Genomic DNA, 136,713 nt, shown 5'->3' on the forward strand with positions numbered 1-136,713 from the left:
TATTATTAAGGGTGTGGTATACGACGGTTCTCTGCGGTGCAGTGGAGGTCCGATCACAGTTTAGACTGGGCTGTTTTATCCTGGGGACGACGGGGCTGATAGTCTGCTTGCACGAATTCTGGGCAGTGCCGCGAACGTCTTAAAGAGAGCGACCTAGTCCGCGACTCAACCCAGATAATCATTCGGTAATTTCGTTCCTTTTTATTTCTGCAGCAACTTTTTACAACAATTTTAAGACGTTTAGTTTCTGCCATGACTACCGATGATAACTCTGGTGTTGTTGACATAAACAAACCATTTCGTTTTGAGGGTAACCACTTTAAAAGATGGAAACAGAAGATGTTATTTTTCCTCACAATCAAAAAGGTTAACACAACTCTCACTACTGATAAGCTTACTGTATCTGAAAAGGAAGACAACGATGAAAAAGAGAAACAAACTAAGGCTTTAGATGCTTGGGTCGAAAATGATTTTTTATGCAAAAATTTCATTCTCAATGGTTTATCTGATGACTTGTATGACTATTATAATTCTGACCAAAATGCCAAGGAAATCTGGGACGCACTGCAAAAGAAGTATGACACTGAGGAGGCTGGAACCAAGAAGTACGCTGTCAGTCACTACCTCAAATTTCAGATGACCGATGACAAGTCAGTGGAAGCCCAATCTCATGAACTTCAGAAAATCGCTCATGAAATAATTTCTGAAGGTATGTCTTTAGATGAACAATTTCAAGTTGCTGTGATTATTGACAAACTGCCCCCTGCGTGGAAAGATTTTAAAAAATTTCTCAGGCACAAAACTAAAGAATTTTCACTAGAAAGTCTTATCACTCGCCTTCGTATTGAGGAGGAAGCTCGTAAACAGGACCAGAAAGAAGAAGTGCTTGTTGTATCCAGCAACAACAACACTAACAAAAGGTCCACTGCGGTTCTGAAACCCAATGGGAAATTTTTCAAAAATCAGAATCGAAAGCAGAACTCAAACCGCAACAATCAACCTCGAAACAATACTCAAAATTGGAACCATCAAAGGAACCAAAACAGACAGCAGCAAAACCCCCCTAATAATAAGAATGAACCTGCTCCATTTCTGTGCTTTGTTTGCAACAGACCAGGTCATATTGCACGCAAGTGCAGGAACAGGCCAAGCTCTGCTCCGCAGGCTAACCTGACAACTGAAGAGCCTTTCACGGCTATGATATCTGAGATCAACCTTGTTGGTGGATCAGAAGGGTGGTGGGTAGACACTGGCGCTTCTCGCGCATGTTTGCTATGATCGGAATATGTTTAAGACATATACTGCTGCTACTGAGGATAAGAAAGTGTTGCTGGGAGATTCGCACACTACGATTGTTGCTGGTATTGGTGATGTGGAATTAAAGTTTACCTCTGGAAGAACTGTGATTCTTAAGGAAGTCATGCACACTCCAGAGATGAGAAAGAATCTGGTCTCGGGCTACCTTCTCAACAAGGCGGGGTTTACACAGACTATAGGGGCTGATTTGTTTACTTTAACTAAGAATGAGATATTTGTAGGGAAAGGGTATGCAACTGAGGGAATGTTTAAATTGAATGTTGATGTCAATAAAGTGAATGCTTCTGCTTATATGTTGTGTAGTTTTAATACTTGGCATGTTAGACTCTGTCACGTTAACAAGCGCATAATCAAGAATATGAGTAGTTTAGGCTTAATTCCTAAATTATCTTTAAATGATTTTGAAAAATGTGACTATTGTAGCCAAGCTAAGATCACAAAAACACCCCATAAATCTGTGACTAGAGAAACTGAGCCTCTAGATTTAATTCATTCCGATATCTGTGAACTTGATGGGACGTTGACCAGAAATGGAAAACGTTATTTTATCACCTTTATAGATGACTGTTCTGATTTTACATATGTGTACTTGATGAAAAATAAAAGTGATGCTCTTGGTATGTTTAAATCTTTTGTGACTGAAATTGAAAATCAATTTAATAGAAAGATAAAGAGATTTCGTAGTGATAGAGGCACTGAATATGATTCGAGCATGTTTGTTGATTTTTATAACTCACATGGAATTATACATGAAAGAACTGCACCATACTCACCTGAAATGAATGGCAAAGCCGAAAGGAAGAATAGAACATTTACTGAATCAATTGTTGCTATTTTGCTTAATTCTGGTGCTGCATCTTATTGGTGGGGAGAAATATTATTGACTGTTTGCTATGTGCTTAATAGAGTTCCAAAATCAAAAAGCAAAATTTCTCCTTATGAGATCTTGAAAAATAAACAACCAAACATCTCTTATTTTAAAACTTGGGGTTGTTTAGCATATGTTAGAATTCCTGATCCTAAGAGGATAAAATTGGTTAGTAGAGCATATGAATGTGTGTTTATTGGCTATGTTGTTAATAGTAAAGCATATCGATTTTTTTATTTGAAAGACCATGTTATTTTGGAATCAAATGATGCTGATTTTTATGAACATAGATTTCCATTTAAATTGAGAAATAGTGGGGGTGCATCATCTAGTAACATGCCTATGATTAGGGACATTGAGCATCATGAGGGGAATGAAACTGAACCTAGAAGAAGTAAAAGAGCTAGAGTCTCTAAAGACTTTGGTTCTGATTTTTGTGCATATACTTTAGAGGAGGATCCTTCGAACCTCCAAGAAGCTATGACCTCATTAGATGCTGACCTATGGCAAGAAGCCATTAATGATGAAATGGACTCTCTTGAGTTTAACAAAACCTGGCATTTAGTTGATTTACCTCCAGGATGTAAGACAATAGGTTGCAAATGGATTCTGAAAAAGAAATTGAAACCTGATGGTACTGTTGATAAGTACAAGGCACGTCTTGTTGCCAAAGGTTTTAGACAAAGAGAAAATGTAGATTTCTTTGACACATAATCACCTGTCACAAGGATAACATCTATTCGTGTGCTTATTGCTTTAGCTTCTTTACATGATCTTGTTGTGCACCAAATGGATGTTAAAACTGCTTTTTTAAATGGTGAATTAGAAGAAGAGATTTACATGGACCAACCTGAGGGATTTGTGATCCATGGTCAAGAATATAAAGTGTGCAAATTAGATAAATCTTTGTATGGTTTGAAACAGGCACCTAAGCAATGGCATGAAAAGTTTGACAATCTAGTTATCTCACATGGTTTTAAAGTGAATGAAAGTGACAAATGCATTTATTATAAATCTGAGAATGACATTTGCACCATCATATGTTTATATGTAGATGACTTGCTTATTTTTGGTTCGAACTTACATGTCATAAATGATGTAAAATCTGTGCTATGTGAAAACTTCGACATGAAAGATCTAGGAGAAGCGAATGTGATCCTTGGTATAAAGATCACTAGGTCTGAAAAGGGAATTTCTTTGTATCAATCTCATTACATTGAGAAGATTTTAAAGAAATACAATTACTTTAACTGTAAACCTGCGTGTACACCCTATGATCCCAGTGTAAAGCTATTTAAGAACACTGGTGATGGTGTAAGACAAACAGAGTATTCGAGCATCATTGGCAGTCTTAGGTATGCCACTGATTGTACTAGACCCGACATTGCCTATGTTGTGGGACTATTGTGCAGGTTTACTAGTAGACCTAGTGTTGAGCATTGACATGCTATAGAAAGGGTCATAAGGTACCTTAAGAGAACTATGAACCTTGGATTGCATTATCAAAAGTTTCCCGCTGTCCTTGAAGGATATAGCGATGCTGACTGGAACACCTTGTCAGATGACTCCAATGCATCCAGCGGCTATATTTTTAGCATAGCTGGTGGAGCTGTTTCATGGAAGTCTAAAAAACAGACTATTCTGGCTCAATCTACAATGGAGTCAGAAATGATAGCACTAGCTACTGCTAGTGAAGAAGCAGGATGGTTGAGAGGCCTGCTAGCTGAGATCCCTTTATGGGAAAAATCGATACCAGCTGTGTTGATCCATTGTGATAGTACCGCGGCTATTGCAAAAATTCAGAACCGTTATTACAACGGTAAAAGACGTCAAATACGACGTAAGCACAGTACTGTTAGAGAGTTCCTCTCTACTCGAGCTGTGAGAGTGGATCATATACGCACTGATGAAAATTTAGCTGATCCTTTGACGAAAGGATTAGCTAGAGAGAAAGTCCTTAAAACATCAAAAGGAATGGGACTATTGCCCTTAGAATGATGAATCACACATGATGGTAACCCGACCTATAGACTGGAGATCCCAAGAAATAGGTTCAATGGGTAATAACAAGTTATGATGTGATATGAGACAGATCATGCTATTACTTAAAGTTAACTTGAAGCATGAATTCCTGAAGCGACATAAGGATGAGTTAATCGAAACTCTTAATGAGATCTATACTCTATGTGGAGTGGAGTACCAAGCTACAGGAGTACTCTTGATAGACTCACCTACGTGAATGTGGAAGTGGGGCCGCTTCCTATGAAATTTAGGGCAAATTTCTAGAGCGTTCACTATACTGGGATAGACGTGCATGGCTATTAAAGCACGGGCTTTTGGACTACACCCTGGAAAGATTGTGCGTGGTGCAATGTTAGAGATAGAATTCAAGACTACATGTCACTCTAGTATATTCTAAATTGCATTCACTATGCAAAGGTTCAAGTCGAAAGATACCTTTGTTTATGTTCAATCTTATTGTTTTTAGGTTACTGCTCGATGAAAAATATTTTTTAAATAATTCAAGTGGGGGATTGTTGGAACTTATAATATATTATAGTATGAATTATTAAAAAATAGAAAAGGTGCTTTAATGACTCCCTAGAGGAAGAGTCCCACATTGGTTTAGAATACTCTCTTGTAAGGGTATATAGAGTGTGGACTTCAGCCTTGGGGTTGTGCCCCAAGGGGTACCCACTTTTGTGGGAGAGGGAGGAGTCACACAAAGGCTCACCTGACCACCACACACGCGCGCGCGCCGCCGCCGTCCGACCGAGCTGGTTGGTGTGGTGTGCACCTTATTATTATTTTTTCCAAAAAAAATTATTTATTAAATATTTTTTTATTTAATAAAAACGTGGTTAATAAGTGGTAAACTGAAGACTTAATCTCTTCAGATTTTTCAGGATTCTAACTGCCATGCCTCTCCCACGTTTTAATAAAACGTCTTTATTCCCGTTAATTAAAATCGATTTTTTCTTTAAAAAGTGCGATTACTTTTCAGAACGATCATCTCTTTTCAGAAAAAATAACTCTCTTTACGATTAAAAATCTGAGCAGTAGTATTATTAAGGGTGTGGTATATGACGGTTCTCTGCGGTGCAGTGGAGGTCCGATCACAGTTTAGACTGGGCTGTTTTATCCTGGGGACGACGGGGCTGATAGTCTGCTTGCACGAATTCTGGGCAGTGCCGCGAACGTCTTAAAGAGAGCGACCTAGTCCGCGACTCAACCCAGATAATCATTCGGTAATTTCGTTCCTTTTTATTTCTGCAGCAACTTTTTACAACAATTGATACCCAAAATGAGGTACCCATTATTGTGTTGATCTCCCTCTATTCTATGCAAATAAATTTGACTTTATAGCTTTCCTTTTTGGCTATATATATTATAAATATGTGTTTAACAAAAATTATTGGCTTCGTTAGATTTAATATATTTTTTATTTTCTAATATCGTTAATTTTAAATTCATCTAAATAAGGTTAATAAATTTTAAAAAATAAAACAATAAAGTCATCTAAATAAGTCAGACCAATTGAAAACAAAAATAAAAAGTAATAAATGAGTCATAATAATTTCACATCACATATTTTAAAATTTCATATTAATGTATTTAAATTACTCTATTAGTTATATTTTCAAGACTATAAAAAAAATATTTATGTGCTTAAATTAATTATTTTCTTTCTTTTATTAATTATTTATTTTGTCATTTAATATATTTTTTTATCAAAACATATATGTAATAGTGACATAAGACATAAATATACATATTTATTATTTTGTCTTTTATTTTTTATGAGAAATTACTTATTTTAATTGCTTTATCCATTAATTAAATATTATATATTTATATATAATTTTTTGTTGGCTTTAAATTTTTTTTAAATTAAATAATTAAAATTTGATCAAATAAATTTTTATATTTATAGTTTTAATTTAGAATTTTTTAATATTTTATTCTACTAATTATTTTTTGTAAAAGAAATTTTTTAAAAAAATATATTTAATTTGAAAACTAGAATCACCATATATAATATATAAATCAAAGCATAAAAAATATTAAAATTTAAATTATTATAAACACTAAATTTCAAACTAATAAATAACATCAAACAATTTACTTTAAAATTAGAATGCACTATATCTTTATATGTAAAAAGTGTCTATCTAACAGATTCTTGGCTTAATGCATTTTTAAAAATAAATTAAAAAATTATCATTTTTTTTAAAACTATAGATAATATATTTTTGGTTTAATTTTTTTTAATATATTTATGTCATACTTTTATAATATATAACATTGTTTATTTATTTAAAATTTAAATAATAATTAAATAAATTAATATATTTTATAAATAAAACTAAGTAAATTTACGTTTACCTAGTATATATAAATATATATGATGATAATTAATTATTATTAGTAATAAATTGACTGTTATTGGCATATATATACATTGGACAGGTGAGAAAGCTGTCAATCAGAGAAATGGAGATTTTCATAAACAGATGGGAAAGTGCACTTAAAGAAGATAAGTACTGGATTAGAACATATCAGAATCCACCACCACAAGATACCAATCGCTATGTTACTTGAAATGAATAGCTTATACTCAATGGTTTCATCTCAGAAAATTATTTATTACTCTTGTGATAATTAAAATATCATAATGGCCCGAAACCAGAAGTATATATATATATATATATATGCACTATAAATTTCCCATAATTATATTGCATCAATCAGCTAAGAAAATGAGAAAATAAAGGGAAATAAAAAATTCATAGAATAATTGAGCTTTTTATTTATTTTAATAAGTAATGATCTAAAATATTACACCAATTGACGTAACAATTTCATCAAATTAATCAAATTTATTTTAGGTGGAACATACTATTTTAAAAAACAGTACCATATCAGTTGATGTAATATTTGTTTGCATAATTTTGATACATATATCATTACTAATTTACTCAACTTAAAAAAATATTTGGAGAAGTTTGGTACAGCATACAATGGCAATCTTTAGGTAATGTTTGGAAGAGAAGAAAATGGAAAAAATGAGGAGAAAAATAATAAAAATAAAATAGAAAAAAAATTATTTAATGGAAAAAAGTAAGAGTAAAATTATTAAATTATTTTCATAGACAAATTTTATATTAATAAAAAATATAGCTCCAAGAGAAGCAGGAATGAAGAACTTTCCCTCCTTTTTGGCCAATCTAAAAAATTTAAGGATAATATAAGTAACTTCCAAGTTAAAACCACTCTGAAAGAGATCCACACAAATAGGCTTATTTGCATGGAAGATTCTTAAATTTTATATGTTTTAGTAAGTTGGTCCCTAAACTTTTTATTTTGATGCAAATACGTTAAAAAAATTGTAAAACAAAAGTCATTAAATACAATTTGGTCCCTAAACTTTGTGAGTATTGACAAATTGGTCCCCAAATTTATTATTTTCAATATGAACATTTGATGTTAAAAATATAATTAAAACTAAACAAAAAAAATATAAAATTTAAATTAACAAAAAAAAATTTATAAACAATATAGTTAACTTTTATAATTTTATGAGATCATATTAGGATAGGAAAAATTACTATTTTGGTTTCTATGGTTTAAGTTCATTACTAAATTTACATATTTATACCCGACAAAAAAAATTATATATTTTGTAAACAATTATAAAATGAAGTGATAAAATCTAAAAGATAAATATATGAATGAATTTAAAGAGCAGAGTTTATTATTCTAATTTAAATAACAAAAAATTATTTTAATATTTTTGAAATCCTAAAGTAAAACTTGGTAATTAACTTAAATTGAAGTGTACATAATAAATTTTATTAATTAATTTTACAGTTGTTTACCAAATATTATAAATATATAAATTTGGTAATGAACTTAAACTATAGGAGCCAAAATGATAATTTTCCTTATTTTAAATATGATCTTATAAAACTATAAAAGTTAACAGTTTTATTTTTGCTAGTTTAAATTTTATATTTTTTAGTTTAGTTTTAATTCTATTTTTAACATCAAAAGTTCAAAATATATTAACACCAATAAGTTTGGGGAACCAATTTTCCAATACACACAAAATTTAGGGACCATATTGTATTTAATGCTTTTGTTTTAACAGAATTATTAATAGTTATTTGCATCAAAACATAAAGTTTAGAGACCAATTTGCCAAAAAAAAGTTTGGGGAGCAACTTGTCAAAATATGTAAAATTTAGGGACCTGCCATACAAATAAGCCACACAAATATACAAATTTTCAGAGAAATAAAAATATAAGAGAGAGAGAGACTTTTAGCATAAGTTCTAAAAGATTAGATGTTACTAAAAAAAATAGAGTTTGGTGCATTATAATTAAAAAAAATGATTAGGAATAAATGTGTGTTGACGCCGTTTTTCGTCAACAGATAAAAGAAGAGCACAAGAACAATGAATGACAATGGCCAAACGAAACAAACAAATCAAACACACGATTTTTTACGTGGTTCAGCAGTTAAATCTGCCTAGTCCACAGTCTCTGTTATTAATCTCAAGATTATCTCTGAAAAATTCTTTAGCATGAATTCTCCAGAGTTTTCTCTCAAGGATCAGAATTTCCGTCCCTTACAATGGTACGTGGCTTCTCTATTTATAGAGAAGGATGCAGAATACTATCCCACATATTTTGGGTAGTTACTCTTTTGTGAATAAAATAAATGGCTTTAAATGCCTATAATCAGATAAAAAAGGAAACGTCCATGAAGACCAGGAAACGCATAACTGATTAAATAATATCCCACGATTCTTGGGGATTTACATTAATAAATGAGGATTACATCTCATGTCTATAATACTTGTTGATATTCAAAGCGGCGATCGCGTATCTCTAAGGCTCTTGCCTCCCAAGTTTCCCATCATTGCCCGAGCCAGTGACATCTCCCGAGCTAACGTGGCTTTCGAGATAGTACGTCGAGCTCAAGACCCCTGCTCCGAAGTTGTTCCTGAAGATGAGGGTGCTCTCAGAGCTACCTTTCGAGATCGAGATCATTTCGAGGTCACGATACTCGAGGTCATGTATCGTACTTTGCAGACTCGATTTACAATCCTAGAGCATGCCCTAACCCTCACGAGACCATTTATTGCGAACTCAGCTTTCGAGGTCATATTTACTATAACTTGAAATCTGGGTATAACATCTTGCCCCCTCAAAAGTATTTGTTCGAATCCTAAGAGAAGGAAACTTTTGAACTACTTCCTCTGGGGGACCGTACCGTCACACTCTTGAAAATGGACACGCGTCAGCCGGGTATTGCTCACTTTAGGCACTTGAGTACCTTGGAAACATGCCCACGATCGTCCGTCTGACAACTTTTCGGCGCCTTCTTGTCATTGAACCCCATCCGTTCAATCTAGTGAGGATTTCATTCGACGCTCCTGATTAATTCCATTTTTCCACCTATATATACAAGACCCCCCCTCTTCATCTTCTTCTTCACGTTTGTTCATCGTAAGCAAGAAAAGAAAAACAACCAGAAAACCAGACTCTCCTAAGAAGCTTCTGTCCTGCGCATGTTTTCTCGACCCAAGAAACAAAGAAATCCTGGTCTGTTCGAGTCAGTGAGTTCTTTCTTGCAACCTCTTCTTCAGTCGACGATTTCTCTGCAATCACCATCACTGTGTAAGTATGTCATTTCTGTTGTTTTTTTTATACTGTTTTTGCTGTGTATGCTAGTTTACGTTCTTAGCATAATAAGATAGGGGGTTTCATTTCGATAGGCTTTCAAGTTTCCTAGGCTTCCCCTGCTGGATTTCGCATCACTGGTTTATATCCAGTTTTAACGTTCGAGCAAAGTTTCAATTTTCTGGGTTTTGAAAATTTTAGGCCATGTTTCTTGTCTAATAAGTTTTCGGGTAAAAACCCTTGTCCTTGACAAATGCACGAAAACCGAGAATGCCCTTCCTGGCTAACCGCCACCTTTCTTTCCCTTGAATTTCGGGATTTTCAAAAAATCTTCCACGCTCCTTTTCTCTCTCGTGGAACACACGCTCTGACTCTTTAGTAAGGGTCTCAATATTTAATTTCTTGTTCCTAAATCCCCGAGCTCATACCATCGAGCTCGTGATTCTTGCATGCATGGCCCTCACCATTTTTTCTTTCTCGTTAGATGTCACAGAATCTGGAAAGACGGTGGGGGTCATTGCGAGCCATCCCATACGAGCCTAAATCTCCGAGCCCAGAATCGTTGTTCGCCCGGAATCAGCGTCGGATACAAGAATACGAGCTTGCGTGCAAGCAAGAGGACACTCGAGCCCACTATCGCCGTCAGATAGACGAGGTCATTGAAAAGAAGAGAAGAGTTCTTCGGGAGGCCATCTATCCGGAGCCCAACCCAGGACCTAGGCCAATTCCCCTCGACCCGTGTTAAAAGTCACGGTTGCATATCATCCAGGGGAACTCCAATTTTCTTTAATGGCGGAACCTTCGTCCTCGCAGCCTCGGAGAGAGATGTTCGAAGCCGAGCTCTACCAGAGCTCGGTTACCACCACCGACCAAATAACTGACATTTTGGCCCTCCATGGCCTTAGTTCGTTGGACACCCTGAAGTGTCGAGCTCCGACTAGTCATGAACGGAGTTGTTTCGCCCCTGGGGGCCGCGACGTCAGTGTGAAATATTCGGCCTGGAGCCAGGAGCATATAAGGGCAGGAGCTTTGCTGCCCTTGAAGTCCTTTTTCAGAGACTTCACTGATTTCGTTGGGTTGGCTCCATTCCAACTCAACACCAATTCATACAGGGTGCTGTCTGCCCTGAGGTCCTTGTTCCACGAGCTGGGGTGGGAAGGACCTTCACCTCAAGAGATCTTATATCTCTTTTGTTTGAAAGTAACCCCTCCCGAGCTCGGGGAGGAGATGGTTTTTATTATCTTTCGAGCTACCCCAAAGAGACGAAGATTTTTGAAGATCTTCCAAACCACCCTCCTGACTCCAAAAAGGCTTTTTTCTGGACAGACGGTTTGTCCCTGTCTCGACATCGATCGTTCAGGCGGATTCGTAAGTACTCTTGTTACTTTTTTTTTTTTTTTTTGAGCTCGGAATTTTAGACCTTAAGACCGTACTTAGCTGAAATGTGTTTCACTTTTCAGCTAATTTTAAGCGTCCCTCCCCCACCAAGGCAATGGGGGAGCACAGAGAGGCCTTGCTCCGACTTCCTTATGGCAGGAGGTCTCTTTCGTATCTTCTTCAAGAGGGCAAGCTCTGAGCCTGTGGGTTGTTGGGAGAAGGCCAATCAACCTCTGACTGGTCTAATAAAAAATACGAACGTTGGGAGGAGGTGCCCCTGCCTACAGGCGCCCTTCCTCCGAGGAAAGAGAGGAGGCCAACACTCCCAGTTCATCTGAGGAGTCCGCGGTCCGGGAATGAGGCCAATGATGAAGCCTCGAGCTCGGACTCAGATGAAGGTAAAGTCCTCCCTACCTCGAGGATGTGGTCCCCCACACTACTAGAACACAGGCCCAATAGGTTAGTCTCGTGCCCACAGGATAGATACCACTTCTACATATGGAGTTGGGTAGACGACTGTGTCCATAGGCTCGATAGTGGGCTCGGGAAATATGATACCATGTACACCACGGACGAGGTGTGGAATGGGATAGCGGTGCAGTATGGGACCAATGACTATAGGGACCTCTCGAGGTTATCCCCTACGTATAGGGAAGGCACGCCCCCCGCCTCCTCTGAAGACGGGGGAATTTCATGGTCCCCAAGCTCGAGCTCGGGGGAGAGTTCCAGTTAGGTTTCCTCCATATCACTCTATGTGTCTAATACCGAAATTACTTGCTGTAAATTTCTCTTTTACTGACTCAGTGTTGTGACTTGTGCAGGCGAGATGGACTCCGACCTCGACACCCTTATCGACAATGCAGGCGCCAAGAGGAGAAAACGCCCCAGGGCAGGGTCGGTGAATACCAGCCAGCCGGGGAAAGGCTCCAAGAAATCTAAGAAAACGCCTCCTCCTCCCCCGCCGGCTTCGAGCTCTGCTGCTACATCGACTGGCCAGATCAGCGCCCCCACGACCTCGCAGGCCGTCGTCTCTGCGGTGGCACCGGCCTCGCAGGCTGGTATCCCTGCCGTGGTCGAATCCCAACCTCCTGTGGCGGGTCAAACGTCTTCTGCTCAGCTCGCCAAGAGACCTTCTGCTTCTCGAGCTCAGAAGCTAACCATCTCCACCCATATGGACTCATATGTGGTGGATAACGTTGCCGGACCTCATGGATCTACGCTGATTTCGGATGTCATGTCCCGGATCGGCCAGAGCTACGGCAGTTTCGAGGCTCCTCAGTGGCAGTGCCTAACTGGCACCCGAGACCGGACTGTCCTGTACGAGAAGAGTATCGAGCACACTGCCGCGGTAAGTATCCTTCTTTATTCCTTTCGCTTACATTCATACTGTCCTGAGGCTAATGGTGGTTTCTTCCTTTTTTCAGGCTCTTGCCTTCACTGCCCAGCTCAATTACGAGCTGAACAACGAGATCCATTCGAGCAAGACTCATGCTCAAGAGGAGAGGGACCTCCACCTTAGAGCGAACGACGATCTAAAGGCGGCGAATACTAAGCTCGAGGCAGTGGTTAAGGAGCGTGAGGAAATGGCCAAGGAGCTCGGAAAGATGAAAACTGAACTCGAGGAGCAAAAGAAAGATAACATCCAGCTTCGGGAGACCAACAAGAAGCTCGAAGAGGACAAGGCCGCCACCTTCGACTTCATAGAGGATGTCAAAGCTCGCCTTACTGCCGATTTCAAAGACAAGAAGGAAAAGGCGGTCGACTCAGCCATGTATCGGATGTGGGCTTATAACGAAGAGCTGGACACCAGCTTCTTGGGTCCCCACGAGGCGCCGTTTCTTGAACAATGGAATGCCCAGCTCGAGAAGGAGGAGGCTGAACGGCTTGATAAGGACAAGGCTGAGCAGCTCGAGAAGGAAAAGGCTGCTTCGGGCACCGTTTCGGAGGAAGCTCGGGAGGATAGCCATGCTATTCGTCCTGAGGGGTCCGGTGCCACTGATGCTGAGAAGGCCAAGGAGACTCCTCTTTCTTGAATCTGACCTCGGGGAGATCAGTTATCGGGGTTGCGTCCCCTTATTTCTGTAACTATTTTAATATATGCCCACGGGGCTGATACAATTTCTTTTACCATTCTTTTATATGCTTTACATTGCTCGAAATATTTTGCATATTTTAAATGGATGAACCGGTTATGTTTATTTATTCATACAAACATAGTTTGGACTTGGGCTCGAAATTCGATGCATTCATGCATAGTTTATTCGAATTATCCGCTTCCGACCTCGTTACTTATCAAGGTCGGATATTACTTTAACCACGAACTCGAAAGTACTTATATGGTATGTAATATGAATGATTTGGTTATCTTTTTAGTCACTTTTCCTCATCCTCAGTATTTTGCCTCCGAGGTTATGAGTTCGAAACTATTTTTCTTTAAGATATTCCAGCCTCGATCTCGACATATTTCGCAATAGGTTTAGGCTCCCATTTATCATCGATCGATAATTTGGCTGGTTTGTTCCAAACCTGTTGTGTTTACACATCTGGTTAACTCCAAATGTTTTAGGTTCTTGATGGTTATATCCAATCTATCTAAGCTTGCGTATTTGGTCATATCCAAATACTTTGTTTTTGATAATTCGGTTATGTCCGAACTATCTAAGATCGCGTATTTGGTTACATCCAAATACTTTATGTTTTTGATAATTCGGTTATGTCCGAACTATCTAAATCGCGTACTTGGTTACATCCAAATACTTTATATATATTTTTTTATTTTTTAAGCTGGTGGTATGTATACCAATGATGCCCCCTTAATATCCTATGAATGTGACCATAGGTTATTAAATTAAGGGAGATTACAAAAAATAAAAATACATTTACATGTGAAACAAAGCAGACCTTTTATTTGATGAAATTCAGAAACAGACAAACAAACAAACAAACTAGTACAGATAGAAATTCATGGTTACAGGCAACACTTCCTACACTATTGATAATATGGTCTAAGGTGTTCGCCATTCCATGCTCATGGTATCAGGCTCCCATCTAATCTCGCAAGTTTGTATACGCCAGGTCGGATGACTGATTCTATCTGGTATGGTCCTTCCCAGTTTGGCCCGAGCACTCCAGCTGCTGGATCTCGGGTTGCTAAGAATACGCGTCTCAAAATCAGGTCTCCCACTCCGAACTTTCGATCTCGAACCCTTTTATTGAAATATCTTGTGGTTCGTTGCTGGTAAGCAGCATTTCTCAGCTGAGCCTCTTCCCTTTTTTCTTCGATCAAGTCTAGGGTTTCTTCGAGCCGAGTGCGATTTGTATCCTGATCGTAAATTTGAGTTCGAATCGTTGGGATTTCGACCTCGATGGGCAACATTGCCTCGCATCCGTACGCTAGAGAGAACGGGGTATGTCCCGTTGATGTCCGAGCTGTAGTTCTGTATCCCCAAAGGACTTGAGGTAATTCCTCGGGCCATCGTCCCTTTGCCTCCTCCAACCTCTTCTTTAGAGAACTCTTGAGGGTTTTGTTAACGGCTTCGACCTGACCATTCGCTTGAGGGTGAGCCACTGATGAAAAACTCTTTATTATACCGTTCTTGTCACAAAATTTGGTGAATAGGTCGCAATCGAACTGGGTTCCGTTATCAGATACAATCTTTCTTGGTACTCCATATCGGCATACGATGTTCTTTACCACGAAATCAAGGATCTTTTTCAAAGTTATGGTCGCTAATGGTTCAGCCTCTATCCATTTTGTGAAGTAATCAACGACGACCACAGCATATTTTACTCCGCCTTTTCCAGTTGGGAGTGAGCCTATGAGGTCGATGCCCCATACTGCGAAAGGCCATGGGGATGTCAACATGGTCAGTTCGGAAGGTGGAGCTCGGGGTATCGTTGCGAATCTTTGGCATTTGTCGCACTTTTTCCCGTACTCGAAAGAGTCCGTTTTTATGGTTGGCCAGAAATATCCTTGGCGTATAATCTTCTTGGACAGGCTATGCCCCCCGGTATGATCTCCGCAGAACCCTTCATGAATTTCTGCAATGATCTTTTTAGCTTCGGGAGGAGTTACACATCTAAGCAGCGGCATGGAGTACCCTCTTCTGTATAACTTTCCATCCAGAATGGTGTAACGAGGAAGTTGATACATCAACCTTCGAGCTTGATTTCGATCTCTTGGAAGAATTCCATTTTCGAGATAATCAACTATTGGACTCATCCAGGTTGGTTCTGTTTCAATCATACACACATCTTCCTCGTCTGGCTCAGTAATTCTTGGTGCTGATAGGTGTTCTACGGGTATAACATTCAGCTCTTCATTTTCGGTGGAAGTGGCGAGCCGAGCTAAGGCGTCTGCATTTGAGTTTTGTTCTCGGGGAACCTGTTCAATTGCATAAAACTCGAAATACTCTAATGCGGATTTTGCCTTCGCCAGATAAGCTTCCATTCTTGTGCCACGATCCTGGTATTCCCCCAAGATTTGATTAACCACGAGCTGGGAGTCGCTGTAGCAATGTATAGCTTTGGCCTTGAGCTCTTTTGCTATTCGTAGTCCCGCAAGTAGAGCCTCGTATTCAGCTTCATTATTAGATGCTTTAAAATCAAATCTTAAAGCAGAGTGAAATTTGCTCCCTGCAGGAGTGATCAGAATAACTCCTGCCCCCGCTCCATTTTCATTTGACGAGCCGTCGACGTAAAGTTTCCACAGCTCGTGGGCCATGGTTATTACCTCGTCGTCATCTATACCAGTGCATTCCACTATGAAGTCTGCCAAGGCTTGTGCCTTAATGGTCGTTCTTGGATGGTAAGTGATCTCGAACTGTCCGAGCTCAACAGCCCATTTAAGGAGCCGACCTGACGCCTCTGGTTTAGACAGGACTTGCCTAAGTGGTTGATCTGTCAGTACATGGATGGGATGTGCTTGAAAGTAGGGGCGGAGCTTGCGAGATGAGTGGATTAGGCTGAGGGCAAGCTTTTCCATCAGTGGATATCTTGACTCTGCCCCCAGTAATCTTTTGCTGATGTAATAGACGGGTTTCTGCAATTTCTCTTCTTCTCGAACGAGCATCGCGCTTATCGCGTGTTCGGTAGTTGAGAGGTACAAGAACAATACTTCTCCCGTCTCAGGCTTCGATAGGATGGGCAGTTCAGCTAAGTGCTTTTTGAGCTCCTGAAAGGCCAGCTCGCACTCCTCTGTCCATTCAAACTTCTTACTTCCTTTCAATAAGTTGAAGAATGGAAGGCCTCGATCCGTTGACTTCGAGATGAATCTGCTCAGGGCGGTCATCCTGCCTGTCAAGCTTTGGACATCTTTATGCTTCCGAGGTGAAGGCATATCAATCAAGGCCTTTATTTTGTCGGGATTAGCCTCGATCCCTCGAGAGTTGACAATAAAGCCCAGAAATTTTCCCGAAGATACCCCAAAAGTGCACTTCTGAGGATTTAGCTTCATGTTGTATTTCTGGAGTATGCCAAAGCACTCTTCGAGATCATCAACATGGTTCTTGTTAAGTTGAGACTTTACAAGCATGTCATCAACATAAACTTCCATGTTGTTCCCTATTTGCTCTGAAAACATCATGTTTACGAGCCGCTGGTACGTGGCTCCAGCATTCTTGAGTCCGAATGGCATAACATTATAACAGTATAGCCCTTTATCTGTAATGAAGTTCGTATGTTCTTGGTCGGGGGCATGCATGGGAATCTGGTTATATCCAGAATAGGCATCCATGAATGACATCAGGCCATGCCCCGCCGTGGCATCCACGAGCTGGTCAATTCTTGGCAGCGGAAAACAGTCTTTTGGGCAGGCCTTGTTGAGGTCTGAGTAGTCAATGCAGGTTCTCCACGTCCCATTGGGCTTTGGGACCAAAACTGGATTGGCTACCCAGTCAGGGTAAAAAGCGTCCCTAATGAAATTGTTTGCTTTCAGCCTGTCAACTTCCTCCTTTAGTGCTTTCTTTCTGTCTTCGTCCAGCTGTCTTCGCTTTTGTTGCTTCGGGGGAAAGCTTTTGTCTATGTTCAATGCATGGCTCGCTACATTCGGGCTTATCCCCACCATGTCTGAGTGTGACCATGTGAAGACATCCTGGTTTTTCTTCAAAAAGCAAATTAATTGTTATTTTGCCTCGTCTCGGAGGTGTTTTCCGACCTTCACCTTCTTTGAGGGATCAGCTTCCTCGAGCTGAACTTCTTCGAGCTCCTCCAAAGGTTGGAGGTCAAATTTTTCCTCGATCCTCGGATCGATCTCCTCATCAATTTCCAAAACCGTCCCATCTTTATTTTGTATGATAACGAGTGCCTGAGCGCACGTTTGTTTCTTTCCCCTCAAAGAAATGCTATATCACTCCCTTCCTGCCAATTGATATCCTTTTAAAGTCCCGACCCCGCTTGGGGTTGGGAACTTAAGGGCCAGGTGCCTCACAGATGACACTGCCCCCAGCCCGACCAGGGCGGGTCTCCCGAGCAGTACATTGTAGGCAGATGGTAACTCTACCACCACGAACTCCATCATATTGGTCACCGAGACTGGATAGTCTCCCAAGGTCACGGGGAGTTCAATGGATCCCATATAAGCAGTCCCTTCTCCTGAAAAGCCGTACAAAGTAGTTGCACATGCTTTCAGGTCGCGAAGGGAGAGTCCCATTTTCTCGAGAGTCGCCTTATAAAGAATGTTGACCGAGCTCCCATTATCTATGAGAACTCGGCGGACTCTCTTGTTGGCAAGCTGAAGGGTAATAACCAATGGGTCATGATGAGGGAACTGAACATGAGATGCGTCCTCCTCAGTGAATGTTATCGGTTGCGTTTCAACCCTTTGGCTTTTTGGTGCCCTAGGTTCGGGTTCATAAGGAGACCCGTCCCCTGTCTTCAACTCGTTAACGTATCGCTTTTGAGCATTTCTGCCCCCTCCCGCGAGATGAGGCCCTCCCGAGATGGTTATTACATCCTCTCCATCAATCGGCGGGGGCCTGTCTTCTTCCCGAGATCGGGAGTTATTATTTTGTGTCGTCGAAGGCGTGGCTACTCTCTGACTCGCAGTAGTCTGTCCAGTACTTTGGTTTTTGACGTACTGCCGGAAATAACCTCTCGAGATCAACCCCTCGATCTCGTCCTTCAGCTGTCGATATTCATCAGTGGTGTGTCCGGTGTCTCTATGGAACCGACAATACTTACTGGAATCCCTTTTTTACTTTTGATTTCTCATTGGGTCCGGACGCCTGAAGGGGACCTGGTTTTCATTAGCCAGGTATATGTTTTCCCGAGACTCGTTGAGTTCGGTGTGTACTTTATATACGGAGAAATACCTTTCTCCTTTCTTTTTCTTTCCTCCTTCAGCCTCGGGGTTATTTCCCTCGCTCTTTTTCCTCTTGGAGGGATTCTCCGAGGTAGGCTGTGGAGCTGCTTGGTCAGCCGAGGTTGAGGCGGAGTTAATGTTTATCGTTGTAGTTTCGGTCTGCAAGGTCGCCTTCAGCGTTGACCTCGCCTCCTCTACATTGACAAATCTCTGTGCCCGTCTGTTAAACTCGGTTATTGACCTCACCGGTTTCCCTTGCATGTCATCCCAAAGGGCACTTCCAGGTAACACACCAGCTCGGATAGCCATCAGGTGCCCACTGTCATCCACATCTCGAGCCCGTGCGACCTCTAGATTAAATCTTGTCAGGTAGCTTTTCAGTGTTTCGCCCGGCTGTTGCCGGACGTTAGTCAAAGTGGATGCCTCTGGTCTGACTCCCATCATGGCTCGGAACTGCTTCTTGAAGTCTCTAGACAACTGATCCCATGAAGTTATCGAGTGCCTCTTGTACTTTTCGAACCAACTCTTAGCAGGTCCGGCCAATGATGTTAGAAACAACATACACCTGAGCTCGTAACCCACGTTACTAGCTCTCATAATAGTGTTGAATGTACTCAGGTGACTGCATGGGTCGGTTTTTCCTTCAAACGCTGGGACGTGAGGAATCCGGAACCCTTGAGGAAATTGAGTGTTAGAAATATTTGGAGCAAACGGCTCGAGCTCCTCGTCAGAGTCCTCATATCGACCGTTCCCTCGTTCATTTTTTAAAAGCCTAAAGGCTTTTTCGAGCTGATCAATCCTTTCTTGGACTAGGTCCTTAGGTGGTGTCTGGAATTGACAGTCATTGATCATGATCCCAGGCTCGCGTCTCCGTGAGGGATCTCTACGCCCATTTAGGTGATTCCTTAGGTCCGGATTTGTCTGATCTCCCTTCCCCCTGCTCTGATTCAGATGATTCCGCAGGTTAGGACGGGTCTTGCGGCTTCCAGTATTTTTACGACCTCGGTCGCGTTTACTGACGGACCTGGTCTCTCCGGACTCGTCACTGGTGAAACTCATTGATCGGTCGTTTTGAGATGGGTTCTTCCCATGTCGCCTTGTCTCCGCAGTGCGAGACCGGGACGTCTGACTTCTCTCAGATTGTGCGCCTCTCCACTCCTGGAAAGTCTCCCTGTGTCCTTGTCTATCCCCCGTACGCCCTTGATCTGATTCTGAACAGGTTGAGCGTTTCTGCAGGGAGGTGAAGGATATCTTATGGGAGATGGAGGGAACCGTATAGGCGACGGTGGCTGCCTCCCTTGCCTCGGCCTAGAGGGTCCAGAATTTGCCCGTGATGGGTCAGTCGCGTTCGGTGCGCTACCAGGAACCTGAGTCCGAGCCTCGGTAGGAGCTCGGTTATTCTCAGTTCCTGCAGGCGCTTCCACAGGTGGATTAGGCGGGACCCGAGCTCAGGTACTCCTCTGGGGCCTAGGAGGAGCAGATGGCTCTGCTGGTGCCGGAGGTTGAGTCGGCCTCCTCGTGGCAGCATCTTTTCGTGGTCGTCCACGGGGCCTCCGGGGAGGAACATGCACATCCCTTGGAGGAGGGACTTGGTTTTCGCGCGAAGGCGGGGGCTGAGCCACCTGCGCCTCTGCAGCCATCCTAGTCAACTCCTCATTCCGTTTGTTGGCTTCTGCCAACAGCTGTTTCAACTGCCGGTTTTCCAGTTCTACAATAGGAACGTAACGTTCAGGATTGTAGTACATATCCTCATCCCTTGGTGGAGGCGGTGGTCCCCGGGAATCGGAGGACCCACTTCTCTCCTCAGACTTCGGGTTCTCCATTGGTTGTTTTCCAGGACGCCTTGGGTAGCTTTCGTCAGGGGTGTTCTGATTGTTTGTAGCCATGAATCTCTCAGGGATGAATGCTTGAGGCTCTCAATGAAAGCACCAAACTGTTGACGCCGTTTTTCGTCAACAGATAAAAGAAGAGCACAAGAAAAATGAATGACAATGGCCAAACGAAACAAACAAATCAAACACACGATTTTGTACGTGGTTCAGCAGTTAAATCTGCCTAGTCCACGAGTCTCTGTTATTAATCTCAAGATTATCTCTGAAAAATTCTTTAGCATGAATTCTCGAGAGTTTTCTCTCAAGGATCAGAATTTCCGTCCCTTACAATGGTGCATGGCTTCTCTATTTATAGAGAAGGATGCAGAATACTATCCCACATATTTTGGGTAGTTACTCTTTTGTGAATAAAATAAATGGCTTTAAATGCCTATAATCAGATAAAAAAGGAAACGTCCTTGAAGACCAGAAAACGCATAACTGATTAAATAATATCCCACGATTCTTGGGGATTTACATTAATAAATGAGGATTACATCTCATGTCTATAATACTTGTTGATATTCAAAGCGGCGATCGCGTATCTCTAAGGCTCTTGCCTCTCAAGTTTCCCATCATTGCCTGAGCCAGTGACATCTCCCGAGTTAACGTGGCTTTCGAGATAGTACGTCAAGCTCAAGACCCCTGCTCCGAAGTTGTTCCTGAAGATGAGGGTGCTCTCAGAGCTACCTTTCGAGATCGAGATCATTTCGAGGTCACGATACTCGAGGTCATGTATCGTACTTTGCAGACTCGATTTACAATCCTAGAGCATGCCCTAACCCTCACGAGACCATTTATTGCGAACTCAGCTTTCGAGGTCATATTTACTATAACTCGAAATCTGGGTATAACAATGTGTAAGTAATTTCTGATTTTAACTTTTTTTTTCTTTGTCTATTTTTTTTTTTGTTTGAAAAATCTAATTTACTTAATATCAGCTCAAATTTTTAGTTTGTATGGGTTTTTTTTGGGTAATGTGACAGAATATATAACATAATACCAAATTTAACGTTAAGTCCAAAAATACACATTTACACATTTTTTTAACTTTCCTTTTTGTCTCATGAGGGGTATCTCATGTACTGTTAAGTCCAAAAGAAAATCATCCATGAATAATGTACGTTATTAATACAAATATGAAATAATAATATTGGATTTTGTGAAGCTATATTTTTATCTGTAACAGGTAATATTCATATTACAAAAAACATTACCAAATTGTAAAATTATTAGTATCATTATTTATGGTGTTGAAAGGGACTAAATTTGATAAGATTTTTTCATGTTGAGTCCCCAAAAAAAAAATCATCCACATCCGATAATGTTATAAATACGAGTATGAATTGATTTCTTAACTATAGTGGATTTGTAGTATTATTATGGTAGATTTGTAGTATTAGATACTTCACATTAATACATACTTTGAATTAATCGAATTTTGACTCTAGTGAATTGTGAATTGCTTTTTAATTTTATGTTGAGTATGACTGAATGGGATAAATTGATTAGTGGATTGCTTGTTTTTTTAATTCCTATTTAATTTGTGCCATGCAATTCAATATTGAATAATTTTAGCATATTATTTTTAAACTTTATTCAGTTATTTTCAGCATTTTTAATTATTAAAATAAAAAATATATTATTAGTTATTTTCATATTTTGTTCACTTTTCATCTAATCACTAGTTATTTGTATAAAAGTTAAAAAAAAAACTGATATTTTTAATGCTACACATACTCTTAATTTATACACTAATGTATCTAGTTTTAACTATGGATAGTTTTAAGCGAGAACCATGTCATATGATTATTATATAGTTGAGATTAATTATATATTATAATTAAAATATTTAAATTAGGAGTGTGTCAATCATTATTCTTATAAAAATAAAAACTTTTAAAATTTTGTTTGCTATTTTTATGATTTTAGATAAGACTTTTTTTATATAATAAATATAAAATTCTTTAAAAAAAAAAACAAGTCTTCCCTTCTAACCTTTTGTGCAAGATTTAGATACAATTTTCTATTTTTAATGACTCATGATGAGTTTTTTTTTTATAATATTTGATTAGGGCTATTATTATAAAATTACCAAATTCATTTATTACTGACTTAAATTAAATATGTTTTTTAGGGTAAATTGAATATATTCAGCCACCACTACTAAATCTTTCAGATCATTACATCTTTATTAGATGTTATTTCATTTGGACAATTTCATCCAATAAGACAAACATTAAGCACAAACCACTATGAAAAAAGAAAAAAAAAGTCCCAATTATTTAAAATGAATAAAGAAACCAAACTAGGCAATTGTAATATTATATAAATCAAACATAGACGTGTAAAATAGTTAGCCAAACTTAATTAGGCAGTATCCCTTTCAAAAAAAAAAAAAATTAATTAGGTAGTAGACATTATGCCTAATAATATTGATATATTATTTTCTTGAAACAAACAAAATGCTACATTGCCTAATATGGAAGATACGATGATGTCTACTAAGAATGGTAATTGCAAATACGAAAATAAAACTTTAATTTTGATTTATATGTTTATCTTTTTTTATTTTTTTTTTAATTTCATGGTATATGATTTTGTTATTCCATCATCTCGTGATACAATTATGTTCGATATCAAATAAAATTAATTCTAGCGTGACAAAGAAAAATGTTGATAAATTTTATTTAGTTATTTAGTTAAACTAATGATTCGTTATTGTAGCTTCATTTGCGAAAACTATTTTGGATAAAAAAAATTGATGTTTTTATTATTCCCAATAATATAGCTCAGTAACAAATTATTTCTTCCAAAGCATGCCTCGTTCGATTTTGGCTAGAGATTTCTTGTAAAAACATCAGTCCTGCTCAATTTATAATGATGTTATTTCCATTTTTTGATTCCATGTATTATTTTTATTATGTACATAAAAAAGGAGTAAGAGGAGCTCAACTCGTGAATTCTTAAAAACAAATAGATCATATTTTTTTTGTTGTAATATATCAAATTTATTTTTAAATTTTTATTTTATTTATTTATAATTTTTAATAATATAATGTTAAGTTTGCTAAGTGTTTATAACTTAACATAATAATTTTGATTATTTTTTTGTTATCTAAATTTTATAAAAAATAAAATTAATTCATAGCTTATAATTAACACTCTCTCCCAAATGTATAATTAACCATTTGGTACCCTATATTTTTGCAAAGTATTATTTTGGTACCCTCTGTTTTCAATAATGCTCATATGGTACCCTTTATTTTAAAATCGTACATATTTGGTACCCTAAACTCAAATTTAATTAATAAAATTTTACCAATTTATTCAAACTACGGTCAATTATGTAAGTTCCAAATTTAAATTTAATTACTTAATTACATATAACTAATGACAATTTGATCATATTGACAAAATTTTATTTATCAAATCTGAGTCTAGGATATCAAATATATATAATTTTAAAATACAGAGAACCATATGGGCATCATTGAAAACAAAGGGTACCAAAATGATACTTTACAAAAACATAGGGTATCAAATGAGTAAATTCCCTATATTTTATTAAATAAAAAAGGGTAATATAATACATAATTAATAAGGAAAAATATCATTTTGGCTCATGTATTTCTCTCGAATATGCGATCGGCTTATGTGTTTTGTTAAATGATAATTTGAATAATTTGTTTTACAAAATGGATCAAAATAGTATTCTAGATCCAAATTTGGTCAAAATATGTTCAAAATGTAATATTTCATTATCAACTTATTGACTTCTCTTAACCCATCACATCGCCAACGACCTAAAAATTGATTCAACAATTAAAAATATATTGACTAAAATCTAATTTATCGTACTGTTTTGATTTATTTTGTAAAACACAACTCATTTAACAAAACACATAGACTAATAATGTATTAAAAAAAACAAAGGGACAAAATAATGTTTTCTCAACTAATAATAATAATAATAATAATAGAATTTTGATAATTTTATTATAATATTAAAAATCAAGACATTTTCTTACTTATTGACTACTTTGCTCCAATTCCAATCCCATTGTTTTTTCTAATTATTTTAGACGTAATTTCAGTACTTGTACCTGATCTAGCTCTTAAGCAACTTAACGTGCTCTGCTTTTTATGCCTTATTTCTTGCCGTTTATGTCTACATAGCCACCACCCCACACATATCCCATTTTCCAGCTTCTTTCATATATATATATATATGCGGACTCTTTGCTTTTGCATCTCTTTCTTCACTCTCTTTTAGATTCATTCAGTCGAAGAAATAAAAGCATAAATATTTTCTTGAAAGATATGTACAAGTCAACTTTCGTAAGTCGTTCTCTTCTTTTCTTCTTCTTTTCTCTGGTTCCTTTCTGGTTTTGATTTATTACTGACCCCATTATTATTTCATTCGGTTTCATTTTCCTAAAGAAATCTACAAAGATGGATATTAATAATATTAGACGACGGAGACCATCTTATCGTGTTATCGTTTTTGCCCTGGTGTTTTCTGCCGTTTTTATTTGGAGTGCGAAAATTGTCTTGGATTGTAAATGGGTCAGTATATATAATATACATACATACATATATATATATATATATATATTGATAAATCTTTACACTCCTACAAGAACTTACTTCTTCTTACATATTGTTTTCATTTCATGGTTTGATATCATTTAACAGAGGCTTTCAGCGTGGAATCTCAATACTACCAGGTGTCACAATTCTTCTGAGGTTTCTTTCTCCCTTTCCTTCAATTCAGCCTCTGTATCTCCATATATATATAGATATAATTTAGGCTAATTAATGATATTGTTTAATTATATTTAGACAAGAAGGGAAATCGATTTGCCTAGAGGCATAGTCACCAGGACTTCTGATTTGCAAATGAAACCATTGTGGGGTCCCAGAATTAAAAAGGTAACAGCTTCTTTAATTTCGTTTTCTGTTTCTTTTTTTGAGAACTGGAATGAATATTGTATCTTTTATATTTCTATATATATACACAATAATGAAATAATTAAAATTACAGTGAATTTTTGGTTGTATTGTATGTACAGAACCCCAAAGTATCAACAAACTTGCTGGCAATGGCAGTGGGAATTAAAATGAAAGAAAACGTTAATACAATTGTCAACAAGGTGAGAGTCCAGTTTTTCTTGTTCAAATTATTCAAGAATATTTTTTAAAAAATAAATAAAAATATAAAGACTAATAATATTATGTTTTTACTTATTGTTTTACAGTTCCTAAAGAGTAATTTCGTTGTGATGCTATTTCATTATGATGGAAATGTAAGTGAATGGAGAGACTTGGAATGGAGTGATCGAGCCATACATGTCTCTGCTATAAATCAAACTAAATGGTACACTAATTATATATATACATATAGTATTATCAAATATAAAATTAAAAAAAAAAAGTTAATTGTGTTGATTAATAGTTTGGCATTCTTTTAGGTGGTTTGCAAAGCGTTTCATGCATCCAGACATTATTTCAGACTATTCTTACATATTCCTATGGGATGAAGACCTTGGAGTTGAACATTTCAATGTTGACAGGTAACTTATTAGCATCCATACACATAAATATCAAATTTTAATTTCACAAAACATAAATATGAGCCTTAATCTTAAGTACCATATAATAACTCAATACCATGGAGTTTACCTGTATTAATGTGTTAGTGACCACTATTGGTGTCTGTGGCATTGTTGGTAATTTTACAAAAATTAGGTAGCATGAGAATTGACTTTGAATTTTTTGGTATCCATGTCCATCACATGTGGTTTGAAACTTGATTTTTTTTTGGGTATTAAAGTCGGATGTTGAGTAGTATTTTTCTATATATGAATGTAGATATATGTCTATCGTTAAAGAAGAAGGACTACATATATCACAACCAGCCCTTGACCCTACTAAGTCTGAAATACATCATGCACTCACAGCAAGAGTCGATAAACAGAGATTACACAGGTAGTTTTCTTTTCTTTTTTTCTTTCAATTAAAATAGGGTTTATACTTTTTTGTATATGTGTCTTTTTCGATTGTCTGTTTGTTTGCGCATGAGTTTTGAAAAATTACTTTTTTGAGTTTATGTTTTGTAAAATAATTCAAATAGAACCTTAAATCTGATTTTTGTCAAAGTTTTCTCAACTGAAATAAAAAATAATTAACCAATTTAATAATTCAGAACAAAAATAAAATCATTCTGCTTAAAAATTGTATTGTTATATTCAATTTTTTCTTTATAAAAATTGAGTTTAGGGGTCTATTTGAACTATTTTAAAAAATATATAATCTAAAAATGAATTATTTAAAACACGGAGTCCAAATAGGTAATCGGAAAAAAGACAGGTCTAAAAATGTATAAAACCTTCAAAAAAAAAAAAAAATGTATGTAAGATTAGTAACTCCTGTATTAATGGTATCATGTTTACAGAAAAGTGTACAGAACAATTGGACGATGGAAGTGTGACGAAAATAGTACAGAGCCTCCATGTACAGGGTAAAAACTTTAAGTGAATTTCTCTCATTACATACAAAATTATGAACAACTTATATAGTTTTGTGTATTGTACTAAATTGTATTACAATGATTTGAATTTAAACTTAAACACATGACTATATGACAGGTTTGTAGAGATGATGGCTCCCGTTTTCTCAATTTCCTCTTGGCGTTGTGCTTGGCATTTAATTCAGGTGTCATTATCGTTATTAACATGTTTAAGTAGATAATTATTATATAAAAAAAATCATATTTTGATTTTACTTGTGATAATGTGACAGAATGACTTGATTTATGCATGGGGAGTGGACTTCGTTCTTGGTTATTGCGCACAGGCAAGAGTTTTCATTCATTGCAGTATTATTCTTTTGCTTAATTCTCTATCAATATTATTATGAAACTTATATTTGAAGCAATTTTCACAGGGTGATAGAACCAAGAACGTTGGAATTATAGATTCTGAGTACTTGATTCATTATGGTCTTCCTACACTAGGGGGCTCAACACCAGACAAGGTTAGTTACAGACTTTAAATGGAGAAATTGAACCATTAGCTTATCAAATCACTGCTCTGCTTACAAACTCGTAACTTCGAGTTTTCAGGTGCAAGCAGAAACAGAAACACAAGCACGAGCACGAACACAAACAGGAAACCAAACGCGAGCACAGTCTCCGAAACAACATGATATTCGATATGAGGCAAGCCTCTATCAAAATTTTTTTGCCAATGAAGTAATTGCTTGTTTTTTTTCTTGGCTATGATCATAGTGATGAATTCAATTTGTTCTTGCATATGTATTGGACAGGTGAGAAAGCTGTCATATGCTGAATTAGAGATATTCAAAAACAGATGGAAAAAGGCAGTTAAAGAGGATGAGGTCTGGAGTAGTAGACAAGCAAATATTGCAGATACATATACCAACTCATACAAAGTTGTAATTCTTTGATTCATTCTTTCTGGCAAGGCAACAATAAATTATAGCCCATGAGTTCATCACATGAAAATTCTGTTTATTACTTGATGATAGTAAAAATATAGATGCATAGTTCACAAAATGGTTCAAAACCATAAGTATGCAGTCTTATAAGTTTCATAGTTATGTTTTCAAACTAAAGATCAAACAGCTAAGGTAAAGAGAAAAAGAGAAGGAAAAAACATAATATGCAAGTCAAAAGAGAAAAAGAATCATAAAATTGAGCTCTTTTTGCGAATAATCCCAGAAATTATTTTTCCGAGTTCCTCACCACAATCTTCCTGTACATGGTGTCCTGCCTGCAAAACCCGAATATGTATATTTTCCATGAGTTTTATAGCATTTTTTTTATTACAATGAAGAACAAAGCAAATCAATTTATTTTGTATTCTTTATGTATTCATGTATGAGAAGATAGAGTTGTCACATTTGGAATCTGGATAAGCTTCTGCTGTGACTCTTTGCAGAAATCTTCAACTCCATCGAAGGTTAACCAGCGATCTCTTTGTCCCCAGCATACAGTCGTCTGAACTTTCCAACTCTTGTCAAGTAGTATTGTCCTCATTTCTTCCACACTTTTCTGCCAAGTACAGAACAATAAAAGATGTAAAACAAAAAATGCTACTATCACCATATAAAGCTATAAGATGGGAATTCTATCACAATTCTAATTAAGGTTCACAGCCCAATTTACCTTCAGTTCTTTCTTCATGGTCCTGCTAATTGCATTTAATGCAAACCCTGAGGAACCAGATGTGAGGTAAGGTCCTCTATAAACCATTAAATCATCTTCTTTAATTTTGTACGGACCACTGCTTTTCAAGGCTTTGTCACTAGCCCTTAAAGGATCCTAGTAACAACAAATTATCATGTCTACGAAATGATGGAACAACCAGGCAAAAAGTGTATAAATACATAATAAAAATTAGACTAACATACTAATATAACATCCAAAGAGATCTTTCTCATACCTGTGAAAATATTTCTCCTAATAAAAAATTGCTGAATATGGACAATGTTGATGGAAGATTGGAATGCTTTTCTGTTAGCTGGATAAAACAAAACAAAGATGTTATCATTCTAATAAGAACAATATCAACAACTGATAAATGAAATACTCTCAGAGAAATCATACCGGCGGATTGATGAGTATTATGTCATTAATTTTTTCCTGATGACTTTTAGCGTACTTAACAACTACTGGTGCAAAGTATCCCTGTGAATCACACAAAGTACAATATGGTTAATTATGTTAAGCAAAAAGAAAAAGACATAAAGATAAAAGGCATACCTGAACGACTATGGAGACTTTATTATCTGCAACTTCATTGATAAATGATTCCAAGGACGATACATACTCTGCAATCCATAACAAGTTGTAACAGAAATACTAGATGACAGTAGAGTTTGTAATTGTGTAAAATAGATTTTAGATTTTATCTCCCTAAATCAAAACCAGTAAAAAATATACCATCCAGAGTGTAGTCAAATCCATATCCACGTTGAGGTTTATCAGAAAATCCAAACCCTGAAAGGGAAATGTAAGGAATGACAAGAAAAAACTTAATATGAGAACATAAAGCCTGAAGCATACATATATGTATACAAGCCATGAATGTCCAAATCCAATAAAAAGGCTATGATTATCTCACCTAGCCAATCAAAAGCAATTGGATGGAAGTCTTTAGAAAGTATGGGAAGAACTTTGCGATAAGAGTAGGCCTGTTAAGTAATGTCAAGTGTATGTATAACTTAATAAAGAGCTTATTAAAACAATAATAGCTTGGAATCCAAATCAAAATTTTAATAGACATGCTCTTAACTAAAATGTGGCTCTAAGAAAATGGATCTGAGTAGCAGTGTATCCATTAACAATAGTGAAATCTAACAAATATTGTCCTCTTTTTTCGATGAATTTGATCACCATAAACTAGATGATGAAGACTAACCTGGGAAGGGAAACCATGAACTAATATAACCGAAGGATTATCAGCACTTCCAGATTGAACGCAAAACCATCTATTGGAACAAAATCATAGATAGAGAGAGAGAGAGAGAGCATGTTTCAATCGGTAAACCCTGCATATTATACCACATATTTATAGACCACTCTAAGCCTGTAACCTCCAAAATTATCAATGCTCTATCTAAGTCATGAAGCCCCATATGCTAGTCTAAACTTGTAATAATTAAGCATAACCTGAAAACATCAGGTGCAACTTGAGAAGTGGAACCCATTGCAAGTCCAAAAATTGGGTCTTTTGCCTTCCCACCAGAACCACCAACAGGATGAGCTTTCACAATTTTTCCTTGCTTGAACCATTCATCTGAAGGGCTTTGTCCATCGGAATATTTTCCTGTCAAAAACTACCCCAGCATTAAAATTTTACATTTTCACAAAAAATAAAGCAAAGGGTCGTTCTGTATATATGATAACTGAGTTGAACCTCCACTGAAAGAGAAACCATCACCAACAGATACAGGAGCATCTATCAGATAATCTTCCTGCTTATCATCTTTGCTGCTGGAGGCTCTGCAACTAAACTTTAGAGGGTATTTGATGGTCTTTCGAGAGGTTGACAAGGAAGCTGGAATGGGTGTTGGAAGAAGAAGATTGTAGTGATGAGAAGGAATAGCCATTGCTAACTGGACCTGAAGAAAGAAAACAAAGCAAAGCTACAGAAAACTGGGCCAAATGTGCAATTTTTAACTTGTGGCTATTTATACTTGATTAAGAACTAGTGGGTCAGCTTTCTTAGTGCCTCGGATAGAAATTTTATGGTCCTCAATCAGCCCCCCAATCAAAACCCATCTTTTTTCTCTTCTTTCTATTTCTCCAGTAAAACATGAAGAAGAAAAGGGTAATGGCTATCGTCACCTTCTATGGTTAAAGCTTTTGGGCAGTCAATATTTGAGGTTTTTGCTCTACTAGAGGAACCAACAAATGAAGAGGTTCTTTTTCTTTACTGGGAGGTTGGAACACAAAGATTCATGTTTTGAAAATCTCAGCAAAAGAACTAGTCTTTGGAGCAGAAATTCGTTAAGTACTGCTTGATACGCTGTCGTTTCATTTACCCGCCACAACTACCAATAAACTGTTAACTGTTTGGCTTTGAGTGGAAATTATGGAATACTAACAAAAACACAAGACAAATTATAGTAAAGAGCCCGTACTGTCGAGAAGTTAATGTATTCATTTTAATTTTTGTTTGAGAAAGGAATATTTTACATTGTTAATTATTTAAATTATTATTTGTTATCAGTTTTTTAAATTTTTTATGAGTTATTGGTGTATTATTTTCCAAAATTTATTTATATTTTTTTATTGTATGGTATATATGTTTTTTATGATTTTTAATTTTTATTTTATTATACATAATGTATAATGTAGTATGTAATTTTGTATCATGATAACATAGTATATACATTTTTTATTAGTAATAATTTTGTAAATTTTGTTGATATATTATTTTTCAACTCAGTATATATATTTTGTGGTATGAATTATTATTCAGCAACCCATAATCAAAATAAATTTAAAATAAAAACTAATATACATATACTATAATATTAAAATATTTAGAATAAAATAATAATTTGCTAAATGACATATTTGGTAATATGTAATATTAAAAATGTGGTTAAACTATATTACTACAAAATTAAAAATATGAACATTTATTTACTTTTACACACCATTAAATATCATTTTGCACCAAACTCCTTCAGTAGTTATGAAATTAATTCAATTCGACTGGTACATACTAAAATATCATAAGTTGATGTAAAATTCACGTTGGGATAATTTTGTATTTTTTAGTTTCATTTTTAATTAAATTAAACAGAAGAATAAAATTTGTTAATCCAAGAAGATATGAACTATGAAGCATATTTTCTTTTCATTTTACTAAAACTTAAGATATATATTTCTATTATTATTCCTATATTTGTTAGTTTAAATTTGAAAATAATTACACATTACAAATAGTTTTTTTTTTTAGTTATTTCCCAATTCTTTTATACAAAAATAATTATGAAACACATTCATTTATCCTTACTTAGAATATAATAATGCCTTTTCAAAAGAAAGAAAAAAGTGCCAAATTACATAATATATGACAAATTTAGTTGGTTCCTTAATGATATAATGCCTAAATCTTGTAGCAAGGTTTTAATACCACTTCACTCATATAAAAAATATTTATTTCTTCTTCCTTTCACACACATTTTTTTTAAAAGGAACACAAACACATTTGATGATAAATTTTCATTAACCATGGTTGATTTAGATGTACAAACAAGGTGAGACTAGACAAGAGTGAACATTATAGACCCATACATACATACATACAAATAGGCCCATTACTTGACATAGTAAGGAAGGTCCAGAACATAGAGAAGGTAATAGGCCCAAATGACACCAGAAATCCCACCAAAGAAAAACCCACCCGTGAACTTGGCCCATCCATCTGCAGTCTGAAGCTGGTCCGGCTCCTTCTTCCGCCCGGTCAAAGTCAACGCAGGAGCGGTGGAGGGCTCACCTTCCTTAAACGACGCCGTTCCGTACATGGTCAAGCAAATGCTGAGTATCACAATAAGCCCTCCCGCGGCCAAGGACCCGGCTTGACCCGCAATGGCCGTGTTCCTGAGTGGGCCGGTCTTTACAAATGGGCCCACTAGGAGAAACCCGTGGGCCAGCCCAACCTCCACTCCCCTGAGAAGCGGGTTCACTGCTGTACGGTAGGCTGGCAGGTTGGAGAGGTACCATGCGATCAATGGGCTTGATGTCACCGGAGTCTCTAGGCTTCCGATGAAGGGGTCACCATTGATTGGTTGGATCACTTGGTAAGTTGGCTGCCCAAATAGTAATATAAATAAAATTCATATATGAAATTTCTCATAAAAAAATGTTTGATGAAATAATAATAATTTTGTTAATTATATGTTAGAAACAATTAAAGAGTTTGAATAAAAAATATATATTTTCAATAATTACTCTATTAATTTATTATATAATATAATATAATATTTTGAATTTGTTCACTTCAATTGAACCATAGTTGTGTCATGATCTAAGTCGTGAGATCAATTTAAATAATTACCTTTTCAGATTGAATGGCTTTTACAGTGAAAGAATTAGGAAGACGTTTGTTGTTGGAGTTGGAGGTGGGAAAGTGTCTAAGTGGAGATCCAGAGATGCCCTTTGGAGAGTGAAACAGCTCCCTAGTGAAGGACCGAGTCCGAGTAATGTTGTTGTTCTTGAGCTGACTAGCAGCCATAGAAGAAGTCACGGCAGCCATTGAATTTTTTTTTTTTTTTTGGGGTGGCAGAAATGAAAACGAAGGCTCTTTTGGACAAGAGATTTTGTAGAAATATTATTTAAGATGACAAGAGAAATAAATTATATTGTAGATTAGATATTGATTTGTGGTTTGGTAGGGTCGATTTGTATAAAAGGAAGAGATTTTATTGGATGGGTTTTGTTTATGACCTTATCTATATACCTTATCCTGTATCCACTTTTTATATTATATCCATAATATACATATAACTTTGATATAGTTTTCAGTAAAACTTAAATATATAGGTTGTGATCTTGTTACAATGAGACTTTTGATGCTGCAGTTCGTGAAAAAAAAATATGGCTGTTGCAGTTTATTATTCATATGAAAAATTACACAGGTGATAAGATTATATATATTTATATATATAAAAAAAAATATTCTCTTGTGTTTATTCATATGTTTTATCATACGATAACATAAAATTTAATTAAAATAGTACTCGAGACCTGATTTTTTGATTAAAATATTTTTAAATATAATTTTTCATTATTAATTTTTCAACCATTTTCTCCACTATTATGAGTCCATCTCATCTTAACTTAAACCACTCATGAATTGATCTTATTATTAAAAATATTTTAATAAAAATCAAGTCCAATGTACTATTTTATATGGGAGAGAATCTCAATTATCATTTAACTAAATGCTGGTTGATTTTGTATTCGAAAAAAACATTACCACCCATGAATTGATCTTATTATGAGTCAATCTCATGTTAAACTATTCCTGAATTAATTTTATTATTAAAAATATTTTAATAAAAATCAAGTCCAGAATATTATTTTGTACGACAGAGAATCCGAATTATCATTTAACAAAATACAATCTGATTTCGTATTCGAAAAAAACATTTCGGTAAAAATAATATTTTTCCTTCATATAAAAAAATAAAATGGGTGATTTTTGTTAGTTTTATTTTTTAAGAGGTTAAGTTATTTTCGTTTTTTAGGGGAAAGTTATTGTCATTTAATTGAATAAATATTTTGCAACACATTATAACGTTGGTCAAGGTCAAGTATATTATTGGTGGAATTTACATGGTTTTGGCTTTTTTTCCATTTAATTTTTTTATGAGAATTTTGAAGTGTTAATGTTTTTAGTGTTTTTTTGTAACTTTTTAAATATATGGTTTTTTCTTTCCCATATAAATACTAAAGTTTATAATTGATCCTGTTGACGCGGTTCTTCGGCAACAGGTAATTAAGAGAATAAGAGAAAGAGATTAGTACTAAAAATAGAACCGTCGCAGATATGAAATCTTTGTGCCAGAACTAGGTGACTCAAGACACGTTTTTAAGTGGTTCGAAGGTTAAAATCCTTCTACTCCACTAGTCAATATTATTGATATTCTCTGGGTATTTGGTTTACAAAGTATATAGTTTTTCAAAGACTATTTTTTCCAACCCCTATCAACTCCCAGGGTCTCCTTATTTATAGGAGAAGGCACCTGGAAGTTGGTAGGGAGGTCATCCCGTGACCTTACCATTTGTCATATCAAATCTGTGACATTCATGATTAATTCCTAAACCTGACACACAAGTGTGGTCTAATCAGTATGGAAGGAGATAATGGGCCGCACGGCCCAACCCTTCCGTGGGTGTCTGAATACGCACGTTCCTGCTGCGTGTCCGAGAAGTCAGGGGGATATCGGACACGTGATGGCAGGAATATGCACGTTTATCTTGCGTGTTGACTTCCCATAGGGTCGGAGCTTCCTGAGAAGCTCGTGACCGGAGCAGTTCATAACCCGAGCTGCTCCGTCCGTGGCCTTCGGATGTCATTCTCAGCTCCTGGGGCAACAAATGCGAGCTGGAAACAGGACCCCCTCGAGCTGACAAGGGCCCGTCCTGGAAATAGAGCCTCCGGCCTGCGGGAGCCTCGGACTAAATCAGGTTTAGTCCGAGGCTCGCCCTGCTAAACAGCCCGTGGGAAAACCAGGGCGTACATCTGCCCCCCAAGCTCATGCTCGTGGTCTATGACGTCAGATACAGGAGACCACAGTAGGGGCTTCTAGACTTCCCCCACAACCCTTCGCATTCCATTCTTTTCGCAGGCGTCTGATACGTGGAACGCCGTGGGTGGCGACGGTACACTCTACGAGAACCGCATTAAATGGCCTAGCCTACTGTCCAGCCGTCGTTTCACGTTTCGAGTGGAGGGTCTCCCAAGAGCCTTTTACACGTGATCCTTCCCTTGTATAAAAGGGGGTGGTCATCCCACGCACGGGCCACCTTATCATTCAAAAAATTCCCAAATTTCCTTCTTCTTTCTCTGACCTCAACTATCCCTGCAGCCATCTACGCGAGGACCGAAAAGTCTGTGACCCTCGAGGGTCAATACGACACACTGGCGAACTTGCCCCCCAGTGAGAAAGACTACCGCGTGCTCGTGACGGACGAGACGATGGTATTCTGCAAGCTGATTTTCCCAAATCAGACTTTGAATTTGAAGAGGCCTTGGGGGCCTCCCCCAGCCCGCGACAACAGACCGATCATCGCGGAGGGGATTGCCGACGACGAAGGCGAAGAGGAGGAGGGTGACGAAGTCCCTCTCGTGATGAACAGGAAGAGGACCTTGGAGGTCGCCCAGGGTATGGGCGAGGAGAGGGTCCGATCTGGAGCAGCCGCGAGTCCCTCCGGCCAAGGTAATCCTTACTTATTTAAGAATGTAGATAGGGCCACTGCAGACCCCCGGCTGGTTAGGTTCAACCCTAGGCAGCTCGTCCATCGTCACCCGAGGAATCCGGACCTGGATACGCTCTTGCTCCATTGCGTTGACCAGCTCGTGCTGGACAACCAAGAGAGTCGGCCTAGGGGTACCGTAGTAGTAGATAACACCCTAGCTTTTAGGTCGATCCTTTTTTAGGAGTATGGGACCAACTTACGCACGTGGCCGGCGCTCCAGAGGGGCATCTATGCCCCGGGGACCAGGCAGTATGTAGAAGAGTCCAGCCCCGAGTCGGAACCGGACCTAGAACCTGCACCAGTTCGTGAGACAATCGTCTTAGACTCTTCCAGCTCGGGGGGTAGGGCTCCCTTAGTATTCGCTTACTCATTGCCTTTAAACCTTTTCTCTATTTCTGCATGATTGCTACCTTGTAATAACCATGTTTTTTGTTCTTAGCAGAAGAGATGTCTCAGCCCGGAGGTAGTCTGCGGGGCGTGGTCTTCGGTGGGAACCCCCCAGCAGGGCCGAGGTTAAAAAGGCTCCGCGAGTCCAAGAGCTCGGCAGGGACCTCCACCAAATCCCCGGCTAAGGAGAAGGAGAAAGCCCCGCCATCCCAGGTCGCGGGGGCGATCCTTCCTGCTGCCAGGACAGGGCCCATGCCACCGCCACCCCAACGATCTCCATTAGCCACCCAGGACGGGGTAATAGAGGTCGGGAATCTGGCCGCGGCAGCCCCGGATGTGCGTATCCCGGTCGACCCCCGGGCTCTGGAGAAGATGCCCGAAGCATTCCGGGGTACGGTGTATGAGTCGGCTAGCTATGCCGTCAGCCATTTCTACAATCACAAGGAGAGGGAGCTCTGGGCCATCGAAACAACGAGCCCGGTCCGAGTTATGGAGTCTTCGATGGACATGACCCTAACGGTAAATTGCCCCATCTTTTAGAGCTTCAACATTCACACGCCGCCCCCTTTTTTTTTTTTTCTTTCAGTTAGTTAATTTATCCTTCCTTTCTTGCAGGGCATTGCTGTCGCATACAGAGGCATTGCTAGGACCAAGGTCCAGCTCGAGGGTTTGGAAGCTGAGCGCCAGACCGCCCTCCAGGAGGCTCAGGAAGCGAGAGACGCGCTGGCGGCCTCTAAAGCCGAGCTAGAGAAGATCCGCTCCGAGAACCGAGAGCTTAAAAACTCCCTGGCCGCATCGCGGACAGACCTCGAGGTGGCCAAAACCGAGGCCCAGGCCACCTTGGAAGCCGAGCGGGCCATCTCGGAGCAGTCCATGCAGGACCTGTTCTATCACTGCTGGGCCCATAATCCAGATGCGGACTTTTCTTTCATGCCGCCGGACCTCTGGGCATTCTTGCTACCGAAGCTCCAAGCCCGCCTAAATAAAGAGGTACCTCCCTCTGAGACTGGAGAGGCCTCCGCCGCGGCGGAGCAGGACGAGACCGCGACCTCCAAAGGGCCAACTGATGGGGCTTAGGATACTTCTCTTTTAAGTATTTTGAACTCTTACTTTCTATTGTAAACATTTTTTTTTTATGAGGTGTTTCCACCTCGAGACAATTTTCTCAGCAATTTTAACATATATTTTTATGCATTTGGCTACAATTCATCCCTTTGTTTTTATGAACTTAGTTCGGGTTAACCGTTATTTATATCCCGGGCTTTTAAAGAAGAGCCACGATCTATAAATTTTTAGTTAAACTTCTAAGTGGTTAAGACCAGGAGCTTATTTTGAAAACTTAGATCGCGTCAACTTTTATCCACATCCCGGGCTCCTTAAGGAAGAACCGCGGTCAATAAATTTTAGTTAACTTCCAAGTTTTGTGACCTGGTTAAAACCAGGAACTTATTTTAAAAAACTTAGTTCGCGTCAACTTTTATCCATATCCCGGGCTCTTTAATGAAGAACCACGGTCAACAAATTTTAGTTAACTTCTAAGTTTTGTGACCTGGTTAAAACCAGGAACTTATTTTAAAAAACTTAGTTCGCATCAACTTTTATCCATATCCCGGGCTCTTTAATGAAGAACCACGGTCAACAAATTTTAGTTAACTTCTAAGTTTTGTGACCTGGTTAAAACCAGGAACTTATTTTAAAAAACTTAGTTCGCGTCAACTTTTATCCATATCCCGGGCTCTTTAATGAAGAACCACGGTCAACAAATTTTAGTTAACTTCTAAGTTTTGTGACCTGGTTAAAACCAGGATAGGACTTAGTTTGTGATAACTCTTATCCATAGATAAAAATTAACACCTAAGTTGTTAAGGAGACCTGGTTATATCCAGGTACCATATGCCCCCCAAGTAACTGGGAAAGGGTCTTTCGTGGTTACTTTAAAATTACACTTGCAAATAAAGAGAAACATTTGATTTTTATTTATACATGGGAGGTGACCTTCTAGGCCTTACAAATGGATCATTGATAGTATTTCTTTAGGTGGATAGCATTCCAAGTCCGCGGGACCGCCCCTCCACCAAGTCGAGCTAACTTATAAGTTCCCTCTTTGATGACTTCGATGACCTGGTATGGTCCTTCCCAGCTTGGTCCCAAAACCCCATCTTTGGGATCCTTCCCGGCCAGGAAAACTCTCCTCAAGACCAAATCACCGACGCCAAAGGCACGTCTTTTGACCTTAGTGTTGAAGTAGCGAGTGATCTTCTGTTGATAATGGGCGAGCTTGAGTTGTGAATCCTCTCGCCTTTCATCCACTAAGTCTAAGGAATGGCATAGGAGCTCGTGGTTCCCGTCTTGGTCGTAGGACTGGACCCTATGTGACAGGACCTTCACCTCCATGGGGAGGACTGCTTCACTCCCAAAGGTTAGGGAGAAAGGAGTGTGACCCGTGGGAGTCCGATGTGAGGTCCTATAGGCCCACAGAACTTGGGGGAGCTGTTCTGGCCAGATCCCCTTTGCCTCATCTAGCCTCTTCTTGAGGCTCGCCTTCAGAGTTTTATTAACAGCCTCGACCTAGCCGTTCGCCTGGGGATAGGCCACGGACGAGAAGCTTTTCACAATTCCGTGCCTTTCGCAAAATTCGGTGAACAGATCGCTGTCAAATTGAGTACCATTGTCGGAGACGATCTTTTTAGGTAGGCCAAATCGACATATGATGCTTTTAACCATGAAGTCTAGCACCTTTTTCGATGTTATTGTCGCCAACGGTTCTGCTTCGGCCCACTTGGTGAAGTAGTCAATGGCTACCACGGCGTAACGGACCCCGCCCTTTCCGGTGGGCAGGGCGCCTATTAGATCTATCCCCCAAACGGCAAATGGCCAGGGAGATGAAATCATTTTTAGCTCGGTCGGAGGAGCTCGGGCAACCGCAGCGAACCGCTGACACTTGTCGCACTTTTTTACATATGAGATCGAGTCTTTGGACAGAGTCGGCCAGTAATAACCTTGCCGGAGGATCTTCAAGGCCAGGCTTTGCCCCCCAGTGTGATCTCCGCAGAATCCTTCATGAACTTCTTGCAGGATGGCCTTCGCTTCGCTTGGAAGAACGCACCGGAGGAGAGGTAATGAATGCCCACGTCGGTACAGCACCCCCTCGACTAGCGTATACCTCGGAGCTTGATAAAGGACTCGTCGTGCGTCGTTGCGCCCTTCGAGTAACTTGCCCTCGACGAGGTACTCAATAATGGGAGTCATCCAGGTCGGCCTGATGTCAATCATTTCAATATCTGCCTGACCTCCGTCTATGCTAGGTTTCTTCAAGAACTCAACTGGCACCAACCCCCGGGTTTCTGTCTCTCCCGAGGTGGCGAGCTTGGCGAGAGCATCTGCGTTGGCATTCTGCTCCCGAGGTATCTGTTTGATCGACCCTCGCCCAAACGCAGACAATTCGGACTTTACCTTTGCCAAATAGGCGGCCATCTTGGGACCCCGCGCCTGATACTCGCCTAGAACCTGATTCACCACGAGCTGGGAGTCGCTGAAGCATTGGACAGAGCTCGCCTTTAGATCGCTAGCTATCCTAAGTCCAGCTAACAAGGCCTCGTACTCTGCCTCGTTGTTAGATGCCTTGAACCCAAACCTTAGCGCCGAGTGGAATCTATGCCCCTCTGGGGATATCAGAATGATTCCGGCCCCGGAGCCGTTCTCGTTAGATGAGCCATCAACGAATATCTTCCACGATGAACTTAAGGAGGCGACCTGAGGTGAGTCTTCTGATGGAATCTCATGGAATCCCGCGCATTCTGCCACGAAGTCGGCCAAGGCTTGACTTTTTATGGTAGTTCGGGGAGTATAGAAAATCTCGAACTGACTGAGTTCGACCGCCCACTTTAGCAAGCGTCCCGAGGCTTCAGGCTTTTGCAAAACCTGCCTTAGAGGCTGATCGGTCATAATGTGTACAAAGTGGGACTGGAAGTATGGCCTGAGTTTTCGCGAGGCCGTGATTAGGCAGAATGCTAGTTTTTCCATCAATGGGTACCTTGACTCAGCTCCGAGGAGTCTCTTGCTGATGTAATAAACCGGTTTCTGAGCCTGGTCCTCTTCTCGCACCAGAACGGCACTAGCTGCGTCCTCAGTTACGGCCATGTAGAGGAAAAGAGGTTCTCCTACCTTGGGCTTTGATAGCACAGGCGGTTCAGCCAGGTGCGCTTTTAGGTCGAGGAATGCGCTTTCGCATTCTACTGTCCATTCGAACTTCTTGTTTCCCCGGAGCAGGTTGTAGAAGGGCAAGCACTTATCGGTCGATTTGGAAATGAACCGGTTCAGTACTGCCACTCTTCCTGTGAGGCCTTGGACATCTTTCCGCGACCGGGGGGAAGGAAGCTCGAGCAGTGACTTGATCTTGCGGGGTTTGCCTCGATTCCTCGGGTATTGACTATGAAACCCAAGAATTTCCCCGATGCGACACCGAAAGTGCACTTCTGAGGATTGAGCCTCATGCCATATTCTCGCAGTATGTTAAAGCATTCTTCCAGATCGGCGACGTGGTTGCTGGCAATCTTTGACTTGACAAGCATATCATCAACGTACACTTCCATGTTTTTCCCGATCTGGTCCGCGAACATTCTATTTACCAGCCTTTGGTAGGTAGCTCTGGCATTCTTAAGACCGAACGGCATGACCTTATAGCAATAGACATTAGTCGGGGTCATGAAGCTGGTATGTTCCTGGTCTGCTAGATTCATCGCGATCTGATTGTAGCCTGAGTACGCGTCCATGAAGGACATGAGCTCGTGCCCCGCCGTGGCATCCACCAGTTGATCGATCCTCGGTAATGGAAAGCAATCCTTGGGGCAGGCTTTATTCAGGTCAGAAAAGTCGATACAGGTCCGCCACTTCCCATTGGGCTTTGGAACTAACACGGGATTGGCAACCCAAATGGGAAATTTGGCTTCGCGGATAAAGCCACACTTTTTGAGCCGGGCCACTTCTTCTTCAAGGGCTTCGGCTCGGGTTGTCCCTAAACGCCTCTGCTTTTGAGACTTGGCAGGGACGCTTTTGTCTAGGTGGAGCGTGTGCATGATTACGCTCGGACTGATCCCTATCATGTCCTCGTGCGACCATGCGAATACGTCCAGGTTCTTCTTCAGAAACGTAGTTAGCTCCGCCTTTCTTCTATCGCAGAGGTTCTTTCCGAGCTTAACCGTCCGTGACGGGTTTTGCTCATCGATGCTTACCTCCCCGAGCTCTTCAATAGCTTGGAGCTCGGACCTGTCCTCGCCTACTCAGGGGTCAATGTCCTCGCTTAGGGTGAGCTTTTCGCCTTCGGAAATCTGAGGTTTTTCAATCTCGGGAGCCGCCTTGGGTCCCCGAGATTCCTCTTCGTCCTAAACGGCCATCGTCACCTGCCCGGGTTTAGATTTTCCCTTCATGGAAATGCTGTAGCATTCCCTGGCAGCGAGCTGATCGCCCTTGACAGTGCAGATCCCTGTCGAAGTAGGAAATTTCATGGCGAGGTGCCGGACGGAAGTGATAGCCTCGAAAGCAATGAGCGTAGGTCGGCCCAAAATGGCGTTGTAAGCAGCGGAGCAGTCAATGACTACGAATTCGAGTAGTTTGGACACTGTTCGGGACTCGTCTCCTAGGGTGATCACCAGCTCAATCGTCCCTATCGCTGCTGATCCTTCTCCTGAAAAACCATACAGCATCATCGAGGTTGCCTTCAGCTCGGAGACGGTCAGACCCATTTTTTCTAAGGTGGACCGGAATAGGAGGTTCACCGAGCTCCCATTGTCCACTAACACTCTCCTTACTCTCCGGTTGGCGAGCTGGGCTGCTACGACCAAGGGATCGTTATGAGGGAATTGGACATGGCTTGCGTCTTCCTCCGCGAAGATAATCGGTTGTTTCTCTAATATTTGTTGTTTTGATTGACGCTGTTCCGGGACGAACTCCGCTCCATTGTGGGCCTTCAACTCATTCACATACCTCTTCTGGGCGCCTCTACTCGTGCCAGCCATGTGTGGTCCTCCAGAGATGGTGGAGATCTCTCCCTCGACCGCGGGGGGAAGGACATCCTGATCTACCCGAGGTTCGGGCTGATTGGCTGGGACCTCCGGAGCGGATCGACTTGCCGGGACCCTGTTTCGCGAGTATTGCGCCAATGGACCTGCTCGGATTAGAGTCTCGATTTCATCTTTGAGGTGCCTGCAGTCGTCGGTATTGTGCCCGACGTCGTTATGAAAACGGCAAAATTTGGAAGCGTCTCTCTTTCCCTTAGGGTGTTTTAATGGCTCCGGTCTCCTCCAGGGGACTCGAGTAGCGTTGGCCAGGAAAATATTTTCCCTGGTCTGGGTGAGTTTGGTATATGTTGTGAACACGGGCTTGAATTTATCCACAGACTTATTCTTCTTTTGACCGTGCTGGCTGTTTTCACCATTTCCTTTTCTTTTGCCGCCATCGGGCTGGTTATTCTGCGCGACGTCGGGAGTCGCCACTACGATCTCTGTTCCCGTCCCAGCGGACTTTTCGGGGACCTGGCTGGTCCCTACGGCTGAAGCTTCCGCTTCTTCCAAGTTTATCCACTCTTGGGCTCTGTTAAGGAATTCACTAACCGAACTGACCCCCCTCCTTTGAATATCCTTCCACAGATCTCCGCCGACTAGGATCCCGGTCCTCATGGCCATGAGTTTGGAGCTGTCGTCAGCGTCTCTGGCTCAAGCAGCGACATTTGCAAATCTGCTCAAGTAGGCTTTCAGCGTCTCACCAGGTTGCTGTCTCACGTTAACTAGGGAGTCGGCCTGGACTCGGGCGGCCTGAGAGGCGCGGAATGCCCTCTTGAAGTCAGCCGAAAAGGTCTTCCAGGAGCTGATTGACTGCCTTTTACTTTGCTTGAACCACTGCCTGGCAGGTCCAGTTAGGGTGGAAGGAAAGATCAAGCAACAAAGCTCCAGTCCGATGTTATGGGCCATCATTAGGGTGTTGAACATCCCTAAGTGGTCATACGGGTCTCCATCCCCGTTGAACTTTGACAAGTGGGGCATACGAAAGCCAGAAGGGTATGCCGTTGCTGCTATATTGGGGGCGAAGAGTTCCATCTCATCCCCTGAATCATATTCGTCTTTTTCCTTTTCCGATAGGAGCTTCTTCATCAGCTCCTCCATCTGAGTTAAGCGCTCTAGGGTTTTGTCCTGAGATCTTGGGTTATTCCGGGGCTGTTCAACAGCTCCGGACCCGTTGTACATATTAGGCGGGTTGTTGCCCCTCCTATCTTGAGATAGGTCATTTGGGGCATTCCCACCGTTACGTACTTCGGATCGGACCCCAACTGAGCGGGCCTGGCTACCATCCCTAACTCGATCCTCTCTGTGAGAGTTGAGGCGATCTCGAAGGTCGCCTCCCTGGGTAGTATGGTGAATTTGTGCTGAACTTAGTCGCTGGCGCAGGTCTCCTCCCGAGAGATCACTCCGTGTACTACCGGTCCAGTGACTCCTGCTGGACAGGCTCGGGGTGCGTCTTTGGCGGCTCCGACCTGATCCCTCCCCCGGCATCCTGCTGCGCCGGGAGGGCCCGGCTGATGGCGGGTCTCTTCTACTATTTCCGCAAGTCGGGATGTCTCTAACGGGCTGAGGAGACGGATATCTGATGGGAGAAGGAGGATGCCTGACCGGGGAGGCGATCCTGGTACCGTCTGGTCGGACTAAATTTGGTGGGGGCCTCTCGGCCCTGCCAGCTTGCTGGTTTCGCGCTGGGCGAGCTGGACGAGGAACTGGACGTTCTTCGGGGACGGGCTGACGTCTCCGGATCTCCTCGGCCCTTCTTTGGGAATTTCCTCGATCTCTTCTGGGCGTCCTCGAGGAAGGCTGAGAGCTAGGGGTTGACGTTCTAACCGAACGGCTGTACTGCTGCTGTTCGGTCCGAGGCATTTCCCTGAAGTTCGCCTCTTGATGGTGTGATGAAGGGGTGGAGTTGGCTGCAGGAAGTCTACCCGAACGGCTATGCCTGGATCGATTACTCCGGCGAGACTTAGGAGCCTCGCCTTGCCTCTCTCCAACGCTACCGTTGGTTGTGAGAGGGGGTAGTCGGCTCAGAATATCCTGGATTTGCTGACCAGCTGCTGCTAACTGGCTCCTCAACTGAGCATTTTCCATCTCCACCGCAGTGTAATAACATGGATTCGGATTAGGCGGCCGGGGCGCTGAACTACCTGTGTCGTCTTGGCCCGCCGGCTGCTTCCCTGGCCTCTGCTGGACTTCAGGAATTTGCTCATCAGGGAGGGCAACATGGTGGGCCTCCTGCCCATCATGCTGTTCTGTCTCGTTGCCATGTTTGAATCGAGTGGTCACCATAGTTGTATGTTTGTGGTAGTACTAATCGGACTTGCTCTCAATGAAAGCACCAAACGGTTGACGCGGTTCTTCGGCAACAGGTAATTAAGAGAAGAAGAGAAAGAGATTAGTACTAAAAATAGAACCGTCGCAGATATGAAATCTTTGTGCCAGAACTAGGTGACTCAAGACACGTTTTTAAGTGGTTCGAAGGTTAAAATCCTTCTACTCCACTAGTCAATATTATTGATATTCTCTGGGTATTTGGTTTACAAAGTATATAGTTTTTCAAAGACTATTTTTTCCAACCCCTATCAACTCCCAGGGTCTCCTTATTTATAGGAGAAGGCACCTGGAAGTTGGTAGGGAGGTCATCCCGTGACCTTACCATTTGTCATATCAAATCTGTGACATTCATGATTAATTCCTAAACCTGACACACAAGTGTGGTCTAATCAGTATGGAAGGAGATAATGGGCCGCATGGCCCAACTCGTCCGTGGGTGTCTGAATACGCACATTCCTGCTGCGTGTCCGAGAAGTCAGGGGGATATCGGACACGTGATGGCAGGAATATGCACGTTTATCTTGCGTGTTGACTTCCCATAGGGTCGGAGCTTCCTGAGAAGCTCGTGACCGGAGCAGTTCATAACCCGAGCTGCTCCGTCCGTGGCCTTCGGATGTCATTCTCAGCTCCTGGGGCAACAAATGCGAGCTGGAAACAGGACCCCCTCGAGCTGACAAGGGCCCGTCCTGGAAATAGAGCCTCCGGCCTGCGGGAGCCTCGGACTAAATCAGGTTTAGTCCGAGGCTCGCCCTGCTAAACAGCCCGTGGGAAAACTAGGGCGTACAGATCCATAATTTATTTCATATTTAAGTTTATTACTTTAATGGCATTTTGAAAAAGGCCATATTAATTATTTATTTTTGAAAGTTAATTTTCTTAAAGTTAGATATATGGTAATGTCATGTTTTTATATTTTAAGTTTTAAAACCCCATATTTTTTAAAAGATCCCATATTATTGAGAGTTTCTTTTTGTTTGGGCTTACATATATAATTGGGCCACGACAACTGCGAGCCCAAGCCATAACCCAACCCAACAGCCTAATAAACCATCAGTTCCTAACCAGTATTACTGTCAAGGTTCGGCCTCTACCTTAACCAAGTTATGGCGCTGCGGTTTCTGAAGCTTCCCAATCACATCAGCACCTCTCGCAGTTGTACGACCAACTCAAGCTCCTTTTTCGTATCCAAATCCAATCTTCACAAACTTTCCGGTATATGTTCTCTCCCTTTAAATGATTGCTATTAATGCTGCCATTGTTTAACTCTGCCGCACTAATAGTCTTTTGAGCATTTTCACAAACACCTGGTGTCTTAGCTGATTTAAACTTGTTTTGTGGAGACATGTATGGAAATTAGACAAATGGGTTTTCTCTTTCCTTTGTATTACACTATGGTTCCCTCCTTAAATAATGACTTTTGTCCAGTGAGATGGGTCGGAGCTCAAATGCATACTCCGGTAAGAAGCTTTGCTGTTGCGAAATCGGCAAAGATTCAACCACCTAAAAAGTAAGTTTTCTTTTCCTGATTCGTTTCCACTGTCTAGTTTTTTTTTTTTGGTCCAACTCGTTCATGACTAGTCGGTGGTGGTTTCATATTGTAATGAGCATTTTGTAACTACATAATAAAGTAATATGAAATTGAACATGAACAATCAGTCATTTTGTCATAAGATTTTGGATATTTCATAAGTATTGGAAAGTTTATTTTGACTACTGAGTCACTGCTGTTGCATTTAGCTAGTGAACCCATCTAAGCCTATGTATAATATTGCTTTGTACTCAGTCTCTTTTATCATGACTAAGTTTGGCTAATGAAAGTTTTCAGGAAGAAAAGGCTTGATGAGATATGTGTTGAAAGGTTTCAACAATACAGCCGAACCTTCATACAGTCTTGGATATTACAAGGTGAGCTGTAAAAAACAACTACAATATACGCAGCCAGACCACACACACACAATTCCTTATGTTTTGATACTTTGTTTGGTAACGTCTTGGGATTTTGCATCATGAGTATTGTGTTAATATAGTGTAATCTGAATTTACCCCTAATTAATTCAAGAGAATCAAACAATAAATAGCCAAAGATTAGCAGAAGCGTACCGGAGTCCATTGAATCGATTGTACAAGGTTATGATCTTTCGAATTTGTAGTCAAAACGTTTGAGAACCTTGGTCTCTTGATGATAGGGATTCAAGAGTGAAAAGATACGTACTGCAAATTGGGGACCATTACCTCTTTATTAATGACTGACAAATCAGTAATTAATCTTTATTTACTATTTCTAATTTGGCCCTTCATTAAATCAGAAATTGCCTTTATGGTATCCACATATTAAAATCATGACAATCGTACCCTTAAGTCATAAACTTTATTCCAAAATAGACCACATAAATTTGACTCATTTATATAATGACCCAACACACATTTATACATACAATTGTGGCCCTGAATAAATTCCCAACAATCTCCCACTGGGCCACATATGTATACATATAAATGTGTTAACCTTATTGAGCTCATAACTTTGCCATCACAACCATAAGCGTGTGCAATCTCGTCCATTAACTATATCAACATAGGATCAAAGCAATTTTCGTTGTATCAATCACAACTAAACCCATCAATGGTCACATATATCGATACAGTTAAATGACATAGATCAATCATGATAATGTGGTATGGAAATTACATGCATGGTGATCTATTCATGTCAATTTTCAATTGGTCCTACTTTACTTTATAGAGATCAAAACTTTAGCTTAATGTACAAAGTGAAATAAACTGAATAACATAATTTTTGATCAGAAAAATATCCAATTATACAAGTTTCATGAAACACATAAAAAACACAAAGGATAATAAAGACAAACTCCCACTGAATCTAGATATCCTCATACTCTAAAACACCCATACGAGCAGTGTGCTCATGAAAGACCTTGGGAGGCAAACCCTTAGTAAGGGGGTCTGCAATCATGGAGTTTGTACCTAAGTGTTCTATACAAATCTGTCCACTCTGTACCCTTTCTTTTACAACAAGGAACTTGATGTCAATATGTTTTGACTTTGTCGAGCTCCTGTTGTTGCTGGAATACAATACAGCTGACTTATTGTCACAATACAACTTAAGTGGTCTTTCAATTCCATCCACAATGCGCAGCCCGGTGACAAAGTTTCTCAGCCATATACCATGGTTGGATGCCTCATAACATGCAACAAACTCTGCTGCCATGGTGGATGAAGCTATGAGTGTTTGTTTTGCACTCCTCCATGATATAGCTCCACCACCTAACAGATATATGTAGCCCGAAGTGGATCTCCTACTATCTTGGCATCCCGCAAAGTCGGAGTCAGAATATCCAATGATCTCAAAGTGATCTGACCTCCTATATGTGAGCATGTAATCTCTTGTTCTCTTCAAATATCTCATAACCTTTTTGGCTGCTTTCCAGTGATCAATTCCTGGATTGCTTAAGTATCTGCCTAATACTCCAACAATGTACGCTATATCCGGACACGTACAAACTTGAGCATACATTAGACTCCCAACAGCTGAAGCGTAGGGAATCTTTTGCATTTCTTGAATTTCAAGGCTTGCTTTAGGGCATTGCTTAAGACTAAATTTGTCTCCTTTAATGACAGGGGTATCACCTGGTCTACAATCTTGCATGCCAAACCTTTTGAGTACTTTATCGATATAGCTCTTTTGTGATAATCCAAGAATACCCCGAGAACGGTCTCGATGTATTTGAATTCCTAAAACAAAAGAGGCGTCACCAAGATCTTTCATCTCAAAATTTCTTGACAGAAATCGCTTGGTTTCGTGCAACATGCCTATATCATTTGTGGCAAGCAGTATGTCATCAACATACAAAACCAGGAAAACATGCTTACTCCCACTGAACTTGTGATACACACAATCATCAACAACATTCATCTCAAAACCAAACGAGAGAATCACTTGATGAAATTTGTGGTACCATTGACGGGAAGCTTGTTTGAGCCCATAAATGGATTTGGTCAATTTGCAAACCATCTTCTTTGGGTCTCCCGACACAGTTTTCAGGCTGCATCATATATATTGTTTCATCAATGTTTCCATTGAGAAATGCTATTTTCACATCCATTTGATGAAGCTCTAAATTATAATGTGCAACAAGTGCCATGATTGTCCTAAAAGAGTCCTTTGATGAAACTGGAGAAAAGGTCTCCTTAAAGTCAATCCCTTTCTTTTGAGTATATCTTTTTGCTACAAGACGAGCTTTATACCTTTTCACATTACCTTTTGAATCTCGTTTTGTCTTAAAAATCCATTTGCAACCAATCGGTTTCTTTCCTTCTGGTATTGGGACAAGCTCCCAAACTTTATTGTCTTGCATAGACTTGTACTCTTCATTCATTGCTTCAATCCAATTTTGAGAGTTAGAACTTTTCACGGCCTGATGAAAGTTGATTGGGTCATTTTCCATCATTCCATTGTCATCCTCATGTTCTTGAAGAAATATAATATAATCATCCGAAATAGCACTTCTCCTTTCTCTCGTGGATCTCCTTAATGACACTGGTTCTTGAGGTTGTTGAGTTTGTTCTTCTGGAACAATTTTCTCATTTGGAATAAGGGTTTGTTCAACATTGTCTTGTTGAGGTTCTGGATTCACTTCTTGATGAATGATAGGTGTAGGAACCTGAATATTGTCAAAAGTGATAGTAGAAATTGGGTTTGAATTCAATTCCTCCTCAAAAGCAATGTCTCTTACCTTATTTCTCCCCCCAAACTCAACATCCTCAAAAAATGTTGCAGTTCCTGTCTCAAAAATATTTCTAATTGTGGGATCATAAAACTTATAGCCCCTAGATCGCTCAGAATAACCAATAAAGTAGCTGCTCACTGTTTTGGAGTCCAATTTCTTTTCATGTGGCTTATAAGGCATTGCTTTAACTGGACATCCCCAAATGTGAAAGTGTTTTAGACTAGGTTTTCGACCTGTCCAAAGCTCATAAGGTGTTTTTGCAACTGCTTTAGTTGGTACTCGATTTAGAATGTAAGCTGCTGTCTTTAAAGCTTCTCCCCAGAGGGACTCAGGTAAGGTAGAATGAACAATCATGCTCCTTACCATATCCTTAAGAGTCCTATTGCGTCTTTCAGCTACACCATTCATGCTAGGTGATCCTGGCATGGTGTACTGTGGGACAATACCGCACTCCTCTAGGAATTTAGCAAACGGTCCTGGACGTTGTTCGCCTGAGCAATCACATCTACCGTAGTACTCACTACCACGATCGGATCTGACGTTTTTAATCCTTTTGTTGAGTTGATTCTCAACTTCAGCTTTATAAGCTTTGAACACATCCAGAGACTGTGACTTTTCGTGAATGAGATATAGGTACCCATAACGTGAGTAATCGTCTATGAATGATATGAAATATTGTTGACCATTCCATGATGTTGTAGGGAATGGCCCACAAATATCTGTATGAATCAATTCTAAGACATTTGTAGATCTGTTGGCACCTAATCTCTTAGTTTTTGTCTGTTTTTACTTGATACAATTGACACAAACATCAAAGTTTGTGAAATCAAGAGACTCTAAAATGCCATCAGCCACAAGACACTCAACTCTACCTTTTGAGATATGACCTAAGCGCTTATGCCATAATGAGGCTGAATTTTCCTTATTTAATATGCGTTTAGTACCACGTGATTCCACATGCAAGGTTTCATTATAGGATGCAATTGTTTCTAGCAAATAAAGGTTGTCATAAGCATTCAAGTAACCAGTTCCAACAACATTTGAATTTAAAGACAAACTAAATTGATTGTTTCCAAAAGAACAACAATATCCAAATTTGTCCAATAATGAAACAAAAACTAAATTCCGTCTAAAAGACGGTACAACAAAAGTGTCTTTTAAGTCCAAATAAAAACCAGTTTCTAATAACAACCTAAAATGCCCAATAGCTTCAACTTCTACCGATTGTCTATCGCCCACAAAGATGTGTCTTTCACCATCACTTAGCTTTCGGTAGTTCAGGCAACCCTGCATAGAAACACTTATGTGAGTAGTAGTACCAGAATCTATCCACCAAGTGTTTCGAGGTACTAAAGATAAATTAACCTCAGAACAGACCAAAGTAAGAAACATACCTTTCTTTGCACGCCATGCGTGATACTTGGTACAATTTTTCTTCACATGTCCAGGCTTGTTACAAAAGAAACAACCATCTGAATCCTTCTGTTGTTTCTTTTGGGCTGGACCCTTAGCAACTTCATTCTCAATTTTTCTTTTCTTGCCCTTATCTTTAAAAGCACTGGCCAAATGAGCACTTTCAGTTTTATCGTGCTTCAATCTTTTTTCCTCTTGCACACAGTGAGAAATGAGCTCATTTAGAGTCCATTTCTCCCTTTGACAGTTATATCTAATTTTGAATTGGTTAAACTGTGCAGGAAGCGATATCAAAACCATAAGAACAAGCAAATCCTCAGAAAGCTCGATCTTAAGTGCCTTAAGTTTTGAAGCAATTTGGTACATTTCCATAATGTACTCCCTAACATTTCCTCGACCCTTATACTTCATGGACATCAAGGAAGTCAGAAGTGAAGTCATTTCAGCCTTATCATTTCTAGCGAAACGTTTTTCAATTGCATCGAGGAAATCCTTGACCTTAGTGATCTCTTCAGATTTTGTGCCTCCGAAGGCTTCTGGAATGCATTGTTGCATGATCATTAGACTCATGTGATTAGAACGATCCCATCTCTCAAACTCCATCTTTTCATCAGGAGTGCTTTCTGCAGTGAGAGGTGAAGGTTGTTCTTGCCTTAATGCATAGTCTAATTCCATGCAACCAAGGTTTACAAGTAATTTCCCTTTCCAATTCTTGAAATTTGTCCCATTAAGCATGGGAATAGAGTTAATGTTGGCAGTTATTGTGGCAGGAGTAGATGAATTAACTGAATATATAACAAAATAACAAAACAAGCTCACATAAGAATCCATATAAAACAATAAAATTCAAATAATGGTTAATCCCATCTCAAGATACCAAATATAACATCAATATCAAGTCTTTGGACAATAATATTAACTATAAGTGATACTCTTGTTGTAGCGATCAAACATTGACAATGAGTTATGTCAAACAATATGCAATTTTTGGACTAACATATTGCTTGCACAAAATACCATATAATTGTCACACATTTATCACCACAGGTATGCATGAAATTCGGGCAAATACTAACTCACCTTTGGGTTCGTTAATAAATGCATGAATTACATACATACATACAATTATCTTAATATTTTAATTAAATTAATCTACACAAAAGTGATCACTTTGGTGATATTTTGTTTAAGTGATATTTTGTTTCAATTAATCTATTTAAAATATTAGATACTCTTAAGAAAATCTGAAACCAAATTTGAATATTAAGAGAGAATGTATAGGTCTAATATGGGGTAATCAAAAGAAACAGATCAATATCATATATATATATATATATATATATATATATATATATAGGGTGGCGCCTAAATTATAAGAGAGGAGATTTATTTCACACTACAGTGTGTCATGGTCATATTCTATGCGATCAATTAAGAACATATATAATTCTCATCTCTCTGTTAATGTTTTATTTGATTTAAACGCCTCCATCATATATATATATATATATATATATTTTACTGATACGCTGATATTGATTTTGGAATTGTATATATATATTGACAGTGTATTTACGAATATAAACTTCCTTACCACATCAATTGAATCAAGACCACATGAATTCCTAAATTCAAAAATAAATGAATTCTGACAACTTTTAAACTTCCTATATTCAACAAGAAACAATGATTATTCTCTACAAGTCAGTTAAGACTTGTCAAATAGAATATATGTAGATATAAATACTTTCACATGTACGCATATTTATATATATATATAATCTAAACTTTCAGTAAGCATATGCATATATATAATATTTGAATTTTCAGTACGCATATGTATATATATATAATCTGAACTTTCATGATGTGTGTTTGATAATAACGATTTGTAAAATAGATTATATATAAAACAAACCAAGTTATGCCATATATGTATATGCATAGAGGCTTATCACAATTTACAGAAAACAAAACAGAAGATCATAACAATATTATAGTAAATTCTCAAGAATTAATTTAGGGATGGCTCTGGTACCACATGTTAATATACTGTAATCTGAATTTAGCCCTAATTAATTCAAGAGAATCAAACAATAAATAGCCAAAGATTAGCGGAAGCGTACCGGAGTCCATTGAATCGATTGTACAAGGTTATGATCTTCCGAATTTGCAGTTAAAACGTTTGAGAACCTTAGTCTCTTGATGATGGGGATTCAAGAGTGAAAAGATACGTACTGCAAATTGGGGACCATTACCTCTTTATTATTAAATGACAAATCAATAACTAATCTTTATTTACTATTTCTAATTTGACCCCTCATCAAATTAGAAATTGCTTTTATGGTATCCACATATTAAAATCATGACAATCGTGCCCTTAAGTCATAAACTTTATTCCAAAATAGACCACATAAATTTGACTCATTTATATGATAACCCAACACACATTTATATATACAATTGTGGCCCTAAATAAATTCCCAACATATTGATTTGAAGCATTAGTTTTTTGATAACTTATTTGCTTTGTAAAAAGCTTCTTCTTCATTTACGGTCTTTTTTGCTTACTCTTCTAGTGATGTAGGTAAAGTATTTGTGGACGGGAAGGTAGTCAATAAAGCTGGAACACCTATTCCTGATAAGGCTGTTGTTGAGATAAAGGCTGAAGTGCCCAAATATGTATGTAGGTGATTACTTCTTGTAACGTCCATCTCATTGTTTTGTCACCTGAAATCCCATTTCTGCAATAGCACAACATCGGTAGCAAATCTAGTAATGTTTAAGTTATTGTTCTTTATATTTTACAGAGCAGGACACAAGTTAGAGGCTGCCATTGAAAAGTTGGGTGTTGATGTTTCTGGCAAAGTAGCTCTTGATTCTGGGTTGTCCACTGGAGGATTTACCGACTGTTTACTTCAGTATGGTGCATCATTTGTTTATGGGGTTGATGTTGGTTATGGACAGGTAAAAATAAAAGGGCGTGTGTTATATGGTATAGGCATTAGCTTCTTTTAAATTAAATCGTATGGATATGAAACTGAAACTTTCTTCAAGCAGAAAAGAGGGATGTAGTTATCTCACAGTGATGGTGTTTATCCACCATCTAATATGCTCTTTATATTTAGTGTTTCTAAATTGTTTATGAATGGATGATCTTTTCCTTAGGTGGCTGACAAAATTCGAAAAGATGAACGTGTTTGTGTAATAGAAAGGACAAATTTACGATACCTTTCTGAACTCCCCCAAAAGGTTGATTTGGTGACTCTAGACCTCTCATTCATCTCTATTCTCCTGGTAAGATTTTAAATAGTGCTGAAGGTACCATTGCTTTATGTCGGCTTATTTAAGTCTCACTTTTCTTCCCATGAAACTGTGATGTGATTACGTTTGTGTTCTTTTAGAGTTTTTTTTCCCTGTTTCTTTGCGAGTTTCTTTACCTCATATAGATATGAGTGAGATTTAAACAACATCTCATCCTCTATTTTGATTGTTATTAATTGTGGTTTGCCATTTTCTCCATGTTGTTGGCCTTATTGTATATGGTCTATATTCACTTCTTTTACTTTGGAAGCAGGTTATGCCTGCTGTACTTAATGTGATGAAGGAAGAGGCGAGTTTAGTGACTTTGGTAAAACCTCAATTTGAAGCCCAGAGATCACAGGTAAGAGAATTTATTTTATTCCACTCTTCTTTTGACACTGCATTAGAAACCCATAAGGGTTAATTTCTTATGACAAAGAAACATCCTAAGAGCAATGACCTTACTAAAATTATTCTGCCAATAAAAAATAATAATAATTTTTAAAAACATCTAATAAGTTTAAGTTACTTGAGGCTAGCTCAAGTGGTTGGATGTGTAAGTGAGTGGGAAACGGGTGGGGTTCTAATCTCCATTGTATTAAAAAAAACTAACAAGTCTAAGGGCAAATACATATATTTTAACTGAATTCCAATTTATTTTTATACATTTTGTAGGTAGGAAAAGGTGGGATTGTAAAAGATCCACTTGTTCATCAAGAGGTATGCACTATTATTACACCATGTTAGTTTCTTAATCTTCTATCAACAAAACCGCTTAATCTTCTATCAACAAAACCTATTGTAATCTTATTATTTTTTTCCAGTAACATTTATCTATTTGTATTCGAAACATCTGGTCTCCAATATATAATGCAAACTGCATCTTAATACCGCAACATTGTCATTTTCATTTTCAACTCATTCTTAAATTATTTTTTCCCTATTTAAATCATGTTAAGAACTCACTTTGTTGTTGGTGGAACCTTTCTCTTGTTTTATTTATTTATTTATATTTTAAAAGGATGAAATAGAAATTGATTTTGACTTATGAGTGGGATAATGTTGTATAGGTTCTTGATAAGATTATCAAAGGAGTAGAGAATAATGGATTCTCCAGCAAAGGGTGGATCGAGTCTCCTCTTAAAGGTGCAGAGGGCAATACAGAATTTCTGGTTCACTTTATTAGAACAACTGAGCAAAATGCAGAATGATTTCTAATACTAGTGTATTTTACATTTGGTTTGAACTTTATTTACAAAATATGAATGCAATGCAAGTATCTGATAAAAAAATTCAGTTCACTTTATTGTTTCTTTCAATTAGAATTTGAAAGTAGTAGCACAAAAAAAAAATTACTTCAATGCAAGCACAAGAATAGGTTCAGTTAGGAATAAGATTGCTATTTTTTGCCCCTATAATACTAATCTCTTAACATAATTCTTAGAAACAGATTATTGCACTCTAATGTTCGATCATAAGTGATCTTGATGATTGAACAGTTCAGGCGGGATTCTAATACCAAATACTTGGCCAACTACTGATAGCCATGAAAACAGGTATAGTTCAATTGATACACCATGTTTGGCTAGACTAGTGTCACTTTGAAAAAGCAGCTTCATCCACTCGCTCGTCCCACATGGATGTAACTTGTACCATGGTCTGTTCAAGTATGGATGCTCCTGTATTTGATTCGAATATTAGAATAGCGAACACAAACTAGAGCAAAAAACATTTGATGAGTAAAAATGTACCTCCTGAGTTATGAAGGTCCATTTCGATTCGACCAAAACCTTGGCTGAGGATGAAGGCAAGTCCTTTTCAATTTCATCCAGTTCCAAGGGTTGCCCATCTGAAAATTCTAAACATTATGACACTAGAATACCTCAAGCAATGGATTCTTAGTTTTCCAATTAATAAATATAACATTCTAGCATTACCAGTCAAGTAAGCACGAAAGTATAGCACTGGAACTCGATATGAAGCACTGTACACTATGTGGAAATCATAGGAATGTACTCCACCAACACTATTACTGCTTTCAACCTTGAAAATAAAATCAAAGATTATTATTAAACATCATAACTTAACCAAATATACTTTCATTATAGGAACAGTGGCATGAATTGGAATAGAAGGATAATGAGATTTGTGTACCAATGTCGCATTATCAACAAATTCCTCTTCCTCAGAGAAAGTAAACTCTTCTTTCCTAGACTGAGAAGTTAGCTCATCAAGATTCTCCTATATTATGAATTACAACAAAATAAAAATCATCAAAACCAAAAATTTGAGTAACTGTTTATAATAGAACCCTTTTTTTAAATATCACTTTGCAAAATGGCTGAGAATTTTCAAGTGTTCAGTGTGTGGAAATATCAATTTGAAAAGAAAAAAAAAACTGTAAACGACAGTTAATAGAGAAAACGACGAATGTATTTAAAAGAAGAATCTACGTCTACCTGAGAAGGCCCATCTTTGTGTGTTAAGTCGGGAAGGCACAGCTTCTCTAGAACTAAGTATCCATTGATCTGAGAGAAAACAAACACAATTTAAAGCAAGGGACCCATGTCCATGGCAGCATTGAGTTTCCTACATGAACAAACTTAGGAGGGTTTTATTAAAGCAGGACTAACTTGATGAGAGGGAGCAAGACCCAGGTGTTGTTTCGGAGAAGGGACCCATGTCCATGGCGGCATTCTCGGATTCAATCTATTCCATCTCTCCATAAACGCTCGACCAGCTGTGTAGAAATCACGCGACGAGATTGCTCCGCCCCATGAGTAAACATCCATAATCGAAATTATGATTGTTTGCAGGTCGGAGAGGAAAGAGGTTGGTTTTATGATTCTGGATCGTTTTTCAGTGATTGTTGTCGTTTAGTGTATGTGTCTAGTCGTATTAAAGACGAACTTGGTACAACATGTCGTTGTCTTCGATATTTTTGGACTTTCAACGGTGAAATATTAAGACTAAATAAATGAAAAGGTATACTTGGTACAATTTACAATGTAAATATTTTACGTAAATGCCAAGAAAGGCAAGAGTTACTGCACTAATGACAGATATTACACAACTCTACTACTGAACAGTTCTGTCAAAATTGAGGCAACAAGGTTAGAAGCTTCATTTTGAGGGCTTTGATGGAGTTGGGGAGGACGGAGGTTTCAAATCTGGATACTGTTCCAAATAAGAAAAAAAACGAGTCATTAACAAATGAAAAATATAGAACTGAAAAGTATTTACAAGTTTTTCAAACCAACACATACACTATGTTTTAACAAATTGAGAGAGAGAGAGATAACATACATTGGGGTAAGGGGAGGATGATTTGGCACCATTTTTGGTTGTTAAAATGGACTCTGTGGTCTTAGCTACATGTCCCCGATCGCTACCTTGATTGTCTGCTGTGGAACCAGGTCTAGTAGAGGTGACCTTATTTTCATCTTCACTATTCCCAATAACTCCATTCGTTACAGGTTCTTCTGACTGTTTAATCTTCCTCTTTTTGGGATAGATATGTGTAGAAGGTGGCAAAAGAGTTTCTTGTATTTCCTGAATAAGAAAGAAAGCATAGCAAATATGTTAGAATCCATTCTAATATCCTAAATATGGTCAGTGAGATTGAGTGACCATAAAACTTGTTACTCAAAATTCTTTTCTTAGAATTTTTGAATTATGGAGGTAGTGAGCGCTCAGAAGGTTTAATATTAGCTATCATTTGCTTTTATTTTTGCACATATAAGCATTGTGTGCATTGTATGAGTACATTAATCACTGGAGGTAAATATATTTTTGGCCTTAAATTTGTGATAATCCTACAGTTTTATTCCGCATTCATATAGGATTTTATTTAATCTTTCAAAATAACAATATAAAGCTGTCCCAATCACTAAATCTCTGAATGTGCGAAACAGTGAAACTGATGCAAAGTTTAGAATATGGAAAGAAAAAGATAACATAAAAGAGTTAGGAAGCTTACTATCCACCCCTTTTTGCCTGCAATTCCGTTTTTGATTGCATAAGCCGCTTTGAATCCATTCTTGAACAATAATTCAGCCACTTTCAGGGAATTGCCATCCAGGCTAATTTACACAACAAATCCTCTCATATCAATCCAAAAGTTCAAATAAATAAATAAAACACAAGAAGAACTGGGAAAACTCCAACGAACCAACATGTGTACACATATAGATGTGAAAACACAAACATATACGCGTCCATACAAAGTTCCAAGTTTTGAACAAGCATATTATCTTCTCATCAAATTAAAGAACAAACTTTGAAAAACAGAACCAATTTTTTTTTATCCAATGATAAAAGAACCATATTCAAACTTACTTGTCCAGAATACAGATAACAGTATTTGCTGGGTCTTTGAAGTTTTCCAAAACCTTCTTTATAAACCCATCTGTGTCATCCTCTGAAAATTGAACTTGCACTACGCTCTTATTTATGATCTTCAAATTTGGGGACTTGAGATACCTCAAACTCTTCTGGTCCCTAATGTCCAAGAGCTGCACATTTGGGTCGTCTCGCAGTTTTCTAAAGGCATCAATGGCGTATATGAACTTGTATTTTCTGAAATACTCTTGGGTTAAAGGTATAACAACCAACCAAATGAAAGTACACCCAGCAACAAAAAAAGGGTATCTGTTAAAAAAATTATCAATTGTGACTAAGAGTGCTTCCAAGTCGATTTTGTTTGCTGAAACTTGATCAGTTGAGGAGGAGACTAGAGATTCAGACGCAAAACATGGAGGAGTATAATTATTGGTAATAAGCTCAGTGAGCACAAAATAGAAGTGGGTTTTAGCTAATGTTTGAGAAAATGGAAACCTTTTGAGAAGAAAGTGATTAGTTTGAAGATGGTTTGAAGGGGGGTCAGTGTTTGGTTGATGGATGTTATCGGAGGAAGAAGACAAATGGGTTTGAAGAGAATTGGAAAGATGAAGCTGAGAAGTTGATGAAGAAGAAGAAGGAATGAGCGTTTGGAGAAATAAGCGTGGTTTAGAGTTGATAGGATTCTGGGTTTTAAGATGGTTTTGGAGAGGAGGAGAACCGAAGAACACAGTCGAAAGAGACTCCATGGATGACAATGAGAGAGAGAGGATAAAGAATGACAATGGGTTGGGCTCTTGCCCAACCAATAGGAAAACAACACGATCTCTCGCATGCTTTTTTATTTATAATTGGACAATAATAAAAAAATAATCCCCTCGTTAATTATTATTTTTATTTTAGATAATAGATTGTGAGTAGTTATGTTGTCGTATTCTTGTTGAATTGTGGTTTTGAAACATTATTGTCGTTTCTCGAAAGCTATATTATTTATAAAGGAAATTTGCGGCAAAATGACTTCAATTATGCATTATTCATTTGGGATATTTATGACAGAAATCTTTAAATTATTACATTTGTAGCACTTAAGTAACCCTATTTATTTTTTTGCCAATAAAAGTACATTTTGTCCTTATTTTATTGCAGTCGTCAGTTCCAACCGTTAAGTGTATTTGTGACATGTTAGTGAAAGTACCAAATTAAATGAATATTTATGGTGAAAGTACTTAATTTAATAGATTTGTGCGACAAAACTACCCAAAAAACAAGATATTTGCAGCAAAGAGTAATGATATGTGCACCTAAGATATACACTCAAACATTACACACAGTGATGTGGCAGTTTAGTTTAGCCAATAGTACCTAGGTTATAAGCAAATTTGACATCACGTGATGGATTTGACGACAAAATAAACAACTGGAACAAAATATGGACGGAATGTACTTTCACCAGCAAAAAAATAACTTAAGTACTTACGTAATTGTTGGGCCCAAAAGGCTTTTCCGCTTTAAGTAAATTAAAACGGGTTGTTTTGGCCCTGCAGAGGCTCCGAAGTCAGAAGTTGTGGGTCAAAGGCGATCTGCGCCTTTCACCTCTGTACATTTAATTGATCCAAATGCATTTTGGAGGGAAATTCAATTATTCCTCCCACCAATCAGGGAGACAGCTTAACCAACTAACAACCTCACATTTTTGTTCTATAAATATTGAACTCTTATTCAAATGAAGGATCGAGAATCTAACTTAGGCATCAGAGTGTCTTTCTTGCAGGTCACCCAACAGTTCAACGATCGGCAAAGTAATCTTCATCATCGGAAAAGGAACTGAGAATCAGAATTCGTTGGCAAGCTCCAACTATAGAAAGGCAAAGTTGTTGCATCAACAAATTGGTGCCGTCTGTGGGAAACCTATTCCCTCTTTAACCGTATCGTCAAATCAAGAAATCTTTCCTTGCAATCAAGATTCACCCGAACACAAAAGCCATGCTGCCGAAGAGCAACGGAGCACCAGGTACCGTCGCCCAAGTTGCCCCAACAACGGATGTAGGCGACCAAATCAACAGGATGTGTCGACTGCTGGAAACTAGTCAGCAAAGATCCGATGAAGCTATCAAGACACTGACCGAAGCTCAGGCCAGGCTAAAAGCTGAGATCGCCGAATTGCGAAAAGAAAATGAAGCCATACGAAGGGCCCAAGACAAAGAAAATCTCCATCTTGAAAGGACTGGAGCTCCGATCGTCCAGGTCGACTCCCCTAGGAGGAACACACTCCCCGTCAGAGAAGGGTCCCAAGGCCCTTTGCCATCCTCTCTAACTCGTCTTCACCAGGGGGCTGAGGAGCAACGGGCGGTACACTGCAAAGCACATGGCGAGCCGGTGCAGATCCCATGAGAACAACCCAACCAAATGTTGGTTTTTATTGATCAAATCAGAGATTATGCGCAGCGGAACAACAATCAAATTGTCAAATTAATCCCATAAGATTTCTAGATCTACTTCTTCACACTCACATATATATATTGAATTAAGGACAATAATAGAAAAAATTACCTCAGATCCTTCCTTGCTGCTATCTTTTCGTATGGCTGAATCCTTGAGATCTCACACCAAGATCTTCCAAAATGTTCTGAGGCACACAAAGAACGAGTGTGGGCTCGCTATACAAATAATATGCAATAACTATTTATCAGATGTTCTCAACACATGAGATCTGATAAAGTTTTGGACCTAGGTTTTGTGAAGAACAATAACCTTTGTTTTTGTCACTGTTCTCTTTTCTCTGAGAGAATCCTAGATATTTTTCTATCCCTGAAAAATTACGTTCTGTGAAAACTGATATCCAATATTTAATAATATCCAATATATTAAAATATTTGTTATTTTAAACAAATTCAAAATAATTGATCAGTTATCAGATTTTTGTTTAAATAATAATATTTTAATCATATTAAAATATCTCATTATTTATTTAATATTTAAATAACTAAAATTGTGGAATCAAGAGACTAAGTCCATCTCTTATGCGTGTAGCACAGTGCCTGTGCACTGTGCCACACGTGTACCACATGCCTGTGCAGGCATATGATTTTTCCCAATTTTTATTATTATTTAAATACCAAAAATCACAAAAATAAATTAATTCAAAATTAATTATATTTTTGATAAATCAAATAATTAATTAATTCTTAATTAATTAATTACACATAATTAAACAATAATTATGTTTGATACATAGAAAAATATTTTACTTATCACATAAGTCCTTTTTGCCCATTTTTGCATTTGCTTTTGACAGTGATTGTTTGAGCCATTTCGGGGACCATGGACCTATAACATTAAGCTCCAATAAATTGAAACTAAATAATTAAACTCTTTAATTATAATAGTTAATTTATTAATTATGATATTACTCCACTATAAATTCATAATTGCACTCTTTATGTTATAGATATACTTTTACAGAAATCTTTTTCTTAAGTCGTCCATTGATATAACCATCTTACAATAGTTCAACCCTCTAATTAATTAGTTCATAAATTAGAATGGGAGAATTACCATTTAACCTTTCTAATTTACTTCTTATTCCTTAAGTACCATTAATTCACTAGTGAATAATTAATCTATAATCTAATTATAGATTTGAGCTCAAAATCATTCAGTTCCAGAATTAACCCTTAAGGGAACTAATATACGATCCGTTAGGAAAGATTAGATTTTGTATTGTTGATACATATTCCCAACCATCCATGATATTAAATCTCCAAAACAAAAGTCATTAGCCTCATTCTTTGAAGAGACCTTAACGAATGAATCAAAAGATTTAATAAACATGAACAGGAGTTCATGAACACTCAGGATTTGGGTTGATCTATAAATGATCATCTGTTATGATATGAATTACAAGTCTTTATTGTTAAATGGTTTTTGAATAAAGACTTTAATTCATATCGGTCAATGTCATATATAATCATATTATATAAAGCACCTTTACCGAGATGTCTTTCCACATCAATAATCTGAATCTAGATTATTTGTATCATTATGATACTCAGTAAACCGTACTTACAACTCCAATTAAAGAATTCCATAACTTTAATTTGTTGTTGTTGACTATTTTTATTCATTCATGTGACCTTAATTCTCTCGTACTAATACAAGATCACATCCTCAATAATGAATATGGAATTTTTTTGATATTTACAAAATTATTCAAACAATAATTTAACAATCTAAATATGACAATAATAATAAACCATTGTATTTATTTATTCATAGAAAAAACAAATGTCTTTACATGCTTTTAGGACACACTCCTAACACCAGACGCTGAGAAGGGGCCCCAGCAGACCCAAGCACGGACCACGCGAGATACACCAGCCGAGGAGCGTATCCCCTCTGTCCGGTTCTTGGACAGTTGGAAAGAAGAGATGCTGCGAGAAGTGATGTAGAAGTTCTCGAACGGAAGGTCTATCCACGCTACTGATCACATGGATTTGGTTTCAAGGACCACCGAAAGATCGCCTTTTGTAGAGTGGATACAGAACGAGCCCAAACCATGGGACTTCGTAATCCCTCCACTGCCCGCATTTAATGGAAAAGGAGATCCACTCAATCATCTATTCCAATTCCAGTAGAAGATGGCCTTGTAAGCCATACAATGCAAAGTTTTCTCCATAACTTTTTCTGGACCAGCCCTGCTATGGTTCAGGCAGTTGAAGCTGTTGGAAAAAGCTTATACATGATTTTTATTTATTTTTATGTATATCTAATATTAAACAAATTAATACGAGATAGCCTAAAACATGTTTCTAAAATTGAATTCAAAGAGAAACAAAAAATAGAATACTTACAGCATACGCAGCGGAATTAAAGAGTCCTTCCTTCAGTTTCTCTAACTCTTGTATCCTTTCTGTCGCAGAGTATTATCAAGAAACTGAACCGATCTTCTATTTTCTTCACAATCTTCCAATGTATCCTTAGAACCACCTAGACTAGTGTGGGCAATTCTCAACACATGAGATAGATATAGAGAGAAGAAGAGAAAATAACAAAGAGGTTTAGAAAAGGACTTGTGTTTAGAGAGAATCTAAAACTATCAGAAAATCTGACTTGTGACTTATCAAACTTCTGTTTTGACTTCTCTCTAAGCACTCCTTTTATAGACTCAATTAGGCCATTTAATTTAATTAAAAAATCAATAAAATAATAGCCATTTTGAAGCCCTAGGTCGAAATTATCATGGGCTATAGGCCCGTGAAATTTCCCATTTGATTATAAGCCCATTGGACTTAAAATCAAGGCCTGTATTATTTTCTATTGATTTAATTAATTAAATAATTATTTAATTCCTTTATCAAATTAATTATTTATAATTTGAACCTTGATTTAAATTTATTTATTAATTTAGATACCAATTTATCTTAATTAATAAATCTGCCATAATTTATCTTTTATTCTCAAAATTACACAATTCTGTGAAACTATCCAAAATTGACCTGGTCAACTTTGATAATTCTAATTGATGATTAAATCAATTAATTGAGACTATCTAGATGATTTTATCCAAGGTACAATGGGAACCATGGGCCTATGAAATCAAGCTCCAATAAGTTATCATAAATCTAACAAATAAATTTACTAACTTATTAATTCCTCGTGACTCCACTATAGACTCGGAATTGCACTCTTGAATTCATAGAACGCTCTATAACAAATATAGATACGCTATTAATTATCCATTGTTACAACAATAATTGACACTCAATCCTCTATAGACGGTCTACAATGAGATAGGACTAAAATACTGTTTTACCCCTCATTGTATTTTATCCTTAAAACACTTAGTTCCTTGTAAATGATATTTCAGTAAACTAATTTAATTACTGAAATGAGATCTCTATCATTTAACACCTTGAACCAAACTAAAAGGAAACCATCGTTTCACTTCTTCATCAGAAGCTATAGATGTTCATATCTATGATTAACACTCCCACTCAATTATACTACCGAGTTCCAAAGATGTAAGTATGGGCTAGTCCGTAGGGTAAGCTGGTAACGAACAAGTCAAAGAACTCAAATAATATAATCAGTTAGAATACTAACCACTCAGAATTGAGATTGAATTGACCTATGGTCAACTATATGATATGACTAGAATAGATAATAACGGTATGTTTACTTATCTTATCAACTGTCAATATCGGTCCAGTCCGATGTAACAAATACATCCGATCTTATCTACTTTGCTAATGTTCTGGAAAGAACACAACACTGTAATGTGTAAGTAGATCATATCGTAGATTGGCAAATTAGTGTAAATCCAGTGCACTGACTAATCTTAGGACTAACTTATTTTGAACATATAATCATATTTATATTCCACTGTGATTACGTCACTATAAATAAGATTAGCTATATGCTCGAGATTTAATAGAATTTTATATTAAACAAATAATCATGAAAATAAAACATGTGAGCAAAGTGATTGACCAAGTCAAAAAATGATTTCTATTCTTTTATTGATAATAAAATGAGATTACAAAGAATTTGAGTTTTAATTAGGGCATAAAACCCTAACAGAAACCTGGTTTTGTCAACGGTTTCGATGATCTTCGCAAAGCCTTTCTCCAACAGTATAATGCTAACCGCAAAGCACCAAGAACGATGGCAGATCTCTACCGAATTGAGCAAGTCGAAAATGAACACCCAAGGTCATACCTACAATGTTTCATCGACCTCGTACATCAGATCCACGATATCGATCCAGTCACCGCGGCTAACCTCTTCATAAAAATCCTACAGGTGGGGCCCCTCCTACACGAAAACCTCACCATGACGCCACCATATGACATGGCTGAAATCCATATCCGCGCTGAAGGCGTCTTTAGGGTTCTGGAATTTCGGGAACGTGCGCAGAAGAAGTCAGCCCTTATTTCTATGCCACCAGCAAATAACCCTCCTCTGCCATCTGCAAGGGACGACAAAAGGAAAAGGCAGGAGACAGATCACATGAAAGGAGGGAAAAGACCAAAAGCAAATCGAAATTCACCACAATACCCCTCTTTCGAATACACCGTCCCTCAGGAGGTCATCTACGAAGAAACAAAGACAAACCCATCTGGCGTGAATCGTACAAAATCACCACTCCCCCGGAAAGAAGGGATAAAAACAAGTTCTGCCTCTTCCACAAGGATCATGGCCACACTATCTCCGAGTGCCACAACCTCCATAATCAGATCCAGGCCCTCATGAGAAGTGGACGATTAACCCATTACATTAAAGGGTCAAGCAGACCCGGCGTCTCACAGCCCAACGCCGCTTCTGCCCCAACACCACTTGTAGCAGACTCCCTTAATATGGCCTCCACGAGCTCACAAGAGCCTCTCAAACAAATCCCCGTGATACACGGGATCGTGGAGCTCATCGCGGAACAAGATTGGGCATCCAAAAATCATAAAAGAATGGAGGAAAGGGTGAAGCGATACAGATCATTAGGCCACACTGTCAACCTTGTTGCCTCGGAAGACAGATGCTATCCAACCTCTGCAATCACCTTCACAGAAAACGACTTGCGGGGAGTGCATCTACCCCATGACGATCTTTAGTCATTTCGTTATAGGTCGACCTTTGCCAGCTGGGGAGAGTTTTAGTCGATGGGGGTAGTGGTGTCGATATCCTCTTCTGGGAAGCCTTTCAGAAGATGGAACTCGAAGAAAGTCAGATTAGACCCTCTGTTGCACCAATCTTGGGATTCAACAGCCAAAGGGTATACCCGAAAGGCGCCGTTAGATTAAACGTAGTCACCGCAGAACGCACCTTGCCAGTGGACTTCCTCATAGTTGACTCCGTCACAAGCTACAATGCCATCATGGGAAGGAGCTGGATCCACAGAATGCAGGGAGTGGTCTCCACTTTGCACCAAGTTATGCGGTGCCACTCACCCAATGGCTGTTATACAATCAACCTAAAAGGGTGTCAGAAGCAGGAAAATAAATGCTTCCTTACCCTGAAAGAGATAAATGATTATGGCACCTCCTCTCCTGATGACAACCCCACCAAATAGCAATCAAAGGACAGCTTGCCACCGTGTCTCAAAGGCATAGATGTAGAGGAAGATCGCGAAAAGCCCCAGACAACCCTTGATGATCTAGAAGAAATTTGTATAGATGATGATGACCCATCCAAAATAGTGCTGGTAAGTGCCAAGCTTCCTGAAAGCCAGAGTTGGGACTTTCGCTTGGTCTCCGCATGATATACCAGGAATAGACCCTTATGTCATGAGTCACAGCCTCAACGTATCAAACAGCTTCCCTCCCGTCAATCAGAGGCAGAGAAGGTTTTCTCCCGAAGTCAACCAGGCCACACAGGAAGAGGTGCAACGGCTTCTGAGCATAGGAGCAATTGAAGAATGCCTGTATCCCAGTTGGCTAGCCAACCCTGTAGTGGCACTACAACAAATTTGACATACAATGACTCCCTACAATGTCTTACACCATTGGTGTAAGACATTAAAACTTATCAGGGGTTTTAAATGTCTAATGGTGTAAGACATTGAAAGTTTATATTAATGGCTACAATTGGAAGACATTAAAAATGGTGGAAGACGTTGGAAATAGGCTGGGGAAGTGGTCATGGGTACATCCAACGTCTCCCACTGGGAGACGTGGGACACGTGGCACGTCTCCCACTGGGAGACGTTGGATGTATACGTGGCACGTCGCCTTTGAGATTCAAAAAAATATTGTGAGTGCTCATATTTAATAATGTTGATTTATCAAATTATTAGCTTATATATATAACTTTCTGTGAATATTGTTTCACAGGATCATTACCGGCAACTCCAAGCTGAGGGTAAATGGGCACCTGATGGCCCTGATGATGTGCTGATGAGGGCGTTGGGCACTCCTGAGCCTCGAGGATGTGTTAGGGCTGGAGGACACGGTGTGTCCCGCTCAGTATACTGGAATACTCCAACACCTACCTCAATGAAAAATAAATCAAAAGCCTCTTCTTCGAATGACGACATTAGAAAGGAGTTTGAAGAAAGATTTCGAAAACAAGAAGAAGAGCATCGTCAACAAGCACAACGCCTAGAAGAGCGCCTTCAGCAACAAGATGAGCTCTTGAGAAAATTATTGGCCCAACAGAGTGGGTCAGGATCTAACGTTGGAGTCCCACCAGCGCCATCATCATACTATGTGCCCGACCCACCAGTGCCACCAGCGCAGGCGTCCTACTATACTCCAGACCCAGTAGTGCCTCAAGCAGAACACCACATTATTGCACTACAACCGCTTTTGCAAGAGGTAATTAAACTTTCTTGAATATTCTGAAACCAAATAATTTGTTTTACTGCTTCTACATGATTATTTGTATATAATATGTTTCTTACACAGGGCCGAGCATGCCAATTAGTAATTGGTTCGATTTCAAACATTGTTGCATCAGGTAACCTCATTGAAAGAGAGGCAGGCAACAACTTCCAAGTTATGATTACGAGTGTTCTTAAGCCAACCTGTCCTCTCCCTTTTGCATATCCTGATTTGGACATGTACATAGTTGCTCAGGCCATTGGGACGCCAATAGCGTGGTCTAAGGATTTTGTCATTATATCTGAAGATGTATATCATGAGGTGATGCCATATTTTTACATAATTATCTTTACAATTCTATATTTGTTTGCAATTTTTTTAATTGTTGATATTATTGTATACAGACTCCCTCTACAAGTAGGACCAAAACACAACGACCAAGAGCTCCATCAACACAACAACCTCGAGAAAGAAGACGACAACAAACTCCTCCAACACAATTGGCCCACATTCCATTGGAACGATTACAGAATATCGTATCTCATTGGGATGATGGCGAGTGTGTCAATCTAGGCATAGAGTCTGAAGTTTTTGATCAGGATATGTCTCACTATTATATATTTAAGGATGACATACTTCAGTTTGCTCGAAAGGAGAAGATTGGACAAGCAGTAGTCGTCAGCTACATGAGGTATATATCTCACAAATAAGTTTGTTCATTTAATTTTCTAATTTGATTTATTCATTCATAGAACAATTTTTCATATTTTTGTATTAGGTTCATTTACAGATATGTGGTACAACAAGGTCGCCAAAATAAGTTTTTATTTGTCAATCCTAATATCGTTGCCACTCAAGGGAGTTCATTCGACGACCGTGTTCAGAATCTATTCAGACGTTGCAATGACGTAAAATCAAAAGAACAAGTTAGGCTTGTCCCTTGGAACCATGGGTAAGTTTAAAAAGTTGTCATTTTTCCGACCCATATCAATAATTTCTTTGTTTAACATTTGAGCTATAATTTTTTGGTTTTTCTTATGCAGTGAACATTGGATGTTGCTTATTTTGGCACCATATGCATATCATGTTTATTGTTGTGATCCGGTGAATTCAGAGCTAAATAACCGTGAAGAGATTGTATCAGTGATCGTCAGTGCTTTCAATCTTTTTTTCTCTATGAATCTTCCTGATGTCGAGATCCCTGATACTCTACGCATTAAACAACCTCAAGTAAGTAACTTCAGCAAATTTTTTTGAACATTTATTATAATTAAGTAGAATAATATGTATGCATTTTTTAATAAGTTTCAATTTAATAATGAATTACTCATACTTTTAAATAATTAGTGTCCACACCAACCGGACAATGTGGCATGTGGATACTACTTAATGAGGATGTTGAAGGATTTGATTGAACATGCGAGACCCGGACATTACTTGAGAACGGTATTATTAATTAAAATCTACAAATTATTTTTGAAACTATAAATGTAATCAAATAATTAATTAATATATTTTACTTTATATTTCTTGCAGCTAACAAGCACATCATATACAGAGGCACAAATTGATGAGTTGCAACAAGAATGGGCGACATATATGTTGCCGATAATCCAAAGTTACCGACCTCGTTGATAGGTTTTTTTTTTATTTTTTACCTCTTTCTTCATACACAATGCAATATTTGCTCATTTTGAATATGTCTAACAAATATTGTATTTCTTGTATATGTCTAACAAATATTTTTTTTTTCCTGTATATGTCTAACAAATATTGTGTACTTTCAATTTAATTGATTATTAAATCAATTTAAATTTAAATTAAAATAATTTCAATTTAATTAATTATTAAATCAAATTAAAATAAATTTATCAAATCAAATTATAAAATAATATTAATTATAAATTTATTTAATTTTTTTTTTTTAAATGTGGGAGACTTTCAATGTCTTCCACTGGGAGACGTGGGAAGTGACTCACCTCTCCCAATGGGAGACGTTGGATGTCTCCTAGGGACTTCCCACGTCTCCTATTGGGAGAGGTGAGTCACTTTCCACGTCTCCCATTGGGAGAGGTTGAAAGTCAACGTTTGACTTTCAACCTCTCTCAATGGGAGACGTGGGAAGTCTCTCACCTCTCCTATTGGGAGACGTGAGATATACACCTACAATGACCCTAGCAACAACGCCTCCCCAATTGGGAGACATTGTAGACTTTCAATGTCTCCCAAATAAAGTCATAAAACTCTTATTTTCTTGTAGTGTGGTCCCAAAGAAAAACGAAAAAAAACGAGTGTGCATAGACTACACCAACTTGAACAAAGCATGTCCTAAAGATAGCTACCCTCTCCCGAAAATTGATAAAATGATAGATGCCACGGCAAGGTTCAAAAGAATGAGCTTCCTTGTTGCCTACTCAGGAAAAAATCAGATCCCAATGAAGGTAGAAGACCGAATCCACATAGCCTTCATAACAGAATGCGGCTTATACTGTTACAAAGTTATTCCCTTCGGACTAAAATATGCAGGAGCAACATACCAAAGGCTGATTCACAAACTTTTTTCCACATTGCTTGGGAGAAACATGGAAGTATATATCGATGACATGGTCGTCAAATCTCGACAAGGTGTTTCACATGTGGAAGATCTAACTGAATGCTTCGACATCCTCGACGCCTATAAAATGAAATTGAATCCAACCAAGTGTGCTTTTGGGGTGTCCTTTGGACAGTTCTTAGGGTATGTGGTTAGCCAGAGAGGCATCGAGGCCAACCCAACCCAGATTGCCTCACTCTCAGAGGTCAAGGAACCTAGAACCATCTGAAACATCCAAGCTCTGACAGGCAAAATCGTAGCACTAAGCAAATTTATATCCCGCATGTCCGATCGTTGCCAGCCTTTCCTCCAATGCATCAGGAAATCTACCAACACCACCTGGGGGCAGAAAAAAATAAAGCATTCGAGGAATTGAAAGCCTATCTGAGCACTCCTCCCATATTAAGCTCTCCCGTCCCCAACGAAGATCTCTTCCTTTACCTTTCTATTTCGCACTTTGCCGTGAGTTCTTTGCTCTTTCGAGAAGACGAAAGCCGACAGAAGCTAGTGTTCTATTGCAGTAAGATGTTATTAGATGCTGAAACGTGCTACAACATGATGGAAAAATCGGTCCTCGCATTAATTACAGCAAAGAAGAAGTTGCGACAGTATTTTGAAGGCCATACCATCATTGTATACATGGACTACCCACTAAAGCAGGTCTTGAACAAACCCGATCTCTCTGGTAGATTATCCAAATGGGAAATTGAACTCGGGACATATGATATACGGTTATTGCCACGAAAAGAAAAGAAAGGCCAAGTACTAGCTGATTTCCTAGTTGAGATACAATCTTTTACCCCAGAGACCTTACCTGAACTGCTAGAATCAGAAGCTGAGTGGATGTGGACGATGCACACAGACAGAGCCTCCAATTCTCAAGGAGTTGGAATCGGCGTTGTATTGGAGGCACCTTTTGGACTGAAAATTGAGGAAGCCATACGGTTGGAGAAATTTGCCACAAATAACGAAGCCGAGTACGAGGCTCTAATTTATGGTCTAGAATTAGCTCGAGACATGGGCATCAGACGACTGAGAGTCAGAGGGGACTCGAAGCTAATGATAGAGCAAGTGGTCGGCAATTTCGACACTAAGGCACCCTACCTGGCCAGCCTATTGGAGAAAGTATCTGAATTAAAGTCACAATTCCATCAATTTGAGCTCGTGCAAATACCAAGGGAACAGAATTAGAAGGCTGATGCCCTCGCCAAGCTTGCCTCTGCGGGAGAGTGTTCTCAGCACTCCGCAATTTCCACAAGCCGCTCACCAGGAGCTTTGAAAGTTTTCTCAATCTTGTCAGAACCGGAGTGCTGGATGGATCCAATCATCCGCTACTTGACCAAGTCTGAATTGCCAGCCAGTGCAAAAGACGCGAAGCTTCTGCGCCGTAAAGCTCAACGCTACTCCATCATCCATGGAATGATGTACCACAGATCCTTCAACGGCCCATATCTTCGGTGCTTACGTCCCTCAGAAGCTAAAAAACTGTTAGTGGAGATCCACGAAGTGGCATGTGGGAACCACACAGGGGGGCGAAGCTTGGCACACAAAGCACTCACAGCAGGGTATTACTGGCCATACATGATGACAGAAGTGCGCGACTGTGAAAAGAAATGTGACAAATGCCAGCGATTTGCACCCACCATCCATCAACCCGCTCAAGTTCTACATTCCACTATCGCGCCTTGGCCTTTTGCAAAGTGGGGGATGAACGTAGTATGAGAACTGCCCAGAGCTGCTGGAGGAAAGCGATACGCTTTGTTAGCCACCGATTACTTCACTAAATGGGTCGTAGCAAAGGCCTACGTCACGGTCAGCAAAACAGACAACATGAACTTCATATGGAAATACATCATCTGCCAATTTGGGATACCATGGGAAATAGTCGTGGACAACGGAACCCCGTTCCAAAACGCCAAGGTACAGGAGCTGTGTGACACATACAAGATAACATTGAGTTTTGCTTCTGTCACCTACCCCCAAGGCAACGGCCAAGCAAAGGCCTCCAACAAAGTCATTTTTGCCAACATCAAGAAAAACTTGGAAGATAAAAAAGGCGCGTGGGTAGAATAGTTACCAAAGGTGCTATGGGCATACAGAACGACAAAACGGTCCTTTACAGGCGAGTCTCCTTATGCCATGGTGTATGGAACAGAAGCTATCATCCCAACAGAAGTGGGCCTGTCGACGCTTCGGACAGAAATAGCTTCTGATTTATCCACAAACGGCGTGCAGTTAACACACAGCCTCGACCTCCTGGATGAGTTACGCACAACAACACAAATAAGACACAAAAAGACCAAAAGGCAGCAGAACGCTATTACAATAAAAGGGTCCACTCAAGCACGTTTAAGAAGGGAGATTGGGTTCTGCGTAAATTCACTGGCAACCCAAAGAAGCTGGAGCCGAACTGGGACGGACCCTTTGAAGTCACAGAAGCACTAGGGCAAGGGTCTTATACTCTTAAAAACGTATGTAGTGGCAAAAATGTACCTCGTACTTGGAATTCAATGTCTTTGAAATAATATTATTGTTGATAGTTGTGTGTACTCTGTAATTCAAAAGTAATATAACTATTTTCCTTTCATACATTACTCTAAGATATTTTACATAGTCAACTTTTTCTGACACAACTCTACATGAGGAATCTTCCTGACGTACCATAATAAAAACATGCATGTGACAATTATCACTTTATTTGCTCTGCACTAAAAGCTACTATTGCAAACACATTTTAATATACCCTTACCTACCCATATGAGAAGCAACATTATTCACGTATGTTGCGAAATTTGTAGCTATGCAAGTGCACACAGTCGCAAACTCGTAATAAAATGGTAAAACCAAGTATCGTCCTCAAGGACTGAGTTATCAATTACCAGTCAATTAATTTCTTGTTCTATTTGATGAATTGAATTCTTGATTTTTATAAATTGCAGAAACAATAATTGAAAATTGAATAGAATAACAACTAATGGAAAAACTTTTAATTTAATCACTGAGAAACAATTAGGATATTCAATCTCATCAACTATCCTCCCTATTATTCCCTAATGCAAAGTGTGAATTCTTCTTCTTTTGACCTAATTCAATTAACAAGTTGATAAAGCAGCCTATAATCATACTATGAATTATAAACTCAACCTAGATGACAATTTCCTATATTTCTATGGTAAATTGAACCACGCAGGTAGCATTAATCTCAATCAACTTAATAACAGTTACACAATTAATTCAGATACTTTCGTTCTAAATTAGAATTATGTCCAATATAACCACAGCATAATTAAATCTCACTTCTCAGATTTTGACTTAAAAACATATGTAAATGACTAAAGATGGCCAATCAATAATCAATTTAAAAGAACAGATTATATGGAATTGAAGAAGATTGAAGAAGAAGAATATTAAAATTTCATTAGTTCATAACAGGGATTCAAGTGATTCAATTAAACATCCTAAACAGAAAATTAGTTCATAGCCATAGTGCTAATCACAGCAGAAATTAAGAATAACATCAGGAAGAAGAAGAAAAACATGTAAAAATACTCTAGGTCTTCAGCCTTCAAAACCAGCCTTCTCCACAATCCGTACGTCTCTTCTTTCTTCTTTTTCGCCAAGATAAAACCTAAGGTTTCAAATTTTAAAGAGGCGGGCCGCGGCTCTACATACACTATGCCGCGGCCCGTGTCCAAATTCCTGGGCAAAAAGCCCTTTCCATGCCGCGGCCCGCATCAACGAGTTCTGGGAAAAATGCCCATCTATGTCGCGGCTCTCTATAGCCATGCCGCGGCCCGAGGTCTTCCTAGAAAAACAATGCTTCTGTTTCCCCCCTAGCCGCGGCTCCACTTTGCTCATGCCGCGGCTCTTAAGGGGTTTCTCAATTCTTCAAGTTTTCATTCCAAAATTTCACCAACACTTCCAAATTGTGTTGAGAACCCTTCTTTATCAAAATATGATGAAAAACTTGATTATTTCTTCCATTTCTTTGGCATTTTCTTCCACATGCTCAATTCTTCCTGATATTCACAAAGACAAACAAACAAAGCATAAACCCGCACTAAATGAAAGAAAAACGAAATAAAAGACTACTAAAAACATCACCAAAACATAACAAAAACTAGACTCAACAACGTGCACCAAGCTCCACCTACCACATCCACTATAAATATAGGCTTGGAAGGGTCACTTTAAACATACAGAGGCATGGTACCTCTGCCACTCCACTCAATCTTTTGCACACAAAAGTTTATGGTTTCACCTAGTAAACCCTCCCACTATAAATCTCTCTACTCATGGCATCACACAATATGTCTATCATCAAGACACACCTTACTCATTCAAACGCATTCTAATATGACCTAACTAAACTAATGGGGAACTAAGGCCAACCATTTCGCAGTCTAATCTGGCCTGACTACGCAAATTTGGCTGACCTTCCAGGGTACACTTCACCATCTACCCTGTCTTCTCACTTTGCTGTGCCCATAGAGGAGCTCCGTCGGGTCCAGCAAATAGAAGGAACCCCACCATGCAGTTTAATTTTCCCTAACTACTGCAACAGAACCGTCAGACACCCCACTTCGGTTCTCCCTTCGTTACCTAGTAACTGGTTTGGCAATCCAAGGTTAGGAAGAAATTTTCCCGCAGTCGCATCCACATCCTACATGTCGGCTGCTCCTGTTGGGTTTGGGAGCCTACCCAAGCAAGTCGTACCAAATACATCTCGGTATGGGTGCACTGGAAAGATGTCTGATCCAGGGTTCTGCCTCTCTTCGCTCTGCCTCGATGCACAGCCTCGCATGTTGTGTTCTGTGTCTGAGCTGAACCACGTCACTCCCTCTTGCAAATGGTAAATCATCTACATTGCTTTTTCATGCACCCATAAGGGACGACTTAGTACTAATAAGAACACGAGACAACTATCTCTCAAGGAAAAAAAGGTTCAACGCAAAACAAAAGAACAGACTTCATAGAGTACAAAACTGCCATGATTATGATCTTGAGCAGATGATAAGCGAGAAACTACCTATGCACTTGACTCTCTTAGCAATAAACGCAAGCAATCAATGTCAATCTTGTAAATCAGAAAGTCAGATGTACACAGATTGTCAATAAACGCAAGTAATCAGTAGCTGTTATTGTAACGCCCTGGTTACCCCAGAACAGTTACGGTGAACCGGAAATTTGACCCGCTACCCGAGTCCTTTGGTTAAAAACGTGATCTAAGTGTTAATATCGGGTTAAGGTGAAAAACCAGCAAAAAGGAAAGGGTACATTTTATTAAGTAAATAAACTGCTCATGAGCCTTTTAAAATGTTTACAAGTAGTTCGTAATACAAAAAAGTTGCTACAGTTTCAAATTTACAATCCCCGCCGGCCTAAGCGGCAAAAATAGGGTAAACCCCTAGTCCCTCTGAGAACTCCTTGACCGTGGCGGTCAAGCGGCCCTGTATGTACATCACATCGCCCAAGCTCTCCACTCAAGGCTGGCCAAGCTTTTCCTTTCCTTTACCTGCACCACGTAGCACCCATGAGCCAAGGCCCAGCAAGAAAACATAATAAGACATGATATAATATCAACAACGATCACAATAACCCTTCAGGACTCTTAGTCCAAACAAATAGGTGACAATAGCCAAAAGTCACAATAATGAGCATCGCTCCCTCTAGCCATGTGACGATAGGGTCACCAAGGCTTAACTGATAAGTGATTCTTTCATAAGCATGTTCAGGACAGGTGCATGGTGATTGGTCACCAACATAACCTTCCTCACGACTCTAGGGTCGAAACTATGGACAGCGTCCCTTAGCCACGTGACAAACGGTCACCGGGGTCATATACCTTGGCTATAGTCTTCTGGTCGTAGACCAGGCAAGCGCTTATAAGTTCTTCGACCTTAGGGCCGGTCCCGCATTAATGCCATAGAGCCATTCAATGCGTGATCATCGACTTTAGAGTCGGTCCCTGACTAGTCAGTGTCTTAAACAGGTAATCAGCATTCATTAGCATTTAATATGCAATCCACGTTCTCATGTATCAACCAACATGCCTCAATATCAAACCATGCATGTCATATACCTGTACAGGGTGCAACTGTAATCATACACCGTTTTCTTACCTCAAGTTCGAGTGAGAAGTATGATAAAGACGACCCCTGAGAACGATCGACCTTTTAGTTCCTTAGCGGTTACCTAATCACAACCAATTATAACCTTCATTAATGAGAATCCACAATAATAGGGTCTTAACCTAAGCACCACCCTCGGGACCTCGAAACATGCCCACACGGTGAGTAGAATTGATCCCGGGCCTTAAGGATTGAAACCCCAAGTCAAAAACCCTTAAAAACACTCAAAACGGGGTTTGGAAGGAGCAGGGTAGCGCTACAGCGCTCAACCCCTAGCGCCACAGCGCTCTACTCAGAACCTCCCAAAGGCCAAAAACCCTCCTGAGGAGTGCTATAGCGCCCTAGGGTGGGCGCTGTAGCGCTACCTCCAGCCCAAAACATCCCTGAACCGACCTTCTTCATCTCCTTCGTTTCTAACTCGATCTCCAAGCTTCCAAAGCCTATTCTTGATGCCAAATGAACCCAAAAACCATCCCAACACACCCTAAACATCACATGCATGGGAACCCTAGCCAAAACTCCCAACAAAACCATGAATTCATCCTAGTAAACTCAGCTGCAAAACAAAACCAAAACAGAGCAAACCAGAGAAACCATGGTTAGAAACTTACCCAAAGCTTGGCTTATGAAGCTCTTCAATGGTGGAACACACTCCCAATCTCCCAAGGCTTGCTTCCTAAGCTTGAATCCTCAAAATTGGTTCAAAAACCACAAAGAACAGTGAGAAAAAGGAGGTACGGGAGAACTCTAAAATATACTCTGTTTTCCTTCACTATTTTCTTCAGCCAAGAGTGTTATATCTATCCTAGGGGTGAAATGTCCATTTTACCCCTAGTTCAATAAATACCTTCTAAAGGCTCCCAAGGGCATTTTTGGTACTTCCTTCCCATCTCGTTAATCATAATTAACGCTCTCCAATTCCCGCTATTCTCAATAATCTCAAACACCAATAATTCACAACCCGTTACCCTTTATCTCCCGGTAACACTCTAATCATCAAAATCACCCCGAGACTCAACCCAAGTCCAGATACTTAATCCCGTTGTGACTAAACCGCTAATCAATATTCTACGATCGTCTCATGTCGAATAACTCGAACAAACCCACATCATAATGTGGTCTCAACACATAACATCGATATGCATACAAGTAACATTATATTATAATATAATTCTCATAAACATGCATAAACACATTTAATGGCGTAATTAAGCAATTATGGCCCTCCCGGCCTACAAATCCAGCCGCTAAACCACATTAGGGAATCCGGGGCATTACAGTTATTTACAAAATATGTTATATTAATAATAATTCCCAGTTGTTTACAAAATATGACCTTAATTACTATATTCTCCCTTGAAATACAAATAACATAATATATGAAATACACGTCTTGGGAGTATCTAATCCCATTCAATACGACGCGTATACTCTGCCATCGCACTCTCTAGCTTCAGATGACCTAATCCATAACTCTCACACGATATGTAATACGAGATTCCACTTCTCAATAACTCATTCAACGCCCACTTCGAGTACAGCCACTGCGGCTTATCAAAGATCCACCTAAAAAATGGCACATTTACCCAATCACGATGTTCACCTGAAACAGAAATGTCATCAGCACCAACCAATCGCCTCAACATTATGCCAAATCACTCACGCAACACTTAACTGGGCATTCTCTCTCACCATTTGTACAGACTCTTACTGTATCTCACACGCAACGGCCTAAAGGGTCTATGAGGCCTCTTATCAAAATACGTCAACTGACCCTCACCTGCTACAATATTTTAATTATTATAGTATCAAGAAAAACACATTCACTAACAACCAGACAAAGAACATGAAAGAATATTTGTACGTTGTATTAATAATTTGCACATTACATCTTCAATTGTCCAAGCAGAAACAAACAAAGAAGGCTAAACATGCATATACAAGCATAAAAAACTGCGTTGATCATTCTATGGCACCTCTGTCACCAACTGGTCTTGCCTCTGTCAGTGGAGAAGGCTCCCCCACCATCTGTCTGGCAACCTCTGCCACGGCAAAAGAGGATACCTGTCCTGCGATATCACCTTCTTCGACAGGCTCCCCGCTTGCAGTATAAATTAAGCCCAAGGTGTCTCCTTTCAGCTTCAATTTTCAAGATGCTGTGCTGGTTAGGTGATTTGCAGATCCCCGAATTCATTCAGATACTGATCGACATTGTACTCTCCAACTTTCACATCGATGCTTTTACAGTACATCCCTAGTTTAGCCCATTTCTCCTCTAGAGTCTGCTTCTTAATGCGCAGTGCAAGGTCTAGGTATTTTCCAGTATCCACTTCGGCAATCCGCACGAACTTGCGTTCGGTGATCTCACAATCCCGAATGCGCTGCCTCGTGGCTTCTACTGCAGCCTCTTCTGCCTTTTGCAATACAAACCAGTCAACTAATCAAAACATTCAACATAACACTCAACCATAATATCATCATACCAATATATAAAGCACATACCTCAACCATTTCCTTTAATTGTCCCTCAATTTTAGTGATGGCTTCTCTACCTCTAGCTTCTGCTTCCGCGCATCTGCAACATTCATTTCCAACCCCCCCCCCCCCCCCCCCCCCCCCCACTTTTTGCTGCAAGTCTTTCTTCTCCTTCTCTAATATCTTTTCATCTGTCTGCAAGGACATTGCATCTTCCTGCAAATCATTTATCATGTTATCTAGCATCTCCATTCGGGCTTTGTGCTGCGCGCAGAACTGGCTCTTTTCCATCCATTTATTAGTCATCGCAATTAGGTCAGCTTTCAATTTGTCATGCTCCAGCTCTATCCCAACAGAACCTACTAGCTTCTCCTCTGTGGCCACCACTTTCTCTTTTACCTCTGCTAGCTGTTTTTCTAACTTTTTTATGGCCTCCATAAGCACATCACGGATCACTTCGGCCATCCTTCTCCCTGCTCGCTCTTCCTCAAGCATGGCCGCCTGCTCAACCATCTTAGCACTGTTCTGGACAGCTGCTGCATATTCCCTTATAGCAGCAGATGCGCACACATAGCTCTGCAAAACATTCACTAAACCTGTTACACATCAAATAGTACAAACACCACACGATACTCACTCTACTACATACATGGTACTCGTGCTCATATTACACAAACTTACTGTAATGCCCCGAATTTCCTAATAAGGGTTAAGACCTTGATTAGGAGGCCGGGAGGGCCATAATTGGTTTATTATGGCATTAAATGATCATATACGTGTTAATGTGAATTATATTATTATATGATGATAAATGCATGCATATGGGTGTATTTATAATGATAAGGGCATTTTGGTAATTTGGCATGTTGAGGGCATATCTGTAAATTAGGTGCATGTTGTAATTTGTGAATGAGATATTATTATTATGGAGATATATTCGAGCTATTCGGCATGAGACGATCATAGATTATGAGTTAGCGGTTTTGTCATAACGGGGTCAAGTTTGGGGTAATAGAAATGTTTATTTGATGATAAATTTGGAGTATTTGAGATTAGGATGGAATTCTGGAAGTTTTGACTATAATGTCCCCGGGGGTGTTTTCGGGACCCCGAGCCTAGGTTTTATTTGGGGTTACTTAAGCTTGAAGTAGCTTGTCAGATAAGAACGTACGTTAGAAAATCTCTCTCTCCCTTCCCGATAGCCTATTTTACCGTTCGAAGCTTTCTTAAAGGAATTTCGAGTTCTAGGAGTTGGAATCAAGCGAGGGTTGAGGCATAGCGATCCTAGGAAAGATTATAAGCTTCTTAACTGAAGGATTTGACGGAAAATAACCCAATCGAAGGTAATCGAAGTTTGAGTTTTGAGTTTTTCGAGTTTCTAAGCTTTGAATTAGATTTTGTAAATTGTTGAGTTTTTGGTTGGTTTGAACCTTGGGTTTTGAGGATTTTGGAACTTTGGGAAGCATGGGAACTTTGATTTGATGATTTGGGAGGATTTTATGGAGTGTTAAAAACGCGTTTGGGAGTGGCCCAGAGTTGGGGGCCGCAGCCCTGTTCTTGGGGTGCCGCGGCCCTGCTTTGAAGAAGCTGGTGGGAGTGTTGTACCTGCTGGGCGCCACGACCCTTGATGAAGGGCGCCGCGGATGAAGGGCGCCGCGGCCCTTTCTTTAGGAAATTTTGGGGGCCGCGGCCCAAGGCTCTAAGGCCGCAGCCCTTGCCTTGTTTTCACCCCGATTGCTCGTTTTGACCCCGGGAACTTAGCTATATGCCTCGGGAGTGTTCCTACCACTTGGATTAGTTTGGATTGTTGTCCCAAAGGCTAGATTTTGGTTTGGTAACCTATGTTGATCATTTTATTGATGGTGTCCCATATTTGGTTATGATTAGGTGATCGCTAAGGGCTTAAAGGTTGATCGTTCTCAAGGGTCGTTCTTATATTGGTTCTAGCTCGAATCTGAGGTAAGAAAATTGCACCCTGTGTATATGTGACATGCATGGCTATTCTTGATGCATGTTGGTTGATTATTTGGTATGGCATGCATGGCTATTATTGTTGCATGTTGGATTGTTGAATATAATGCATATGATGCACAAGAAACATGTGAATAGGACATGCTTTACACATTGAGTATGATGTTGTTCAGAGCTTAAGCCTCTGTGTTCATGCATGGTCCTAATTGTACTAGTACTCGTTAAGTAAGCATGCTGAATACCTTGCTATGGATATTGGATATGTGATACATGTTTGGTGGCATGGCTTACTTGTGTGTGGCACTGACTTATTAGTCAAAATCGGCAATGGTGTTAGACCCATCTGTGAAGCTATGATTTATTAGTCAAGTTCACAATGAGTTGAACACTGGTCGTGCTTTACTGACCTAAGAGTCAGAAATGGCATAGCGTTATGAACGCCGAGCCAAATGAAGATTAGATCTAATCGATATCAGCATTGAATGACTCATATGGGGTATTAATGCTGGACCGACCAGAAGGTCAATGAAAATTATAAGCGCTTGACTAGTCTGAGACTAGTTATTCAGAGCCAGGGCATATGTGTTGGGGTTTTATGCCCTACTTAAAACTCAAATTCTTTGTAATCTCATTTTATTATCAATAAAAGAATAGAAATCATTTTTTGACTTGGTCAATCACTTTGTTTACATGTTTTATTTTCATGATTATTTGTTTAATATAAACTTCTATTAAATCCCGAGCATATAGCTAATCTTATTTATAGTGGCGTAATCACAGTGGAATATAAATATGATTATATGTTCAAAATAAGTTAGTCCTAAGATTAGTCAGTGCCCAGGATTTACACTGACTTGCCAATCTACGATATGATCTACTTACACATTATAGTGTTATGTTCTTTCCAGAACATTAGCAAAGTAGATAAGATCAGATGTATTTGTTACATCGGACTGGACCGATATTGACAGTTGATAAGATAGGTAAACATACCGTTATTATCTATTCTAGTCATATCATATAGTTGACCATAGGTCAATTCAATCTCAATTCTGAGTGGTTAGTATTCTAACTGATTGTATTATTTGAGTTCTTTAACTTGTTCGTTACTAGCTTACCCTACGGACTAGCCCATACTTACATCTTGGGAACTCGGTAGTATAATTGAGTGGGAGTGTTAATCATGGATATGAACATCTATAGCTTCTGATGAAGAAGTGAAACGATGGTTTCCTTTTAGTTTGGTTCAAGGTGTTAAATGATAGAGATCTCATTTCAGTAATTAAATTAGTTTACTGAAATATCATTTACAAGGAACTAAGTGTTTTAAGGATAAAATACAATGAGGGGTAAAACGGTATTTTAGCCCTATCTCATTGTAGACCGTCTATAGAGGATTGAGTGTCAATTATGGTTGTAACAATGGATAATTAATAGCGTATCTATATTTGTTATAGAGCGTTCTATGAATTCAAGAGTGCAATTCCGAGTCTATAGTGGAGTCACGAGGAATTAATAAGTTAGTAAATTTATGATAACTTATTGGAGCTTAATTTCATAGGCCCATGGTCTCCATTGTACCTTGGATAAAATCATCTAGATAGTCTCAATTAATTGATTTAATCATCAATTAGAATTATCAAAGTTGACCAGGTCAATTTTGGATAGTTTCATAGAGTTGTGTAATTTTGAGAAGAAAAGAGAAATTATGGCAGATTTATTAATTAAGATAAATTGGTATCTAAATTAATAAATAAATTTAAATCAAGGTTCAAATTATAAATAATTAATTTGATAAAGGATTTAAATAATTATTTAATTAATTAAATCAATAGAAAATAATACAGACCTTGATTTTAAGTCCAATGGGCTTATAATCAAATGAGAAATTTCACGGGCCTATAGCCCATGATAATTTCGACCTAGGGCTTCAAAATGGCTATTATTTTATTGATTTTTTAATTAAATTAAATGGCCTACTTGAGTCTATAAAAGGAGTGCTTAGAGAGAAGTCAAAACAGAAGTTTGATAAGTCACAAGTCAGATTTTCTGATAGTTTTAGATTCTCTCTAAACACAAGTCTTTTTCTAAGCCACTTTGTTATTTTCTCTTCTTCTCTCTATATCTATCTCATGTGTTGAGAATTGCCCACACTAGTCTAGGTGGTTCTAAGGATACATTGGAAGATTGTGAAGAAAATAAAAGATCGGTTCAGTTTCTTGATAATACTCTGCGACAGAAAGGATACAAGAGTTAGAGAAACTGAAGGAAGGACTCTTTAATTCCGCTGCGTATACTGTAAGTATTCTATTCTTTATTTCTCTTTGAATTCAATTTTAGAAACATGTTTTAGGCTATTTCGTATTAATTTGTTTAATATTAGATATACATGAAAATAAATAAAGATCATGTATAAGCTAATCCAACAATATGGCCCCGGTGACTGTTTGTCACATGGCTAGGGAATGATGTTCCACAGTTATGACTCTAGAGTCAGGAGGAAGGTTATGTTGGTGACTAATCACCATGCACCTATCCTGTTAAAACTAGTGAGATGCTCACTTATTTGTTAAGCCCTAGTGATCCTATCGTCACATGGCTAAAGGGTGATGTTCCCATATTAGTGACTTTTGATATCTGTTAAGCCCTGGTGATCCTATCATCACATGGCTAAAGGGTGTTGTCCCCATGTTTGTGACTTTTGTGATAGTCACCTATTTTTTTGGAATGTTGGTCCTGAATAGTTAATACAATCACTGTTGATATTATATCATGTTATATTGTGTTTTCTTGCTGGGTTTCGGCTCACGGGTGCTATGTGGTGCAGGTAAAGGCAAAAGAAAGTTGGACCATCCTTGAGTTGGAGAGCTTAGGTGATGAGGTGTACATATGCAGCTGCTCGTCCACCACGGCCGAGGTTGAGAAGGAACTAGGGTTAAGCCTTGTTTTGCCGCATAGAACGGCCTGTTGTAAATATTTTCTTGTAGTAGACTCTGAAATTATAATTTTGGGATCCCAATATATATATTATACGTTCTATTGAAACGCTACATCTTAACCAAGATTTTTAATCCCTAAACCGCTAATCATACTTAGTACACGATTTTGGCCAAATAACTCGATTAGCGAGTTTAGCACTGTTTACAAGGCACACCGTAACGGTCCCTGGAGTTTAGGGCGTTACACTTACCATCCATATGTGGTCAGACACTTGTTGAAGCAAGTCACCTTGACCACTCAACGACCCAATGTTGTGTAAAATCGATACGCAAGTGCACGTAATCGTAACAAGTAATAAATAGTAAGTAAGATCGTTCCCACTAGGACTGTATATTAAGTACCAAAACTTAATTCCAATTTCTATTTGTCTTACGATAAATGAGTCTCAAGAATTAACTAAAATTGTAAAACAAAAATATAAAATTAACTTCAAGAACTGAAAATAAATAACGTTAAGAAAATTCAATGGATTAAAAACTAAGGCAATCAATTTCATCAACCATCCTCTTTAATTCTTATTAACACAAATCTTACTATTCAATTTTTCTCTTGTGATAGCAGGTCAACAATAATAACTTATATTCGTACTAGGATATATAAGTCTCAATCTTATGCAAATTTTCTACTTCTCTGTGATAAATAAACATAAGATAGGCATTAAGATTAACAACCCTGAAACTACATAGACCACACAGGTACTCTCGTCCTAATATGAAATCTATGTTTATTCAATTATAGCATATTCAATTCTCACTTCTCAGATTTCGAATCAAAATCATATATTTCATGTCAATGGTGATCAATCATTCACACGCATTAGAATCAAATTGAATAAATCACAAGATAAAATTGAAATCATAAAACTTGCATTAATTTAAAATAAAGGTTCAGGAGAATCCATTAACACCCTAGAAAAAGAGTTTAGTTCATGATCCAATTCATAATAACCATAGAAGAAATAAAAAGCATCCAAAATGCAGAAATTCAAAGTAGAAAAGAAGAAAACTGTGATGTATTCTTTTAATCCACTTGCAATCCTCCACAATGTGCCTTCAGCTGTTTCCTAGGTTAATCTCCCTTTAAAAATGTCATTAAGAAAGCTTTTATAATCCCTAATTAATTATGTGCGAAAGGACAAAATTGCCCTTGAAAAATGCCCTAACTTCGGCTTCCGTACGGACTAGAGCTGCGACTCCATTTGATAGAGCCGCAGCTCTAGTGCATTTCGCGACCCGGATTTCCTCTCTGACTTCATGTAGCGCCGCAGCTCTACTTGATAGAGTCGCAGCTCTAATTCAGATTTTAATAGAGCCTCAGCTCTATCTGATAGAGCTGCAGCTCTAATGCTGACAGATTTGTTTTTCCTTCTCTGTAACTCTTAGGGCCGCGGCTCTACACCATAGAGCTGCGGCTCTAATTCCATTTTTTCGCCAAATCTTCAATTTTGACCCCCAGTTTCACCTAGCTTCCATTCCTTAGCCCGTTTAACACCGTTTCTTCAAGAATTAAGCGCTTTTCCTCCAATTTCAAACTATTTCCTTCATAACCATACTTAATCCTAAAAACACAATAAACACCAGCGTAATATTGCACAAAACCAAATAAAAGATTAAAATTGCCTCTTAAAACACGCCATAAAAACATACCAAAACTAGTCCTAACACCCAATAGCTTCAGCAGGAAGATGTGGTCTACTAATGCGCAACATCTCCTCCATCACCTCTGTTGGTGCAGAGGACACATATTCTGGCAGACCCCCTGCTCTATCATTTGCTTCTCTCCTTGCTTGTGCAGCAACAGAAGCAACGGGGGCAACCGGTTCCCTGCCTCTCGCTAGCGATGACACCATAATGCTATCAGATGTCAAAGCAGCTGTTCCTATTCTAGAAAGATGTGGCATGGAGGGACGTACAAGCAACCCTTCTCCAACATCGTCACCCAAGTCACTTGGCAAATACACTAGCGTTTGTACTGCAGAAGACGTCAGTTGCTCTAGAAAGGCACTGGGTGACTCAAAATTACTTGTACCCTTCGGGGATACAATGATGACCTCTCCCAAATGAGTCCCATAAGCTACAGGAGATGTCACGCGAACATCAACACCCAAATTATGGCCACCTGCGACCTCGGTATCTCCTGATTTTTGACATACAGAGAGAGTCTCTGGAGTAATGACTTTTCTTGCATCGACTGGCCGAGGAGGACTGCTTATAGACCTAGAGCCACCCCCAAAAGCATCCTCTAAAAGACGATTCTTACGGGAGGCAGAAGAAGGGCGTCTCCCCTTTGATCCTTGCCTATGGCCAACGTCAGACCCCCCATCCAAGGCAGAGGACAACGCCTCTGCTGATCTCGCACAGGTGCTAGGAGATCTCGCCTCTACTGGCAAGTCACCACGCACCCCAGTAACAGTCGCCGCCTCTGACGGCTTCACCATTGCAGAAGGTAGAGCCGCAGGGGGCACAACGCCTTTCGAGCCCTCCCCTAGGAAGGACCCCGGTGCAGGAGAAGAAGAGGACGGTGGAGGCAGAGAATCAATGGGGGCAGGCCCCAGAGGCATCTTGGGCAAGGTCAGAGCTTGCCCAAATGGTAACTTCCCTGGCGTAAGCTTGGGGATTTTCAGAGAAGAGCCTTTAGCGACAAAAGCAGACCCCCTTGAAATCCGAAGCTTGGACAAAATGCATTTTCCATCGTCCAAATCTTCATCAGAATATTCCTCTCAGAACATCCTCTTTCCCAGGCATCCTTTGGCAGAGGCACCTGTTGGAGAGGTTGGACTTGCAGAGCAGTAGAAGGCGTAGAAGACCGCCCGTGTATACGAGAAGAGCTGTGAGCCAAAGCAGATTTTTCAGGAGAGGACTCTGCAGCAGGAGCTGAGTCAGAGCCATCTTTCTTCTTGCTCTCAGGGATCCCTTGTCGCTTGGCACATGCATCAAAGGTCTCGGAGCATGCTCTTCGATAATGACAGAATCGAAGAAGCAGGGGGAGATCTTTTTAATAACACTCCTAGCTGCTTTGCACACATAGCTATGATCTTGGCAAGGGACATGTCACCCTTCAGCGTTCTGACTCGCATAGCACCAAGATCCATAAAGCAGAGCTGAGTCATGATTTGCATACAGTAGGGGTTCATTACCCCTCTGATGCTGATGGCGTTTTCTTTGGACTCATGAAAGAGCCCTTTCTCTGTCAGCAAACTTTGTCTCTCAGGACTCATGCTGACTTGAGGCCACACGAAATCTAGAACATAAAATAAAATGGCGGCACATAGGACCAAATTAATGGACAATCATTTAAACGTGATATGCTTATACGAAATAAGAGCGAGAACAAAGTAAAGACAAAACTCACCTTTTATAAAAACCCTGTCCAAGGGGAAAATTTCTTGAGGGAGAAATTCAGGGTACCACGCACCTCCAATTGCAAAGAAATATTTGTCCCAATTCATATGGGAGCTGTCGAAATCAGTGAAGATTGTTCGGTCTTTTTTGGGGGAAAGATAGAAGGTCTTCCAGGGATTGTCTTTTATCGCTTTGTTTGTCGACTTAGTAAAGCATGCATAAATGTCATCCGACTGAATGTCAACATTCCTGAGAGCTCCAATCATCTGAGCCCCAACTATGGATTGAATGGAATTTGGGAGAAATTGAGAAATGTGAGCTCCAGAATTTGAAATTATCTGCACTAGCAGAGCAGGAAGAGGAAAACGGAGCCATTCTATATGCCTCAAACTCATGACGATCTCGCTGGGCTTAACCACATCCTTGAATCGCCATTCCCTTAGTTCAGAATCCGTGAGCATTCGGACTGTGACATTGTCTGGAATGTCAAACGACTTGCGTATGCGATCATATGCTGCTCTGTATCCTTCCACATGCTCAGGGGATGAACGTGAAGACATGGTTAGGAGAATGGGAGATTGGCTATGGGAATGGAAGGACGACCGATCTTAGGGTTTTTCTCTCTGAGTTCTTCTCTGAAAAAGCTAAAATGAAGTTTGAAAAATTTGAAATGAAGTTATTTGAACTGGACCAACAAAATGGGAAACGAAATGCCTTAATCGAGTGCAACACTCAGTAATTGTGCTTGAATGATGCATGTCAGGGGTCTATGTGATCGTGCGCCTGCGGCCCGCCTTGATTAACGGGAAGTGACGGCTTTGGGCGAAATTTTTAGCACTGAAGAGTCGGTCCAAGGTTTGAGTGAATAGGCATGCATCGTCCGTTCGAAGCTTGGGCCGGGGGCATCTGTTGGGCCCAAAAGGCTTTTCTGCTTTAAGTAAATTAAAACGGGTCGTTTTGGCCCTGCAGAGGCTTCGAAGTTAGAAGCCGTGGGTCAGAGGCGATCTGCGCCTCTGACCTCTGTACATTTAATTGATCCAAATGCATTTTGGAGGGAAATTCAGTTATTCCTCCCACCAATCAGGGAGTCAGCTTAACCAACTAACCACCTCACATTTTTGTTCTATAAATACTGAACTCTTATTCAAATGAAGGCATCGAGAATTTGACTTAGGCATCGGAGTGTCTTTCTTGCAGGTACCCCCAATGGTTCAACGATCGGCAAAGTAATCATCATCATCGAAAAAGGAACTGAGAATCAGAATTCATTGGCAAGTACCTCCAGATATAAAAAGGCAAAGTTGTTGCATCAACAGTAATAATTTTGGTACTTTCGCCACAAATATCTCTTATTCATTATTGAACTAAAAAGAACCCTAATATAAAATTTGGCAATTTTTTTGACCTTTTATCCAATTTCTTTGTCAATAAAAATACATTATGTCCATTTTCTTTGGTAACTATTATTTGTGATGCATTAATTTACTAAAAAAAGACATTAATCTAATATATTGTGTTTAAAAACACGTTCCGTTTATTTTAATTTAATTTTTGAAAATTTTAAATTAGCATTTATTTTTTTTTAAAATATAACTAAAACTTTTTAAAAAATTAACACATGTTTTTAAATGTTTTTTTTAAAGTCTTAGTTATATGTATAATATTTTAAGAAAAAACTTAGGAGCATTAAAAATTAACATAAAAAATATATTTATAACTTATGATCATTTTTATTCTTTCTCATATTCTAAAAAAATACATATAAATAAAAATATTTTAAATATTTAGACAAAAAATATGTGTTATTTTTTAGAGTCTTAATTATATTTTAAAAGAATTAAATCTTAATTTAAATTTTTAAAAAATTAAATGGAAAGTGGATGGAATGTATTTTTTTAGTACAATATATTGGATCAAGGTCTTTTTGAGTGTAATAATACATAAATAAGTTTTTTTGCTACAAGTAATGGAAGATTTGTAATAGTTGCTGAAGACAGTGGATATAAGGTCACGACCAAAGAAACTTTTACTGCCAAAATTTAGATTAAAGTCTTTTTTAGTACAATAATGCATAAACAATATTTTTTTACCACAAATTTTCCAATTTATTATTGGACAATAATAAATAAATAATCTCCTGATTAATTATTATTTTTAGTTTAGATAATAATTAAAATAAAAGGATTTTTCATAATTATATGTTTTTTTTTATGATTTTATCGTTTATACGGCCCTAATTTTCTATAGAAAAAAATTAATTTTGTTTATTCTTATTAACATACAATTCTTACAAAAAAAAATAATAATCAAAATTATTTCTTTTCATAGAAAGTTGATGCAACTGGAACAAAGTATGATGTGATTGATGTTTAAATTTTCCAGTAAAAAGATCTAGCCGTAATTCTCATTTTAATATCATGTTTCAATCCTAAAACATTTTAAACACGATTTTTTAATGAATTTAATCATATTTTTTTATTAAAAACCCCTTGAAATAAAACTTTATAAATAACATTTTTGCCCTCTAAATTTTTGACAGTGACAGATTATGTCTCATAAAATATAGGATCGATTAAAATTTCTCACTGAACTATTGATATTATCAGATCATGCCTCTTGTTACGATATGCATAAAATAATTAGCATTTTTGTCTCTCAAACTTTGACAACTATTAAATTGTGCACCATTTAATTATAAACATTTAAAATTCTATTTTTCTTTTAGTTCTTAAAAAATTAAAGAAAATTATTAAAAAAAATCAATAAAAGACCAAAATTTTAGTCTAACCAAAGAGGCTGACACACTCAATGTGGTGCCGATCTAATTCTTATCAGTCTCAAGTATAACCAAGCCCAAGGAAGAAGATGTCAACATAATTGACTCGCAACTTACTTGGATGACCCCCATAATTGATTACCTCGAAACTAGAAGTCTCCCAGTAGACCGAAATGAAGTTAGGAAACTTATGTACAAAATACCAAGATACACCATCTTGGAAGGAAAATTGTACAGAAAAGGGTATTCCATGCCATTAATTAGGTGTGTAACACCCCCGACGCAATTAAGATTTTATTCATATCTGATTTTTTTTAGATCTAGTGATAACCAATTACAATAACGATTAATTTAGATTTGTTTGTTTAGATCTGATTTTGTTTTCACACCTGACTAAGTAACCAGGTATCATGGCGATTGGTTTTTTTTTAGATCTAAATATGTAACCAATTACAATTATGACTAATTTAGTTTTTTTGTTTGTGATCCTATTTGTTTCCAAGTATAGCAATGTAACCAGTTACCATTGCAACTGAGTTTTTTTTCATATCTATTTTGTTTTTCAGACCTAACTGTAACTAGTTACTTTCACGATTAATTTAGTTTATTTTTTTCATATTAGCTTTTTTTTTTTCTTTTCCAAATCTCATTAAGTAACTTGTTACAATTCAGTTGATATTTAGATAATGGTACATTACTAAAAAAATCAAAATTATTTTTATAGTTGTAATTAATTACTACAACACTACTTAAAAAATAAAATCGATTTTTTTTGTTATAACCAGTTACTACACATCACTTAAAAAAATTAATAGTGACACATAATTGCTTTTACAAAAAAAAAAATCAAAATTGTTTTAACTAGTTAATGCACATAAAATGTTGATTGAAGAAGATAAAAAATAAAATAAATGAGAATAAAAAATATGGTGATGAAAGTGTCATAATTTTTTCTTCAAAGAATTATATAAAAAAATATATTTTATAAAATATGAATGATAAAAAATAATACAAATAGATTAAAATTATAAAAATAATCGCAAAACATATCAAAACTAACTACTAAAAAATATATAAAAGATAAAATATGGTATATAAATAAAATTTGACAGATATATGATAAAAAAACTCCCATAAAAATGTAAATAAAAAAAATATGCCATAAAAACTTAAGAGAAAAAAACTACAATATTTTTCAAAGTGTTAGAAAAAATTTCATATTTGATATAATTTCCTCATTTATATTTTGATATTATTGTACTTTCTGAACATAAATAAAAATTATATTTCACAATTCCTAATGTAACATCAATATTTCATATTTTGACATTGTAATATTGAAAGGTGATTTCTTAGTTAAAATTTTCATTCCATTTACTCCAACATTATGCCAAATATACCTGTCTAGGTGATCAAATCCAATTGTGATCTACAAATCTTTTTCAATGTTAAGCACTAGAATACAAATATTCAATCACAAACACTAATAATTGCAAAGTCCTACCTGGCTAAAGATGAAGCATAAGCAGGGAACTACAAATTAACATATGGTTGGCATTGGGGGCTAGCTACAAACAACTACACAAGTTAAGTAAGGCTGGGCCAACTATCGTATGGGCGAAAACTTATATACAAGAAAATGAATCATTAATGAGTATTTTATGTTATACTATGAGTTAGCCGTGTTCTTACCAATATTTTCCTCATGAAGTTCCCTTTCGAAACTACTAACAAAATCCTCCATGGATGCCTTGTAACTCTCCATTCCTGGGACATGCATTGCAAGTTCCAAACCAATACTCATCCATTTTTTGGCCACATCTATCTGGCCAAGCTTCACAGGCAATGCTGCCCGGTTCCAAGCGGTTGTAACCAGCCATTTTCCCTCTTCAATCGGAAATTCGCCGTCCTTTAAACCCACCATTATTCGGTAAGCTTGCTTATACATGCCATACACAGCATCATCATCATCTGCATCTCCTCTGCGAACATTAGCTACTGAAATGAGCTTTCGGACAATAAGAGCCACGGTTTGGTATTCTGGCAAAGGAGAAGAAAGGAGACCCGTAAGGCACTCGTTTAGAGCAAAGGCAGCTACTTCATGATTAGGCCGAGGGCCCTGCAAAGCACTGAGGCCAATCTGAAGGAGGTATTTGGGTTCGCAAGCCTTTGAATTAGCAAAATGTTTCGCAAGGAGTAGTTGTGATCCAAAATCATTCAGCCTTCCCTGTATATCGTAGGCACAGAGAGTGTATACGAAGAAGAGGTCGACCTCAAAGCTGTTTACTTGGTCATCATTAAGCCGAGGACCTGATGAGATTGACTTGAGTAACTGCAGCCACGGTAAGAATACCATTATAAAGAGTAAGAAGATGTTCCCCATGAATAAAAATGTAATGAAATAGAGGGGCATAGGCTTAAAGTCTACTTGTTTTACTGCATGTAATATGTATAAAGATGTATTATGTGTTATGCATTTACCAATATATCAAATATATATTTAACAAAAAAGTTTTCGTTCGATACCTTTCCTGCTCTATCTAGCAGTTCCATGGTTTGTTTGACTTCTGTATCAGTCAATGCAATCTTCTTCTGATTCTCCGAAGCTATTATGGCAGACACAGACAGTATTATTGACTTGCAGATCATAGTAGTATTTTCATCAACTTTCCCATCATCAACCTTGAGACCATAAAGTTCTGATGCTAATCTCAAGAAATCAGCACATAATTGAAATTTCATCTCCTTCCCACTTTTTATCCCAAAGTTCCAAGAGCTCACAGCAAACCAATTCCATTCCCGTCTTCCAACTTCCCCTTTCCCAAAGAAGCAATCTAGCCCAAGTTCAGATGCCCTATTATAAGCCCATTTTAAAAACTTGAGAATTTCCTGCTCGTTGTTAGATTCTTGACTTAGAATCGATACCAGCGTGCGTAGAACTACAACTTCTGTTGTTGGCATGGATTTTCCAGTGACATAGAAGTTAAGGAGATTTGACAAAGAAGCAACTGCCACGGGAAAAACATGGCAAGCAATGGCTTCGTGGGCTGCGAGGGAAAGAAAGTCTGGACTAAAATCAACGCAGGTAGTCATTGCTTGAATCTGATTTATTGAACCAGCCTGATCATTCTTCTGCAGAAAGATTTTGAACTGCATAAGATTAAAGAAATGTCAAAGATCTGAAATCTGAACTAGTTTAACTGTGATATGAATACGTGAATATAATAGAAATGTTTGTAGGTCCCAGACAGGAGCGTTGGCGTGTGGCTGCATGAGATAAATAAGAGACATTGACAAAGAGTACCTTCAGGAAAGCAGAAGCTACGTTGGGTTCAAGCTGCAGAAATGCCAAAAAAAAGCATTAGAAGATGAACTTTTTATTAGATTGACCGCATCTGCTAGCAAGTAACAACCAGTCTTGAAGAAAAATACCTTATCAGATTCGTTGATGTATTCTAAAGCTTGGTCGAGCCTAGAGAGACCAAGGTGGCAGAGGCCCAAAACTCTATAGCCCTTGGCTCGAAGTATTCTATTCTCTATATCATATGGAATGTAAAGCATTGATTTTTCAAACATTTCCGCACTCGTTTCATAATCTTTGGACCGAAAATTATCCGCAGCACTGTAAAAACAGATTACAAATATTTGGAAAACATCAATCAGAAATACTTGTACGTTATACATGCATAACTGTAAATTGAGTACAATATATTAATAGTCATCTTATCTTTGCTGAGATTCGAATCCAACACGTAATATGCTTCTTTACATTTTTCAAGGTGTTCCATGCCAACTAAACTACAAGGTTAGAACCACCCCCTTGAGCCATTTCAGGTAATTAATTAAATGAACAGAGAAACTAACCAATTCCATAGCACAGCATGCATTGCCGTTCTCTGCTTCGCAGCGGCTTCACCGGAGAAGAGTGCTATCACCCTTTCATCTGACACGAGCTCCGCCACCACTTTTGCCCTCACCTTTGACCCCTCGCCGCTGCTTCCATCCTTGCCAACCACTCTATGAGCCACCCTGACAGCCGCACCGGCACTGACGCTGCACCTACCCAACAGTCCCAAGAACACTTCCTTTGTCGTCTCTGCTCCAGCTGTTCCCGCAGCCTGAAAGTAGGCCTCCACGGAAGATACCCAAACGCTCTCCGGAATCCCCTTATTCACCACCATTCCCCTCAGCTCTTTCTCTGCCTCCGCAAACCTTCGCAAACCCAGCCACGCCTTCAAGGCCAGCACTGGCAGGCTAGGATGGTGGTCCTCATTGTCACCCTCTCTTAACACCTTCACACACTTAATAACACTCTCAAACTCACCCAACTGTAGATGAACAGCTGAGATGAATCGGAGCGTCTTCGATTTCAATTCCTTAAGCTCGAGCATGCACTCCCGAGTTCTCGCTGCATGCAGTCCCTTCTCATACAGATCCAGAGCCTCGTTCACAAGCCTCAAGGCTTCGTTCAAAGCACCGGTCTCATTCTTAGACAACACGCTCTTCCCGAACGCCGAGTACTGGTTTGCAAGCGCTTTGTGGTGCTCAGGCGACTCAAACAACAATGTCTTGGCCCGGTTCAGCAACGCAATCGCAACATTTCGGTCCGAGACTTCCCAGGCGGTCCGAGACCTCGCAATACTAAGATCCAGCAATAGCTTTCTCTCTCCTGCATTCGATATCAAATTGGTATCAAGCTTTGACACAATATCCGTAGCTCTCTCAAAACAGGCCGAAGCAAGTTCGAAACTCCGAAGGTCATGCCAAATGATGCCGGTCTTCTGGTAAAAGGATGCGGTCTTAATCTCCGGAGATGGAACGCCCACAACTCCTGAGGCGATAGAGAGAAGATCAGCGGCGATATGACGGAGCTTGGCATGTTCTTCGGCGAGGACTGTCCCCGAGGTGGTGGAGCGAAAGCGAATGGAGGCAGCATTGTAGAGATCAACGCAAGCGTTCCAGAGGCGGAAGCTTAGCTTCCATATCCGGAGCTTTACGGAGTTGGTAAAAGGTGCGGATTGATTCAACTGATTCAGGAAACGTCTGAGATCATCAGAGATTGTGGTCGGCAATGGCTTTTCCGGCGATAGATTTTCCGCTTGATTGATCGAGGCTTCGATTTGGGAAAGAATAATCTGATGGTGAGAGGGCGATGAAGAAGTAGATGGAGATGGAGATTCATGGTGCTTTTGCCCTAAATCTTGGGTCGATATCTCATCGATTCTCATTTCATACGGTTCGGCGGGAAATCAAAACAGAAAATAGAGAGCGTTTTGAATATAAATGTCTTTATAGCGCGCTCTTCTTTGGAGGGTATGTAAAAAAAGGTCAAAACGACGTTTCTGATTTTGTCGTTAAAGCTATATTCCAGAATTGGGCTGGGCTTGCTGGCTTATGGCCCATCGAAGCCCAAAAAAAAGCTGAGTAGAGGGTACAAAAGAAAAGGTTTTGGAACGCCGCCGTATTGTGGCTCTCGTCTTCTTCACCTCTGCCTAACCATGGGAGGAACCAGTAAAGAGCTTCTATAGCTGGAGCACAAGAATTCCTCCACTCCATCTCTAGGTCTTCCTTCTATGCCTTTTCTCTTTCTTTTATTCACTATTATGCCTTTTCTTACTCTACTATTCACAGACTCTGTATATATGTATATACTAAGTTGATTTTCCACCGAATATACTAGTTTTCTTACGATAATTCTCTTAATTATGGAACTTTTTTCAGGAAAATTAAGCATATATTTTTAGATTAATTTACAGAACAAATGAAATTAATCAGAATTGTTTTATTGTTATTTGTTTATGTATAGTGTGTAAAGTACAAACCTTGGTCCACCTTCCTTCAACCGCAAACAAAACCTCTCGTAGCTTTACGACCCAGAGACTGAAAATGGTGGAACGAGAAGAACGAAAAGACTCCAAATTATGCGAAGAGTGCAAATTGAAGGATTCAAAATACAAATGCCCAGGTTGCGCTTTTCGCTCTTGTAGCCTTTCCTGCGTCAAAGCTCACAAGCAACGCACTGGTTGTACGGGCAAACGAAGCCGAACTCACTTCGTCCCTCTTTCTCAGTTCGACGATAATCAGCTTATCTCCGGTACTTCTTCTTTACAATCTTTTCTCCTGGACCATTATTATTATTCTTTTTTTGTTTCACTTGTGCTCCCTTTACATTCACTTTTTCTGTTATCTCATCACTTGTTGAAATTATTTTCTTTTCTTGGTTTGAATTGGTCTTGTTCTGTTGGCTTTTTATTTGGGTGTAGATTATAATTTGCTGGAGGAGGTGAAAAGGGTTTCTGAATCTGCTCAAAGAATGAGAAATAAGCTATGCAGATATAATAATTTCAGGCTACCGTTCCACCTCAGGAGTGTTAAAAGTGCAGCTGCAAGTAGGGGAACAAAAGTTTTGTTTCTTCCAAGTGGCATGACAAAAAGAGAGAAGAATCAAACTCGTTATGAACAAAGGTGAATGGCTTAAAAGGTTTCTTTCATGGATATAAAGGATCATAACTTTTGAATGTTGTGTCTAATCAAGTTTTGTTTTCCATTAATATAATATATTTGCTATTTAGCATTCTTGGTTGAATTTCTTGTCTAGCTAGAATAATGGGTTAATGGTATTTTTATTCATATAAAAATGCTTTAATATTAGTTTGCTTATTGATTTTTAAAGTTTCTCTGTCTAATATGCTTCAGGAAGAAATGCATTTACTGGACGATCGAGTGGCGATTTCATTCAACGGATGTTGTGTTACTTGATCATGGGTGAGCTGGTTGATTTCTAGCATTTTGAGCAATGTGTTAAGTCTTTACCTTCTTAGTGGTTAATGAGTTTGGTGCTGATACAGAATTGATGAAAACCTGAATATCTCCTCCATTATTGGGAACCATTTAAAGCCTGGTCCTTGGAATCATCAACTGAAGCAATTTTGTGACGAAGACCTGGAAAATCTTAGGTTTTTTATCCGGAAATATCAAAAGGTTTGCTATTGTTTTTCTTAGAATTGATTGCCTTGATAATTTTTAGAATATGAATTAGAGTTGAAAATTATTTATGAGCTTGGTCAAGGTAAATGTAACCAAGTGTGTGTTTATTTATCAGCTTGGTTGTATTTAAATCAGTATAATAATAATGATGTGTTTACTTGATTGTATTTTTATGAGTCATTTCGTTTGCATAACAAGTTGCAAAATTGAGACAATCTTTCATTGGTGGTATTTCAGGGGTCAACTTCACCTTTCTATGAGTTGGATGTTCAGGTTCCATTGAGACAGCAATTAACAAATAGGATGATTTTGGAGTACCCTGTAATTCATGTTTTTTCCCCTTCACACAATATTGATTTTGAAGTCGTTAAAGATGTTTATCCCTCTTCCCACAAACCGGACCTTAGAACTTTTGGAAGCAACAATCAATTAAAGATAGGAGGTGTTCCTTTTAAAGAGGAAGAAATAGTGGAAACTGAGAGCTCGTTGGCTCCTCAAGTCTTTGATCTTATGGAAAATGAGAGCTCAGTGAACTCGGCATCCCCACAACAGTTCACCAATCAAAGTAAGTCTGAGAAAGTACCCAATAACATATCAGAGGGAGCTTTGTCCGCAGGTGCTGCAGTAGGAAGTGGCTTCCAAATACCTATCTCAAACACCAATAAAGAAGTGCAATTCGACGATTTGGATTTTGATTTTGATCAAGGGCTAATAGATGCATACTCAGATTTAATTGCAGAAATTAATCCGGATGATTTTCTTGATTTGGAAGGTCTTCTTAACAAGGAAGAAGAAGAGGAGACGGATGACGTGAAAAACTTAAGTGACGGTTTTTTTGGTTTGGAAGGAATACTTAACAAGGAAGAGACCGGTCACAGAAAAAACTTCACTGCAGAGGATGAATTAGAGGAGGGAGAGATTGCAGAATGATTAGTCCAATGAGGTACTCAAAACGATCCTCAAATGGAAGAAGACAAAAGTTAGAAGTGGATCATTGATCACTGATCTTGATCAACACTTTCCCTGTGTTTCGGTTTGGCAAGCGATAGCCGGTTAAAAAAATCATCAAATCTGTGATTGATTGCTTCTGAGGCATTAGATTAATTCCTCCAGACCAACGAAATGGATACGTGAGATCTCTTTGGTTGCCTTCTCATGTAATTTTGCTGTTATTTCTTTGCTTTGCATACAGTGTTATAGCTCACCCCTTCGATGGTGCAACAATTTTGTCCCAAAAAAAATTAACAAGTTTGTGGATGTTCATGTATACAGACCACTTTTCTAAAACGTTTCATATAATTTTATTGAAAACATAAGTAATTCGTTTCATATAATTTTATTGAAAACGTTTCATATAATTTTATTGAAAGTATTATCAAACTAAGTTATGTTTGCTTTAATATATGTACTTGGCAGCTAGTTCCATTGATATGTTTGCTTTAATATATGTACTTGGCAGCTAGTTACATTGATATGTTTGCTTTACTTCAGTCATTTTAGTTCCACAAGTGGAAAAACTTGTTTCAACCTAAAAATATTTTAAACATGAAAACAATATTTCTATTAAAAAAATATTAATGAATGCTTCCTTTTACAAACCTCTATCAGCCCAGTTTCTCTTTTTCATATGATGTGGGACTAACAATATAAATATTCACTTTAGTAATTAACATCTTTTTTGGGAGAGAAAATTAATAGTATTCCTTAATGAACTCACAAATATTCTATGTACACCACTCAAAACTCGTAAGAAATAAGTAAATTTTAATTTATTTTAAATGAGTTTAGATCATTTTTAAGTTGACATACCTAATTTTTATTAAAAATATCTTTTCCAATTGACTTGCTCCGAAAATGACACAAATATAACTCATTTATAATGTTTAATTTTTAAAAATATATTAAATGGCTTATAACATATCATATTAGTGCTAAACTTAAATGAGTTATAAACATGTTAAATATGTCATACCTGGGAAAAGATGAAGCATAAGCAGAAAACTACAAAATTAACATATGGATATTGAAGTCATTAAAGATTTATCCCTCTTCTCAAAAACCAGACCTTAGAACTTTTGGAAGCAATAATCAATTAAAGATGGGAGGTGTTCTTTAAAGAGGAAGAAATAGTGGAAACTGTCAGCTCTTTGAGTCCTCAAGTCTTTGATCTTATGAAAAATGAGAGCTCAGTGAACTCGGCAACCCCAGAACAGTTCACCAATCAAAGTAAGTCTGAGAAAGTACCAAATAACACATCAGAGAGAGCTTTGTCTACAGGAGCTGCAGCAGTCATCACTGAGCTCTGGTCATCTTGTTCGACATTTCACTGTGTTTCAGTTTGGCAAGCGTTACAGTTCAATATGCTTAATGCTACATCACCAAATTCATCAAATCTGTGATTGAGTGCTTCTGAGACAATAGATTAATCCTTCAGATCAACGAAATGGATATATGAGATCTCTTTGATTGCCTTCTCATGTAATTTTGTTGTTATTTATCTGTATACAGTTATAGTTCACCCCTTTGAACGTGCAACAATTTTGTCCCCAAAAACGAACAAGTTGTGCTCATATTATGAATTTGAATGGTCAGTTGATGTTCATGGACCATTCTTTTAAAAGTAAAATGTGTTTTTTTTTTGTGGGGAATAAAGTTTATTACTATTCTGATTGTATAGAAAAAATATTATAAATTGGAGAGGGGATTTCCTCCAACCAGCAAAACTAATCGTCTAGCCTAAGGACATGCTTCGCCAAAACACGAGCCGCATTATTAAACTTACGACCCACATGAGACAAAAATGTCCTTGGAAAAAAAGACAATAAAGTTTTAACATCTAAAAAAATAAACCCCAGTTCATTTTGATAGGCTATATTATTATTCATAGCCAAAACATGAGAAAGGGAGTTAGAAAAAACAACATCCAGCTAAAGTCCAAGCTTTTGAGCCCAAATGAGTGCGACCAACAATGCAATAGCCTTTGTTTGAAAGGCTGAAAACAATCCTGCATTACAATCCATAAGAGAGTTTAGGTAAGAACAAAACAAAGGTATGTCATAGGAATTGCAAATAAAAATAAAATCTCCATCTAAAGCAACCAAATAACCTTAACCAAAGGGATTAAGGTTCCTAAAATCAATATAACCATTTACCATTTTTGCTCACTTATGGGAATACTGTTAGAATATTTTATATGGACTGACATAATTACACATTGCTCAGGCAGTGTCGTGATTAGCATGTAATGATAACTATATAATCGGTATTGCATGCTATTACCATCGGGCCATAATGGGATGGACATAACGTACTAACACGCTCGGGGCCCATGGACACGCTCTCAATGTCTTTAGGCCAGCCCATTGGGCCAAGGCAACTAATCCTCTTATTGAGTATCTAGGCCCAATAAGCCCATTATAGTTTATAACAGGGGTTACACCCTTTTATAAAGGGTGTGTGGACAATGGGTGTTTAGAAAAAAAGGAGAGAAAGAGAGTAGTGTTCATCTACACCCCAAGCAGTTAAAACTTTCTACAAAAACTCAGCAACTAAAAGATAGAGGTATTTGTTGAGATTAATCGAGCATCAAACAATAATGAAGAATTGATCCAACATATTCATGCTCAATATTGCACAATGAAATCATCTTATTTAAGGCATCAAATATAATAAGAAAAATAAGTTTTACATACATTTGTGATCAAGTCTATGAACCATTATTCTCCATGATTATGCTCATCAAATTTCACCCACCTACACATCAAAGATCAAAGGCATTTTTTGAAAGGATTCTTTTTCCAGAATTTCAGAGCCATAAAGTAGAATTTCCCTAAAGGAAATATCTTCTTTCCTATGTGACATGAATGGATAATCCCACCAATCTCATATTTCTTTGGAGAAATGACACCAAAAGACAACATGTGCATTAGAATCCTCTCCAAAACCACATAATGGACAAACATTGTGTGAAGAGATATTGCGTCGATTTAAACCTTTAAGAATGGGCAAAATTTCATGGTATCATCTCCATGCAAAATGTAAAATTTTACGTGGTATTTTAATTCCCCAAAAGGACTTCCACCACATTAATAATACTGTACCAGATGAAGAGGGCAGTGTAATGTCCATAGTCAAGGTTAGATTATACCAACTTTTGATAGAATAGTTCACATGATTTGTATAGTGCCAAAGCCATGAATCTGGATGATCAAAAGGAGTTAAAGGTATGGTTAAGATGCTTTGGGCGTCAACAACATTAAAAAATTGTTGGACTCGTATCATGTTCCACGAACCAGGAGTTTGTAAGAGATCATGTAACGCCCTAGATAGCCAAGACCGTTACACTATGTGTTTATAAAAGTGCTAGACTTGCTAATCAAGTCATTTAGTTAAAACGTGTTACTGAAACTATAGTGGAACTAGGGTTAAAAGATTTTGGTCTTAAAAGCATTTCTTATAAACAAACACTTTCTGTTTACACAGGATCCCAAAAATAATAGGATTAAAACCATTTACAAAAGATTCAAGATTTAAATACAGTATTAGCCATACTAAGGCAAAATAGACAGTCAAGCAATCCTTGTCCTGATCCACTCCTCGGCCATGGCGACCGAACAGCTGACTATGTACATTCAGCCCCGCAGCTCTCCATCTCAAGATTGGTCCAACTTGCCTTTGCCTTTACCTGCACCACGTAGCACTCGTGAGCCGAGGCCCAGCAAGAAAACACAATAACAGAGCATAAGCAATCAACAGACAATCCAATTTCTCATATCACATAAGCATATTCTCAACCGTATAAGCATTCATGATAAGCAAGTATTCAGCATACTAAAGCATGTCAACTCATATTAATCACCAATTGTAATGCCCCGGATTCCCTATTATGGTTAATGGCTGGATTAGTAGGCCGGGAGGGCCATAACTGTTTAATTATGCCATTAAATGTGTTTATGAGAATTATATTATAATATGATGTTAAATGCATGCATGTGAGTCCACATTTGTTTACAGGGGTGTTTTGGTAATTTGACCCGTTGAGGGTATAATTGAATATTTGTTTGCGTGTTAATGATATATTGTGAGACCACATTATAATGTGGATTGGTTCGTGTATGTTGACATGAGACGATCTTTAAACGTGATTTAACGGTTTGGTCATAACAAGTTTGAGATCGAGGCTCGGGGTGAGTCTCGGGGTGGTATTTATGGTTATGGCGTTACCGGGGATTTTAGGGTAACAGGATATGAATTATTGGTGTTTGAGGATATTGAGATTAGTGGGAATTGGGAAGCGTTAATTATGATTAACGGGTTAAGTTAAAAGTACCAATTTTACCCCTAGAGTAGTTTGAAAGGCTTTAGATGACACAAGGGTAATTTGGTCATTTTAGGGGTGGATATATGAGACTTAAGTGGCTGTAGAAGGTGGTGGAATAAACAGAACAAAAACAGGGGTTTGCTTCTTCCTTTCCCGTACATCATCTTCTTCACTTCTCCTTTGAGAGTTTTGAGTTCTTGGTGGGAAATCAAGCTAGGGAAACTTAAGGGCTGGATTGGAGACTTGATTTAGCTTGTGAGGGAGGTCTAAAACCGGTTTCAAGGTGAGTTTTAGCCTTTGGTTTCAGCTGGTGCTCTGTTTTACTTTTAGCTTTCAATTCATGGATTTTGATGGGGAAAGTGTGAATCAAAGGGGGTTTTAGTGTTAGTTTGATTGGGGTTTGATGTGGGTGAGCTATGGGTGTTATTTGGGGGTTTAATTGAGTGTTTGGAGGAGGTTTGGAGTTGGTTTGAAGGGTTAGTTCCAAGGGAAAACGCAGGGGAGAGTTGGCTGGTGCGTGCTGGTTTCTTGGCTGGTTTGCGAAATGAGCCGCGGCTTGTCTATGGTGTGCAACGACCTATGATGGCTTAAAATGTGAAAATGGCCCTGTCAGGAGGGTGAGCCGCGGCCCATCAGGGCAGATTTAGCCAAAAGCATGTTTTTAGCTTGGGGATTCAAACCTTAGGCCTCGGGGTTGAACCTAGTACCTAGTTGAGTTATGTTGATGTCCCGGAGGCTAGATCTTGGTTTGGGAACCCTCAGTTATCATTTTTATTGATGAATTCTATAATTTGGTTATGACCAGGTGACCGTCAAGGATTTTAAAGGTTGATCGTTCTCAGGGGTCGTTCATATTATAATTCTCACTCGAACCAGAGGTAAGAAAACGGTGTATGAATACAGTTGCACCCTGTATAGGTATATGACATGCTTGGTTTGATATTGGGGCATGTTGATTGATATATGTGGACATGGATTGCATACTAAATGCTAGTGAACGATGATTACCTGTTTAAGGCACTGACTAGTTAGGGACCGACTCTAAAGTCAAGAATTATGCATTGAATGGCTCTATGGCATTAATGCTAGACCGACCCTAGGGTCGAAGAACTTATAAGCGCTTGCCTGGTCTATGACCAGATGTCTATAGCCAAGGTATATGACCCCGGTGACCGCTAGTCACGTGGCTAAGGGACGTTGTCCATAGCTTCGACTCTAGAGTCGTGAGGAAGGTTATGTTGGTGACTATTCACCTTGCACCTGTCTTGATCAAGCTTATGAAAGAATCACTTGTCAGTTAAGCCCTGGTGACCCTATCGTCACATGGCTAGAGGGAGCGATGCTCATTATTGTGACTTTTGGCTATTGTCACCTATTGGTGGGATTGATAGTCCTGAATGGTTATTATGATCGTCGTTGATGTTATATCATGTTGTATTATGTTTTCTTGCTAGGCCTTGGCTCATGGGTGCTATGTGGTGCAGGTAAAGGGAAGGAAAAGCTTAACCAACCCTGAGTGGAGAGCTTGGGCGATGTGGTGTACATACATGGCCGCTTGACTGCCACGGTCAAGGAGTTCTCAGAGGGACTAGGGGTTTACCCTACTTTTACCGCTTAGGCCGGCGGGGATTGTAAATTTGAAACTGTAGCGACTCTTTTGTATTATGAACATCTTGTAAACATTTTAAAAGGCTCATGAGCAGTTTATTTACTTAATGAAGTGTACCCTTTCCTTTTTATTGGTTTTTCACCTTAACCTGTTAATGGTACCTAGATCACGTTTTTAACCAAAGGACTCGGGTAGCGAGTCAAATTTCCGGTTCACTGTTCACCGTAACTGTTCTGGGGTAACCAGGGCATTACACCAATTCACAAATGATAACTAGGGTTAACACCCTTAGGCCGCACCCTCTGTTTATCCCACTGACTTCGGCCCGCTTAAACCGAGCTCAGTGAATATTAAGTGGTCCTCGGCTACCAGTGGCCAAGCCGCGCCCTGTGCGCAAATATTGTATACGGCACCCTTAGGTCGTTTATCACATGTCCCATGGCATAATACCATCATTAACATTATACAAATATCGTGAGCACTTAGTCCCATCACAAACAAATAACCGGGTGCAGTTTTCTTACCTTTAGATTTGCTAGCTTCGTTCACTTTGATCCTTGAGTACGATTGTAATGCCCTGAATTCTCCGATATGGTTTAATGGCGGGAATAGTAGGCCGGGAGGGCCATACTTGTTTAATTATGCCATTAAATGATAAAATGCATGTATATGTGGGTTCTATTATAATATGATGTTAAATGCATGCATGTGTGTCCATATTTCTAATTACAGGGGTGCGATGGTGATTTGGCCCGTTGAGGGTATAATTGTATACTTGTATGCATGTCATTGATATATGTTGAGACCACATTATAATGTGGGATTGTTCGAGCTATTCGGCATGAGACGATCTTGGATTATTAATTAGCGGTCTGGTCATGACAGGTTTAAGTTCGAGGCTCGGGAGGAGTCTCGGGGTGATTTTAATGATTAGAGCGTTACCGGGTATTAGAGGGTAACGGGATATGAATTATTGGCATTTGAGGTTATTGAGAATAGCGAGAATTGGAGAGCGTTAATTATGATTAACGAGATAGGTTGGAAATGACAAATATGCCCTTGGGAGCCTTTAGAAACCCTTAAATGACCTAGGGGTATAATGGTCTTTTTACCCCTAGGATAGATATAAACTCCTTTATGCTGTAAGTTGATGAGAGAAACAGAGCAAGTTCTTGAGCTTCCCGTACCTTCTCCTTCTTCCACTTTCTTTGTGATTTTTGGTGATCTTGTTGAGGATTCAAGCTTGGGAAGTAGACCTTGGGAGTTTGGGAGAGTGTTCCACCATTGAAGAGCATCACAACCTGAGTATGAGGTAAGATTCCAGCCATTAGTTTATTGGTATACTCTGTTTTGGTGTTAGTTTTCAGCTTGTGTTTTTATGGTGGATTGTTGGAATTGATGGAAGTTTTTATTGGGGTTTATCTTGGGTTTTGCTAAGGGAGTGATATAGATCAAGTTTAGGGGTTGTATTGGGGGTTTGAGTGGTGTTTAAACTTGGTTTGAAGGATTGGTTCCAAGAGAAATCGCAAGGGAAGAAAAACAAGGGTTATGGCTGAACTTAAGGTTGGGCCGCGGCATGGCCAGGGAGGGCCGCGGCCCTTGAGGGATGCTGAAGTTAGGCGCCTCTGTTTGAGGGGTGGGTCGCGGCATGGCCAAGGAGGGTTGTGGCCCTTAGTGGCTTTTTGGCCAGAAATGGATTTTTGGCTCGGGGATGCAAGCCTTAGGCCTTGGGGTCGATCCTACTACCCGGTTTAGTAGTGTTTGATGTCTCGGAGGCTAGGTTTTGGTTTGGGAACCTTTTATTATTCATTTTATTGATGGAACCCCATAATTGGTTATGACCAGGTAACCGCTAAAGGACCAAAAGGTTGATCGTTCTCAAGGGTCGTTCTTTTATTCATTTCAGCTCGAACCAGAGGTAAGAAAACTGCACCCCAAATGTGACATGCATGGTTATTCATGAGGCATGTTGGTTGTATAAATGTGGACATGAATTGATTATGGAATAATTAGCAAATGTTGCTCACTTGTGCATGGTATTGACTCATTAGTCAGATTTGGCAAAGGTGCTAGTATCAACTGTAAAGCTGTGACTCATTAGTCAGGTTCGGCAGTGGTACTGGGCACTGGCCACATTGCGCTGACTCATTAGTCAGGACGGTTTTAGCGTGTTCAACGTAAGCCAATAAATATTAGATCCTACTACCCGACCTCAAGTTCGATGAATATTATAAGCGCTTGAAGGCTAGTGTCTTACCTAGCAGCCACTCTTCCATTTGAATTAGTGACTTGCTTGTCAGTCACTCAGTATGGTTTACCAGATCCTGTTGAAGGCTAGTGGCTTACCTAGCAGCCACTCTTCCATTCGAATTGGTGACTTGCTTGTCAGTCACTCAGTATGGTTTATCAGAACCTCAAGTGATATTCACTCACCTGTTTGAAAGCTATGAGCTCTGTGTGATTATAATGATAATCATTTGATGATGTTTACATATAATGCTATGTTTTCTTGCTAGGCTTTGGCTCATGGGTGCTATGTGGTGCAGGTAAGGGGAAAGAAAAGCTCACCTAGCCTTGAGTGGAGAGCTTAGGTGGTGATGTGTACATATGCGGCCGCTTGACCACCGCGGCCAAGGAGTTCTCAGAGGAACTAGGGGGTTGACCCTATTTTTGCCGCTTAGGTCGGCGGGGTTTGAAATTTTGGAACAGTAATGACCCTTTTTGAGTTGTAAATAACTTGTAAATGTTCTTGTGGGCCCATGAACAGTTTTATGTATCAATAAAACATATCCTTTCCTTTTTATTGGTTTTCACCTTAACCTGTTAATAATACTTAGAACACGCTTTTAACCAAAGGACTCAGGCAATGAGTCAAATTTCCGGTTCACCGTAACTGTTCTGGGGTAACCAGGGCGTTACAACTTGGTATCAGAGCAATGCTAAGGTTAAGGTTCCTGTAGACTGGCTGGGCATGTACACACATCACTGAAGTCAAGCTCGACTCATGGTTTGGTAACTATTTATGTAGTTATGTGCATAACTGCCTAAATGTGGTGCATATGCTTTACCTGTATGCATGAGACACTGTGTTGAACCTGTGCCCCTGAAATATTATGAATTGTTATGTGATACATGCTGAGTGCTGAATGCCATAAACATGTATCTGCTTGTGAATATTGAATGACTATGGAATATGATAATTATCTGCTTGTTCTTGGACCGTGAGGCGGCAAGAGGTTTAGTTATTACTACCTGACTGGCCGTATTGATCAATGTTTCAGCAAGGTATCAGATAAGAACGAATCCAGAACAGACAGATACTACAGCTGGCCAGAGTAATTAGGGCCAGAATAACAATAACAGCCAGGGTTAGGAAAATGACCAGTCTCAGATTCCACAGCCAGCTCATGCAAACTGGCAGCTGTTGTTTAATGACTTGCAGGCTACAGTGTTGAAACAAGGAGAGGAGCTTCGTCTCCTGAGACAGCAACAAGTGCTTGCAGTGGTTAGTTTATCAAAGGCACCTCCTGTGTCAGTGCCATCAGCTGGGCAGCTGCCTGAGGTAGGAAATAAATGGGAACCTCTTTATGAAAGGTTCAGGAGGCAACGACCTCCTATTTTTGAGGGCAGTGCAAATCCTGCCAAGGCAGAGCAATGGATGAGCATGATTACCACTATTCTTGACTTCATGAGGGTAGCTGGTAATGAGAGGGTGGCTTGTGCTACCTATATGTTTCAGGAGGATGCCCGGATTTGGTGGGAAGTGATTACCCAGACCAAGAATGTTAATGCCCTGAGCTGGGAGGAGTTTCAGACCTTGTTTAATGAAAAGTATTACAATGATGCTAATTTATTAGGCTACTTCAGGGAAGCTTATCAGTTACTGAATATGCCTTAAAGTTTAACCGTTTGGCAAAGTTTGCCAAGGAACTGGTGCCCACTGATGGGACCAGGAGAGAGAGATTCCTCTAGGGGCTACAGTCCAGGTTAGCCCGTGATGTTCGTATCACCACTGTGGCAGGGGTTACTACCTATGCGCAGTTGGTTGAGAAGGCACTCACAGCTGAGAGTGCAGAGACCAAGATCTGGCGTGACAGTGCAGCCAGAAAGGATTTCAAGAGGACAGTTCCTCCATTTGTGGGTTCTGGTAGGGGTGTTGGCCGCAGTGATCAGAAGAGGAAGGTTCCTGACACCTTCCCAGTTCCAGGTCCTGACAGGAGGCCCCGTGGTATTATAATGGGTCGTCCTGGGGGTAGTGAAGCCTGGAAGACTCATCCTGAATGCCCTAGATGCAAGAGGCGCCATTTGGGAGAGTGTAGGGCAAAGGCCTGCTACTTGTGTGGAGCAGTGGGTCATCTTAAGAAAGATTACTCTCAGGTAGGGAAAGAAGAACCCAGGAAGGTGGACAGCTCGGCCCTAGCTCAAGTGTTCACGTTGACACAAGCAGAAGTTGAGGCTTCCCCCTCAGTTGTTACAGGTCAGCTTCTTAGTGCTGGAATCCCTTGCAATGTGTTGATTGATTCTGATGCTACACATTCCTTTGTTGCTAGTAGCATTATTGATAGACTGTGTAGACCTTGTAATTTCTATGTTGTGGGGTTTGGTACTTTGTTACCCACTGGAGAGTTAGTGGTATCCAGAAGATGGGTCAGATCTTTGCCAGTGATAGTGGAGGGCAGAGAGTTATCAGTGGACTTGATAGAGTTAGTTATGACTGACTTCGATATGATACTGGGTATGGATTGGTTGGCAAAGTATGGGGCAACTATTGACTGCAGAAGGAAGATGGTCACATTTGAGCCTAAAGGTGAGGATCCTTTTGTGTTTGTTGGTGATGTGCATGGACCTCGCATTCCTATGATTTATGTGTTAAGGGCCAGGGATCTATTGCAAAGAGGTTGCATTGGATTCTTAGCCAGTGTGGTTGACACCACCCAGGTCATGCCAGTGAGGCCAGAGGGATACTAGACTTGTATGTGAATTCCTGGATGTGTTTCTAGAAGATTTGCCAGGATTTCCACCACACAGGGAAATTGAGTTCGTTATAGAACTGGCACCAGGGACGGAGCCAGTGTCTAGAGCACCATACAAAATGGCCCCAGCTGAATTGAAAGAATTAAAGGTGCAGTTGCAAGAGCTATTAGACTTGAGTTTTATTAGACCTAGTTTCTCACCTTGGGGTGCGCCAGTTTTGTTTGTGAAAAAGAAGGATGGTTCTTGGTGGACCCAAAACGGGTATGTTTAAAAATTTATAAATCGCAAGCGCACGAATCGTTCATATAGAATAGCGATCGTGTAAGCAAGGATGTCGAACCCAAATGAGTTGTCTAAATCGAAAAGAGAAAACTATTTTAAATCAAAGTAATAAATTCTAACCTAGCTCTAAAGATTAATGAGTTTTAATATTATGAACATAAAATAAAAGATTGAAAAATAAAGCTATTTAAGAGAATAAAAATAAAGCAATAATGAGTTGAAAATAAGTGTTAAAAGAAAAGATTATTAAGATACTAGAATCCACAAAATGTAAGTTTAATAATATTTATTAGTATATTGATTCCCAAGTTTTAGTGATAGTTAAAATAATTTAAACTATCATTTTCCAAAAAGATTTATAATTTTAAGCACAAATTTCTTATAAAAAGATAGGATTTTTCTTCACTTTTCAAAATTATAATTTCAAAGCATTTAGTGTAAATCAATCTAATGAAATAACAAATAAATCAATGAACATTATTTATAAGGCAAAACATAATATTTTTGTTCTAAGCATGGATGTGTACAATTTAATGACACATCTTACACAAAGAATATTATGTTTATGCACTAATGAAGAACAAAGTGTAAATATGTTCTAACAATCTAAAATACAAGATATTTAAGATGAAAGAAATATATGTAGAAGAAAAATCCATAAACTTTGTTGTATTACAAGGGAAATCAACATACAACATAAATATTACCTAGTTACAAGTTGCTTCATCATGATCTTAATAATCTTAAGAAAAAGATTAGAAGCACATAACTAGAGTAGAAATTACAAAATAAATGACATACATACTTGCAAAATCCTCTTGAAAAACCCAAATGGAAGAGAGAATGGTAGAGAGAAAATGGGAGAAAAAGATGGTAACCAAAAACATTAAGCCCCCCAAAAATGGTCTTGAAAGTCCATATTTATAGCCAAAGTGAGATTATTAAAATAATCAATTTAAATTAATTAAATTGATTAGATTACTTAAATAAAATAAATATGGTATGTAGAGGTAAATTATAGGGTGTAATGATGATGTTGTGGTGAAAATGTGTAGACAAAAGGGTAAAAAAGTTGGCATTTTTGTCATAGGGGACACAAGAGCAAGTTGATGGGCTCAAGGGAATGGTGTACGGTACACCAGGCGGCTGAGCAGGAAATGGGTGGCATGGGCCTGGAGGAGTCTTCGGCTGGGCATTGTCTTGGGCCGTGGGGGTTAGTGGGCTGGTGAAGTGATGAGGTTGATGCTGTGAGATGGCTTGGGCGTGATTTTGGCGTGGAGTGGAAGAAGCAATTGTTGAAGGAGATTCAAGGGCTTGCTGGAGGCATTCTGGCATCAGGTGTGATGCTGAATTTATGTGGACAAGTGGCGGCAGGAGAGGAAGCTTGCTGGAGGCATTGGAATTGATTGTTGGAGGAGCTGAAGATGGCTGGGAGGGACACGGGCCAGGGGGCAGCGGGCTGGGCCTGGGCCATGGCTGGGCTGAGCCATTTTCTTTGCTTTCTTTTTAAAAATGCCACCTCTATCATTGATTTCCTTTAAACAAAAAAAATGCAAATTAATTTCTATAAAATAGTATAAATTAACTTCAAATAAATATTTTCAACATACAAATACATCTCATTAATTTAAAGAAAATATTAATTTAAACTTAATTTGTTTTGACACTTAAGTTGAATAAATATGCATTTATTTTTTTACCACTAAACACACAACAATATTTCAAATAATTAAATTACAACAATTTACAACAAAATAATTATAAAAACACACAAAAGTATATAAAATCAAAATAAGCCCAATAAATTCAAAATTACTTTAAAATTTAATAAATCAATTAAAAACTCAAGAATTAAGCAACAATTAGCACATAAAAAGTGGTAAAATAACTCTATTTTGTAGAGTTGTCAGTTCTCTGAGAATGTGTATAGATTACAGAGAATTGAATAAGTTGACAATTAAGAATAAGTATCATTTGCCAAGGATAGATGATCTGTTCGACCAGTTGCAAGGTAAGAAGGTATTCTCAAAGATCGACCTTCGTTCTGGTTATCGTCAGTTAAGGGTCAAGGAGGGAGACATACCGAAGACTGCCTTTCGTACCAGGTATGGGCATTATGAGTTTCTAGTTATGACATTTGGATTGACTAATGCCCTTGCTGCTTTTATGGATCTGATGAACATAGTGTTCAAGGATTATTTAGACCAGTTTGTGATCGTCTTCATTGATGATATTCTGGTATATTCTCAGACTGAGTTAGAGCATGAGCAGCATCTGAGGTTGGTTCTACAGAGACTGAGAGAACACAGGCTGTTTGCTAAATTCAAGAAGTGTGAATTCTGGTTGTCTCAGATATCCTTTCTTGGACACATAGTCAGTAAGGAGGGGATTAAAGTAGATCCAGCAAAGATCGAAGCGGTCAGAGATTGGCCAAGGCCAAAGAATGCTTCTGAGGTTAGGAGTTTCATTGGGTTGGCAGGCTATTATAGGCGGTTCGTGGAAGGGTTCTCAAAGATAGATGGTGCATTGACTGAGCTGACACGCAAAAGTCAGAAGTTTGTGTGGTCAGATAAGTGTGAGAACAGCTTCCAAGAACTAAAGCAGAGATTGATTACAGCTCTGATTCTGAGTCTTCCGACAGATCGGGAGAAGTTTGTGATTTACTGTGATGCTTCTCATCAGGGTTTGGGCTGTGTTTTGATGCAATCAAAGATGGTAATAGCTTATGCTTCTCGTCAGTTGAAGGAGTATGAGATAAGGTATCCCACTCATGACTTAGAGTTAGCAGCTCTGGTTTTTGCTTTGAAGATATGGAGGCACTATCTCTATGGAGAGAAGTGTGAGATTTATACAGACCACAAGAGCTTGAAGTGCTTCTTCACTCAGAAAGACCTGAATATGAGGCAAAGGCGTTGGCTAGAGTTAGTAAAGGATTATGATTGTGAGATTTTGTATCATCCAGGAAAAGCCAACGTGGTAGCTGATGCTTTAAGTCGGAAGGGTCCAGGACAGATTCATGGTATGAGGCTGATAGCTAAGGAGTTAGCAGATGATATGACCAGAGCTGGTATAGAATTGTTGGTTGGCCAGTTGGCTAACATTACGCTACAGTCTACACTGTTGGAGAAAATCAAAGAAGGTCAGTTGAGTGATCCACAGCTGATCAAGATTAGAGAGGATGTTTTGGCTGGAGTGTCCAGAGATTATTCAGTTTCTGAGTTAGGCTTGTTGAGATACAAGGGGTGGATATGTGTTTCGTTAGACACTGCACAGAGGCGAGAGATTCTGGATAAATTTCATACTACACCTTACTCTTTGCATCCAGGCATCACGAAGATGTATCAGGATGTGAGATCGTTGTATTGGTGGCTAGGGATGAAGAGAGACGTATTAGAGTATGTGGCTAAGTGCTTGACATGTCAACAGGTCAAAGCTGAGCATCAGAGGCCGGCAGGGTCATTGTAGCCTCTGGATATCCCAGAGTGGAAGTGGGAAGACATCACAATGGATTTTGTGGTGGGCTTACCCAGGACTACTGGTCAGCATGATTCTATTTGGGTGATAGTGGATCGCTACACCAAGTCAGCTCACTTTTTGTCAGTGAGGACTACATATACAGTTGATCAGTATGCAGATCTCTATGTGAGAGAGATCGTGCGACTCCATGGTGCACCTAGGTCGATTGTGTCAGATCGGGACCCCACTTTTACTTCCAAGTTTTGGGGGAGTTTGCAGAAAGCCATGGGGACACGGTTGAAGTTCAGTATAGCTTATCATCCTCAGACAGATGGGCAATCTAAGAGGACGATCCAGATATTGGAAGACATGCTGCAAGCATGTGTGCTGGACTTTGGTGGATCTTGGAGTAGGTATCTGCCTTTGATAGAATTCTCCTATAATAACAGTTATCAGTCTACCATTGGAGTTGCACCTTATGAGATGATGTATGGTAGGAAGTGTAGATCTTCCATTCATTGGGATGAGACAGGTGAAAGGAGATACTTAGGTCTTGAGGCAGTTTAGAGGACCAGTGAGGCTATTGAGAAGATTAGAGCTCGGATGCTTGCTTCTCAAAGTAGACAGAAGAGCTATGCAGATCCCAAGCACAAGAACGTGGAGTTCCAGGTAGGAGACTATGTTTTCCTCAGAGTCTCACCATGGAAAGGGGTGAAAAGGTTTGGGAAGAAAGGCAAGCTGAGTCCTAGATTTGTAGGTCCATTTGAGATCCTGGGGAGGATTGGTCAGGTGGCTTACAGATTGGCCTTGCCTTCGGCATTGTCTGTCGTGCATAATGTGTTCCATGTATCAGCTCTTCGGAGGTATGTATCTGATGTGGGCCATATTTTGAGTTATGAAGATCTGGAGCTTAAGCTAGATCTCTCCTTTGAGGATCAGCCAGTTCAGATACTTGACAGGAAAGACAAAGTCCTCAGGAATAAGACAATACCTTTGGTTAAGGTATTGTGGAGGAACAGAAAGGTCGAGGAGGCGACCTGGGAGCTGGAGTCATATATGCAGAGTCAGTATCCCGAGCTGTTCAGGTAAATTTCGAGGACGAAATTTCAGTAAGGAGGGGATAGTTGTAATGCCCCGAATTCTCCGATATGGTTTAATGGCGGGAATAGTAGGTCGGGAGGGCCATACTTGTTTAATTATGCCATTAAATGATAAAATGCATGTATATGTGGGTTCTATTATAATATGATGTTAAATGCATGCATGTGTGTCCATATTTCTAATTACAAGGGTGCGATGGTGATTTGGCCCGTTGAGGGTATAATTGTATACTTGTATGCATGTCATTGATATATGTTGAGACCACATTATAATGTGGGATTGTTCGAGCTATTCGACATGAGACGATCTTGGATTATTAATTAGCGGTCTGGTCATGACAGGTTTAAGTTCGAGGCTCGGGAGGAGTCTCGGGGTGATTTTAATGATTAGAGTGTTACCAGGTATTAGAGGGTAACGGGATATGAATTATTGGCATTTGAGGTTTTTGAGAATAGCGGGAATTGGAGAGCGTTAATTATGATTAACGAGATAGGTTGAAAATGAAAAATATGCCCTTGGGAGCCTTTAGAAACCCTTAAATGACCTAGGGGTATAATGGTCTTTTTACCCCTAGGATATATATAAACTCCTTTATGCTGTAAGTTGATGAGAGAAACAGAGCAAGTTCTTGAGCTTCCCGTACCTTCTCCTTCTTCCACTTTCTTTGTGATTTTTGGTGATCTTGTTGAGGATTCAAGCTTGGGAAGTAGACCTTGGGATTTTGGGAGAGTGTTCCATCATTGAAGAGCATCACAACCTAAGTTTGAGGTAAGATTCCAGCCATTGGTTTATTGGTATACTCTGTTTTTGTGTTAGTTTTCAGCTTGTGTTTTTATGGTGGATTGTTGGAATTGATGGAAGTTTTGATTGGGGTTTATCTTGGGTTTTGCTAAGGGAGTGATATAGCTCAATTTTAGGGGTTGTATTGGGGGATTGAATGGTGTTTAAACTTGGTTTGAAGGGTTGGTTCCAAGAGAAATCGCAAGGGAAGAAAAACAGGGGTTATGGCTGAACTTGAGGTTGGGCCGCGGCATGGCCAGGGAGGGCCGCGGCCCTTGAGGGATGCTGAAGTTAGGCGCCTCTGTTTGAGGGGCGGGCCGCGGCATGGCCAAGGAGGGCCGCGACCCTTAGTGGCTTTTTAGCCAGAAATGACTTTTTGGCTCGGGGATGCAAGCCTTAGGCCTCGGGGTCGATCCTACTACCCGGTTTAGTAGTGTTTGATGTCTCGGAGGCTAGGTTTTGGTTTGGGAACCTTTTATTATTCATTTTATTAATGGAACCCCATAATTGGTTATGACTAGGTAACCGCTAAAGGACCAAAAGGTTGATCGTTCTCAAGGGTCGTTCTTTTATTCATTTCAGCTCGAACCAGAGGTAAGAAAACTGCACCCCAAATGTGACATGCATGGTTATTCATGAGGCATGTTGGTTGTATAAATGTGGACATGAATTGATTATGGAATAATTAGCAAATGTTGCTCACTTGTGCATGGTATTGACTCATTAGTCAGATTTGGCAAAGGTGCTAGTATCAACTGTAAAGCTGTGACTCATTAGTCAGGTTCGGCAGTGGTACTGGGCACTGGTCACATTGCGCTGACTCATTAGTCAGGACGGTTTTAGCGTGTTCAACGTAAGCCAATAAATATTAGATCTAATCGACTTTCTGCATTGAATGACTCAAAGAGCATTAATGCCAAACCGACCTCAAGTTCGATGAATATTATAAGCGCTTGAAGGCTAGTGTCTTACCTAGCAGCCACTCTTCCATTTGAATTAGTGACTTGCTTGTCAGTCACTCAGTATGGTTTACCAGAACCTGTTGAAGGCTAGTGGCTTACCTAGCAGCCACTCTTCCATTCGAATTGGTGACTTGCTTGTCAGTCACTCAGTATGGTTTATCAGAACCTCAAGTGATATTCACTCACCTGTTTGAAAGCTATGAGCTCTGTGTGATTATAATGATAATCATTTGATGATGTTTACATATAATGCTATATTTTCTTGCTGGGCTTTGGCTCATGGGTGCTATGTGGTGTAGGTAAGGGGAAAGAAAAGCTCACCTAGCCTTGAGTGGAGAGCTTAGGTGGTGATGTGTACATATGCGGCCGCTTGACCACCACGGCCAAGGAGTTCTCAGAGGAACTAGGGGGTTGACCCTATTTTTGCCGCTTAGGTCGGCGGGGTTTGAAATTTTGGAACAGTAATGACCCTTTTTGAGTTGTAAATAACTTGTAAATGTTCTTGTGGGCCCATGAACAGTTTTATGTATCAATAAAACATATCCTTTCCTTTTTATTGGTTTTCACCTTAACCTGTTAATAACACTTAGAACACGCTTTTAACCAAAGGACTCAGGCAATGATTCAAATTTCCAGTTCACCGTTCACTGTAACTGTTCTGGGGTAACTAGGGCGTTACAACTGTGATTGTGATAGTCAAAATCCCGTGATCCGTAAGGGGAAAGACCGGGTAAGCTGTGCAATCCCACACCGCCTGGGGAAGGTCAAGTGTGATGATTATAAGACTGTGTAGGTATGGGACTACACAGTTGAAGATGACTTAAATGGATTGATGGGTACTACCTATATCAACAAGATGCATCTTCTTTTCAGTAGCCCATCACTTGAGAACTCCAAAGTTAAGCATGCTTGACCTGGGGTAATCTAGGGATGGGTGACCTCCTGGGAAGTTTTCATAGGAAGCATGTGAGTGAGGACAAAGCACGCTGAAAAGACTCGTGTTGGTTTGTAGGGCCAGTCGTCATTCCAGAAAGCAGTCATGGTGATGTGGGGCCTTACAACTTGGTATCAGAGCCTTGACCCAGCCAGAAGTGTGGCCGACGGGGACGTCGGGCCCGTAAGGGGGGGGGTGATTGTGATAGTCAGAATCCCGTGATCTGTAAGGGGAAAGACCAGGTAAGCTATGCAATCCCACATCGCTTGAGGAAGGTCAAGTGTGATGATTATAAGACTGTGTAGGTATGGGACTACACAGTTGAAGGGGGCTTAAATGGATTGATGGGTACTACCTATATCAACAAGATGCATCTTCTTTTCGGTAGCCCATCACTTTAGAACTCCAAAGTTAAGTGTGCTTGACCTGGGGTAATCTAGGGATGGGTGACCTCCTGGGAAGTTTTCCTAGGAAGCATGTGAGTGAGGACAAAGCACGTTGAAAAGACTCGTGTTGGTCTGTAGGGCCAGTCGTCATTCCATAAAGCAGACATAGTGACGTGGGGCGTTACAACGATCCCTCTTGAGCCCTAGCGCACACCTAGTCACAACCATAGGTCAAAATCATCACCAAACCTCAAGTCCAAAACCTAACCTCGGGACCAATCCCGAGCCCTCAGGAAGCCCCAATTCCACCAAACGGGGTGGTGATATCGAACCCCGAACCCCCAGGCAAAAATCCTTGAAAATAACTCAAAAACCCCTTTTTGGAAACAGGGTAGCACTACAGCGCTCTAAGAAGGGCGCTACAGCGCTACAAACAGAGCCCAAAATCTTCCCAGGACAAATGGCCTAGCGCTACAGCGCCCAAAGGCTAGCGCTGTAGCGCTAGTCACAAACAGCCAATGTTGCATTTTTCCTTCCTGCGATTTCCCCGAGCCAACCCTTACCAAAACTTTTCAAATCTTCAACCAAACTTAAAAACAAGCTTATTAACATACTCCACTCATCCCAAGCATCCCAAATACACATAACCCAACCACATGCATCCCTAAACATAGAATTCACCATAGCTGAACCTAGAGTTCAAAAACTCAGAAACTCAGCAAAACCAGAAATCACCAAGCTTGAAACTAAAGCTCCTTACCTCTGATGAATGAGCTTAGCTTAGGTTAACCTCCTCACTAGCTTGGCCTTCACCTCCTCAAAGCTTAGCTCGAATTTCCCTAGAATTCCCCATCAAAACTCAGCTCAAAACCACAACTATACGAAGAACCAGAAACTGAAGAAACCTCAAAATCTTACCTCCACTGAATGAGTTGCCCTGCCAATTCCTCAAGCTTAACTCAAAAACCTAATTTCTCAGCTTGATCTAGTCCTCCTCTGAACTTTGCTCCAAGAAACCTCAAGAAAAATAGTGGAGAATAGCCTAAACGGACCTGGCTTTTCTTTCCCTTCTTTCTCTTTCTTTTCTTTCCTTCAGACTTCTATTTCATTCTACAAACTCCACTAAGAATAAAGCCTCAGTTATGCCTATCCTTTATAAGCCAAATGACCACAATACCCTCCCTTAAATCCTAAGTCTTTTAATCCACCTAGGGGCATTTTGGTCATTTCACCCAATTCCCGCTAATTCCTCGAGTGTCTCTAATATTTACCGCTTACCTCACAATACTTAACTAATCACCAATTATATTCCTCAATATCAAAATAGACCCCACTATATTCTCTAAATTCCCATTATACCCCCAGGCTCGCCCCAAGCCGGGTATAAATCCCCACCGTGACTTTTTCGCTAACTTGCTCACTAGGATCATCTCGAATCACAGATCACATATATATCCACATAATAATGTGGTCTCAACAATTATCACATATATATACAGTTATGCCCTCAACGGGCCAAAATTACCATTATGCCTTTTCTAACCTAATCAAGGCCTACATGCATACTAATACACATAGTCATGCATCTCAGATATTCAAATAGTCATATAACATACTTTTAATCATTAAATCACATACATTCCAATTATGCTCTCCCGACACACTAATCAATGCCCTTAAGTCTTATTAGTAAATTTGGGTCGTTACAGATCATGTACTCTAAGGGGATTAGATATATCAATTGTACTTGGGAGAAAAGATGGAGGTTTTGGGATCCATGGATCCCTAAAATCCAAGGTATATTTTCCATTGCCTATAAGTCTTCGCAAACCTGTACATAAAAGGTCCCTATCCCAGATGATACTTCTCCATGTTATCAAAGGGTAACGACCTTTTTCTAGCCTCCATTATACTTGTGTGTTGATAGTATCTTGCCTTGAACACTTTTGCAAGAAGGGAGGTAGGATTTATTAATAATCGCCAAGTCTGTTTTGCCAGTAATGCCTAATTATACTGAATAAAACCCTGGAATCCTAATCCTCCCTCACACTTTGGTCTACACATTTTATGCCATGCATGCCAATGAATTCTCTTTTGTGCACTAGTAGATCCCCACCAATACCGGGCTTGTAGTCTTTCAATTTCTTGGTAAAATCCTTCTGTTATACGGAAGCACGACATTAGATAAATTAACATAGCTTGGATAATAGCTTTAAGTAAAATTTCTTTACCAGCTTGAGAAAAAAGCTTTGATTGCCATAAGTGTAACTTTATCCAAACTTTGTCTTTTATTGAATTAAACAACATTCTCTTATTTCTACCTCCCAACATGGGTAAACCCAGATATGTTTCTATGGAATCAGTCATTTGCATATTTAAAGAGGGTGTAAACAAAGTGGCAATCTCAAAGTAAAAAGTCTGTTGAATGATAACATACAAGGATTTTTTAAAACAAAACCAGCCAAATTATGATGACATTATTACACTATTATTATCAAATTATAATGGATATATCGGCAAAACCACTTATTTTTTAACCCCCAATTAAAAAATTTAATGGCAAAACCACCTTTGATTGGTTGCAAGTTAGCCATTTTAGCTAATAAATGACACGTAAGTATGTTAAGTTCTAACTAAGATACACGTGTGAATAATTTATAGTGTTGCATTGGATCATACCAACACTAATGCACTGGATTCCATCAGAATTTCGCAATTAAGCATGCTTGGGCGAGAATAGTACTAGGATGGGTGACCTCTTGGGAAGTCCTCGTGTTGCATCCTAATACTTTTTTTAGAAAAAAAAACTAAGATACACGAAAAAATTAATTATTTAAAAAATAAATTTAATTAATAAAAAATAGAAAAAATAATTTTTTAAATTTTTTTTAAGTTTTGTTTAATTTTAATTATGTATTATTATGTTTTTAAATTTATTTTTTCTATTTTAAGTTTTCTTTTAATTTTTTATTATTATTTCTATTATTTTAATGTTTTGATTTTAACATAATAATACATAACTAAAATTAAATAAAATTTAAGATTGGAAAAAGTTTTTTAATTTATTTTGTCTATTTTTTATTAATTAAATTTATTTTTATTTATTTTTTTAAATAATTAATTATTTTTTTATATGTTGTCCTATAAAGTGTTGCTTATTTTAGTTGACACTTAATGTGCTTACGTGACATTTAACCGATAAAATAACTAATTTGCAACAAATTATTAACGGAATGAGTTTGCCGTCAAAATTTTTTATTGAGGGTTTGTTAATAACTTTTGTAAAAAAATAGGAAGTTTTGGCACAAATATACCAACTATAATATATAGCCAAACAATTACAAAGAAAAGCTTTAGAAAGACACGATATCACAACATGAAAGTACCCAGATAAGATATACAAATAACAAAACGACGACAAATATTGAACCAAAATAGACAATTGAGAATCAACCATCCCTACTACTCGCTGCAATCATTTCTAACAATTTTCATAATTAATTTGTACTAAAATGTACCTTTTATTATTATTATTATTATTATTATTATTATTATTATTATGTATAAATAAAAATGTTCAATTGAGTTTTTGGGTGAATTGCATATTGTTCCTTTATCTGCAATTTATGCTATTTGTACAAAAGTGACAAATAGTGAGGTTTTCATGCATGCAGTAGTAGAGGTTTCTCCAGATTTTCAAGTGTAGTTACGAGTGTTCCACCATTTTGGATACCCCGCAATTTTGAAACAATGACACTTTTGTCAAGACCAAATTTAGTAATGAATGAACTTGGTGGATTTATCAAAACTCATTTTCAGTGTTTTGTTGAATCGATTACGGGCCACCATTTGTACTACATCTTTATTTTCTTATTTGGTCAAACTTGTATGACGAACTTCTTCTCGTCAAAGAAAAGCATAACACTCACCCAAGGTCGAAATTGGATTACAATTTGTCACAATATATTACAATTTAAGGAGAAAAATCACTAAAATTAAAATTGGTGTTCTATCTTAAAACCAATTGATATTAAGTAGAATATCATTTTTCTTTATAAATATATTGTTATTCTTATATATTTTCCATATGAGATTTTTTCACATCTAGTACAGTAGTCCAATTCTCGTAAGATTTCCATTACCTCGCCATAGTATTCCATAAGTGGTCTTCCAGCTTGCCTTGCTTTAAAGGCTCTCATTCAAAGTGAATATTTGCAGCTCGTCACTTCCTTCATAGAAAGCTTTGATAGTGCATTCTAAATTTCTCAAGTTCTTCATCATTTCAGACCATGGATATTAACAATCACCTTTTGACTTTTTGATTTTCCGCGAATATATGATAATTTTTCTCGCTCAACAATATGCATATCCACCATTTGAGACCATGAGAAGAATGCCAACATTAAAGGTTTACTATGTTGATTTTTGTTTGCTGATTATTTTTTTCTCTTTTTTTTTTTTCTTTCTGGAATCTGAAGGGGTTGGGCAGCGGTACAAGGATTATGACTTTGATGGCTAAGATGATGTTGTTGTTTTGAGTTCTTGAGATGCAAAGATTTATAGAACCTTAGTTGGCTATGGTACCATGTTGATAGATATAAACCCGATTGATGGGTGTTAAGCAAACTCTCTATTGCATCATTTTTTACACTTTCTTTCATCAATGCATAACATGTGTATATTATTTAATTTTGTATATTTTAATAAATTTTAAAATCATTAGTGGAATCACATGTCATTCATTGATTAAAAAAAGTGCAAAAAAGAGTGTAATATAGAGTGTATTTAATATTTCTTAAACCTCATTTTATATAGAATTTTACAATTCTAAATAAAGGAAACTAAATAAAAAGAAAACAGTAATTGGAAAAAAAGAAAAAGGAAACTAATAATTCTAAATAAAGAAACTAAAACAAATGGAAACAAACATAAATGGAATGAATAATTCAACACATATATACTAATAAGTTTTTGAAAATTTGATTTAGGATGCGATTGGAAAATCACTTATAATTGTAATTATAATTGTAATTGAGTGTAATTCAGAGTAATTACTTGATTTGACATGTTTGTCTGGCCATGTAATTACACAATAATTTTATAATTTGAGGTGTTGACCCTCGATTTGGTCAACTGACACGGAGTCAAATGCTTGATGTGATGTAAAGTGTTGAAATTGATCTAATGGAAAAAATAATAAACGACACACAAAGTTATAGTGGTTCGGCCCCAAGAACTGGTAATGACCTATGTCCACTTAAGTTATTATTGATATCAGTTCTCAAATGAGTGATCAAAGAACTAAGGTTCTCTGAGTTTCACAGACCTGAGAGAGATGAATAATACAATAGTAAGATAATCGCTCTAATTCTCTTGTAAAGCGTAAACTCCAATCAGTCCAAAAGTCTCTTCCTTGAGCTATTTCTATCTATTTATAGGCTCAAGGAGGATTACATGAATCAGTTACAAATATTCTTTCATAAATAATCGGATCATCATGGATCATAGGAGATAATCTCGGATATGATTACAATTGTACAAAATTATCTCTAAATATATGGAGTATACGACCAGGCTGGTCGTATATAAGCTTCAAATGTTTCGTCAGGGGAATCTCACTGGTCGATGGTCGAACGGGACTTCTGTCAGGTGTCAGTCACGTGCTAAAAAAGTTTGCCACGTCACCCGTGCCTGTTTTTTTTGGATAACATGAGCTAATTGAGAGGTATCAATTACCTTCTCCAATTCTCACAGCCACGATGAGAATTGAGTGTAATTAATAATTAATATCAATTTTAGGGTAGTATTTATTACATAATATTATTTTTATGTGTTACTGATTTGCCAAACATAATAATAAAATTGCATAAGTAATTACCACTTGACAACCAAGCACACTTTGTATTTTAAAATATAGTGTAATTACTCATATATGTAATTACTATCCTAGTAATTACACAGTTGTTTCTAAACACGCCCTTAGGGTATATTTGAAAAGTCATTATGTAATTGAAATTGGGTGTAATTTTGAGTAATTACTCCATTTAGACTATTTGTTTGACCACATAATTATACATTAACTATGTGATTAGAGGTAATTGAGGAGTCTTAGTTACACTCTCCAATTCTCATAGTCCCATAAGAATTAGGTGTAATTACATTATGTACTTACTAATTACTATCAATTTTAGATATTATTCATCACATAATATTATTTTTGTGTGTAGTAACTAACTATTTTACCAAACATAATAATATGATTTCATAAATAATTAACACTTGCCATTCAAATATAACATGTATTTTAAAATACTATTACATGGCCTAAAAATTATATAAATGTTTTCAAACAGGCCTTCAGAGTTTTCCACCCGCAAATAATCAAAATTTATAGACAGTACTAAAAGTGGTACAAATCGTTACTTTAAACTGTGTTGGTAAAACTCAATAACTGGACAAATTATATGACAAATAATCTATTCAGCCCAACTCAAAGCCCAAAAGAAAGTAAAGAAAACCGATTATGAAGTTAACCTGTAGTATTTTGGAGGATCATTATGAAGTAGAATAAAGAAAAGGTTTTGGGGCTGTTAGAAGAGAACACAGTTGCAGCGCCGCCGTATTGTACCTCGTCGGCTGCTCTCGTCTTCTTCACCTCTGCCATAATCATGGGAGGAACCAGTAAGGAGCTTCTACAGTTGGAGCACAAGAATCCCTCTACATCATCCTTAGGTCTTTCTTTTCTGCCTTGTCTCTTTATTTTAGTCACAATTATGCCTTTTCTTACTCTATTATTAACCGACTTATGTATATTTATGCAGAATCAGCGGTACTTGTCTGTAAATCAGAATCTCAAGAAAAGAAAATCAACACTGATGAAAAGCCCACCATTGCCCCTGTCCCTCGGAGTCAATGTACTTACTAAATTTCGTATATTTTGGTTTTGAATAGTTTATTTATGTAAAAAATGGGCTATTCTTTCCATCGTTGTACCTATCTTTTTCTTCATTATCTTTTTTTTTTTATGATCCCTGAATTGTTTTGGTCTGTTTGTATTTTTTTTATATATATAACTTTTCAATTTTCTTGGTAGTTTTTTTTTCATTATTATTATTAATTGTTTTGTTCCCTTTTCTCAAAGATTGCATATTTTCATGGCATTGGGAATAAGAGGAGAAAATGTTGAACTAGAATTAGTAATGTTGAGTTTCTTTTCTTATACGAGCATGTAAAGATTCATGAAGTGCCTTTGACATTCGATATTTGATTTTGATTGATTTCTTTGTCTTTTTTATTCAGTTCTTGGAAAAGTAAAAGACTTCCTGGGAGTCATTTCAGAAGCCAATGAAAAATTGCAGCTTGATGCACAGGTTGGCATGCTAATCTTACATTTGAGGCTAGAATTGGTGTACACAGCTGAGTGTAGAATCATCTTTCTTAAATATTTGATGAACTGTGTTTGTAGGACAATTCAAAGAGCTATGATATTGAAGCTCTAGATGGAAATGAATCTCAAGTTATTGAAATGGTATCTCTTTCTGCAGCTCTCTCTCCCTCATTCTCATTCTCTCTTTGTATATATATCAGGCCTTTTTTAAATGTTATATATATATATATATATGTATATAATGCTTGAATAAGGATTGATTTTCTTGAGTTAACCACTCAATTTACAGGACTTGATGCTGGGTATTACTGATCTTCGAACCCCTGATGCTGTGGCTGCTGCGGAATCTGCAATTGCAGGGTGTCAACCAAGAATTCCTTTGGCTGTCAGCAGCAGTGGAACTGAATCTGATGATAGTGGTAGTGATGAGGAGGAGAATGAGATTGACAAAAATGATCATGGTGAAGAAGATGGCAGTGAGAATGAGGATGTCATAACAATATTATCCACCAAACACAAAAGATCTAAATCTGCCAAAGCCAAAGCAAGAAAGAAACAGTCTGAAAAAAAGCCAAAGATTGTTGAACTTTGATTTGGATATCTTTGCTGGTAAAGTTGCTGCAAAGTATTGTCTGTTTGAGAATTATTCTCTCTCCATGCTGTGAAAACATGAGATTAACTATATGTAGGAATGCCTTGTGTATAATGTGAGTTCAATTTTTGCCAATAGTCTAAATTTTTTGAACTTTTAAAAGCTAAATTATTAATTTTTCAATTTTATCAAGTGTTTATATTGTCCATAATTATATTTTATCAACTGTTAAAATGATAATTTTTTAATTTTGAGAAGTATATTAAATTGTGAAATGTTAAAAATGAATTTACAATTTTAGGTGCTCAAATTAGTCAAGAAGCTTTCATTTATTTAAATGGTTAAATTTTTTATTTTTCTTGTTTGGAGACCACAATATTGAAAATTGTAAAATAGAAAATATTCAAATTTTTGACTTTGATGTTTTTAAAGTATACGAATTTATAATTCATAATGCTTAAATTTTTTTTTTTAAATGCCAACATATATATGCCATTTTAAAATTTTGGACAAAAATACCCATATCACTAACCGAGACCCCTCACCTTCTCTCTTCCCAGCCAATCCAAACTCTTCCCTCTTCCCAGCCAAACCAAACTCTTTCCCCTTCCCAGCCAAACTCTCTCATTTCTATCTCATTATTTTCTCTCGGTTCACATTCTCATCATCTCTCTCAGGCGAAGCTCTCTCTCTCCTCATAGTCGCCGTCGCCACCGTCTTCTCCATCGCCAGCCACGGTAAGGTAAGACATTCGGTTGTAATGTGGTTTTTTTTTTTTTAAATTTGAATCGTAATGTATAAATCTTAATCTTTATTTTGCAAAAAATGTAACTTAAAATGAGTTTGATTCTATATGCATTCTGCAAATTCTGCAAAAAATTTATGGGTCGATGTTATTTCAATTCCACATCGATGCTCCATCGATGACATACACTGAGCAATCGATTCTCCATCGATGGTATATCGATGCCATGTCGATTCTTTCATAATCAATGGTATATCGATACCACATCGATGCATAATCGATGCTGGAGTATAATCGATGCGCAATCGATGCCATATCGATGCTGAACATATATGGCATCGATTCGACATCGATACACCATCGATATCACATCGAAAATAACATTTAAATTAGATGTTCGCATCAGCATCGACATGACATCGATGTGGAATCGAAAGGCTGCATCGATGTACCATCGAAAGGCCATCGATGGTTTATCGATGCTACATCGATGCTGATGCATAATCGATGCCACATCGATGCTAAACATAAATAGCATCGATTCCATGCTCCATCGATGCTATTTTGATGGTACATCGATCCCATTTCGATGACAACAATAGATTGAGTATTTTTTATAAATTCAACTAATTCTTTTTTTTTTTTTTTGATATTTTGCAGATGCCACCCAAACGTATCCCACCGCTTGAGATCCCTATGGAGGATCATTATGTCGGTCATATGACCTATAGGGGTTCCGGGAGGTTAACAAAATTGAAGAAAAGATTTGAGGAGCATGGATTGTTGGGGAGGGTGAATGAGTCTGTTTTTGGACCATTCTTCATAGCCCCTCCCTTTTCGTTCTCTGGGGCATTGGTGCACACACTGCTTTTGCGAAAGGTCAAGTCTCCGCGTGGCAATGAGGTGCACTTCTTGATGGGCCCAAACTTATGTAAGTTTGGGGTGCACGAGTTTGCCATTATCACTGGCCTGAGCTGCTCCTGTCCACCACTTGCCATTGACATTGAACCTCACATTACTTCCTCCCGCCTAGTTGATACATATTTCAGTGTGGAACCCGAAAAAGACATTCGGTTCAGTATCTTGGAACGAGCTTTTAGTATGTGCGATGTACCTGATGATTTGTACAAGCTCAGTTTGGTTTACTTTGTGGAGGGGATACTATTGGGCGCTAGGGGTGTTCAGATAAACCGCAAACCGCGGTTTGGAACCAAACCGCACCGCACCAAACCGCCAAAAACCGTAACCAATGAAACCGTTTTTTGATGGTTCGGTTTAACCGGACCGCTCAACTTTAATGGTTTGGTCACGGTTTCTAATTTTTTAAAACCAATTAAACCGGACCGGGCCGTAATTTTTTCTAAAAAAATAATTTTTAGAAATGATGGTTCAAAGGATTGAACCCCTACACTTAAGTTAATACCAAACCATCCAAGCCAAACAATTTAATTGTTTATGATATGTTTTAATAGTATTTAATAGATGCACAAGTTTCTAAAAGTAAAAAAATAAATGTAAAGTCCCACATTGTTTAGAAAGTAAACATTTCTTTTTCTCACTTCTATAAAATGATTCAAAATACTTAAACTTACAACAACAAAGACAATAAGTTTCTTGTAGACTTTTATGGTCTTAAAAGTAAAGCTAAAATTATTATTATTTAAATATAATTATTTAGTTAATTATTTTATAATAAAAAAGTTTTAAATTTTAATAATTTGGTTATATGGTTAAAACCAAACCAAACCGCACCAAACCATTTATTTATGGTTTGGTTTGGTTTGGTTTTTTAATTTTAATGGTTTGGTTTGGTTTTTCATTTTGAAAAAACCGCATGAGCGGTTTGGTTTAAAAATTCTTCTAAACCGCACCAAACCAAACCGTGTACACCCCTATTGGGCGCTGAGAACGACAATGCTATTTGGCGAGATTCATTGTCGATGGTCGAGGATTTAGATTATTTTGAGAAGTATCCATGGGGATCCCTTTCATTCGATACAACTGTGAAACAATTCAATAGAGATATGAAAGCGATTGGTGGTACAATACCAGATAAGAAGGCGAAGAAGATCACTGAGGTGGAGTCTTCTAAGGGTTTTAAGGTGGAGGCAAAGTACACTTGCAAGTGGTATCCACCAGCCTTGTAATATTGGGCATACGAGACGATTCTTGATTTACAGAAGGAACACGCCAAGCCCTGTGGATTCAAGTTCCCTAGGATGCTACAGTGGGAGAGCATAGGCCAACCGAAGCATTTGCATTTGAAGGATGTACTTGCGAGGAGACATGTAAGTTATAATACATTTAAATAATTCAAGAAATTTTGAATTATACTAATCAACTTATGTCGTTTCTAATTTGATTGTTGTGTTTCCATTACAGTTGTCATGCATTTCTATCCTAAGGCCTCGACCAAATGAGCGAAACTTCTTTGATGCCGTCATGGTTTTAAAAAATAGTTGAGGCGTACGCCTCGAGGCGAGGCGGTAAAAAAACGCCTCTGAGGCGCCGCCTCATAGTGAGGCAGTGAGGCGCACGCCTCACGTGGGTGAGGCGGACAGAGGCGAGGCGGGCTAAGGCAGACTGAGGCGTATGCCTCATGGTTTTGATCTTTTTTGGCTGTTTTATTGCCTCGCACGTGGGGCTTTTTTTAAAATAATGTTTTGGGCTTTTTTTTTAATTAAATGGGCTTAAAATTTGGGCTTATTTGATTAGATTTTAAGTTAAAAAAAAACCCTAAGTTTCTTCTATTTTCCTTCTCTTTTCTGATTTCACAGCAATCCCTCTTCTCTTTCTCCTTCACGGCAGCATCTCCCCTCTTTCTCTCTTTTCTTTCTCCTTCACGACAGCATCTCTCCTCTCTCTAACTTCACAGCAGCCTCTCTCCATTATCCAAGCTCTCCCTCACACTCTTCATTTCTCTCCTTTTCAAGCAAGAAGCTCTCTCCTCTCTCCTCTCTCCCATCATCTCATTTTTTTTTCACCTCTTTTTCTCAAAGTCAAGGCAGCTACCAGCCTTCAATAGTTCAATCTTTTTCTCAAAGTTGATTGTTTTAGAGAGGTAAATAATTTCTTTAATCTTCTCTGTTTTTTGTTTTTCAATTTCCTTAGTTTTTGTTTTAAAGTTGCTGAATTTTTAATTTTATTTTATGCTTTTAGTTGCTGAATTTAAGTTGGGAAGGATGAGTAGAAAAGATCCTGCTTGGAAGTATAGTGTTGAAATAGAAGTGCCGGAAAAAGGTGGAAAAAAAGGATACAAGTATTTAAAGTGTAATTTTTGTAGTAAAGATATTAAGGGATGGGTGAAGAGAGTGAAAGAACATCTTGCTTGCACACACAAAGATGTAAAACCATGTCCTAAAGTACCTAAAGAAGTCAAGGATGAGATAAGTCAATATTTGAAAGACTATGAAAATACAAAATTTATTTCTCAACGAAAGTTTGATGAGGCGGTGGATTGTGGATCCTACTTTGGTGATGGACCTAGTGGTTTTGGTAGTGGCAATCCTTTGGAGGGCGTGAATTCTTGTCCTAGCAGTAATTCTAGAGGTGTTAAAGGGCCTATGGATCGATTTATGGAGAATAAAGGAGATGATGAAAATGAAAAAAATACCGCTGCCACAGAAATGACTCCAACGAGTGCTAAAGAGCATCGAAATCAAGTATTGTTAGATATTGGGAGATTCTTTTTTGAGAATGGGATCCCATTTAATTGTGCAAGAAGCCCATCATATTTCAATATGTTGCGTTCGGTTGGGAATTATGGTCGAGGATTGAAAGCTCCAACAATGCATGAAATGAGGACTTGGATACTAAAAGAAGAAGAGAAGACAACATCTGAAATTGTGAATGAGATCAAAGCAACATGGAAACGAACAGGGGTTTCATTATTATCAGATGGTTGGTCAGATATGAGAAATAGGAGTCTGATCAATTTTCTAGTTAACAATCCCTATGGGACTGTTTTTTTGAAAACTATTGATGCATCAGATTGTGTAAAAGATGCACAAAAATTGTTTGAATTGCTTGATGATGTTGTTGAAGAAATTGGAGAAGATATTGTCATTCAGGTGATCACATATAATGCAAGTGCATACAAGGCAGCTGGAAGATTATTAATGGAGAAGAGAAAAAGTTTGTATTGGACTCCGTGTGCTGCTCATTGTATTGATTTGATGCTTGAGAAAATTGGAGAATTGCCACAACATAAAAATGCTTTGCTTAAAGCAAAGAGAGTTAGCAATTTCATCCATAACCATCAATGGGTGTTGAGTTTAACAAGAAAATTTGCAAAGAAAGATCTTCTTCGACCAGCTGTCACACGATTCGCCACTGCCTTTCTAACTTTAGAAAGTATGCATCAATTGAATCAACCACTACAAATGATGTTTGTTTCAAAAGAATGGTCAAGTTGTGCATGGGCAAAGAAACCTGAAGGGAAAGCTATGAAGAAAATCATAATGAATGATAATACATTTTGGCCTAGTGTGGTTTATTCCATAAAAACCACAAAGCCCCTTGTGAATGTTTTAAGAATAGTTGATGGTGAGAGGATACCAGCAATGAGATTTATTTATGGTGCTATGGATAAGGCAAAAGAAAAGATAGCAAAGAACTTAGATGGAGACGTGTCTTCATATAAGGAGATTTGGGAGATCATTGATCAAAAGTGGGAGTTTCAATTGCATCACGACTTGCATGCAACTGCATATTACTTGAATCCTCAATTCAGATGGAGTCCCAATGTTTCCGAGCATCCAGAGATTAAAACTGGTTTGTATAAGTGCATGGATAGACTCATCAAGGACCAAGAAACATATGTGAAGGTCGATGCCCAACTTGATGAGTATAAATACAAGCGAGGATTGTTTGGCTTCAGATCATCCTTAACATCATACTTAACACGTCCACCTGGTGAATACTTAAACTTTTATCTCATTTTTTGTTTTATTATAGTTTATATTAATATTATAAAATAAATTATTCATTACTTTGCTTCTTTTTTCATGTCTTTAATTTGTATAGTTGAATGGTGGGACAACTTTGGAGATGAAGTTCTAGAACTCAAGTCATTTGCAACAAGATTTCTAGGTCTTACTTATTCAGCATCGGCATGTGAACGTAATTGGAGTACGTTCAATCAAGTGCACACAAAGAGAAGAAATCGTCTGAGCACAAAAAAGATGAATAGTTTGGTGTATATTATGTACAACAAAAAGTTGAAGCACAAATTTTTTAAGAAACAATCACGAAGAGAGGAAGATGATCCTTTGATTGTTGAAAATGTGTCTTCTGATGATGAATGGGTAGCCAATCCAAATGATGAAGAGGATGGTGATAGTAGAGCAATCGAAGTTGGTGGGGAAATTGAGATTGAGGATGAGGGCGGAAGTTTAGCACCGAGGAAGAGGAAAAGAAATCAAGCACCAATTGAAGTGAATTTGGATGAGGAAGATGAATTTGAAGGAGGAGAAAATGACAGTGAAGATGGAGATGATGGTCGAGCTATACAATTTCATGAGAGTGATGATGAAGAAAGTGAAGAGTTCTTGGAGATTTAATGCATTTTATTTATGATTTTAAGACTTATAACTAGAACTTTTATGACTTTGATATGGACTTATGTGTTGTTTGTTATGAATTCTATGAATTTTATGAAATTTCATGAATTTTAGGATATTTTATGAATTTTATTATATTTTTTAAAATTTTATTTGTTCTTATAGTTGAGGCGTACGCCTCGTTGCGCCTCGAGGCTTACGCCTCGCGGTACTAAGAGAAAACGCCTCGCCTCGCGATTTCGCCTTTCAAAACCTTGGATGTCGTATATCAAAGGACAGAGGGGGATGCTCCTAGGTATGCGATGCTGCAGAATATGATCCAGCCTGCACCAGAGGATGGAAGACCTTACGATCCTGAGGCAGAGGCTGTTGCGGTGGCTGAGATAGCCGTTGAGGCTGGCATATTTGTGGAGGATGCCCCGACAGAGTATGCTCCAGATACTAGTATAGAACCTACTTCTGCTCCTACTCCTGCTCTTGGGGCTTATGAGGAGGTGTTGGGTGAGATAGCCAGACTATCAGGTGCAGTGGACGATGTTAAGGCCACTCTAGGTATTGTCCTTAAAAATCAAGAAGTCATATTAGAGAAGCTGGCAACACTAGGTGGTATACCTACTCCTGCACCTACTCTTGCACATACTCATGCACCCACTCCAACAGATGATGTAGAGTACGACATTCTCCCCTCATGTTACGAGCCTTATGTTGGAGAAGTCACACCTTCTCAGCCAGTGCAGACGGTCTTAGGTACGACTAATCCATGAGTTTTTTTTTTTTTTTTTAAAGAGATTAGATACTAATTGCTCATTTACAGGTAAGCGCACTAGACAGAGACCAGTAAGGTACGAGGACTATGCTCCAGCAGCCAAGAAACCAAAGTTCAAGGACCCAGTTACGATCCTTCCTTTAAAGGTGTTGGATCAAGATATGTTGACAACTTTTAATCGATGGGTACTCGGTGAGATTGACAACAGCAGACCGAGGAAGTTGGAATGTTGTGATGGGACCCTTGTTTGGTTCTTGAAGTTGAAGGTGGCAAAAGAATGGTTAGCAGAAACTGTAAGTCTCTTATGTTTGTTAGAACATTTATCTCATTTTAACAATCCACTCTTCCTTAACGTTACTCTATTTATTTGCAGCATCTCGACGCTGCGAATTATCTTATACGGAGATGTCTTTTTGAGTTGCCGAAGACGTACCCCGTGAAAGCCACCGTACTTGATTCATCATCTGCACAATATATTCCTGCCAGATTTGAGGAATTCAAGAAAAATGGCAGGAATTACCAATGAGACTCGGACATTCTTGATTTCCTGAAAGGAGATGCCAAAAAGTACAAGAAGCCTTGGGGTGATTGCAACGAGGTCTACTTCCACTGGTGCATAGAAAATCGGCACTAGGTCCTTTGCGAAATAAATTTCGCTGATTGGATGATCACTGTATTTGACTCAGATCATTCTAACTTTAGCCATAATAAGTTGTCTGAGTTGATTGAGTCTTGGACTAAGATGCTTCCATCTTTACTCAATGCTTCTGGTATGTTTAAAGGACACCCCAAGTTGAAAATAGCTAGACCGAAGATCACCGTTCCAAACTTTGATTGGCGGCGCATGTCCACTGATATTATCCCACAGTCTAGAACCAGGTAGACGTACTAAATTCAGATTTTCAATAATGTTCTCCTTTAATTTTCAATACACTCACAATAAAGATTTCTTGGTTTCAGCGGAGATTGCGGCATATTCGCCATCAAACACTTGGAGTTCATTCTTGGAGACATTCCCTTATCATATGTCATCGAGGACAACATTCAGTACTTCAGGGATAAATTATGCATCGACATTTTTTATGACAATGTGTACCCTTGATGTTAGAACATTTATTTTGATTTCGATGACACACAATCGTATATTTCTCCTTAGTATTGTATATAAAAAATGTCGTTTCGATTAACAAAGTCCATTAATACACAAATATAAAGAGTAACAAAGTCCATTAATACACAAATAAAAAAAGTAACAAAGTCCATCAATACACAAATAAAAAGAGTAACAAAGACCATTAGTACCCAAATAAAAAGTTTAACATTGATGCCATAAATTTCAAACACGAACTTTACAAGTTGCCCTATTATGGCCTAGACCTCCACAAGTGCTGCACTTGCGTGGAACAACCAATTTATCTCCATTGGAAGGATGACGTTTCGTCTTAGGCCTACCTTGTTTCTTCTTTGGACGACCAACCGGGTTTTTCTGTGCAAATGTTCTCACTGTTATTGTCATAATGTCATGTGGAACAATCCACTCTTCCTCTTTACCAGTAGGATATATAGATTCTGTGTAAGAGGACCTCCATGTCTCAATTTTATAGTAATCTGAACACAGCGAATAAAAGTTCACCCCTCGCTTAAGGGATCCAGATAGTGCATGAGCACATGGGATACCAATAATCTGAAACACGTCGCATGTGCATGTCTTATTCAGGAGGTCGACTTCACCATTCAGCTCACCATCTAACACATGGAACTCATGCCTCCCTATTGCATAAGGAATCAAGAATCGAGCTTTCTCAGCCATATCCACCAAAATTTTCTCATAGGTCGGTGCAAGAGTTGTAGTTGCCTTCTCGCTAGTTTCTCTCCTATCACAGAACCAGGACTGTAGTGTGAAGCGAATAAATTCGACGAATGTAGTTATCGAAAAGCTCCTAGCGTCCCGGGTCTTATTGTTGAAACTTTCATTGTAATTGCTTGTCATTATATTATACCTAGTATCCAGGAAAACTAAAATTTAATAGTAACATACATTTAGAAGATTTCATAAATTAAAATACAATTGACAATGACATACTTATTTCCATGAAAGTAAGCACGGGACCTGTAACGCCCTGGTTACCCCAGAACAGTTACGGTGAACGGTGAACCGGAAATTTGACCCGCTACCCGAGTCCTTTGGTTAAAAACGTGATCTAAGTGTCATTAACAGGTTAAGGTATAAAACCAGTAAAAAGGAAAGGACACTTTTCATTAGGTAAATAAACTGCTCATGAGCCTTTTTAAAATGTTTACAAGTAGTTCATGTTACAAAAGAGTTGCTACGGCTCCAAATATACAATCCCCGCCGGCCTAAGCGGCAAAAATAGGGTAAACCCCTAGTCCCTCTGAGAACTCCTTAACCGTGGCAGTCAAGCGGCCCTGTATGTACATTACATCACCCAAGCTCTCCACTCAAGGCTGGCCAAGCTTTTCCTTTCCTTTACCTGCACCACATAGCACCCATGAGCCAAGGCCCAGCAAGAAAACACAATAAAGCATGATATAATATCAACAACGATCATAATAACCACTCAGGACTATCAGTCCAACAAATAGGTGACAATAGCCAAAAGTCACAATAATGAGCATCGCTCCCTCTAGCCATGTGACGATAGGGTCACCAGGGCTTAACTGAGAAATGAATCTTTCATAAGTTGTTTAGGACAGGTGTATGGTGTTTAGTCACCAACATAACCTTCCTCACGACTCTGAAGTCGAAACTATGGACAACGTCCCTTAGCCATGTGACAAACAGTCACCGGGGTCATATACCTTGGCTATATTCATCTGGTTATAAGCCAGGCAAGCGCTTGTAAGTTTCTCGACCCTAGGGTCGGTCTGGCATTAATGCTATAGAGCCATTCAATGCATGATTCTTGACTTTAGAGTCGGTCCCTGACTAGTCAGTGTCTCAAGCAGGTAATCAGCGTTCAATAGCATTTAATATGCAATCCATATCCACATATATCAACCAACATGCCTCAAGTATCAAACCTCACATGTCATATACCTATACAGGGTGCAACTATATTCAAACACCGTTTTCTTACCTCTGGTTCGAGTGAGAATAATTATATGAACGACCCCTGAGAACGATCAACCTTTAAATTCCTCGACGGTCTCCTGGTCATAACCAAAATATAGGATTCATCAATAAAAATGATAACTGAGGGTTCCCAAACCAAATCCCAGCCCCCGAGACCTCAAATACTACCCAACCGGGTACTAGGTCCAACCCCGAGGCCTATGGTTTGAATCCCTAAGCTAAAAACCACTTTTTAGCAAATTTGGCCTTATGGGCCGCGGCCCCCAAAAGCCGTGCCGCGGCACGCCCCTAAGCCCCATCTGCCAGACGCGCATGGGCCGCGGCACACAAAAGCTGTGCCGCGGCACCCAGCCTAGTTCAGCAACTAGCCCACGCACAAACCAGATTTTTCCCCCTGTGCGTTTTTCTCTCAAACCAGCCTCTCAAACCATCATAAAACCTCCTCCAAACATGTAATTAAACCCCCTTACAACAACCTTATCTCACTCACACCAAACCCCAAACAACTAACACCAAAAACCTCCTTTGATTCATACTTCCCATATCAAGAACATGAATTGAAAACTATAAACAAAAACAGAGTACCAGCTGTGTTTAATGGCCAAAACTCACCTTGAAACTTGTCTTGAACCTCCCTCACAAGCCAAATCAAGTCTCCAATCCAGCCCTTAAGGTTCCCTAGCTTGAACTCCCACCAAGAACTCAAAACTCACAAAGGAGAAATGAAGAAGGTGATGTACGGGTATGGAGGAAGCAAACCCCTGTTTTGCTCTGTTTATTCTACAGTTTTCTAAGTCACTTAAGTCATATATATCCTTCCAAAAAGACCAAAATACCCTTTGTGTCATCTTAAGCCTCTAAAGCCACCCCAAGGGCAAAATTGGTACTTCCCGCTTAACCCGTTAATTATAATTAACGCTTCCCAATTCCCGCTAATCTCAATATCCTCAAACACCAATAGTTCATATCCCGTTACCCTAAAATCCCCGGTAGCGCTATAACCATTAATATCACCCCGAGACTCACCCCGAGCCCCGAGCTCAAACCTGTTATGACCAAACCGATAAATCACGTTTAAAGATCGTCTCAGGTCGAAATACTCGAACCAATCCACATTATAATGTGGTCTCACAATATATCATTATCGCACATACAAATATACAATTATACCCTCAACGGGCCAAATTACCATAATACCCCTGTAAGCAAATGTGGACTCACATGCATGCATTTAACATTATATTATAATATAATTCTCATAAACATGTATAAACACATTTAAATGGCATAATTAAACAGTTATGGCCCTCCCGGCCTACTAGTCCAGCCATTAACCATAATAGGGAATCCGGGGCATTACAGGACCACTTATCAAAACCCATGCCTTCTAGGTATTGAGCAATGGCTGGGTCTTTTGATTTGATTTTTTCGAAGTTAGCGTGGAACTCGAATTTCCTAAAAGAATATGCCGCATTATACATCAACACATGACAATGATCAGTCTTGAATTTAGCAACCACATTCATACTAATGTGGTGGTAGCAAGCACCGTGATAGGCATCGGGGAAAATAGTTTCCAAGGCATGTGTAATACTTGCATGCCTGTCAGATACAAACGCCAGGTCCTCGACTTCTCCAATCGCTTCCTTTAGCTT

General features: G+C 38.7%; 9 protein-coding genes and 1 pseudogene across 9 annotated transcripts; 5 read left to right on the forward strand and 5 right to left on the reverse strand.

The window, feature by feature from the left end:
• Window positions 1–24,533: 24,533 nt before the first annotated feature.
• Window positions 24,534–28,041, forward strand: LOC133786139 (uncharacterized). The gene is made up of 14 exons (XM_062225353.1): window positions 24,534–24,763; window positions 24,866–24,991; window positions 25,121–25,171; window positions 25,268–25,357; window positions 25,498–25,578; window positions 25,684–25,802; window positions 25,897–25,998; window positions 26,297–26,413; window positions 26,880–26,945; window positions 27,073–27,139; window positions 27,227–27,280; window positions 27,371–27,460; window positions 27,549–27,644; window positions 27,752–28,041. Exons 1-14 carry the CDS (start codon window positions 24,746–24,748, stop codon window positions 27,890–27,892), a joined length of 1,218 nt encoding a protein of 405 aa, XP_062081337.1. The 5' UTR covers window positions 24,534–24,745; the 3' UTR covers window positions 27,893–28,041.
• LOC133786146 (uncharacterized) lies at window positions 27,936–30,859 on the reverse strand. The gene is made up of 11 exons (XM_062225360.1): window positions 30,367–30,859; window positions 30,120–30,276; window positions 29,869–29,938; window positions 29,572–29,641; window positions 29,391–29,447; window positions 29,211–29,278; window positions 29,055–29,135; window positions 28,891–28,968; window positions 28,614–28,769; window positions 28,347–28,499; window positions 27,936–28,218 (listed from the first exon to the last, which is right to left on the reverse strand). The coding sequence occupies exons 1-11, from the start codon at window positions 30,557–30,559 to the stop codon at window positions 28,132–28,134; spliced, it is 1,170 nt and encodes a 389-aa protein (XP_062081344.1). The 5' UTR covers window positions 30,560–30,859; the 3' UTR covers window positions 27,936–28,131.
• Window positions 30,860–32,171: 1,312 nt separating this feature from the next.
• Window positions 32,172–33,290, reverse strand: LOC133786131 (photosystem I reaction center subunit XI, chloroplastic-like). Its single transcript, XM_062225344.1, has 2 exons — window positions 33,022–33,290; window positions 32,172–32,773 (listed from the first exon to the last, which is right to left on the reverse strand). The coding sequence occupies exons 1-2, from the start codon at window positions 33,217–33,219 to the stop codon at window positions 32,282–32,284; spliced, it is 690 nt and encodes a 229-aa protein (XP_062081328.1). The 5' UTR covers window positions 33,220–33,290; the 3' UTR covers window positions 32,172–32,281.
• Window positions 33,291–45,781: 12,491 nt separating this feature from the next.
• LOC133786163 (uncharacterized) lies at window positions 45,782–55,487 on the forward strand. Its single transcript, XM_062225374.1, has 9 exons — window positions 45,782–45,934; window positions 46,148–46,229; window positions 46,548–46,627; window positions 53,471–53,573; window positions 53,694–53,850; window positions 54,052–54,180; window positions 54,461–54,547; window positions 54,862–54,906; window positions 55,257–55,487. The coding sequence occupies exons 1-9, from the start codon at window positions 45,826–45,828 to the stop codon at window positions 55,395–55,397; spliced, it is 933 nt and encodes a 310-aa protein (XP_062081358.1). The 5' UTR covers window positions 45,782–45,825; the 3' UTR covers window positions 55,398–55,487.
• Window positions 55,488–55,524: 37 nt separating this feature from the next.
• On the reverse strand, window positions 55,525–56,994 carry LOC133786170 (ubiquitin-like-conjugating enzyme ATG10). The gene is made up of 6 exons (XM_062225382.1): window positions 56,820–56,994; window positions 56,646–56,714; window positions 56,341–56,427; window positions 56,124–56,229; window positions 55,938–56,035; window positions 55,525–55,865 (listed from the first exon to the last, which is right to left on the reverse strand). Exons 1-6 carry the CDS (start codon window positions 56,976–56,978, stop codon window positions 55,659–55,661), a joined length of 726 nt encoding a protein of 241 aa, XP_062081366.1. The 5' UTR covers window positions 56,979–56,994; the 3' UTR covers window positions 55,525–55,658.
• Window positions 56,995–57,144: 150 nt separating this feature from the next.
• LOC133786157 (rhodanese-like domain-containing protein 4A, chloroplastic) lies at window positions 57,145–59,328 on the reverse strand. Its single transcript, XM_062225370.1, has 4 exons — window positions 58,525–59,328; window positions 58,166–58,268; window positions 57,493–57,738; window positions 57,145–57,363 (listed from the first exon to the last, which is right to left on the reverse strand). The coding sequence occupies exons 1-4, from the start codon at window positions 59,271–59,273 to the stop codon at window positions 57,310–57,312; spliced, it is 1,152 nt and encodes a 383-aa protein (XP_062081354.1). The 5' UTR covers window positions 59,274–59,328; the 3' UTR covers window positions 57,145–57,309.
• Window positions 59,329–91,480: 32,152 nt separating this feature from the next.
• LOC133786180 (TPR repeat-containing protein ZIP4) lies at window positions 91,481–95,359 on the reverse strand. The gene is made up of 5 exons (XM_062225391.1): window positions 93,987–95,359; window positions 93,555–93,744; window positions 93,427–93,459; window positions 92,649–93,272; window positions 91,481–92,454 (listed from the first exon to the last, which is right to left on the reverse strand). Exons 1-5 carry the CDS (start codon window positions 95,348–95,350, stop codon window positions 91,792–91,794), a joined length of 2,874 nt encoding a protein of 957 aa, XP_062081375.1. The 5' UTR covers window positions 95,351–95,359; the 3' UTR covers window positions 91,481–91,791.
• Window positions 95,360–95,586: 227 nt separating this feature from the next.
• On the forward strand, window positions 95,587–98,157 carry LOC133786187 (uncharacterized). The gene is made up of 6 exons (XM_062225396.1): window positions 95,587–95,684; window positions 95,929–96,216; window positions 96,386–96,587; window positions 96,819–96,887; window positions 96,971–97,103; window positions 97,347–98,157. The coding sequence occupies exons 2-6, from the start codon at window positions 96,009–96,011 to the stop codon at window positions 98,037–98,039; spliced, it is 1,305 nt and encodes a 434-aa protein (XP_062081380.1). The 5' UTR covers window positions 95,587–95,684; window positions 95,929–96,008; the 3' UTR covers window positions 98,040–98,157.
• A 21,421-nt stretch (window positions 98,158–119,578) lies between these two features.
• On the forward strand, window positions 119,579–119,697 carry LOC133813266 (5S ribosomal RNA; annotated as a pseudogene).
• Window positions 119,698–123,454: 3,757 nt separating this feature from the next.
• LOC133786196 (uncharacterized) lies at window positions 123,455–125,027 on the forward strand. The gene is made up of 5 exons (XM_062225403.1): window positions 123,455–123,645; window positions 123,735–123,827; window positions 124,213–124,283; window positions 124,379–124,441; window positions 124,590–125,027. The coding sequence occupies exons 1-5, from the start codon at window positions 123,582–123,584 to the stop codon at window positions 124,890–124,892; spliced, it is 594 nt and encodes a 197-aa protein (XP_062081387.1). The 5' UTR covers window positions 123,455–123,581; the 3' UTR covers window positions 124,893–125,027.
• The last annotated feature ends 11,686 nt before the right edge of the window (window positions 125,028–136,713 follow it).

Source organism: Humulus lupulus, chromosome 1 (genome assembly GCF_963169125.1).
Source record: "Humulus lupulus chromosome 1, drHumLupu1.1, whole genome shotgun sequence".
In the NCBI taxonomy this organism is placed as follows: Eukaryota; Viridiplantae; Streptophyta; class Magnoliopsida; order Rosales; family Cannabaceae; genus Humulus; species Humulus lupulus.

Bases quoted from the DNA above. Each gene is read 5' to 3' on its own strand.
- LOC133786131 (XM_062225344.1), bottom strand. From the start codon at position 33,219: ATGGCTGCCGTGACTTCTTCTATGGCTGCTAGTCAGCTCAAGAACAAC. The intron at 32,774-33,021 runs GTAATTATTTAA...CTATTTGGGCAG, and splicing joins AAGCCATTCAATCTGAAAAG to CCAACTTACCAAGTGATCCA.
- LOC133786180 (XM_062225391.1), bottom strand. From the start codon at position 95,350: ATGAGAATCGATGAGATATCGACCCAAGATTTAGGGCAAAAGCACCAT. The intron at 93,460-93,554 runs GTATTTTTCTTC...GCATTTCTGCAG, and splicing joins ACATCAACGAATCTGATAAG to CTTGAACCCAACGTAGCTTC. The intron at 93,273-93,426 runs GTACTCTTTGTC...AATCTTATGCAG, and splicing joins TAGCTTCTGCTTTCCTGAAG to TTCAAAATCTTTCTGCAGAA.
- LOC133786139 (XM_062225353.1), top strand. The intron at 24,992-25,120 runs GTCAGTATATAT...ATCATTTAACAG, and splicing joins TTGTCTTGGATTGTAAATGG to AGGCTTTCAGCGTGGAATCT. The intron at 26,946-27,072 runs GTAAAAACTTTA...ACTATATGACAG, and splicing joins ACAGAGCCTCCATGTACAGG to GTTTGTAGAGATGATGGCTC.
- LOC133786170 (XM_062225382.1), bottom strand. From the start codon at position 56,978: ATGGATGTTTACTCATGGGGCGGAGCAATCTCGTCGCGTGATTTCTAC. The intron at 56,715-56,819 runs GTTAGTCCTGCT...GTTTTCTCTCAG, and splicing joins GTCTTGCTCCCTCTCATCAA to ATCAATGGATACTTAGTTCT. The intron at 56,230-56,340 runs GTACACAAATCT...TTTATTTTCAAG, and splicing joins TTGTTGATAATGCGACATTG to GTTGAAAGCAGTAATAGTGT.
- LOC133786157 (XM_062225370.1), bottom strand. From the start codon at position 59,273: ATGGAGTCTCTTTCGACTGTGTTCTTCGGTTCTCCTCCTCTCCAAAAC. The intron at 58,269-58,524 runs GTAAGTTTGAAT...TGTGTAAATTAG, and splicing joins GTTATCTGTATTCTGGACAA to CCTGGATGGCAATTCCCTGA. The intron at 57,739-58,165 runs GTAAGCTTCCTA...TTTCTTATTCAG, and splicing joins CAGGCAAAAAGGGGTGGATA to GAAATACAAGAAACTCTTTT.
- LOC133786196 (XM_062225403.1), top strand. From the start codon at position 123,582: ATGGGAGGAACCAGTAAGGAGCTTCTACAGTTGGAGCACAAGAATCCC. The intron at 123,828-124,212 runs GTACTTACTAAA...TTTTTTATTCAG, and splicing joins CCCTGTCCCTCGGAGTCAAT to TTCTTGGAAAAGTAAAAGAC. The intron at 124,284-124,378 runs GTTGGCATGCTA...CTGTGTTTGTAG, and splicing joins AATTGCAGCTTGATGCACAG to GACAATTCAAAGAGCTATGA.
- LOC133786187 (XM_062225396.1), top strand. From the start codon at position 96,009: ATGGTGGAACGAGAAGAACGAAAAGACTCCAAATTATGCGAAGAGTGC. The intron at 96,217-96,385 runs GTACTTCTTCTT...ATTTGGGTGTAG, and splicing joins CGATAATCAGCTTATCTCCG to ATTATAATTTGCTGGAGGAG. The intron at 96,588-96,818 runs GTGAATGGCTTA...AATATGCTTCAG, and splicing joins CAAACTCGTTATGAACAAAG to GAAGAAATGCATTTACTGGA.
- LOC133786146 (XM_062225360.1), bottom strand. From the start codon at position 30,559: ATGGCTATTCCTTCTCATCACTACAATCTTCTTCTTCCAACACCCATT. The intron at 30,277-30,366 runs GTTCAACTCAGT...AGTTTTTGACAG, and splicing joins TGGTTTCTCTTTCAGTGGAG to GAAAATATTCCGATGGACAA. The intron at 29,279-29,390 runs GTATATTTTTTA...TATGGATTGCAG, and splicing joins ATTTGACTACACTCTGGATG to AGTATGTATCGTCCTTGGAA.
- LOC133786163 (XM_062225374.1), top strand. From the start codon at position 45,826: ATGGCGCTGCGGTTTCTGAAGCTTCCCAATCACATCAGCACCTCTCGC. The intron at 46,230-46,547 runs GTAAGTTTTCTT...GAAAGTTTTCAG, and splicing joins AAGATTCAACCACCTAAAAA to GAAGAAAAGGCTTGATGAGA. The intron at 53,574-53,693 runs GTGATTACTTCT...TATATTTTACAG, and splicing joins GTGCCCAAATATGTATGTAG to AGCAGGACACAAGTTAGAGG.